The sequence below is a fragment of the Lissotriton vulgaris genome, chromosome 5, assembly GCF_964263255.1.
Source record: "Lissotriton vulgaris chromosome 5, aLisVul1.2, whole genome shotgun sequence".
In the NCBI taxonomy this organism is placed as follows: domain Eukaryota; kingdom Metazoa; phylum Chordata; class Amphibia; order Caudata; family Salamandridae; genus Lissotriton; species Lissotriton vulgaris.
In genome coordinates this window covers 1,013,620,935-1,013,765,113 of record NC_141693.1, presented here as the reverse complement: position 1 = coordinate 1,013,765,113, position 144,179 = coordinate 1,013,620,935, and the positions used below count along the sequence as shown (strand labels likewise).

Genomic DNA, 144,179 nt, shown 5'->3' with positions numbered 1-144,179 from the left:
TGACTTTAAAACACCGGACGCTGGTTGTGCTCAGAGCCAGGCTTACCTTTGAAGAAGTTCCATGCTGGAACGAAACATGTCGGGATTATGCCACAAGCCGCTGTTTTTTCACCATTAAAGGAGCAGAAACAAAGTTTTCAGGTGTGAGCACTGGTTTTTTTTCCCTCGGGGATTTAAACATCGTTGGAATATATATATATATATATATATGAACCACGTGACTCCTCTGGATCTCTCGGTGTTTCCAGCGCCTGCTTAGCACACCAGCAAACAGAAGGGAGACAGACAACGAAACTTCAGCATATCGATTTTATTTTCGGTACACAGAAAGCAGCTACGCGTTTCTGGCAAGGTATGCCCTTGTTCACGCTGCAACATGTACTTAAGACTTAATGCTTTTTAAATGCAATTTTAGAAAGTGAACACCCCTTCACAGTGACGTAGTGAGTCATGTGACTTAATAAACAGTGAAAACATACTGCCACAGTTTATGTATATGCATCTCATCGTAGCTGACAAACAAGATTAATAACTGGATAAATCCCAGATGTAAAAATGTACATTTGTAGCGGTAAATATATTAGTCCAACCCACATCATATAGTATTGGGATATAAAAATACCTTATTTCCTGTATAAATACTAACAAACTAATATGGCTAGGAAACTCTCACATCAACAATGTACAAAAAAAATTGTCTGGTTGCATAAACAAGACAGTTGATAAAGTGCTAAGTGAAGGTTGAGATAAAGTGCAAAAGTTATAGAAAGTGCGAGGGAGAGAGAGCTGTACGAGATTATGTACAATACCATTCATTAAGTAAAGGAAGAAAATTATCAAGACACATATCAGTTTCACAGATCCCTGGGTACAACTAATTACCACAAAATTCTATGTGCATGATTCGTCACTTAATAATAATAAATAGTATAAATAGTTAAAACTTTATGAAATCCAATAAATACACCTAGATTTGTGATAAACTATTGATGATATATATACACAAGAATAAATAGCATATATATATACACCTATAATGACAAATGCAAAACCCAAAAAATATGGCAATTTCATGTCCATACTCATGATATTCTTCATCTTATCAAAGTAGAAAACAATATAGAAAAATATAAAAATGCATATGGATATAAACATATAAAAATATATAAATATGAAATATCTATATACATGTATATACAAAAAGGAAGAGTTTCATCAAGTTATGTACAGTAAGCAGCAAGGAATGTTAACAGACCCGACCTCAACCTCGAAATAGGGAACCTAACTAAGAGGGAGGGAAAAATAATTGATACGGATCTAGGGAAATGTTAAGGCAATATGGACGGAAGAACAATACATTACATCACAAAAAGTGATGCATCTCATCAATATTGTTCAACCCATTCGGCCAACGTGTGTCAAGCTCTAGTATCATCCTTGTTTCCAGCTGTCTTAAAAGTGACTCCCTGTCACCTCCTCTTTTGAGGGGTGGTATGGCATATATATATATATATATATATATATATATATATATATATATATATATATATATATATATATATATATATATATATATATATATATATATATATATATATATATTCTCCATGACTGGTTCCTTTTGCCACTCCGACAGCGCTCGATACGGGTGCGGCGCCCTGCAGCTGAACCACGCTGCTGATATATTTTCCACAGCTCCCTCACAGGAAACAAATGGGTCGCACTCCACGGGTTCTCTTTTGCAGTTTTTTTTATTTTTCAGTTACATTCCACAGGCAGATGTTCACGATCTACGCGTTTCGGTATTACAAATACCTTGCTCACGATATATATATATATATATATATTACCTACTGGCGGTTGCCAGTAGGTATATATAGTTAGGATTTTTTTGAATAAGGATTTCTGAAAATTCTATGTTGAATAACTTTGGCGTTGATGGACGGAATTGGCTGAAATTTTCAGGAAAATGGCACATTTTGTTTCTGAGCGTCCCCTTAAAATTCAGGGGGGTTTCGTCAAGTGGGGGCCGAGAAAAACGGGGGGTCCCAAAACATGTTTTTAACATTGAGTTTTCCATAGGGCGGTTGGACTCACTTTTAGCTCGAACGGCTGAATGGATTTCCACAAAACTTGGCAAAATTGTAGGGACTGGTAGCCCGATGTGCCTTTGCTATGTCTCAAGATATATGCTCCAATGGTTTTTACGAAAATTAACTTTGAAAAATATATATTGGGCTACATTGGGCTATATATAGGTTAGAGCACAAATGTAGCCCAATGTAGCCCAAAGATGGCCACCAGAGACAAAAAAAATCAAATGTAGCCCAAATATCAGCCAGATGTAGCCCAACTATAGCCCAGTGACAGAATGTCCCAGAGTGTTCTAAAGAACAACTAGAGCGCTAACAGTCTTACTTATGACAAAAGTATGGCACACCTGAAGTCATCTTGATTGGAATAAAGTGTTAACACTTAAAACATTTATTTTGCAAAGGAACAAAATGAGGGGGTTCATTTTGCCATAGAAATTATGATTAGTGCTGAAGTAAGAAAAATGAGGGCACATTTTGAGTGACTTCTCAAATCCTCTTATATTTCATTAAAAAAATTCGGATATGCAGTCTCCCAAGATGGCCACCAGAGACAAAAGAGCCCAAATGTAGCCCAAATATCATCCAGATGTAGCCCAACTACAGCCCAAATATCAGCCAGATGTAGCCCAACTATAGCCCAATGACAGAATGTCCCAGAGTGTTCTAAAGAACAACTAGAATGCTAACAGTCTTACTTATGACAAAAGTATGGCACACCTGAAGTCATCTTGATTGGAATAAAGTGGTAACACTTAATACATTTAATTTGAAAAGGAACAAAATGAGGGGTTTCATTTTGCCATAGAAATGTTATATATTACCTACTGGCGGTCGCCAGTAGGTATATATAGTTAGGATTTTTTTGAATAGGGATTTCTGAAAATTCTATGTTGAATAACTTTGGCGTTGATGGACGGAATTGGCTGACATTTTCAGGAAAAAGGCACATTTTGTTTCTGAGCGTCCCCTGAAAGTGTGGGGGGGGGTTTCGTCAAGTTGGGGCTGAGAAAAACGGGGGGTCCCAAAACGTGTTTTTAACATTGAGTTTTCAATAGGGCGGTTGGACTCACTTTTAGCTCGAACGGCTGAATGGATTTCCACAAAACTTGGCAAAATTGTAGGGACTGGTAGCCCGATGTGCCTTTGCTATGTCTAAAGATATATGCTCCAGTGGTTTTTACGAACATTAACTTTGAAAAATATATATTGGGCTACATTGGGCTATATATATGTTAGAGCCCAAATGTAGCCCAATGTAGCCCAATGTAGCCCAAAGATGGCCACCAGAGACAAAAAAAAACAAATGTAGCCCAAATATCAGCCAGATGTAGCCCAACTATAGCCCAGTGACAGAATGTCCCAGAGTGTTCTAAAGAACAACTAGAGCGCTAACAGTCTTACTTATGACAAAAGTATGGCACACCTGAAGTCATCTTGATTGGAATAAAGTGTTAACACTTAAAACATTTAATTTGCAAAGGAACAAAATGAGGGGGTTCATTTTGCCATAGAAATTATGATTAGTGCTGAAGAAAGAAAAATTAGGGCACATTTTGAGTGACTTCTCAAATCCTCTTATATTTCATTAAAAAAATTCTGATATGCAGTCTCCCAAGATGGCCACCAGAGACAAAAGAGCCCAAATGTAGCCCAAATATCAGCCAGATGTAGCCCAACTATAGCCCAAATATCAGCCAGATGTAGCCCAACTATAGCCCAATGACAGAATGTCCCAGAGTGTTCTAAAGAACAACTAGAACGCTAACAGTCTTACTTATGACAAAAGTATGGCACACCTGAAGTCATCTTGATTGGAATGAAGTGGTAACATTTAATACATTTCATTTGAAAAGGAACAAAATGAGAAGTTTCATTTTGCCATAGAAATGTTATATATTACCTACTGGCGGTCGCCAGTAGGTATATATAGTTAGGATTTTTTTGAATAGGGATTTCTGAAAATTCTATGTTGAATAACTTTGGCGTTGATGGACGGAATTGGCTGACATTTTCAGGAAAATGGCACATTTTCTTTCTGAGCGTCCCCTAAAAGTTTGGGGGGGTTTCGTCAAGGGGGGCCGAGAAAAACGGGGGGTCCCAAAACGTGTTTTTAACATTGAGTTTTCCATAGGGTGGTTGGACTCACTTGTAGCTCGAACAGCAGAATGGATTTCCACAAAACTTGGCAAAATTGTAGGGACTGGTAGCCCGATGTGCCTTTGCTATGTCTCAAGATATATGCTCCAGTGGTTTTTACGAAAATTAACTTTGAAAAATATACATTGGGCTACATTGGGCTATATATATGTTAGAGCACAAATGTAGCCCAATGTAGCCCAAAGATGGCCACCAGAGACAAAAAAAATCAAATGTAGCCCAAATATCAGCCAGATGTAGCCCAACTATAGCCCAGTGACAGAATGTCCCAGAGTGTTCTAAAGAACAACTAGAGCGCTAACAGTCTTACTTATGACAATAGTATGGCACACCTGAAGTCATCTTGATTGGAATAAAGTGTTAACACTTAAAACATTTATTTTGCAAAGGAACAAAATGAGGGGGTTCATTTTGCCATAGAAATTATGATTAGTGCTGAAGTAAGAAAAATGAGGGCACATTTTGAGTGACTTCTCAAATCCTCTTATATTTCATTAAAAAAATTCGGATATGCAGTCTCCCAAGATGGCCACCAGAGACAAAAGAGCCCAAATGTAGCCCAAATATCATCCAGATGTAGCCCAACTACAGCCCAAATATCAGCCAGATGTAGCCCAACTATAGCCCAATGACAGAATGTCCCAGAGTGTTCTAAAGAACAACTAGAATGCTAACAGTCTTACTTATGACAAAAGTATGGCACACCTGAAGTCATCTTGATTGGAATAAAGTGGTAACACTTAATACATTTAATTTGAAAAGGAACAAAATGAGGGGTTTCATTTTGCCATAGAAATGTTATATATTACCTACTGGCGGTCGCCAGTAGGTATATATAGTTAGGATTTTTTTGAATAGGGATTTCTGAAAATTCTATGTTGAATAACTTTGGCGTTGATGGACGGAATTGGCTGACATTTTCAGGAAAAAGGCACATTTTGTTTCTGAGCGTCCCCTGAAAGTGTGGGGGGGGTTTCGTCAAGTTGGGGCTGAGAAAAACGGGGGGTCCCAAAACGTGTTTTTAACATTGAGTTTTCAATAGGGCGGTTGGACTCACTTTTAGCTCGAACGGCTGAATGGATTTCCACAAAACTTGGCAAAATTGTAGGGACTGGTAGCCCGATGTGCCTTTGCTATGTCTAAAGATATATGCTCCAGTGGTTTTTACGAACATTAACTTTGAAAAATATATATTGGGCTACATTGGGCTATATATATGTTAGAGCCCAAATGTAGCCCAATGTAGCCCAATGTAGCCCAAAGATGGCCACCAGAGACAAAAAAAAACAAATGTAGCCCAAATATCAGCCAGATGTAGCCCAACTATAGCCCAGTGACAGAATGTCCCAGAGTGTTCTAAAGAACAACTAGAGCGCTAACAGTCTTACTTATGACAAAAGTATGGCACACCTGAAGTCATCTTGATTGGAATAAAGTGTTAACACTTAAAACATTTAATTTGCAAAGGAACAAAATGAGGGGGTTCATTTTGCCATAGAAATTATGATTAGTGCTGAAGAAAGAAAAATTAGGGCACATTTTGAGTGACTTCTCAAATCCTCTTATATTTCATTAAAAAAATTCTGATATGCAGTCTCCCAAGATGGCCACCAGAGACAAAAGAGCCCAAATGTAGCCCAAATATCAGCCAGATGTAGCCCAACTATAGCCCAAATATCAGCCAGATGTAGCCCAACTATAGCCCAATGACAGAATGTCCCAGAGTGTTCTAAAGAACAACTAGAACGCTAACAGTCTTACTTATGACAAAAGTATGGCACACCTGAAGTCATCTTGATTGGAATGAAGTGGTAACATTTAATACATTTCATTTGAAAAGGAACAAAATGAGAAGTTTCATTTTGCCATAGAAATGTTATATATTACCTACTGGCGGTCGCCAGTAGGTATATATAGTTAGGATTTTTTTGAATAGGGATTTCTGAAAATTCTATGTTGAATAACTTTGGCGTTGATGGACGGAATTGGCTGACATTTTCAGGAAAATGGCACATTTTCTTTCTGAGCGTCCCCTAAAAGTTTGGGGGGGTTTCGTCAAGGGGGGGCCGAGAAAAACGGGGGGTCCCAAAACGTGTTTTTAACATTGAGTTTTCCATAGGGTGGTTGGACTCACTTTTAGCTCGAACGGCAGAATGGATTTCCACAAAACTTGGCAAAATTGTAGGGACTGGTAGCCCGATGTGCCTTTGCTATGTCTCAAGATATATGCTCCAGTGGTTTTTACGAAAATTAACTTTGAAAAATATATATTGGGCTACATTGGGCTATATATATGTTAGAGCCCAAATGTAGCCCAATGTAGCCCAAAGATGGCCACCAGAGACAAAAAAAATCAAATGTAGCCCAAATATCAGCCAGATGTAGCCCAACTATAGCCCAGTGACAGAATGTCCCAGAGTGTTCTAAAGAACAACTAGAGCGCTAACAGTCTTACTTATGACAATAGTATGGCACACCTGAAGTCATCTTGATTGGAATAAAGTGTTAACACTTAAAACATTTAATTTGCAAAGGAACAAAATGAGGGGGTTCATTTTGCCATAGAAATTATGATTAGTGCTGAAGAAAGAAAAATTAGGGCACATTTTGAGTGACTTCTCAAATCCTCTTATATTTCATTAAAAAAATTCTGATATGCAGTCTCCCAAGGTTGCCACCAGAGAAAAAAGAGCCCAAATGTAGCCCAAATATCAGCCAGATGTAGCCCAACTATAGCCCAGTTACAGAATGTCCCAGAGTGTTCTAAAGAACAACTAGAACGCTAACAGTCTTACTTATGACAAAAGTATGGCACACCTGAAGCCATCTTGATTGGAATAAAGTGTTAACACTTAAAACATTTAATTTGCAAAGGAACAAAATGAGGGGGTTTATTTTGCCATAGAAATTATGATTAGTGCTGAAGAAAGAAAAATGAGGGCACATTTTGAGTGACTTCTCAAATCCTCTTATATTTCATTAAAACAATTCTGATGTGCAGTCTCCCAAGATGGCCACCGGAGACAAAAGAGCCCAAATGTAGCCCAAATATCAGCCAGATGTAGCCCAACTATAGCCCAATAACAGAATGTCCCAGAGTGTTCTAAAGAACAACTAGAACGCTAACAGTCTTACTTATGACAAAAGTTTGGCACACCTGAAGTCATCTTGTTTGGAATAAAGTGGTAACACTTAATACATTTAATTTGAAAAGGAACAAAATGAGGGGTTTCATTTTGCCATAGAAATGTTATATATATATATATATATATATATATATATATATATATATATATATATATATATATATATATATATATATATATATTCAATGAAAAAACCATTGGTTATAGAACATATATAGTTAGGAATTTGCATTTACAAAACCTTATTTTACTCGCATAAAACCATTGAAATTCCATATATAGTTAGATGCGCTAACTGTATATCGCGCACCCGCAATCCACTGCTGATGATGTCACATATTACATCATTCATGACATGGTCAGTGACATCACTGATGACATCACTGATGACATCTCAAATGACATCACTGATGACATCACTGATGACAACACCCAGTGACTGTATGTTTCTGTAAAGTTAAAATATGTCTCACATATTGAAGAATGAGTGGATGTATAAATGTCTGGATGAAGGATTTAGTAGGTGCATGACTGATTGTATGAGGGAGTGATTAAATGTGTCTCACTGAGTGCATGGGTTAGTGATTAAACTGTATTAATTTGTGCATCATTATATCTGTTGTTCTGTAAACTGCTGCATGTGTTGATCAGTAGCTATATGAGTAACTATATGGGTTATTGATTGGTTGCCCGAGTATTTGTATGGGAGACTGAGTATGTGTGTGAGTGGCTGGGAGGTGTGTGACTCTGTGCATAGATGTGTGAACAGCTGATTCACTAGATGTATGGGTTCAAAACTGCATGTGGAAACAACTGTATGGGTGGTTGACTGTGTGTATGAGTGTATTGGTGAATGAATGGATATCTCAGTGCTACATGTCAAAGTAAGTACATATGTAAAAGACAGTACATGTGAGAGTTGACATATATAAATAACTGTGCATAAGAGCCAGTGAATGTGTGAGTGGCTGTATGGATCATTGTGAACTTGTATCAGGGATTGTATAAGAGAGAAAATATGTGTTAGTATATATTTGAATAAGTAAAGTTTGTATAACTGTATAGTTCAGGAAATGGAGGTGTGATTGATTGTTTGCATGACTGACTAGTTGTGTGAGTAACTCCATGGATGAGTGACATTCTGTGAGTGTCTGTTTACACTGATTGTATCTAAGGTTATATTAGAGTCTGAAGAGGTTCATTGTATTATCACATGAATGATATCATGAGTGATGTCACCAGTGATGTCACCAGTGATGTCATTTGAGATGTCATCAGTGATGTCATTTGATATGTTTACAGAACAACAGATATAATGATGCACAAATTAATACAGTTTAATCACTAACCCATGCACTCAGTGAGACACATTTAATCACTCCCTCATACAATCAGTCATGCACCTACTAAATCCTTCATCCAGACATTTATACATCCACTCATTCTTCAATATGTGAGACATATTTTAACTTTACAGAAACATACAGTCACTGGATGTTGTCATCAGTGATGTCATCAGTGATGTCATGTGAGATGTCATCAGTGATGTCATCAGTGATGTCACTGACCATGTCATGAATGATGTAATATGTGACATCATCAGCAGTGGATTGCGGGTGCGCGATATATAGTTAGCGCATCTAACTATATATGGAATTTCAATGGTTTTATGCGAGTAAAATAAGGTTTTGTAAATGCAAATTCCTAACTATATATGTTCTATAACCAATGGTTTTTTCATTGAATTTTCAAGGTTTTGTAAATGCAAATTCCTAACTATATATGGACTATAACCTATGGTTTTTTCTGTGAATTTCAATGGTTTTTTAATAGCAAATATCAAAAGCTGTCAAATGTGAAGTACGTGATAGGTAAAAACGTTTTCGTGTTTATGCACGCTGATGTGCTTTGAACGCTGCCCCCCCCTCCCCTCTTTTCTCTTAGTAGTACTCTCTCTTTGCAGATAGTGAACGGTAGTTAACGCAGACCTTTACCCCCGTTGTAATCCGTCGTACCTGCTGGTCTCTCCATTTGATTGATTGTTATCCAAGCATTTACTGTTTTAAAATTGGTTCTCTTTGGATCATTCTCTATTTACAAACAAGCACATAGTCGCAATACTCTGTTTAGTCTTTGCAGATAGTGAAAAATCGTGTAAAAAAATAAAAGTAATCGAGCAAAATCAGTAGACCACTAATTCGATCTCTTTTTGACCTCGATAAAATACAAACATTAGGAACAACCCTTCATGAGAAATACGAAAATAGTGAAATGAACTGAGCTCCACACCATGAGGGCTGCAAGACAGCTCGACTCCGCCACCCACCCCGCCCAAAATAACGACAAACCCTATGCAAATATTATAAATATAGACAACACACCAGCAAAGAAACAGGGTAAAACATTTTATTAAATAACTATTTACATAACTATTTTATACTTTTTATTGCCCGATCCGGCTAGCTCAATCGATCGAGCATGAAACTCATGCACTGATAGCAAGCGTTGAGAGTTTGTAGAACGATGGCTTCAGATTTTCCACATACGGTGTAGTGGCGCGAACTGGGAGGGGGCGTTTGGATCCTGCCCCTTCCCCAAATAAGATTTTCATACGTGAATGTTCGTTCATGCTTTTTGTCCCTGAGTTGCTTCGATGTCACTGCCTTACACAAATGGCATAAGTTCTGGATGTTGGGTGCCATACTTCAGAGTTCTAAGCAGCGCTTGTAACACTGTTTAAACCTTATTTGCACCTGCTGCAGCTTCACTATTCAAAGTAAGTAGGGTCCGTTTGTGGACCTGACTGCATTGGAAAACAATGTGATACGGTGCCTCCCTAAACCGCTTGACGGAGGCCCCCGAGGGGCGGTGAGATGGCGCGGACTGAGAGGGGGCGCTTGGCTCCTGCCCCCTCCCCAAGTCGTGTTGCCCTGATGTGGCCTGAGATCGCCCCCGACATAGGCGGCCGGCTCCCGGGGTCCGGCGGAATTTTTTCCCTTTTGATGACTCTTCCATTCTGGACCTTGTCCCACAATCCATTTGACCTGAAGACACGCTGTAGTGGGGCGCCCCTTTACAGTTTTAGTTGCCATTCCGCCCGCTTTTGGTACTCTGTGCCTCTTCCACCATTCAGCTGTTTACCGCCCGCTCTTGCGACTACAGCGTCTCGCTCACCATGTAGTTGAGTTGCTCCCGCTCTTAAGATTTAACCGAACTTTTTGGACTGCTGAAAGCGGTTGTATTCCGACCGCTGGTTGGTGGAGACATTTTGACTATATTCTGGACCTGCGTTGTCGCGTAATGCGTCATATGACGCGCCGCGTTAGCGCACCCGGAAGTGCTCCGGTGCGCAAGGCGCAGCTTCCCGGAAACGATCCAGAGCGCGCCGCGCAGCGCGTAACGTAAGCATAACAGGTCATGTGACTTGTTAATAAAACTTTTCATTGGTTCATTTTACTTTTGTTTTCCTAATGATGTAAGACTAGGTCATGTGACCTAAAAATAACACTTTTCATTGGATTAAAACATTTTTTTTCCCAAACGATGAAAGCCCCACCTTGTTTCTGGATGTTTCAGACTGAAGCTGGCGTCACCATGAGAGCACCACCATCTCATAGCTCCGTCGTGGCCATTCTGCAAGCAATCATGGCAGCCGCTCCCCACCGGAAGCCTGCAGGAGTCAAGGGCCCCCAAGACTTTTGTACAATCTTCAAGGCTGAGGGGACGCTTTCGAGAATGGAACCCAAGCCCTGGCAGACAAGCGTCCGAGTTCCAAGGTGTCCCAGGGCCATTTTACTGGATCAGGCCCAAATCCGAAGAGCCGGCCGCCATTTTAAGAGTCCTGTGGCAGCCGCCTATCGCTGCACCGCAAGAGTGGGAGCAACTCAACTACATGGTGAGCGAGACGCTGTAGCCGTAAGAGCGGGCGGTAAACAGCTGAATGGCGGAAAAGGCACAGTGTAGCAAAAGCGGGCGGAATGGCGACTGAAACGATAAGGGGCGCCCCACTACAGCAGACGAGCCTCCGCCATGTGCTTCAAAACTGCATACGTATCTCGTGATATCAAGGTTGGGCAACCAGTACACAACAAGCAGTTACGAGTCCCATTTACACCGGCGCCATTTTGGGCGCGGCCGGGCAGGTCCAGGATTTAGTCAAACATAACAAATGAGGCTGACGTCTCTGAAGCAGTTGACTAACAGCAGGACATAGCAAATAAACATGAAGTCTCTAAAGCTGTTAACTCACTGCAAGACAAAACAAGTGAACCTGAAACCTCTGGAATAATTGTCGCTCAAAAGAACAACACACAAAACTCTGTAGAGCCTGAAGAAAGAAAAACAGAAGGGCACTGTAGTTTCAGACACACTTAACACTAATGACTTAACAAAGATATCGTCTGTCTATGAAGCAGTTATCATGTTCACAGAATTGACAAAGAAGTGTGCAGACACCAATGCTATTAAGAAACACAAGGAAATCCCTAACGCATTTGTCAGTCATTGGTTAAGCAGCTAGGACCTGTTCACTCTTGACACCCCAGGTGCTGTGTATGTTGCACTATAGTGCTGCATCGGGAATACGGACAACCCTATTGATGTTGATTTTTCATTATTGATTATTGTAAAGAAATGGCGACTCCCCCCTTTAGCAGATTAGCTAAATGTTTGCGTAATTTAGGCATAAAAGTTATATTATTGTTGTTGTTGTTGTTATCGTTATAGTTCTGGTTAATTTCAAAAAATGTTTAAATATATTTACAGTTTTTGTTGCGTTCGTTATATTTAAAAGTTAATAAAGTTTTATAATCCAACTTTCGTGGAGTGCTATATTTTTTTTAAAAATCGGGTGAATGGGGCCTTGAATCGGGTTATTGTCATGTGTGGGCTTTGCAAGTGTACTGCTACAGGATCGGACATTTCAAACTCAAATGCACGTTCTTTTTCTTACCTTTCCGAAGCATGGAGCGCAATAGCAGGCAGAGAAAGGGTGATGCACATGTTGAACACTGCCTGGCCTGGCAAGTTGCTGGCAGTGCCCCCCCGCCCGCTCCTGAAAGAGGGCACACACACACCGCCGCCCCGAGTACTTCACAAATCTTTAAAAGACCATGCGCTTGTTCATGAGGCTTAAATGGTTTATCACCCCTTCTAGAACCCCTGCATCGACCCTCTGACGTTTCTTGGAAGAATTAGCACGTAACACAATACCAAACCCTGTCAGCTGAAACCCCCGAGGAATCGTGGGGCATATTATCAAGGGGGTTTATTTCCGCTTTTTTGGCTTTAAAAGCCAAAAAAAAGGAGATAAAATTATCTCCCTATTACCAAGCTGTCGCTAACACCAGTTAGTGACAGCTAAAAGGAGATAGCGACCATCTTGGGCCCCGCTTTGCATGTCAGTGATATTTATCACTAATGACATGCAAAGTGGGCGTGCCAAGATGTTAGCGACTGGAAACAGTCCCTAACCATCGCTATCTCCTATTACCAACTTTTGGAGATATTCGCGCTAAGCGCGAATATCTCCAAAAGCTAACACCTGCCCTGAGCAGTTTTTAGCCATGTTATCCAATGGAAGGTGGATAACATGGCTAAGAGCATTTGCTGGATAATGCATGAATATCGCTGACTTTTCAGCGATTTTCATGCATTGCGGCCGTTTTTTATCGCATTTGCGATAAACCTTGCTAATAGCAAGGTTTATCTGCGATAAAATTCGCCGATATGCGGCGATACTTTTTGTCTCTAAACAAGTTAGAGACAAAAATTATCGCTAGTTGTTGGTAATATGCCCCCGGGTTTTTCCTTGCAGGAATCGGGAGGCGGAAGACTAGCACTGAAATCAGTAGTCTCACGCCTGAATCGGGAGGGTTGGCATGTCTGGATTCTCTACAGCTGGGGCCATAAACTACATCCGCAGGGCTAGGTGATAGCCTGGGTCCGGCCTGGACAATCGGACACAGAGGAAGAGGAGTGTCAGAGGGTGCGGTAGTGAATAGGGTGAAAGGGAGGTGTCGGGCGGGCACAGGGTGTGATTCTCAGGGAAGAGCAGCGCAGATGGGGGGAAGTATATGGCCCATGCATGAGAGAGAGAGCGGGGGTGACCAGTGCGTGGGGGAGATGCTTGCGAGGGTGGGGAGCCGTGCTGAGAATCGACGGCGTGCAGAGAGTGGGTCTGGTCAAGGCATCTAAAATGGCTGCCGTGCACGACAAAATTGTGGCATTGGACAAAAAGGCAAGATGGCGCAGACAATGTTTATCAATAAGGATTCATTTATAACAAAATATTTACTCGCAGTGACAAAATGGTGGTCAACACTTCCTGATTTCCATCGAATCGAACGTTAACAGACGTCACACAGCAAAAAAAAAAAAAAAGCTCATGCACAGCCGCTGGAAGACATGTATCAACATATTCAGAAAACATAAGGGGTCAGGATACGTCTCCCGCACCCCCTTATACCTAGTAATTTAATTAAAACGAAACACAAAATGGCGAATTCCCGTTTCGCTACCAGTTTGCGGCCCAGTTCGCGGCTCGGGAAGCGCTTCTACCGTGAAAAATATATTTTTTTTTATTTTCCCCACGAGACCCTTTAATAACCCCAACATCATTCCTAGGGGGTCAAGAGAGGTATACCTTGCCCCCTTTCATTAAATTCCCCCTTCGTTTTTCACCTCTTCTTCTCTCTCGATCCTACCGAGAGATAAGATGGCGGCCGCTCCGGACTGTTTAGAATGTTGACAGACACCGGAGGGCCAATCAGCTTCGCATCGCAAAGTTCCGATACGCGAAAAGTTCGCTAACCGGATCCCTGCCCGGAGCGCTGTTACAGATATATATCTTGATTTAAACGTTAATTTCTCAAAATCCACTGAAGCACATATATTGAGACCTAGCAAAGGCACATCGGGCTAACAGTCCCTACAATTTTGCCAAGTTTCGTGGAAATCCATTCAGCCGTTCGAGCTAAAAGTGAGGCCAACCGCCCTATGGAAATTAACATGGGAAAAACGCGTTTTGGGACCCCCCTTTTTTCTCGGCCCCCCCTTGACAAAACCCCCCCAAATTTTCAAGGGCTGCTCAGAAACAAAATGTGCCATTTTCCTGAAAATTTCAGCCGATTCTGTCCACAAACGCCAAAGTTATTAGACATAGAATTTTCAAAAGTTCCATAGAGAATTAATCTTAACTATATATACCTACTGGCGATAGCCAGTAGGTAATATAATATATATATATGTATATATATATATATATATATATATATATATATATATATATATATATATATATACATATATATATATTATATTACCTACTGGCGGTCGCCAGTAGGTATATATAGTTAGGATTTTTTTGAATAGGGATTTCTGAAAATTCTATGTTGAATAACTTTGGCGTTGATGGACGGAATTGGCTGAAAATTTCAGGAAAATGGCACATTTTGTTTTTGAGCGTCCCCTGAAAGTTTGGGGGGGTTTGTCAAGCGGGGGCCGAGAAAAAAGGGGGGTCCCAAAACGTGTTTTTGACATTGAGTTTTCCATAGGGCGGTTGGACTCACTTTTAGCTCGAACGGCTGAATGGATTTCCACAAAACTTGGCAAAATTGTAGGGACTGGTAGCCCGATGTGCCTTTGCTATGTCTCAAGATATATGCTCCAGTGGTTTTTACGAAAATTATCTTTGAAAAATATATATTGGGCTACATTGGGCTATATATATGTTAGAGCCCAAATGTAGCCCAATGTAGCCCAAAGATGGCCACCAGAGACAAAAAAAACAAATGTAGCCCAAATATCAGCCAGATGTAGCCCAACTATAGCCCAGTGACAGAATGTCCCAGAGTGTTCTAAAGAACAACTAGAGCGCTAACAGTCTTACTTATGACAAAAGTATGGCACACCTGAAGTCATCTTGATTGGAATAAAGTGTTAACACTTAAAACATTTAATTTGCAAAGGAACAAAATGAGGGGGTTCATTTTGCCATAGAAATTATGATTAGTGCTGAAGAAATTAAAATGAGGGCACATTTTGAGTGACTTCTCAAATCCTCTTATATTTCATTAAAAAAATTCTGATATGCAGTCTCCCAAGATGGCCACCAGAGACAAAAGAGCCCAAATGTAGCCCAAATATCAGCCAGATGTAGCCCAACTATAGCCCAAATATCAGCCAGATGTAGCCCAACTATAGCCCCATGACAGAATGTCCCAGAGTGTTCTAAAGAACAACTAGAACGCTAACATTCTTACTTATGACAAAAGTATGGCACACCTGAAGTCATCTTGATTGGAATAAAGTGGTAACACTTAATACATTTAATTTGAAAAGGAACAAAATGAGGGGTTTCATTTTGCCATAGAAATGTTATATATTACCTACTGGCGGTCGCCAGTAGGTATATATAGTAAGGATTTTTTTGAATAGGGATTTCTTAAAATTCTATGTTGAATAACTTTGGCGTTGATGGACGGAATTGGCTGACATTTTCAGGAAAATGGCACATTTTGTTTCTGAGCGTTCCCTGAAAGATTGGGGGGGTTTCGTCAAGCGGGGGCCGAGAAAAAAGGGGGGTCCCAAAACTTGTTTTTAACATTGAGTTTTCCATCGGGCGGTTGGACTCACTTTTAGCTCGAACGGCTGAATGGATTTCCACGAAACTTGGCAAAATTGTAGGGACTGGTAGCCCGATGTGCCTTTGCTATGTCTCAAGATATATGCTCCAGTGGTTTTTACGAAAATTAACTTTGAAAAATATATAATAGGCTACATTGGGCTATATATATGTTAGAGCCCAAATGTAGCCCAATGTAGCCCAATGTAGGCCAAAGATGGCCACCACAGACAAAAAAAACCAAATGTAGCCCAAATATCAGCCAGATGTAGCCCAACTATAGCCCAGTGACAGAATGTCCCAGAGTGTTCTAAAGAACAACTAGAGCGCTAACAGTCTTTCTTATGACAAAAGTATGGCACACCTGGAGTCATCTTGATTGGAATAAAGTGTTAACACTTAAAACATTTAATTTGCAAAGGAACAAAATGAGGGGGTTCATTTTGCCATAGAAATTATGATTAGTGCTGAAGAAAGAAAAATTAGGGCACATTTTGAGTGACTTCTCAAATCCTCTTATATTTCATTAAAAAAATTCTGATATGCAGTCTCCCTAGATGGCCACCAGAGAAAAAAGAGCCTAAATGTAGCCCAAATATCAGCCAGATGTAGCCCAACTATAGCCCAATGACAGAATGTCCCAGAGTGTTCTAAAGAACAACTAGAACGCCAACAGTCTTACTTATGACAAAAGTATGGCACACCTGAAGTCATCTTGATTGGAATAAAGTGGTAACACTTAATACATTTAATTTGAAAAGGAACAAAATGAGGGGTTTCATTTTGCCATAGAAATGTTATATATATATATATATTCACTTAAAAAAACCATAGGTTTCACAGCAGTTATAGTTAGGAATTAGCATTTAAAAAACCAGTTATAGTTACCTGGAAATTTTACTGACATAAAACCATTGAAATTCCCACATTATAGTTAGTTGGACTCACTATAACTTGCGCGTGTAATGCACTGCTGATGACATCACATATTACATCACTCATGACATGATGATTATGCATTTCTGTAAAAGTTTGATGACGTCACTTCGGCGCGCAACGTAAGTGCCCTCGGAAGCGCCTACGTTCACCCCGCGTAAACGCACCCAGAAGCGCCTACGTTCGCGCCACGTTTGCGCCCCGGTAGCGCCTACGATCGCGCCGCGTAAACGCACCCGGAAGCGCTCCGGAGCGCGCAGCGTAAACGCGTCGGGTCATGTGACCCTAAAATAACACTTTTCATTGGTTGCTAACAGTTTTTTTTACAAAGAATGAAATCCCCACCCATTTCCTTCACTTCTTCTTTATTTTTTGTGACTGAAAGACCTGTTTTTTGCTCCTGGATCTTTCTTGATTTACCATGGCTTCCAGAGAATCCAGCAGTGAGGATGAACCTGATTTCATCAATGAAGAGCCTCCTACCCCAAAGGTGAAGGAACATTTTATTTGGAAATGTTATAAGATTCCAGCTGACCAGAAGAAGGTGAATGCTCCAAAAGTGGAGTGCAGGATCTGCAAACAGGTCCTGTCACGGGGTGACCCCCCAAAAAAATACTCATTTGGGAACTTCACGATGATCCGGCATGTGGAGAGGAGGCACCCCCAGAATTATGCCCGGGACAGTGTCAGGGCTCTGGCACAAGAGGTTCCCAGTGATGGGGCCTCTACATCCACCGGAGGAGCAACTTCTTCTGGGAGGGGGCAATCGCAGGAGCAGGTGCCAAACATTCAACCTGCATTTAACCATGGTGTCCTCAGATGCAGATACGGCAATCAACTCCTCACCTATGGGGAGCAAAGTGTCCAGCTCATGGTTCGAGCATTGGAGAACCATCGCTGCCCTTCCCACCCCTAATTTTTTTTGTTTTATTTTGCTCCTGTTGAGCAGTTTCCATTCCCTGTTTTTGTTCCTGTTTTGAAAAAAGAAGAAAACCAAAAGTTCTTTTCAGAACTACCTCCAATTCTCATCAAAGAGCTATATTCTTAAAAAAATGAAGAGTAAGTGAAATAGAGTGCATTGATAATTGAAAGGAGAATGAGTAAGAAAGAACAGAAAGGTATGAGAGGAAAAAAGAAATGAAGTAGGAGGACTGAAAGAAGGTGAGTGTTAGAAAAGAAAGTTATGAGAAGAAGAGTGAATATGGGGAATGTTGATATTCAAAGAAAATGTTGAAAAGGAACAGGGGTGTGGAAGGGTAAGAAAAGATGCATTGCTGGAGTTGAAGGTAGAAGGCCTCATTTATGAAGCCATGAGTCACTTTAACGCCACCAAAGCATCACTTTTTGTGACACAACATTCCAATAGAAAATGCACCTTATTTATTCATATTTACAAAGTGGCGTTTCTTGGTAAACACATCACTTTGTAAACCCCTGTGCCACATTATTCCTACGTCAGGTGTAATGTATGCAAAAGGGACGTATTGACGCAAGAAAGGGTCATAGAGGTGACACAGTGAATAAACTGGAGGCCTCATTTCTGAAAAGTGACGCATCACTACGTGAAAACAGCGATGCGTCACTTTTCTGGGCGCACTCCTTATGACATTCCAGATATGTCATATTTAATTTATGACTAATCAATTCGCAAGGAGTTACAGATATGTCAGTATTTCTGACGTATCTGTAAACACAAAAGTAACGCATTGCTGGAGTGCGTCCCAAAAGTGACGCAACTCCAGTAATGCGTCCTTTCACATGGAAAAAGCACCATGTGAAAGGTCTTGCGTCAGTCTTACACCTGCTGTGAAGCAGGCGCAAGATTTTGACGCAACAGCATCCTAAAAGTGACGCAGTGAAATCTCATAGATTTCACTGCGTCGCTATTACAAAGCTTTTTGCGGGGGAACACCCCCTCTGCATACATTATACCTGACGCAGATATAATGTGGCGCAGGATTTTAAAAAGTGACCCATCTACCTAGATGCGTCACTTTTTAAATATAGCGCAACGAGGCGCATTGTTTTACACCGCTGGTGCGATGCGTCACTTTTCTGTGCGCACTCCTTATGACATTCCAGATATGTCATATTTCATGTATGAGGAATCATGTCGCAAGGAGTTACAGATATGTCAGTATTTCTGACGTATCTGTAAACAAAAAAGTAACGCATTGCTGGAGTGCGTCACAAAAGTGACGCAACTCCAGTAATGTGTCCTTTCACATGAAAAAAGCACCATGTGAAAGGTCTTGCGTCAGTCTTACACCTGCTGTGAAGCAGGTGCAAGATTTTGACGCAACAGCATCCTAAAAGTGACGCAGTGAAATCTCATAGATTTCACTGCGTCGCTATTATAAAGCTTTTTGCGGGGGAACACCCCCTCTGCATACATTATACCTGACGCAGATATAATGTGGCGCAGGATTTTAAAAAGTGACCCATCTACCTAGATGCGTCACTTTTTAAATATAGCGCAACGAGGCGCATTTTTTTACACCGCTGGTGCGATGCGTCACTTTTCTGTGCGCACTTCCTACGACATTCCAGATGTGTCATATTTAATGTATGAGGAATCATGTCGCAACGAGTTACAGATACGTCAGTATTTCTGACGTATCTGTAAACACAAAAGTGACGCATTGCTGGAGTGCGTCACAAAAGTGACGCAACTCCAGTAATGCGTCCTTTCACATGGGGAAAGCACCATGTGAAAGGTCTTGCGCAGTCGTACACCTGCTGTGAGGCAGGCGCAAAATTTTGACACAACAGCATCCTAAAAGTGACGCAGTGAAATCTCATAGATTTCACTGTGTCCCCATTACGAAGCTTTTTGCGGGGGAACGCCCCCTCTGCATACATTATACCTGACGCAGATATAGGGGTCGATTAGGATCGCGGACGGACTTGAGTCCGTCCGCGACCCCAGAGTATGAGGGAACGTCCGCATGGGCTGCGGCGTTCCCTCATGTGCGATTAGGATGTGACCGCCACCCTGGCGGTCACATCCTGGATATTTAACATTGCGGCGGGTGCTGCTTCAAGCAGCACCCGCCGCAATGTTAAAAGTGCATGTGTAACATTTACATGCACAAAGCGGCAGGCACCGCGCGGTGCCTGCCGCATTGTGCATGTAAATGCTGGGGGGTACCATAGGTACCCCCCATGTGCACCCCCCACCCACCAACACCCTGGGGGCCCGCAACGGGCCCCCAAAATCAAAAGTACACATGCTTTTCCACGGCGGAAAAACCGCCGCGGAAAAGCATGTTTTCAAATGCTTCCTAATTTGGCCGGCGGTGTCTGATAGACACTGCCAGCCAAATGAGAGCTTTTCCGCCGCGGTTGTAATCCGACCGCGGCGGAAAAGCAGCGGACAGAAACCAAGACCCACCAGCCATCGTAATGTGGCGGTGGGTCTTTGGTGAGCCCGCAATGGATTTTCCGCCTCCTCCGGGCCGGAGGTGGCTTCCGCCGGCCCAGAGGAGGCGGAAAATCCTCCATCCTAATCGGCCCCATTATGTGGCGCAGGGTTTTAAAAAGTGACCTATCTACCTAGATGCGTCACTTTTTAAATATAGCACAACAAGGCGCATTTTTTTACACCGCTGGTGCGATGGTGCTTTCCCCTTGTGAAAGGACGCATTACTGGAGTTGCGTCACTTTTGTGACGCACTCCAGCAATGCGTCACTTTTATGTTTACTTTTATGTCAGAAATACTGACGTATCTGTAACTCCTTGCGACATGATTCGTCATACATTAAATATGTCACATCTGGAATGTCGTAAGGAGTGCGCACAGAAAAGTGACGCATCGCACCAGCGGTGTGAAAAAATGCACCTCGTTGCGCTATTTTTAAAAAGTGACGCATCTAGGTACATGGGTCACTTTTTAAAACTCTGCGCCACATTATATCTGCGTCAGGTATAATGTATGCAGAGGGGGCATTCCCCCGCAAAAAGCTTGGTAATAACGACGTACTGAAATCTATGAGATTTCACTGCGTCACTTTTAGGATGCTGTTGCGTCAAAATCTTGCCCCTGCCTCGCGTCACTTTTATGTTTACAGATATGGCAGAAATACTGACGTATCTGTAACTCCTTGCAACATGATTCGTCATACATTAAATATGACACATCTGGAATGTCATAAGGAGTGCGCACAGAAAAGTGACGCATCGCACCAGCAGTGTAAAAAAATGCGCCTCGTTGCGCTATATTTAAAAAGTGACGCATCTAGATAGATGCGTCACTTTTTAAATATAGCGTAACAAGGTGCATTTTTTTACACCGCTGGTGCGTCACAAAAAGTGACGCACAGGCGGCGTAAAACTGGCAGCGCAAGGCCTTCATAAATATGGTCCTGGATTTTCCCCGTGCTTCGCTCCCCGGTGCGCTTCCCGGAGCGCGTACCGGGCGCTTCCCCCGCGCAAATCGAAAAAAATATATATATTTTAATGCCCCGCAGGACCCTATTTTAGCCCCCACATCAAACCTAGGGGGTCAGAGGGGGTCTACTCTGCCCCCTTATGGTCATTTGCCCCCTTTTTTTTCAAACCCCTTGTGTCTCGATTTTACCGAAACACAAGATGGCGGCCGCTCCAGACTGTTTAGAATGTTTACAGACACCCAAGATCCAATCAGCTTTCTGCGCGCAAGTCGCGTGTCGCGCCTGGAGCGCTCTCCGGTGCGCGCACCGGAGAGCGCCTAATAGATATATATATTTTTTTGCACCTAAATTACTCAAAATCCACTGGAGCACATATCTTGAGACATAGCAAAGGCACATCGGGCTACCAGTCCCTACAATTTTGCCAAGTTTGGTGTAAATCCATTCAGCCGTTCGAGCTAAAAGTGAAATCGACCGCCCTATGGAAATTAACATGGGGAAAACGCGTTTTGGGATCCCGCTTTTATCTCGACCCCCACTTGACGAATCCCCCCCAAACTTGCAGGGAAGGACCGGGGCGCCGCAAGGCCATTTTGAGGAGATTTTGAGGCAGATTCGTCAACCGAAGCCAAAGTTATTCCAAATAGAATTTTGAGAATTAACATTGAAAAAATTCCTAACTATAACTACCTACTGGCGACCGCCAGTAGGTAATATATATATATATATATATATATATATATATATATATATATATATATATATATATATATAATTACCTACTGGCGGTCGCCAGTAGGTATATATAGTTAGGATTTTTTTGAATAGGGATTTCTGAAAATTCTATGTTGAATAACTTTGGCGTTGATGGACGGAATTGGCTGACATTTTCAGGAAAATGGCAGATTTTGTTTATGAGTGTCCCCTGAAAGTTTGGGAGGGGTTTCGTCAAGCTGGGGCCGAGAAAAAAGGGGGGTCCCAAAATGTGTTTTTAACATTGAGTTTTCCATAGGGCGGTTGGACTCACTTTTAGCTTGAATGGCTGAATGGATTTCCACAAAACTTGGCAAAATTGTAGGGAGTGGTAGCCCGATGCGCCTTTGCTATGTCTCAAGATATATGCTCCAGTGGTTTTTACGAAAATTAACTTTGAAAAATATATATTGGGCTACATTGGGCTATATATATGTTAGAGCCCAAATGTAGCCCAATGTAGCCCAATGTAGCCCAAAGATGGCCACCAGAGACAAAAAAAACGAATGTAGCCCAAATATCAGCCAGATGTAGCCCAACTATAGCCCAGTGACAGAATGTCCCAGAGTGTTCTAAAGAACAACTAGAGCGCTAACAGTCTTACTTATGACAAAAGTATGGCACACCTGAAGTCATCTTGATTGGAATAAAGTGTTAACACTTAAAACATTTAATTTGCAAAGGAACAAAATGAGGGGGTTCATTTTGCCATAGAAATTATGATTAGTGCTGAAGAAAGAAAAATTAGGGCACATTTTGAGTGACTTCTCAAATCCTCTTATATTTCATTAAAAAAACTTCTGATATGCAGTCTCCCAAGATGGCCACCGGAGACAAAAGATCCCAAATGTAGCCCAAATATCAGCCAGATGTAGCCCAACTATAGCCCAGTGACAGAATGTCCTAGAGTGTTCTAAAGAACAACTAGAACGCTAACAGTCTTACTTATGACAAAAGTATGGCACACCTGAAGTCATCTTGATTGGAATAAAGTGGTAACACTTAATACATTTAATTTGAAAAGGAACAAAATGAGGGGTTTCATTTTGCCATAGAAATGTTAAATATATATATATATATTACCTACTGGCGGTCGCCAGTAGGTATATATAGTTAGGATTTTTTTGAATATGGATTTCTGAAAATTCTATGTTGAATAACTTTGGCGTTGATGGATGGAATTGGCTGAAATTTTCAGGAAAATGGCACCGTTTGTTTCTGAGCGTCCCCTGAGAGTTTGGAGGGGTTCGTCATGCGGGGGCCGAGAAAAAAGGGGGGTCCCAAAATGTGTTTTTAACATTGAGTTTTTCATAGGGCGGTTGGACTCACTTTTAGCTCGAACGGCTGAATGGATTTCCACAAAATTTGGCAAAATTGTAGGGACTGGTAGCCCGATGTGCCTTTGCCATGTCTCAAGATATGTGCTCCAGTGGTTTTTACGAAAATTAACTTTGAAAAATATATATTGGGCTACATTGGGCTATATATATGTTAGAGCCCAAATGTAGCCCAATGTAGCCCAAAGATGGCCACCAGAGACAAAAAAAACAAATGTAGCCCAAATATCAGCCAGATGTAGCTCAACTATAGCCCAATGACAGATTGTCCCAGAGTGTTCTAAAGAACAACTAGAACGCTAACAGTCTTACTTATGACAAAAGTATGGCACACCAGAAGTCATCTTGATTGGAATAAAGTGTAACACTTAATACATTTAATTTGAAAAGGAACGAAGTGAGGGGTTTCATTTTGCCATAAAAATGTTATATATATATATATATATATATATATATATATATATATATATATATATATATGTATATATATATATATATATATATATATATATATATATATATATATATATATATATATATATATATATATATATATATTTCACACGGCCTGGGTCCTGGCCGAGAGGAAAACGCACCCCCAGCAAAGTGCGCCGGCTCTGCCCACACACAGGACCATTTTGAATAAACGGTGCAAGCCTAAGCGGGGCAGCGGCAGCCACCAGGGACCAGACCTTGGAATGGGCCCCATGTAAACTCTAAAATAGTTCACAAAGGGACACAGGAATCACCGTATTTTTTGAACTACCAGCCAGCAAACGCACTACAAAGACCGGCATGCTCCTCAGGCAAGTATAAATCAAGCACCCACCTGAGGGTAATTATTGCAAGCACTAAGAAGAGCATGCGTGCGTTTTCAAAGGCGAATGACTGTGAGAAAACCCTCCCTCCCTCCTCCCTCCGAAGAAGGCCGATGTAGGCTGAAATGCATTAGGAACAGGAAAACGGAGTGTTTTAATTGGTGAAATAAAAGGATGTTTCCCTTCCTGCAGTGTGTGCGCCTCGACTCCTTTCTGCAAGGAAAGACTTTGAATAATTTCACACGGCCTGGGTCCTGGCCGAGAGGAAAACGCACCCCCAGCAAAGTGCGCCGGCTCTGCCCACACACAGGACCATTTTGAATAAACGGTGCAAGCCTAAGCGGGGCAGCGGCAGCCACCAGGGACCAGACCTTGGAATAGGCCCCATGTAAACTCTAAAATAGTTCACAAAGGGACACAGGAATCACCGTATTTTTTGAACTACCAGCCAGCAAACGCACTACAAAGACCGGCATGCTCCTCAGGCAAGTATAAATCAAGCACCCACCTGAGGGTAATTATTGCAAGCACTAAGAAGAGCATGCGTGCGTTTTCAAAGGCGAATGACTGTGAGAAAACCCTCCCTCCCTCCTCCCTCCGAAGAAGGCCGATGTAGGCTGAAATGCATTAGGAACAGGAAAACGGAGTGTTTTAATTGGTGAAATAAAAGGATGTTTCCCTTCCTGCAGTGTGTGCGCCTCGACTCCTTTCTGCAAGGAAAGCCTTTGAATAATTTCACACGGCCTGGGTCCTGGCTGAGAGGAAAACGCACCCCCAGCAAAGTGCGCCGGCTCTGCCCACACACAGGACCATTTTGAATAAACGGTGCAAGCCTAAGCGGGGCAGCGGCAGCCACCAGGGACCAGACCTTGGAATGGGCCCCATGTAAACTCTAAAATAGTTCACAAAGGGACACAGGAATCACCGTACTTTTTGAACTACCAGCCAGCAAACGCACTACAAAGACCGGCATGCTCCTCAGGCAAGTATAAATCAAGCACCCACCTGAGGGTAATTATTGCAAGCACTAAGAAGAGCATGCGTGCGTTTTCAAAGGCGAATGACTGTGAGAAAACCCTCCCTCCCTCCTCCCTCCGAAGAAGGCCGATGTAGGCTGAAATGCATTAGGAACAGGAAAACGGAGTGTTTTAATTGGTGAAATAAAAGGATGTTTCCCTTCCTGCAGTGTGTGCGCCTCGACTCCTTTCTGCAAGGAAAGACTTTGAATAATTTCACACGGCCTGGGTCCTGGCCGAGAGGAAAACGCACCCCCAGCAAAGTGCGCCGGCTCTGCCCACACACAGGACCATTTTGAATAAACGGTGCAAGCCTAAGCGGGGCAGCGGCAGCCACCAGGGACCAGACCTTGGAATAGGCCCCATGTAAACTCTAAAATAGTTCACAAAGGGACACAGGAATCACCGTATTTTTTGAACTACCAGCCAGCAAACGCACTACAAAGACCGGCATGCTCCTCAGGCAAGTATAAATCAAGCACCCACCTGAGGGTAATTATTGCAAGCACTAAGAAGAGCATGCGTGCGTTTTCAAAGGCGAATGACTGTGAGAAAACCCTCCCTCCCTCCTCCCTCCGAAGAAGGCCGATGTAGGCTGAAATGCATTAGGAACAGGAAAACGGAGTGTTTTAATTGGTGAAATAAAAGGATGTTTCCCTTCCTGCAGTGTGTGCGCCTCGACTCCTTTCTACAAGGAAAGACTTTGAATAATTTCACACGGCCTGGGTCCTGGCCGAGAGGAAAACGCACCCCCAGCAAAGTGCGCCGGCTCTGCCCACACACACAGGACCATTTTGAATAAACGGTGCAAGCCTAAGCGGGGCAGCGGCAGCCACCAGGGACCAGACCTTGGAATGGGCCCCATGTAAACTCTAAAATAGTTCACAAAGGGACACAGGAATCACCGTATTTTTTGAACTACCAGCCAGCAAACGCACTACAAAGACCGGCATGCTCCTCAGGCAAGTATAAATCAAGCACCCACCTGAGGGCAATCATTGCAAGCACTAAGAAGAGCATGCGTGCGTTTTCAAAGGTGAATGACTGTGAGAAAACCCTCCCTCCCTCCTCCCTCCGAAGAAGGCCGATGTAGGCTGAAATGCATTAGGAACAGGAAAACGGAGTGTTTTAATTGGTGAAATAAAAGGATGTTTCCCTTCCTGCAGTGTGTGCGCCTCGACTCCTTTCTGCAAGGAAAGCCTTTGAATAATTTCACACGACCTGGGTCCTGGCCGAGAGGAAAACGCACCCCCAGCAAAGTGCGCCGGCTCTGCCCACACACAGGACCATTTTGAATAAACGGTGCAAGCCTAAGCGGGGCAGCGGCAGCCACCAGGGACCAGACCTTGGAATGGGCCCCATGTAAACTCTAAAATAGTTCACAAAGGGACACAGGAATCACCGTATTTTTTGAACTACCAGCCAGCAAACGCACTACAAAGACCGGCATGCTCCTCAGGCAAGTATAAATCAAGCACCCACCTGAGGGTAATTATTGCAAGCACTAAGAAGAGCATGCGTGCGTTTTCAAAGGCGAATGACTGTGAGAAAACCCTCCCTCCCTCCTCCCTCCGAAGAAGGCCGATGTAGGCTGAAATGCATTAGGAACAGGAAAACGGAGTGTTTTAATTGGTGAAATAAAAGGATGTTTCCCTTCCTGCAGTGTGTGCGCCTCGACTCCTTTCTGCAAGGAAAGACTTTGAATAATTTCACACGGCCTGGGTCCTGGCCGAGAGGAAAACGCACCCCCAGCAAAGTGCGCCGGCTCTGCCCACACACAGGACCATTTTGAATAAACGGTGCAAGCCTAAGCGGGGCAGCGGCAGCCACCAGGGACCAGACCTTGGAATGGGCCCCATGTAAACTCTAAAATAGTTCACAAAGGGACACAGGAATCACCGTATTTTTTGAACTACCAGCCAGCAAACGCACTACAAAGACCGGCATGCTCCTCAGGCAAGTATAAATCAAGCACCCACCTGAGGGCAATCATTGCAAGCACTAAGAAGAGCATGCGTGCGTTTTCAAAGGCGAATGACTGTGAGAAAACCCTCCCTCCCTCCTCCCTCCGAAGAAGGCCGATGTAGGCTGAAATGCATTAGGAACAGGAAAACGGAGTGTTTTAATTGGTGAAATAAAAGGATGTTTCCCTTCCTGCAGTGTGTGCGCCTCGACTCCTTTCTGCAAGGAAAGCCTTTGAATAATTTCACACGGCCTGGGTCCTGGCCGAGAGGAAAACGCACCCCCAGCAAAGTGCGCCGGCTCTGCCCACACACAGGACCATTTTGAATAAACGGTGCAAGCCTAAGCGGGGCAGCGGCAGCCACCAGGGACCAGACCTTGGAATGGGCCCCATGTAAACTCTAAAATAGTTCACAAAGGGACACAGGAATCACCGTATTTTTTGAACTACCAGCCAGCAAACGCACTACAAAGACCGGCATGCTCCTCAGGCAAGTATAAATCAAGCACCCACCTGAGGGTAATTATTGCAAGCACTAAGAAGAGCATGCGTGCGTTTTCAAAGGCGAATGACTGTGAGAAAACCCTCCCTCCCTCCTCCCTCCGAAGAAGGCCGATGTAGGCTGAAATGCATTAGGAACAGGAAAACGGAGTGTTTTAATTGGTGAAATAAAAGGATGTTTCCCTTCCTGCAGTGTGTGCGCCTCGACTCCTTTCTGCAAGGAAAGACTTTGAATAATATATATATATATATATATATATATATATATATATATATATATATATATATATATATATATATATATATAAATATATATATATATAACCTACTAGCGGTCACCAGTAGGTATATATAGTTAGGATTTTTTTGAATAGGGATTTCTGAAAATTCTATGTTGAATAACTTTTGGGTTGATGGACGGAATTGGCTGAAATTTTCAGGAAATTGGCACAGTTTGTTTTTGAGTGTCCCCTGGAAGTTTGGGGGGGTTTCGTCAAGCGGGGGCCGAGAAAAAAGGGGGGGTCCCAAAACGTGTTGAATGGATTTCTATGAAACTTGGCAAAATTGTAGAGATTGTTTGCCCGATGTGCCTTTGCTAGGTCTCAAGATATGTGCTCCAGTGGATTTTGAGAAACTAACGTTCAAAAAAATATATATATCTGTGACAGCGTCCCGGTTAGCGCCCCGGTTCGCGTACCAGACGCGTAATGGAACTTCGCGAGGAGAAGCGGATTGGCTCTCCGGTGACTGTCAACATTCTAAACAGTCCGGAGCGGCCGCCATCTTGTCTCTCGGTAGGATCGAGAGACAAGAGGTGGAAATAAACGAAGGGGGAAGTGAATGAAAGGGGGCAAGGTAGACCCCTCCTGACCCCCTAGGATTGATGTGGGGGCTATTAAAGGGCCCCGCGGGGCAAAAAAATAAAATCTTTTTTTTTCTTGATTTTTCGCGGTGGAAGCGCTACCCGGTACGCGAACCGGGTAGCTCACCGGTAGCGTAACAGGAGTCCGCCATCTTGTGTTTCGGACGAATTTAGTCACAAGATGGAGGATAAACAATGTTGGGAATGTGTATAAGGGGGCACGGGAGACATATCCTGACCCCCTAGGTTTTCTGAGGGTGGCTGAGGAGGCCCATATATGTAAAAAAACGCACCGGGTAGCGTTACGGAAAGCGTAACAAGGGGAAAACCAAGGGAAATAGTAAAATAATATTTTAGAGTGCTTTGAGGTAGGGTAGCTCTGAATAGAGCTGTTGTGTTGTGTGGGTGATGTAAGTACCAACATGTAGGTACCAATGAAGAGTCTAAAATTCAATGTACACCGTCTCCTCTGTTGATATTTTGTATGTTCTAATATGGGTTATTTAAATGTAAATGTGTGGAAAAGCACTTCATGCTTTAAAGCAGTTGTATTTTTGAACTGATTGTTCTTTCCTCTTAGTCCTCCTCTTTGGGTTTTTTTCCCCACACTCTTCTTCAGCATGATAGTTGATAAATTCGTTCCCTCAAAAAATTTATATACATAAAAAAATTATATTAAATACATATAAAATATATTTTTCCTTTAAAAGAAGAAATCATTTTACAGCTTTTGATATTTGCTATTAAAAAACCATTGAAATTCACTGAAAAAACCATAGGTTATAGACCATATATAGTTAGGAATTAGCATTTACAAAACCTTGAAAATTCACTGAAAAAAACCATAGGTTATAGACCATATATAGTTAGGAATTAGCATTTACAAAACCTTATTTTACTCACACGAAACCATTGAAATTCGCATATATAGTTAGTTGCACTAACTATATCGCGCACCCGCAATCCACTGCTGATCATGTCACATATTACATCATTCATGACATGGTCAGTGACATCACTGATGACATCACTGATGACATCTCACATGACATCACTGATGACATCACTGATGACAACATCCAGTGACTGTATGTTTCTGTAAAGTTAAAATATGTCTTACATATTGAAGAATGAGTGGATGTATAAGTGTCTGGATGAAGGATTTAGTAGGTGCATGACTGACTGTATGAGTGAGTGATTAAATGTGTCTCACTGAGTGCATGGGTTAGTGACTAAACTGTCTTAATTTGTGCATCAGTATGTCTGTTGTTCTGTAAACTGCTGCATGTGTTGATCAGTAGCTATATGAGTAACTATATGGGTTATTGATTGGTTGCCCAAGTATTTGTATGGGAGACTGAGTGTGTGTGGGAGCTGGGAGGTGTATGACTCTGTGCATAGATGTGTGAGCAGTTGATTCACTAGATGTATGGGTTCAAAAGTGCATGTGGAAACAGCCGTATGGGCGGTTGACTGTGTGCATGAGTGTATTGGCGAGTGAATGGATATCTCAGTGCTACATGTCAAAGTAAGTACATATGTAAAACACAGTACATGTGAGAGTTGACATATATAAATAAATGTGCATAAGAGCCAGTGAATGTGTGAGTGGCTGCATGGATCATTGTGAACTTGTATCAGGGATTGTATAAGAGAGTAAATATGTGTTAGTATATGTTTGAATAAGTAAGGTGTGTATAACTGTATAGTTGAGGAAATGGAGGTGTGATTGATTCTTTGCATGACTGACTAGGTGTGTGAGTAACTCCATGGATGAGTGACAGTCTGTGAGTGTCTGTTTACACTGAGTGTATCTAAGGTTACATTAGAGTCTGAAGAGGTTCATCGTATTATCATATGAATGATGTCATCAGTGATGTGATCAGTAATGTCAAATGAGATGTCATCAGTGATGTCATCAGTGATGTCATTTGAGATGTCATCAGTGATGTCATCAGTGATGTCATCAGTGATGTCATCAGTGATGCCATTTGAGATGTCATCAGTAATGTCATCAGTGATATCATTTGAGATGTCATCAGTGATGTCATCAGTGATGTCATTTGAGATGTCATCAGTGATGTCATCAGTGATGTCACTGACCATGTCATGAATGATGTAATATGTGACATGATCAGGAGTGGATTGCGGGTGCGCGATATATAGTTAGTGCAACTAACTATATATGCGAATTTCAATGGTTTTGTGTGAGTAAAATAAGGTTTTGTAAATGCTAATTCCTAACTATATATGGTCTATAACCTATGGTTTTTTCAGTGAATATATATATATATATATATCAAACAAAGAAGGGCTCCTGCCGAGATACTGGGATCCAGTGAGGGGTGGCGTACACTCCGGCGGAGCGTGCCGGTAATCGTATGTCAAAATCCTTTTACAAAACTCATTCGTACGCTCTCAGGAAAGTGAGTCCAATACCACGAATGCTGGAACACAGGTTTATTCCACACAATGCGTTTCACCTTGCGGCTTGTTCACGTGTAGAAATTACAAAGACCAAACCACAGTGATAAAGTTACTAGTGAACATAGAAGAAGGACCAACGGACCAAAGAGTCAAAATAAACGGTGGCCTTCTTAAGTTAGTCAAAAAATCCTGAGAACAAACAGAAATTGTTTCAAGTTTTACATGATCAGAATATTATAGCCTTGATTAAATACACAAATATCACATAATGTCAATGGCAAGTGCCCATATCTAGTGAAAATGGTAACCATGTACAGTTTAGCAATATACATCTCTCTAACGAAAGATGGTAGTCTCTATCTTCAATGCAGTGACTCTCATCAAAGGTCTACTTATGCTGGCAAGTGCCCAATCACAAAGACGATGTCTCAAAAAAGAGGATTATTGGTAGCCCAATCTGGAATGTTCACAAATAGTACAAAAGTGAATAACATACGTGGTCTCAACTAAGGAGTGCAAAGGTTAGGTGCGCCCGTGAAAGTGAATGTTCGTGAGAGGGCCCCTTCCTTTCCTCCTATAAAGAGAAGAAGAAAAGATAAAGTGAGAAAAAAGAAATAACAAGAAATTTCTAATCTGCTATTGTTACAAGTAGTCAATTTACAAAATCACTCAATGCATACAAAACACAGTAAGACATTAAGAAAACCCAAATTCAAATAACAGTATTACACAGAACCTCAAGTAAGTATAATCATTCCTTCAGGTGTACTGCCAATTCGTCATCCATGATGAGGCCACCCGGGGTCTTACTCTGAAAATCAATTATGTACCGTGATTCTTTCTTTCTAAGAGCCAAAATTCTATCACCCCCTCTCGGTTTCATGGGAACATGTTCCAAAATCATGTAGCTGCATTCTGAGATGTTAGAAAAATGTTGCTGTTCAAAGTGTCTAGCCACTGGGTATTTAGGATCGTGATTAGTTATGGCTCGTAGATGTTCCAGGACACGTTTCTTGGCAGCACAGGGAGTGCTGCCAATGTACCACAACCCACATGTACACAAAAGCGCAGTGTTTGTGGTCTGTACCTACGTCGAGGAGTCGGTACCTATGCCGAGGAGTAGGAGTTGGAACGGATATATATATATATATATATATATATATATATATATATATATATATATATATATATATATATATATATATATATATATATCCACACAAACCACCCCTCCAGCAGCAGGAAAGGGGAAGAGGCCACTCAGAGGAACTTTGGGAGCCGTTTATTCAAGACAGCAAGGCAAGATGCATTTCGGTGTCATAGCCTTCCTCAGTTGGCCCAAAGTCACATGGTCATTCTTCCATAGTGGCTCAGATAAAACTTCAACTCCCAGAAGCCACCGCTCCTGGTAAGTATTGCTAGGAGTAGGAACACAATATTCACGGTAAAGGCGCAGTGATGAAATTGAGTTTTCACAGTGTCAAATGAAGTCCAACAAACTCCCTCGGGTCCCCTGTACGTTCCAGCCCCTATTGTACAGTGCAGCCGGGTCTTGAGACGATAATGCAGTGATTTTGGCTCCTCGTGCAGTCACGAGCTGTACCTAGCAGTAGTCCCACTCTGACCTTGCACTTGAGGCGGGCAGAAGTTGTTCCGATACCTCGGAGAAAAGGAAAACAAGCTTCGACAGCTAGTGCCAGCATCACTCCTGCCGCTTTGTGGAACGGGGCATCCTGCACACCTCTGGCTAGTGCGCAAATTATATCCACACGAAACACATATATATATATATTACCTACTGGCGGTCGCCAGTAGGTAGTTATAATTAGGACCTAGCTACCATAGGAAATCTGCAACATTCTATTAGGAATAACTTTGGCGCCTGTTGAGGAATGAATGTGAAATTTTCCAAAATTTAGGCCAGCTCCGCTCCGCTCCTTCCCGGGAAGTTTCGGTGGGATTCGTCATGTGGGGGCCGAGAAAAAGGGGGGTCCCAAAACGTGTTTTCCCCATGTTACTTTCCATAGGACGTTTAGGCACGGCTACAGCCCGAACCGCTGAACGGAATTACAGCAAACTTGGTAAAATTGTAGAGACTGGTACGCAGAAGTGCCTTTTCTATACTTGGTGAAAATTGCTCCAGTGGTTTTTATGAAAAGTAAATTCAAAAACACATATATATCTATATACGCGCTTCGAGCTCTTACCGGTACGCGTACCGGGGAGCGCACCACGGAAGTTCGCGAGCGGAAGGCTGTTTGGCTCTCGGTGTCTGTCAACATTCCAAACAGTCCGGAAAATCCGCCATCTTGTGTCTCGGTAGAATCAAGACACAAGAGGTGAAAAAAAAAGTGGGGAATGATTAAAAGGGGGCAGGGTAGACACCCCCTGACCCCCTAGGTTTTCTGAGGGAGGCCTAGAAGGACCACGAAGGACAAAAAAACTTTTTTTTTTTTCACGGAGTGCGCTCCGGGTGCGCGTACAGGTACACGTACCACGGGGAAAACAGAGAAGAAAATGTAATTTAAATAATGAATTTAGAGTGTTTAGAGGTAGGGTAGCTCTGAAAAGAGCTGTTGTGTTATCTGGGTGAATTAAGTACCTACAAGTAGTATTTTCTAATAAATAAACATTTTTAACAATTTTTAACTATTTTACTAAATATAAATTTATTGTTCTGAATTGTTGTAGTTTGAAAGAACATCTAACATTAATTCGTCAGATATTTCGTCATTGGTAGTCTCCAAAGAAGAATCCTGGAACTCAATGAACTCCAAATATTCAATCAATTCTGAATTCAAAGATTCATCGTAAAAATCCCCCATGCCATCTCCTTCTTCAATAAGGTCTTCATTATGTGTATTCACATCAACTGGATCATTCAAATTGTCTATAATAGTCGCTGAAATTTTAAAAACAATGTCAACTGACTCCTCATTAAGTTCCATCATTTCTGTTAGAGTAGTATAAAAAGAGAGAGAGAGAAAGACAGTGAGAGTAAGAAATTTTTATATTAAAAAATATTATTCTTATTAACTTAACATGTAAAACATAGTACCCCTTACAAATTAACAGCTAACCTTTTAGAATGCTGTTGAAAATTCTCACACCAGAAACTGAAAACCAAAAACCCCTCACAAATCTACCTCAGACACTGCAATCACAAAATGGCCGTCATTCCCTCTCATTCTTCACACTTATACCTGTCCCTAACCAATCAAATTTCTTCACACACAAATACTAAACCTAACTAACATTTTAATTGGTTATACAGATCAACACTTTCAAACTCACATAATCTTCAACCTACCCAAAAGGGGCAGGGTAGAGACCCCCTGGCCCCCTAGGTATTCTTAGGGGGGGCCTAGCAGGACCCTGAAGGGCAAAAACACTATTTTTATTATTATTTTTTTTTAATTTCGCGGAGTAAGCTCAGGGTGCGCTTACACGGCGTTTACAGGTACACGGGGGAAAACAGTGCAAAAAATTAGAGTAAAAAAATAATTTAGAGTGCTTAGAGGTAGGGTAGCTCTGAAAAGAGCTGTTGTGTTATGTGGGTGATTTAAGTACCTACAAGTAGGTACCGATGCAGAGTCTAAAATTCAAGAGGAAGATTCTGTTCCCCTCATCTGTAAAATGTACACCATCTCTCCTATAGATGCCTTGCATGTTGTAAGTTATTGTGGTATATGGAACCCATACCGTAGTCTCTCAGGAAAGCAGAAACAGATGTATTCACATGTTTCCTTGCTTTCTCAATCTGTGGACAAAATTGGTTGGACCAGTTCCAATTTTGCCTTTGGTATATATTAGAATATACCAAGGCAGTTTTTGGAAAAAGTGACATCAATTGGCCAAAGGTGTCCTTTAAAAACATTTCCAGACCTACCCCAGTCAAAGTGCCCAGGTCATTGCCACCACAGTGCACAATTAAGAGGTCAGGGTGTGGTAGATGCATAAAGGATTTTACCAATGGTATGAATTGGTGACATCTCAAACCTCTCTGGCCAATCCACATAATTATCATATTTGGTAAATCAAGGTTGTGAATACCTCTGTTTGCTGCATATCTTTCACTCCAGTGAACAAAGCTATGACCCACAATCCAGACTTTAGACATCTTGAAGTTAGATTTGGTTGTATTCAGATGAGTTGTGGAAATGAAATGGCAGTTTGAAAGTAGGAGTTATAAAAAAAGTGGTTGAGATTTAGTGCACTTGAAAAAGCAGAAATGATTGGTGGTTTCTTAAAATTCTCCACTGAAAATTAGGGTTCATGCTTTTGTTTTTTGAAAGAAGTAATTCTAATGTTTGAGAAAAAGTCATTGAAAGAAACATTGGTACTGGTACTGGCACTAGCAATAGTAACTTTATAGATACTACTATTACCTTAACCGCTTCTCCCTCTCCCAACTTACTTACTGTCTCTCCTAATACACAATCTGATACAATTGATAAACCTTCAATGTCATTCTGTGGGTCCGGTGAAAATATAGTAGGGGTAGTTAAAGATACTCTACCCCAGAATGGTTTGACTGGGAGTTCCTCTTTTACGATGAACGTGATGGGAGAAATACCTCTAAGAGATCATATTTTAACTCACGGCCAAGTGAACGTTGACCCCCAGCCATTGATTGACAGTAATATACCGGACAGAGGGGAACAGACAACTCAAGGTTCATCCCTTCCCGAAAAAGAAGGGAATGTATTTTACTCCTTTTCCGACGAAGCAGGAGTAGAGGCAGAGACTGAGGAAGATGAATCAGATCCTGATAACTCTAGCATTGAGTGTGATGAGATTGATATGGAATATGATGAAAATGGCGAGTCCCTTCTGTTTACAACCTCACCAGAAGAAAGTATAGAGGAAGACGGACAATCAAATACAATTAAATCCAAACCTAAACCTGTATCCAGGGCTAAGCAAAGAGGCCCTTATAGCATGGCTCCACCTAGTCAAGACACATTCCCCTCTACTGTAGTAGAAGCAATTTTACAGGCCATCGCAGCCCATAGAGAACAGACAGAGGCGGACAGCAAACGATCAAGGCTAGCTCTATCCAAGATACAAGGGGTGGTAAAAAATTTGACTAAAACCTGTAAATCAATTGTTGAAATGGTTACTGAAATGGAGGCAAGAGTGATGACCACTGAAAACGAGACTCAAGCTAATGAAAAAAAGATCAAACTTCAGGAAGCTGAATTGATGGATATGAAATGTAAATTGGAGGATTTTGAAAATAGACAGCGTCGAAACAATCTACGCCTATTGGGAATACCGGAAAAAATCGAGGGAGAGAATGTACGGGCATTTGTGATCAAACTGTTCAAGGATTCTATGCCAGATTGAAAAAATTGGGACTGGGAACTTGAGATCCAGCGAGCCCACAGGATGCCATTCAACCCTCCAGCTAAACCTGGCCCTTATCCTCGGGCCATTCTTGTCTACTTTGGAAACTTCTTATTGAGACAGTCAGTGGCCGAAAAGGCTAGACCTGATCATAAAATCACATGTAATGAGGTTTCTTTTTTTACCAGGCCTGATTTTTGCTATGCTACAGTGGAGAGGCAGTGGCGGCTAAGGTCTTTAATTAAACCCTTTCAAGAGAAAGGAGCCCAGGCGTATTTAAACAATCCTGCAAAGCTAAAGGTTGTATGGGCAGGGCAGGCAACATTTTTTACCTCTGAAATTAAAGCAAAGGCTTACCTTGAGGAGATTAACAAATAGTGGCCTATTATGCTGTATAGTGATATGGAACTCAGAGCTTTTTGTGTAACTGATATCATTGATTGATTATTAGTACCTGACAATGCTTGATACTTATGTTTTCTCTGTTCTATTTTCTTTTCTCCTATTAAGTAAGCATCCTTTAGTGTATATTGTGTAACTCTCTGCGTCTTGTACTTTAAACCTACAATATATTGTTTAATGGACACGGTAGCTCAGGTGCTACACTGCTAGCATCACTAGGACTCTGGTAGAGTCTGATTGCCCACTAATGGTGGGGGGGGGGTCCCTAGAGGGGGAGGGACCTGTAGGGGTGGGGACCTGTAGGGGTGGGGGGGAAAAAAAACAAAAAGAAAAAAAACTTGATCCAAAAGGTAGCATTTTTTGTGTAAAGTCTAAATACTGTAAGAATAAAGGAAGTAGATGTATGATGAAGAAGTTGAAGATCACTGACAAGTATAACAAGAGAATCAGAGAGTTTCTTATCTATGTTGACACATTAGCTAATGGCTAGACTTAAAATTCAAACATGGAATATTGGGGGTTTATTAAATAGGGAAAAACAACGCCGCTTGTGCGAATTATTTAAACTTGATCCAGTAGACATTTTATGTCTACAAGAGACACATATACCATGGACAAAAAGGTCACAACTGAGGATTAGAGGATATAACCTGATAGCCGTTTCTACCCAAACATCAAGTATAAGAGAGGTAGCAATACTCACAAAAACTTATCTTGGCCAACCTATACGCGTTGCTTCGGATCCACATGGCAGGTGGGCAATAGCGAAACTAGCAAATGGTTTGATTATCTCCACAATTTATGGCTCTAATCAGGATGATCCTACCATATTTTCACTACTGGAAGTTGAGCTTGCAACTTGGCAAGGTTCGCTAGTAATTTGTGGGGACCTTAATATTTCTCTAAAAACACATTTATTTAATGGTCAAAATAATTATAATCTGCAGAATTATGTAGGACGTAAACCTAAAGTATATAAGGCTATCAGGAGATTAACAAACAGTCATGGACTAGTGGATACATGGGGTGTAAAAAATCAACGAGATTCAGGTTGTACATACTTCTCCCATCCACACCAAAAGCATGTCCGGATAGATTATTTTTTTTTTAACAAAGGATTTAGTGGCTAATGCAGTAATAACTAAATATCCCAAGATTATATCGGATCATAATCCCCTGGTTCTTACAATAATAGTTGGCGAAAGAAAACAACATAGACAATGGTCATTCGATCGAAAATTACTGGTTGATAATGAATATATTAGTTACATTAAGAAATGGACGGAGGAATATTTTGATATCAATCGCTTTAGTGCCCCCAGAAACATTGTATGGGACTCTTATAAATCAGCTCTTAGGGGTGAGACTATTAGCTATCAAGCTAGAGTAAGAGAGCTAAATAAGAACGAGTTTAATACTAGGGTATTAGCCTTGGCTAAGGCAGAGGAGGCACATACCACAGCTATTTCTCAGGGGATAGATGCTACCCAGTTAATGTACTTAGTTACTCTATTAAGAAATGAGCTAAACAACAACCTTACCCAAAAAGCAGCTCAAACGTATACTGCTCATAGAAGAGATACTTATGAGAATGGAGAAAAAGTGGGGAGACAGTTGGCGTTATACACCCGACAAAGGAATGTTTCTAATCAGATAAAGTCAATAATTGTGAATGGTAAGTCGCATATGCAACCAGATGAGATCATTGCTTTATTCCATCAGTATTATCAAAATCTCTATACGGAGGACTCTACCCCCCCAGCAAGTACAGAATATGAGTTTTTGAATAACTTTATTAATAATACCGAAGGCCTAAAAAAATGAGATGATATTACACGTCAGGATCTGGAAGGTGAAATCACTTTAGATGAAGTTTTATTATCTCTAACCGCACTTGCTTCAGGTAAAGCAGCAGGCCCTGACAAATTACCTATAGATTTATATAAAATTCTAAGCTTTCAATTGGGTCCAATATTGCATGATCTTTTCTTAGGTATCCAATGGAACGGGATAACTCCGGATTCCTGGAATAATACTAATAAAATTGTCTTTCCAAAAAAAGGAAAATCACCTGAACAGTTAACATCATATCGACCCATATCGTTAATCAATGCGGACTCCAAACTGTATGCCAAGGTGTTAGCCATGAGACTCAGCAGGGTTATTGAGCAAATCGTCTCCCTGTGGCAACATGGCTTTGTACCTGGTAAAGGAACAACAGATCATACTTCTAGGGCAATAGCCTTGTTCGATGCCATGACTGTCACGGGGGGTCGAATGTCAATGATACTATTAGATGCTGAAAAGGCGTTTGATCGCGTCTCGTGGAAATTCCTGTGGGCAACTATGAAGCTTAATAATTTCGGCCCTAAATTTATCAAAGCGATACGATCAATCTACCTATCTCCTAGAGCTAAAATACAATTGATGGGCTCTGAATCTGACAATATTAATATAACCAGAGGCACGAGGCAAGGTTGTCCGTGTTCCCCCCTATTATTTGCTGTATATATTAACCCCTTGATTTTGAAAATTATTGAGATCCCCTCTATCACTCCAATTGTTCTTGGCCCGTTTTCCACTAAGGTACTAGCATATGCTGATGATGTCGCGGTTGTAACATCAAACCCGGTTGAAGCTATGGGGGAAATTGAAGCCATAACCACAGAATTTGGCATCTATTCTGGATATTCCTTGAACAAAACAAAGACAATTGTATTATGTACGGACAACATTGACTATAATGATCAAAGAAAAGCAGCAAGTGCTACATACTTAGAAATTGTTATTACTCCCGTTATTAAATCTGTAATTAACTACAATTATAACCCTTTAATTCAAAGTATAAAAAAAGATTTGGATAGAGTAAATGGACTTCATCTGACCATTATAGGACGAGCTAATTTTCTTAAAATGAATATACTTCCTAAATGCCTCTACCTGTTTAGAGCAATTCCATTGGCTATTGACCCTAAGTTCCTGAAAACTCTTGAATCCCTTATGATTAAGTTTATCTGGCAACATGGCAAAATTCGAACGTCTTATAAATGAATGTCTCTCTCTAGTGAAAGAGGTGGGATGGCAATACCCAATATTAGTATGTATCACTGGGCTGCACGTCTTAAACAAATAACTCCACTGATTAGCTATAATTTACAAGCAACACCCCTTGATAATAATAATATTCCACCCTCAATTTATGAGTTATTATTAGGAAATGTGGCCAATGGATTGCTTTTACAACAGAAGGAGGCACGAGACTACTCACATGGTCGGAAATATGAAATTATAAACGGAGCATTTAAGGTTTGGGTCAAAGTTGCTAAACATTTGCATATTAGTAATGTGAATAGGTATACCTCCTTATGGCATATGAAAGCGTTTATACCATTTTCGAACGATACCATAGCAAGAAAATGGCAGAGACTTGGAATCCTGCGTGTTAAAGATTTTTTGATACATGGCTTAGAGACCACATTTTCAGATGTAAAGGATAAATATCATCTTTCCAATGGGGACTACATTAAATATGTTCAATTATATACAAACCTTAAGGCAAAAAGATCTACCCTTGGGCTAGGAAAAATAGATTTGTTGGAGGTCATTAATAGGTCTAACACACGAATTGGGGTTATATATAATCTTCTTCTTGTAAACTTGCAAGATGATATGGAAAAGATTGAATCTAACTGGGCTATCAAATTTAGCAATCCGAATGTTGACATCTATAAGAGTCTTGAGCTGAGCCAACGACTGTTCAGGGCCAGTAACCTTAAAGCTCAAACATATAAAACTATTTTTGACCTCTACTATACACCCGCTAAACTATATTCCTGGGGTAAAAGAGAGAATGATTTTTGTCCAAGATGCTCACAAGGACCAGCTAATTTAATACATATGCTAAGCAGCTGCCACAAGCTTAGTCAAATTAAACAAATGATGGCTAAATATTGGGAGGTGCTGTTTGGCCATAATCTTCCAGAGACAGACTCATTGTTTATTTTAGGATATGATTCTTCAATCGCCCTATCAAAAAGTGAGCAAAATCTATTATTTATAGGCACTGCGGTGCTTAGAATTATTTTGTCGGCTCGATGGAAAGAAGCTGAACCACCAAGCTTTCAGATGTGGCTAGCTCGCTTTTTAGCTGTTTTCAGTTTCGAAAGAGCCATATATTCAACAAGAGGAATTAAATGGAAAAAGCTGGGCGAATCAATCTGGTCTCCAGTCCTGAGGTGGAAATCAGGATTAAACCCACCTATTTAGACTTCTTCAGAAGGGGTGGAAGATAGTAAATAGCTTAATTATGTATTAAATCTTGTCTTATTGCTTTTTCTTCCTTCTTATTGAATGGGAAAATTCTTGAATATGTAAAATTCTTTTGATCATGAGTATGATGTCTTAAGATTTTGATTTTAACTCGTATTTCATTTAACATGTTTTTTTTATTTTTTATTTTCTTTTTGTTGTTCCTATGATCCGTTTGTAATACTATTTTGCTATTTACCTGTTTGGATTGAGTTCAATAAAAAAGAAAGAAACATTGCACTTGATTAGCTAGTATATTGAGAGTTCAAACATCCTTGCTGAGTTCATTTTCAGCATAGTATGATGAACTTTTCACCTGTGTGCTGAGTTAGGTGGGAGTTACCATGGTAACAGGCTGAATGAGCACTGGGGGATGGGGGAATATTATGTGAGTTTGAAAGTGATGAAATGTAGAACCAATTAAAATGTTAGTTTGGTTTTGAAATAGTGTGGGAAGAATTTTAATTGGTTAAGTCCAGGGATATGTGTGAAGAATTACAGGGAATCAGGGCCATTTGTGGTTGCAGTGTCTGAGGTGCATTTCAGAGATTCTGCTTAAGAAAATCTGGTGCGTGTGACTGACACTGTTTTAAATCTTCAAAATCATTTTTAAAGGTGAGTAATGATTCATTTAATATAGATAGAGTGCTGTATGCACTATGGGGAAGATTAAGAAGCATATTAGGTTTTTTATTCTTGCATTGTGTGTCATATTTTTTGTAATGCTGGTAAAATATTTAATGGTGCATATTGGAAATGTATTTTGGAAATTGGTATTCTTAGTCCCCAAATAGGCTCTAAGCTGTGCAATAAAGATCCAGGGTGTGCTGTTGAAATGAAAAGGGAATGTTATGTTTTGCTTGTATATATATTCACTGAAAAAAACATAGGTTTAACACTCGTTATAGTTAGGAATTAGTATTTAAGAAACCTTTGAAATTCACTGAATAAACCATAGGTTTCACACCAGTTATAGTTAGCTGAACATTTTACTCATACAAAACCATTGAAATTCCCATGTTATAGTTAGTTGGACTCACTATCACTCGCGCGCCCGTAATCCACTGCTGATGATGTCACATATTACATCATTCATGACATGGTCAGTGACATCACTGATGACATCACTGATGACATCTCAAATGACATCACTGATGACATCACTGATGACATATCAAATGTCATCACTGATGACATCATCCAGTGTCCGTGTGTTTCTGTAAAGTTTAAATATGTTTTACATATTGAAGAATGAGTGGATGTATAAGTGTCTGGATGAAGGATTTAGTACGTGCGTGACTGACTGTATGAGTGAGTGATTAAATGTGTCTTACTGAATGCATGGGTTAGTGACTAAACTGTCTGAATGTGTGCATCTTTAAGTCTGTTGTTGTGTAAGCTGTTGCATGTGTTGATCAGTAGCTATATGAGTGGCTATATGGGTGATTGATTTGGTTGCCCAAGTATTTGTATGTGTGTGTGGGTGGCTGGGAGGTGTGTGACTATGTGCATAGATGTGTGAGCAGATGATTCGCTTGGTGTATGGGTTCAAGAGTGCATGTGGAAACAGCTGTATGGGCGGTTGACTGTGTGCATGGGTGTGTTGGTGAGTGAATGGATATCTCAGTGCTACATGTTCAAGTAAGTACATTTGTAAAACACAGTGCATGTGTGAGTTGGCATATATAAATGACTATACATGAGAGCCAGTGATTGTGCAAGTGGCTGTATGGATCAATGTGTACTTGTATCAGTGATTGTAAAAGAGAGTAAGTATGTGTTAGTATATGTTTGAATAAGTAAGGTTTTGTGTGTATAACTATATAGATGAGGAAATGGGAGTGTGATTGATTGCATATGATAGTGTTGTATTGATGAGTGACTGTATGTATTTAACACTGAATGTATCAACGATTAGATTAGAGTGTGAGGAGGTGCATTGTATTATCACATGAATGATGTCATCAGTGTTGTGATCAGTGCTGTCAGTTGATGATGTCATCAGTGATGTCATCAGTGATGTCATTTGAGATGTCATCAGTGATTTCATCCGTGATGTCACTGACCATGTCATGAATGATGTAATATGTGACATCATCAGCAGTGGATTGCGGGCGCGCAAGTTATAGTGAGTCCAACTAACTATAACGTGGCAATATCAATGGTTTTGTATGAGTAAAATGTTCAGCTAACTATAACTGGTGTGAAACCTGGTGTGAAACCTATGGTTTTTTCAGTGAATATATATATAGATAGATATATAGATGTATATATACATCTATATATGTATATGTATCTAGTAACTATTAAAGAGTTGCATCTGCACCACATGGCGGAATGACAAGGATGGCACACAAGGCAGTCACAACCAAAATTGCTGCACTGGATTGCGTGAGAGGGAGAGAGCGTGAAATCACAATTTTTACTAAGATATTACACTGTCCTGATTTCCCCCTGGAATGGGCACACAGTCAGATTGCATAGCGCCACACACACACCTTTGCATCATAGTGAAAAGCTGTCTGTGTCATGTCTAGCATAGGTTCTGTACTGGAAGGGTAACCTTCAATTACAAAATACTATGCCTAGACAAACTTTAAAACTGTTCCCACTTTGGTCATGTGCTGTACAGTGCAGGACACATGCAAAGTTGAAAAATGTTGAGAAATAAATGCATTTCTCCAAGTCAATGTCAATGTCAAAAAGGTATTATGTTTTGGTGAAATAACCTGTCTACTATTTTTAGCAAACAGGGCCATGCGTCAAAACCAATGAGTGGTTGCATGGGAACACTCATGCACCACCAATGGAACCCTCTCCTCCCCTAATGCTAAGTATTGCAAAGCAGTGTAAAGTTCTGCTTTGCTTTATTTTTATGCATCTTTCCAGTATAAAACAAATGGAAAGTGAATTCCAAATAAACATTTTGTACTGGTTTACACCACTTTCTTGACGGCAACCAGGAGCAAAATGTTGGTTAATCTGCAGCCACAAGTGATACATCTCGATTTGCAGAATCACAGTCTGCAAATTTTTATGACCACATACATGAATCACTAATGTAGAATATCTTCATGCTAAATAGATTTTCAGTTGCCATTTTTGTGTATCTCTGTGAAATTTGCATAATTTGCTTTTGTGTAATCAACTGAAATTCAGTAAGACTGCACAAAATTATGCAAAATGCAAAACCGGAATCTAGCACTATACTATTAGTGCAAAATGAATCCTTTTGACCACTGTAGCCGAGAGGGTGCATTTCACGCTAAACAATGCAAAAAACACAAGTGCCATGAACAGCAGGCATGAACAGGTTGCTCATTTTGTTCTGCAGTGAAACAATCACAAGAGGGCTGTGGACAACCACAACCTAAACGGAGCACTGCGTTATAGACGACCCTGGTCGTCTCAATACATTACTCATAAATCATCACCATTGACTCTTTTGCTCAAAGGCATTCCAATGTAATCAAACCTTTGTGTATGCTATGCCATCACCGGCAAGTATCTGTCATTAATGCATTATTACAAACAAAAGTCATTATATGTCACATTGAAGTTCATCATGGAGTTCTTTACAAATCATAAAAATGACCAAAATCAATCATTTGCAAAATACCCAGCAAATTGCCAAAATTTAAGCAAGAAAGTCCCAATGCATTTCGGGTTCTAACACCGAACCCTTCATCAGGGGATACATATCAAACGTTCGTAGAAAACAGGAGGTATCCAAGTGTCCTGGCCACAGGAATCTACAACACAATAAATATTGTTTTGATACAAGATACTGCATTTCCTCATATCGCAGTGAAGGTGTTACATAATTATATTTAGAATTTGCACTCTAAGAGACCTTAACAACATATAAAAGAACATGAGAGTAACAGAAAGAAGCCAGAAAACCAAAGATGTGCTGATATCATACTAATGTGTTTAAAGTGCATGCCTCTGTCTACCAAATTTAAGTGAAAGGTGATCATAGCCTCATGTGTTGATCAAAAAATGCCCCTATTCGGCCATGTGAAATGCTAGATCACTAGCGGTGAAAATCTTACCGGTCAGTATGTAAGGATCCTAGTATTGCGGTATGGTGTATAAAAAGTTGTTCCCCAAGGTGCACAGTCTGCAAATTTTTAGGACCACATACATGAATCACTAATGTAGAATATCTTCATGCTAAATAGATTTTCAGTTGCCATTTTTGTGTATCTCTGTGAAATTTGCATGATTTGCTTTTGTGTAATCAACTGAAATTCAGTAAGACTGCACAACATTATGCAAAATGCAAAACCGGAATCTAGCACTATACTATAGTGGAAAATGAATCATTGTGACCACTGTATCCGAGAGGGTGCATTTCACGCTAAACAATGCAAAAAACACAAGTGCCATGAACAACAGGCATGAACAGGTTGTTCATGTTGTTCTGAAGTGAAAAGCAGTTTGGCCACATAACTTAGCTTTGTAATTTCTGGAATTTTGCACAATAAGCATAACACAACATTTACAAGTTTACGCTAGCGTAACAGGAAATTCTCTTGGGCCTGTTTGTGACATGAAAATATCTGTTATATGGGAGTCCCAAGACAGTATAGTGAACAAACACATACTTGTAGGCATAATCAAACATTAGTAGTGCATTTTTTAGCACATCTAAAATTTCATCTACGTCATGTAGGCAGATGTGATGTTGTAAGTTAAGCAGCATGTGTGAAAGCCAAAGTTTCTCCACTCATGCTTGTTAGTTTTAAATTCAAACGTGCTGTCTCACAAGCCTATTGGTAGGTGTGCAGACCACTAACTACAGGCGCGGCTGTACAGGTGAGACGGCGGGGGAAGTTGACAGGCGAGCGCAAGATAAGTGGTTTTATTAATCTTTTTCTTCGACTTTCCCTATCCTTTCGTCTTTCGACTTCCCCCTGCCCTGCCCACCCCACCACTGTTACCTGTGCCGGCCGCTCCTGCTTGAACTACTTATCAAGTAACAATTAATTGACTTGTCTTTCACATGGAAGGGGTTTTAACTTCCTGCGCCTGGAAGGATCTTTGGTATCTTCCACAATATAATTGAGATACTTCATTATAGGTGCTAAATTATTGTGCATGGGAAGAGAAGAGGACACAAGAATACAAGAAATAAAAAAGAGAAAAATAGTTAGTGTTAGATCTGGGGGTTTCCAGTTGGCAGAGGTAAGTACCAATGACTAAATAGGGACCCTTGCTTCCAGTCAGGGTAGAGGGGTTACACTCTTTAGATAACCCCTGTTCACCCCCTTGATAGCTTGGCACGAGCATGCAGGCTTATCAAAGGCAATGTGTAAAGTATTTGTACCAACACTCTCCGTAACACAGTGAAAACACCACAAATGGACTCCACACCAGTTTAGAAAAATAAAAGTATTTAATCTAAACTAAACAAGACCAAAACGACAAAAATCCAACATAGACAGTTCAAGAATATTATTTTAAAAGAGTTCTAAGGTTTGCGTTAAAATAATCCACAGTTGCGTCACATTTGGCCCAAAGTTCCTGTATATGTGAGAAAAGTTCCAAGTGGAAGCTGCAGCGTTGAAAACCAAGTGATGGGAGGCGATGCGACAGCCCCGCTGGACGCAGCGAGCGTGTTGCGATGAATCCGGTCTGTATGGGGAGAGATGCGATACCTTGTATGGATTCCGGTGCGCAGGTTCGATAGGAAGCGTTTCGCACAGGCAAGATGCGCCGATCTTCGGGACGGCGACGATCTCAGATGCGGCGGCAATGCGATGCTTGGCGCACGTCGATCTTCTCCTCTCACGGCCCCTCGATGCGATGGCTCTGGGACGATGTCTGCAGCGATGTGATGCAGTCCGCAAGCAAGCGGTGTGGCGATTTCACCCAGCGACGACAGCCGCCGCGAAAATCTCGTTCCTCGTGGCGGCGGGAATTTCCTCGCACTGTCGGGGATGCGCTCCTCAAGGGAGCGGTGCATGAAAATTGCAGATTGTCTTTGTTTCTCCTCGTCCAGCTTCCCAAACAACAGGCCACAACTTCCAGAGACCCCTCAGTCGGATTCAGCACTCTAGGAAGGCAGAACTCTCTCAGTAGAGTTCAGGGAGAAGCTGGGGGTGAAGTCCTTTTGTTTCTGGGACTTCTTAATAGGAGGCCAGCTCTCTTCAGGCCCTTGGAGATCTCTTCAAGCAAGGGACTAAGCACCAACAAAGTCCTTCCCCTCTCCTTGGCAGCAAAGCAACTGCAGGTCTGCCCACAAACACACAGCAGGACAGTCCTTCCTCTTCAGCCTTCCAGCTTTCTCCTTGGCAGAGGTTCCTTCTGGATTCCAGGATGATCTAATTTTCTGTAGTCTGGGTAGCCCTTTTTATACCAGTCTTTCCTTTGTTCTCTAGAGGCAGAGAGGCCTTGACTTGGTCAGAACCAGTTCAGGTTAGTTCCTGAGCATTTTGTTTTTCTGTCTTCTCCTTTCTTTTCAGAGAGAGGGGCAGGGTCATCAGCTGCCCAGCAGGAAGTGGATTTAGCATTGTGGAAGGCAGGCACAGCCCTATTCAGGCCCAGGTGCTATCCCCTCCTACCACTCAAGATGCAGATGCTGTCATTCAGCCTAGGGCTGACTCATCCAACCTCCTGGGGGCTCCCCAGCCTCTGTCAGTCACAAACCAGACAGTCAATTCACAAACAAGCAAAGGCACACAGAAAGGTCAGACAAAAGAACAGCTACTTTCTAAAAGTGCTGTTCTCAAACACAGGATTTAAAAAACATCTTTCCTAAAAGATGTGTTATTAAATTCAGAGTTCAGGGATACCAGACTTTAATTTTCTATTTTGCTCCTATGGGAAGATATGCAGGTAAAACTTATACACATCATTCTCCATTATAGCCTATGGGCAAGAAAGCCCTCTCTATAGTGAAAAACGAAAATGGCTGTAATTCACTACCAGAGCATGTCACACAAACTAGTACACGCTCAACCTTTCAAATACACTGCATCCTGCCCAGGGGGGTACATTGGGCCTTCCATAGGGGTGAACAATGTGCATAGAAAGGACAGGGTTAGGCCTGGTCAGTGTGGGCACTGGCCAGGTCAGCATGGCAGTTAGCAACTGCACACAGGCACTGCGGTGGCAGGCCTGAGACACCATTTTAGGGCTTCTCTTGTGGGTGGCACAATCAGTGCTGCAGGCCCACTAGTAGCATTTGAATCACCAGCCCTGGCACACTTAGTGCACTTTACTAGGGACTTCCTGGTAACACAAATATGGCAATCATGGATAACTAATCACAATAACAATTTATACAGAGAGCATATGCATTTTAGCACTGATCAGCAGTGGTAAAGTGCCCAGAGTCCTATTGTCAACAACCACAGGTCAGGAAAAATAAAGGAGGAAGTAGCAAAAAGTTTGGGTATAACTCTGCAAAAAGAGCCATTTCCAACAGTTAGGCAAAAAGAAGAGGAAATGTGAGGAAAAGAGACTTTTTTACTGTCTATGTCTATGTCTATTTTTTTTTCCTTATCATGTCCACTTGCCCCAGGCAACAGCAGCTTTTTAAGGCTTCTTCAAGCCCATTATATTTCATGAAAGGTGCTCATTTACATTTTCTTTTAAAGATAGTCTCCTTATATGGACATAACTGTCATGTTCCACTGTTTATGAAGTGTAACAGAATTGAAATTACACATACAAATACACAGGTAACAAGAACATGTCACACATGAGAACACTGACAATATGGCAGGTATGAGCATACTTTTTAAAATCATGCTTAAATGCTATTTTATTTTTTGCTAAATAAAACTTCAAATGGAATACCTAAAGCAGCATAAAATGTAAAATATTAGAAAACACAGAATGAAACTGGAAGGTAGCTCAGATCAGCTGCACATTCTAATCAATATAAGGAGGTGAAAAGGAGTCTCTTTAGGTGTTGTCTGGAGGAAAGAAGTTCTCAACAGAGAAGGATAGATGTATTTCATTAAAATCCATGTGACAGTAGAAATGACACCACCCAATCTTTAAACTCTGAAACTCTCACAGAGTGGACTCCTTGTTCTATCTATAACCACTCAAGAGCTTCTTATTTTCAGCGTAAGCAGAAGTGAATGGATACAAATTGGGAAGTAAAAAAGGTGAGGAAATCTATTGTAGACACCCTGTTCACTTGTGGTTCCGGCCTCTGTCTTCATGAATCATCAGACAAGCAAGAGTAAGTGCAGAGCCAGAGGTAACAGATGATCCATAGGGAGACGCCATGAAAGAGGAGAAACATACATCCAAATCATAGAAACGTAAGAGAATGACTAGGTAGCAGGTTCAGCAGAGTATGATCTCTGACACCTGGGTGAATATAGGGACTGGAAGAGTTTGGACAGATACCTTGAACACAATCCCTCTGCAATTAAAAAAACTTTTGAAATGGATCCTCTGTTTGATAGGTAGTCAATGTAGTGAACTAGGAGATGAGTTGTCTGACCTCTGGATTTTAGACCACAAATGATCACATCTGCTTCATGGTGAACGCTTTGCAGTGTTTGGGAAAAAACGCCCACTTATATGGGCCTTTGACTCAGCTTGAACCTGTGTTGCTGGAAATCACTGGTTCCTCTTGCCTGTGTCTTGGCCCTGGTGGTCTGTATATGCCAGTGCAAGCACTGCTCTGGTTGAAGGAGGTTAATGGAGAAAATACATCTTTGCTCCCCTGTTTTTTGCAAATACATCCTATAGGTAAGGTAGAAAATGAAGTGCAGTAGATGCATAGTATAGATCTTATACAGCAGCTCAAGTGAGCCTTGAAGGTTAGTATGTTATTCTGAAGTCTAGAGCCTGGCTTTGACTCTAAAAATAATTTTTCCAAACCATGGATACCCCCTAATATGACCAACAAGATTTAATCTCACGAGATCGTGGCAGATCAGAATATGAAAAAACACCTACAACAATGTCGGCTGCCCATCCCACTGAGGGCCCCTTAGCCTGAATCATCCATGACTGTCTGTGGGGCCCACACACTATGAAGATCAAATGACTGGTGAAGATGGGTGGACATGCTCTGGGTTTCAAACTGAGAAGGAAATAGCAGCAAAATCTTAAAGCTTCCCTGGGACCTTTGTAGTTCCACGCGTGAGGAAATGGCATACCAAACTATTAAAAAAGCGAATCCAGCTTGAATGTCCACTGTCCACGCTGAACAAATAAATTAACTGATCAAAAAGGCAAACTAAAATGATAAGAATATTACTTCAAATAATAATTTATAAATGAAAAAAAACTTTACAACTTTATATATAAATCAGATTAGTTTCCTATAATACAAAATAAGCTATAAGCATCCTGTACACAAATTAAAACCCTGGGGTTTTTAGCCAACAAGCAGAGCACACTTATCTGAAAATGTGGTAGCAATGACAGAGAGGTTCACAGAATGCTGGGGTTTCTGCACTTCTTTTCAACTTAGTTTTGACGTTCCTTTTTTAGGTCTCGCCTAAGCAGCGCATGCTCGGTCTTGTTGGAACATTCACTCTCCAGTAAGTGGGGTTTCATTCCGTCCCTGGCTGTCAATTTGTTCAATTGTGTGTCATTCCTAAATGCTTCCTTTTCTATGGCTTATTGTCCTTATCTGTCCCACCTTCTTGTGTCTTGCTCCTCCCCTGGGTTATCGGCCTATTACCGGAATCCTTTCTCTAAAGGCTTTTTCCATTTGGGTTTGCACACTCTTTTTTAAAATTTGCAGCTAGCATGTTTTTTTATTCTGAATAATCCTACCCAGTTTTCTTTCAGCTTTGCATCATGAAGCAGAGCTTAGAATTTTTTAATACAAATTATTATGTCTTTAAGGGAACTCCGTTAGTTACAACTCATTAGTGCAGCATTTTTGGGATCTTTTCAAGGGACTATACCGCGGTTTGTCTTTCTGAGTTTTATCTTTCAGCATTGAATCAGCAAACAGAGCTTTCACCTTCTTTTATAATAATGATGATTATTAAAAAGGGACTCCATTCTATACATTGGCGGTCGTGTTTTATCAGGAAACAGATTGTTTACTTTTAATGAATATTCTAATATACACATTTCACTATTGTCCTATTTTTTATTATTTATTACTGCAGATTTTTATTAAAGGGATTTTCGCTATTTATAACTTACTATTGCTGCATTGTTGCTAATGTTTTTAAGGGAATCAGCAAAGGGGGCAACTTTAACTTTCCGTTTGCAGTTTAAACTGCGAACCGTCTATTCCTCGCCATGGACTCGTCTGTCGGGGTTTCTTAAAGTGGAAGGGTACCATGTTTAGCTTAGGAGCAACTTTGCTCTCCCGGCAACACGCCACACACCCTTAAAACATCCCTCACTTCAACAAGTTTAACACATATTACGCACACACCCTTATTACCAATACATACCAAACCCAGATATTTACTGCAATCAGCACACACACCACTCATCAGATGCCCTCTGGATTGTTAAAGGTTAGCTCCTCAAACACACCACATCCATTCCTAAACTTGAATATGGAGGAAATGTTGCACTTTCCTCGACAACACGCCATTGCATGCTTTTATCCAGCATTCGACAAAAAAACACCTGTGTCCACAACAGCTGGCTGGCTCCGACATACACAAACACCACTTGAACATCATTTACATATGAATGCTTGCTATTTATACACATGTGGCTGCCTTTTGATGCAGGGCGTTAATGCACCTCCAATAGTAGGCACTGGAGCAGGCACACAGCAGAGAGCAACTCTGACAGGCGCCTTGCCAACATGCCTCCCAGACAGATTCCCTCTGCGCCCTCTGAATTTCCAAGGTAGGTAACTTTTGATAACTTAGTTAATGTGGCTATTTCTTTCCTTAGCCATTATCTGACCCAGGGTGGTGTGGAGTGCAAAAAACGATGGATTTAGGCCCGGATCCTTGTACTGGGGTGAATGTAAGACATTGATCTACATTCTGTCCATCAAATTGTTTTTTGTAAATTTCTTTCCTTACAGCACCAATCACAGACCTGCTATGGACTTCTTAGTTGCTACACAGAGACGAACAAGATGCTCACAGGTTAACACAGGCAGAAATGTGAGAACACATTACTTACTGCGGTAAAACAAGAACTTCTAGTCCCGATTCTCACGGTTCAAACTAAGGGGTATATTATCAAGGGGGTTTATCTCCGCTTTTTTGGCTTTAAAAGCCAAGAAAGCAGAGATAAAGTTATCTCCCTATTACCTAGCTGTCGCTAACACCAGTTAGCGCCAGCTAGTAGGAGATAGCGACCATCTTGGGCCCCGCTTTGCATGTCAGTGATATTTATCACTAATGACATGCAAAGTGGGCGTGCCAAGATGTTAGCGACTAGAAACAGTCGCTAACATCGCTATCTCCTATTACCAGCTAAGCGCGAATATCTCCAAAAGCTAACACCTGCCCCTGAGCAGTTATTAGCCATGTTGTCCAATGGTAGGTGGATAACATGGCTAAGAGCATTTGCTCGGTAATGCATGAATATCGCTGACTTTTCAGCGATATTCATGCATTTCGGCCGATTTTAATTGCTTAGGAGATAAACCTTGATAATAGCAAGGTTCCTAAGCGATAAAAATCGCCGCAGCTGAGCGATAAAAATATCCCTGTTAAACATAGCGATAATTATCGCTAGTTGTTGGTAATATGCCCCTAAATTCTATTGAGGCGCCCACCAGCTATGCAGCGTGGCAAACATTCTCAAAGGACGTTTCAAATCGCTAAACGTAGACGTGTGCATAATATAGCATGGATGCAATAATAAAAGTAGCGCACAACACAAATGGAAGTGTCATTTAATAATAGGAGGTATTATTGCCTATGCTCACTTTATCTACAATTGAAGAATACAATTCTCAGTCCACCTTTAAGCCTGCAGCCACCACCCAGACCTGCTGTAGGAGCTACGTCTTCGGGAATACTTTCTGTCAGAGACTATTGCTGACTGTTCAACACTGGCGTTCTAGCAAGCTATTCCAGTAAAAGGCGCTATATACAGCCGTCCCCTTCAGTGGCGCTTCACACAGGAAGCAGCTGTTCCTGTGAACTATCCCTTTGTACCATGTTATACAGGGCTGCCATTGTGAAGGGCACATTGCAGAGGCCTTCGGGGTCTATCCTCAGTCGTCCTCTTAAATGATCCTTTCTTGCGCTTTCCCCGTATTTATTTTTGGTGGGGTGGATGGGACCTCAATGGGCGTATTAGTGTCGGAGAGACATGTGAGTATATTTGCAATAACAACTGAGGGCAATGCTAACAAACACAGATGAGATGGGAAACGCAGTCTCATAAAGACTTGCAGCGAAGTGGGAAAAGAAACAGTCTAAGATGGTCGGGATATTTGGAAGCTTTGAAGTTCCTCACGGAAGGCGCAAGCATGATGTGCGAAGGAAGGTCGCTCAAGCATCTCTGCCAATAGACAGAGGAGGCCTGCAAGTGCGATCTATCGTAGAGTTGTCTGCATGGTCTGGGGCTAGCCTTATGATTGACACCACATGAGTATGCAAGTACCAGACGCTGCGCAGCTTTAACCATGCTCAATCTTTAATATGTCGGTAGAAAAGAGGAGCCTCACTGGAGGTATTCTTAAGACGTGAGAACGGAGGACAGCTGTTTTCTGTGCTTGCAGCTAAACGACCAATTTATTTATTTATTGTTTATATAGGACCAACTTCACAAAACCAGGTTTCAAAATGCTTTTTCTAAGAAGTGTGTGAAAAGAGCAGGGGTCTGTTCTGTTATTCCCATGCCCTTTGGCACTCATTTACTGCTCATGCCTGCATCACTTCTCTTGCAAGGCTGATCCCTGCATTCCCCATCCTCTGTGAACAAAGGGGGCTCTGAAGATTCCGTTTAGGGTTTTGAAGTGTACAAGAAAAAGTGGCGCCTATGCTGGTAGCGGTTAGTCTAGGTAAAAGCGACAAGATAAGAAGGGTGCAACAAGGTCAGAGGAGACCCAAAAACCTCTGTATAGGTTGGCAAGGGCCCAGCCAATTGAATAAAACACAAATCTTGTCCACACGTTTATAATGGGTTAGTCAGGCAGGTTTTTTTCATGTATTTGAAAACTATCAAGCGTAAGTTGTAGTAATGAGACAAGGTAGACACATGTAGAAATGTTCTTTTTTCGATTTATTAGAACCCTCCTGTTCTGAAGGGATGACTTTAAAACAAAACAACTTAACCAGCCGACGACACGTGTTTCGTCAAGCGAGCCGATAGCTCGTTGACTCTTCAGGGCTGGAGGAAAAACAAATGATACAGTACAGTATAGAATAGAAAACATGAGATGCTAGCACACTTGGAAGTGACAAGCACAGAAAAACACCTCACGTGCGTGTAAACCCCTATATAAAAGTGAAAAGGTACATAGTAATTGTGACAACACACAGTTCATAGAAAAAGCCCTAGTGTGACTCAGTTGTGAGAAATTGCATGACAAAAAACGCTGTGGCTGTTGCACAAGAAACAGAGGAATGTCCAATTCAAAACCTGTAAAGAAAAAAGGGAAAAATTGCAAAAGCACAGAGGAATAAGTGCCGTGACGCGTGGGTGGGTCGACATCAAAATATATAAACATCGGGCGACAGTAATCGGTATTAGTAGCAAACAGATCATGAAATACTCCTTTCTTCCTTTCTTCTTGGATTGTCTTATACAAAACGGTGGCATGCGAATAAATATTAACTAAGCAGTTCCGTTCTATGCCGATTGATTAATGCCAATGGAAACGATAAGAAAGAAACAAAATTGAAAGGACATCCTTAGCCCGTGATGCTCTTAAATTAGTGCACAAGTCCTACTTCTTGGAACCAGAATTATTGCGTGCGAATAAATATCAGCTACGTGGTCCCGTTATTGGTCAATCAATTGTTGCCCATGAAGGCGTGATTTAGCGAACAAAGGAAACAGTTAAAATCGACTTCATTAGTCCGTGGTGTTAAGAATTTAATCCACAAATCAAAAAACGGCCTATTCTGTGCCGATTGGAACTTCAAGTTAATTACATCCAGAAACCGACAGAAAACATTCATGAGCACTAGGATCTTACCACATTCTTTGGTGGAAAGCACATGTTATTCAGCAAGAATACCATGTCATTAAGAAAAATTAAAATGAAAAACTATCGTGTTGTCTGGAAGGCCAAAATCCAGCGTGCATCCAGTAACGGTAAAGTAAACTAATAAAAAGGCGAGAACAAGCCCAACAATCTTGCATCTGGTCGTTGTTCGAGAATGCCTCGAGATGGCATACAAAGTAAAGTATAAATTAGAAGAAAACAGTATTTCGGACAGATTTCAAGAAGAGTGAAATAACGCCGCGCATAGTAAATCCTAGTTAAAATACCTGTCAGCAGTGTTAGCGTGACGGGTTCTGTGGGGAGGATGAGAAGGACGGTATTAAAGAAAATAAAATAAACGCAGTCTGAACAAGAGATTGGCAACAGGGGGCTCTAATGTTACTCCCATGCCCACATTCCTGAACACTCTCCTTTCATGGCCCCTCCAGCAAGCAGCCTTTTGCCCTTGAGGCAAGCATCCCTTTATGAGTGTGATTGCCTTTCACAACCCCCTTTACCAGTGCACAGGCCAGGTAACCACCTGGAATTTGATGTCAGTCTATTAAATAAATATTATTTATATTCTGTGGATGCATTCCAAGCCCCTAGTTGTAAAAGGAAGTGAATCAAGAATAATACTTGCCACATACGTAAAGCAGGCTGCCTGGCTCTTCAATAGTCTTCGCAGTAAATGGGCCCTCAATAATGTGAATTGCCCGAAATTCTTATATGTTCTATTATATTCTATTGCAATTGCATTTATATGGCGCTTACTACTCCTGATGAGGCGTTGGAGTTGCTTTTTTGGCGAGAAGCATGCTACTCCGGACCCATAAAGGATTAGTGGTGAATTAGTATAGTGAAATATGAAATTAATTTTGAGCGGTGGATATGTTAGTCAGTTATTTGGATTGAGAGTGACACCGACACTTAAATGGATGTGTTCCTAAAAAGCAGAGCACGAATTAATGAAAGCACTCATCAAAAACGCATTCAGATCACTAGCAAGTCACGTCTCTTCCAACTTCTCTGAAAGTACTGTCATTTGTACTCAAGGCCTCCCTGGTTGACATAGGTACTATTGCAAATTATTTCCCAAATATGCTTTTATTCTTAATGAGCGACTTAAAATGACATTTATTAATGTACTGCTTTTTACAAACACATTCATTTTGTTTGTTTGCGCAGACACAATATTATTGTATGCAAGCACATCTTCACATTTAGAATTAACGTGAATACAACAGCATTGAGCAGATTAGTTTGAAACAAAAATGTTTCCCATTTGAGCAGAGCTTGGAGATTCTAAAGTAGAAAACATACATTAAAGTGTCGGCCAGTGGAGGACTGAATAGACGATGTGTAACATTTTAGCTATATATTGATTTGATACAATAAAATCCGTACTGATCTGCTAAAAAAAAATCTATCGCTGCTTGTCAGTTGTAACAAGTGAGCACAGTTTTTTAATCAGCAAAAATGTCAGTCCTGCTCATTGCCAAGCTGTACTGGCATTCCCAAGAGGAACTGCCAAAGCATTATCTTTCTCAAGCTGTCAACTGTTTTGCTGTTTCAAAGTTTTTGACAGTTTATGTTGAAAAGTTACCCATAGTTTTGATTTTCAGATATGTGAGAATTCACGTTATTGGAAATGATAATTCATTTTGTTTTTGGGAAATACAAAGGTGTATGTAACTCATTTGAAAGTTGGTGCCTTAGTATCATTGTGGTCCCATATCGTTTTCACTTCTCATGTGTTGTGCTGTGTGTTCATGTACATTAAGACTCTAGTGGTCCTCTGCAGACTCTTTGCAAGTATTACATTATCTAATGGGAGTGGCTTGGTGTGGCTAATAAAGTTTGTGACACAGTGCGTTCAGTTAACGGTTGCATGATGAAGAATAAAGACCTACAAACCAGAGCTCTGTGTGTAGTGTGGTCTGTTACATGCTCTCGGTTTGGGGAGGATGCTACAACTGGTGACGAGATAGGGGCTACAAACCCCCCCAACAATACAAGACTGCTTTCCCTGAGAGTTTGCTGTGGTCCAGTAATCTGCTTGTGTGTGTCACATGCACCTCAGGAAACGGTCTACAGTTGGCATATGTGGAGTCAAAGGTCAACTCCAGCTTTTGAAAAGCCCTAGAAGAAGGTGAAGGTCCGACAGAGGAGCACGGTCAGTGAGCCTGCCCGTAAAAGAGAATCTACTTGTAAGGCCAAAAGATGAGGCACTGCGCCACAGCATAACACAGAGGCAGATCGATACAAAGCTGACACGCTAAAGACAGTAACAACCAGGTACGATGAAGCGCTAAAGGCAGCAGCAGCCAGGTATAATGCAAAAAGTCAAGAGCTGTGAAGAACTCATGCAAGAAGCAAAATCATTACTCACCTTGAAGAAGGAAGATGGTGCCCACCCAGCTCGGGCACGACGACCTGAGCAAGAATGAGCAGGCTTATGCTTGCAGAGGTACCACCAGAATGAGTGAAGCTAAATATCAAATACTGCCTGAACAGCACACACTCTTGACGTCAGAAGGAAGCCGCACAAAATATGATGCCACTGTGTTCCCGAATTCCCTACATTTAGGGTCCCCATGCTATGTAAAGAAAAGGCTACAAACCATTCAAAATGCCATTTCCCACTCAAAATCCCAAGGCACCTGTCCACAAGGAGGGCCTTGGTGGGCCTTCTTTGGTTACCCAGAGAGCAATGAGTCCAATTTAAATATCCGAGCATTACCTACAGAGCCTTTTACAGGAAGGGGCCTCAAATCCTTCATGCCCTTGTCGGTCCATATAACCCTGACAGATCTCTTAGGTGCGCAATATCCTCTCTTAAAACAACACGCAGAATTCGTAGATCACTAATGTGCAGTCTCTCCTTTAAACAGCTGGCACCCAGAATCTGGAACTCCCAACCCCGCAAACTGCATCTTTTGTATTATGAACTTGTTTTCAGAAAAGCTTTTAAGACACTGCTATTTTCTAATATTCCCTCCTCGCTCCCAGCTGGGCTTACCTCTTGACCTGCTGTTATAAATCAGTGTTGGAAAGCCTTCAAGTAGCCATGCACTATACAAATCAACTAAATTAGATTAGAAATGAAACCACCCCATCCATTCGATACCGTCAAAAAGCAGAATATTGTCACCCAATGGACTGCTCGGATCGAAACATTCAATGACCTTATAGATGCTATGGAAGAAGCAGATTGTTAGAAATGAGGGTCTCTTGTTGGAAGAGGTATGCACCTTTGTCCAAGTATGTATCCTTGCTTCTAGTCAGGGTAAGGGAGTTACACACTTTAGATAACCCCTGGTCACCCCCTTGGTAGCTTTGCACAAACAGACACACATCCTAAAGGCGATGTGCAAAGTATTTGTACCCGAACACACAGTAACATAGTGAAAACCCAAGAAATCGACAGCACACTGGTTTTATAAAATAAAGTATATTTATCTAAACCAAACAAGATCAAAATGACAAAAATTCAAAATACATGCATCCAAATATGACTTTTAGGACAGTGTTATCAAAAATAGCACTTGTAGAGAATGATGGCTCCAACTGGGACTATTACAACATCGTGAGAGACATAAATCCAAAGTAATGAGCTAACTGCGATGTGTGCGGTGTAGGGCATGGAGCCACACGGACCCCAAACAGCAATGCATTGGAAATAAAGTCTATGGACAATGCACAGCATTGTGGAGGTGAGGCGTCAGTGTCAAGGCAAAGCCAGTTCTCTGGTTGCCATGGGGGAGGTGAGGTGTCGAGTCTGTGAGAAGCAGAGGCCTCGAACCCAGGACAGAGGAAATTTGTTGCGCTGGTGGTGAGGCGTTGGTTCCAATGAGGGGATGCAGACGTGGAAAGTTTGTGGAGGCACTCTCGTCGGTTATAACGAGATGCAGGCACTGACGGTGATGACGTTGGTGCAAGTGCTGACATCAGGTTGGCTGATAACTGCAGGCTTCAGCAGGAGTCAAAGGGCGTTGGAGCTGCTGGGCAGGCGAGGCGGTGTGTTGTGACCTTCACAAGCGGTGCCCCCAGCCTTTTTACAGGTCATGGTATCACTGGCAGTGTCGCTGACTGCATCAGAGTTATTTATTTTGCTCTGCAACACCTACTGTCAAGACTGGAGTTTCTGACCCCCAGTTTAGTCCTCAATTTCTCTCTGCTTTGGCTCAGAGGATGCAAGGCCATTGCGTAGGTTTAAAAGGACACTGTTTCCATCGATTTTCAGCATTGTTAAGGAGGAATTCCAAGATGGCCGCCATTCCTCCCATTTAAGTTGCAGGTCTAGTTGTTGCACTCGCACGACCCGCTTCAGCTGAGTTCGCTTTTCCAATCTCTTGGAACTGCGCCCTTCAACTGAAGACTGGACTGAAGGAGTCGCTTCTCTTCGGAGTTCCCGTTCAAATAATTGCTGTGCATTCCTGTGCAAGCAATTCTGGTTCCGTGAGTAATTCAGAGAACGCTATTTTCGTGGGCCTTTCCGCGGCTGCGGTAAGTGTCAAATATTGCCTGAGTTTTGAGAAGAAGTTTTGTTGCACATTTTGCAGAAGGAAGAAGTTGAGTAGTTTTGTCTTCCTGCAAGAGAATAGAGAAGAGAAGCTTGTTACAGTTATTTAAAACATAGGAAGAGACTAAAGACAATTTGTTAATTGGAAATACGATATGAAGATAATATCGAATATTGGGTTACAAAGAATGTAAATAGTAAGAAGACATAACTTATTAAAAGAGCAGAAGAAGAAAAGAAATATTGGTCACTACATGTATGTGTAATTATATATATATATATATATATAAGGATGCTTACCAACTTAGTAAAGAATCCAACATTGAAGTACATGAATTTCCATTGTTGCCTGAAGAAATAAAGAAAGCAAGTTAAAACATTTAAAAGGGTGTTCACAGGTAATTCAGATTCTTAGATTAAGACGAGACTAATTTAGCACATTGATTTGAGCATTAATAACAGCAATATTTGTATTTAATAGAGCATGCATCCTTGAAGAGGCAAGATAACCTCAAATACATCAAAATAGAGAGAACAGCTAGCCACACTGCAAGGAGAGGTACTATAGTGGTTTACTAAGCGTGATATAAAGAATAAAAGATTACAGTAAGGAGAAAGTGTTTAGTGCCTTCTTATTTACAGGAAGAAAGTCAGAAAAGGACACCAGAAGACACGAGAAGCAAAGTCCGGAGCAGTAAAGAAAAGAAGTGGTGTGTTTCTCTTTTTACTCCCAATCCCCTTTCCCCCCTCTTGGATGCTGAAGTCCTTGTGACATTGGTAATCGAGTTCGGGGTTAGAGGAATAAGCATCTGTTCCAGCGGAAAGAAGATTCTGGATTACAGGTACTTGACACCTACCACACAATTCTCATGGCCTAGGAACTGGAATTGGCACCATTGGGAATGCAAGAGTCCACAAAGGAGTCCAGGTACTGGTCCGTGGGTTGCAAGTGAAGTATTTGTGGCCCTGAGACTTCAGAACAGGAGGCCAGCAGTCCAAACCATTAATGCCCTCTCTGGCCCAGCTTCACTAGGAGAGGTGGAGACAGCATTATGCAGAGGAGAAACTGACTATTCAGGTGCTAGGACAAACTCCTCCCACTATTCTAAATGCAGACCAGGCCTATTCAGCTCAACTGTGAGTCACCAAGGAAAGGCAAGCCATACCTCAATCTCCCTTGTGGCAGTATACAGTGATTGCACATCTGCAGCTCTTGTCACTCCAAAACCAGACAGTCAATACACAAACAGGAGAGACACACAGAATGGTTAAATAAGAAAATGCTTCCTTTCTAAAAGTGGCATTTTCAAACAGACAATTTAAAAACCACCCGCTACAAAGTTTTGTTATTAAATTCTGATGTCAGAGAGACTAAAGTGGAGAAGTGTGGCTCAGTGGTTAGAGGCGGCAGACCCGGAGGCTGAGAGCGGCCGTGGACCAGGGTTCGATTCCCGACGCGGCAGGGTCTCGGGCTCAAAAATTCCACGGACTCGTTGATTCTCGCGCCGGTGCCTACTCAACTCACGGAGTCACACTCTGCGACTCTGGGCAATAGCTTGCTTAATCTCCACTACGGCCCCTCGCAGCGGGATGCCTGGCTTTCACCTTGTGGATACCCTGCCGGGGGTATCTCACAGGGGAATACCAGGACTGGTTCCCTAAGCAAGCGCCCTGAGACCTTCGGGTGATTTGTGCGCTATATAAGTCAAATTACATTACATTACATTTTTTTTTTACTCTCTATCATCTCCCAATGGAAAGTTATACTTGTAAGATGGTACAAAGTAACTCCCAAGTTAGCCTATGGGACAGATAGCCTTTCAATAATGAAAAACGAAATTGACAGTATTTCACTATCAGCACATGTAAAACACACTGATACATGTCCTACAATTTACATACACTTCACCCTGGCAATGGAGGTAACGTAGGCCTACCTGAGGGGTGCCCTACATGTAAGAAAAGGGACGGTTAGGGTCACGCATGTTGGTGCACTTGCCAGGTCAACATGGCAGTTTAAGACTGCATGGGCAGACACTGCAGTGGCAGGTCCGAGATACTTTTATAGTTCTATTCATTGTGGGTGGCACAATCAGTGCTACAAACCCACTAGAACAATCAAATCTACCAGTCACTCGTGCCACTCATGGTGATTGAAAAGAAGCATTTGATTTACAGGCGCAGCACACACAGTGCACTGTTCTAGGGACTTACCAGTAAATCAAATATGCCAATCATGGGTAACCTATCAAACTAACAATTTACAGTGAGCACTTGCACTTTGACACTGATCAGCAGCGGCAAAGTACCAAAAGCATCTAAGTCAGCAAAAACGAATCCAGCGTACCATCAAAAATACAGAAGGTAGAGGCAAAAAGTCAGGGGAAACCACACCAAGAATGCCAAGTCTAACACAGATGACAAAAAGATAATCAAATACTTAAAGAACCTTGCAGGTGATGGTGTGAAGGAGATGATAAGATATCACAAGCTGGTCAAATATCATACTGTCAAATCAAGAAGACATTGAAGGCCACGTTCAATCCAAAACTGAATCTCGACTATGATAGGCACACTTTCAACCAAGCAATACAGCAACCTGGTGAGACAATGGATGAGTTTGTTGAGAGACTTGATACGCTTATAAAGCACTACTGGTTCAACATGGCAACATCAACTAAGGCAAGTGGAAATGAAACAAAATCGATTGTTATCAACGTCATCTTCCAAAGGTTCTTTGACGTCATCAATGAGGAAAATGGATGCGCGGTGGTGATATGAGTCAGTGAGTCACATGTAGGATTGGTCGCTTACAAGAAAAGGCACAAGTCTGAAAAGAATAATCACAGGAAGCAACAATTTTACTTTGGACATTGTCCTAAAATCATGCTCAAGGTGGATGGGTGTCCTACAACTTTCATTATAGACTGTGGTGCGTTGATAAACATCATGAACTGTCTCCCATAATGTGACTCACACAATCAAGAACCAAGTTATATACATGGGCTGCTTCTATAGTATCTATACCCTTGAGGAGTAAAGGATCCTTTGTGATGATCATGCGGCACAAGAAAACAACAGTGCTAGTGCTAATATGTACTCCCAAGTACTTTGTCTAGCGCATGCTTATAAAATTTTGCCACAGCTACTAGCATGGGACTGATTTCTATTAACTACAACTTGAATGCCTATTCTGAAATAGTGAATCACTTCCCGACATTGTTTAAGTGACTTGGGAATCTTAAGACAATGAAGGTACAGCTTCACATTAATTAAGATATTCTTCTTGTTGAACAGTGACACCGTCAAATTGCTTTTAACTTACAGGTAGCTTTTAAAGAAGAACTAGAAACACTGTTAAAGCATGACATCGTCGAGCGATCTACTGGTTCAACACCTTGTTGTGGTGCCAAAAAAGGACAGTGTAAGTTCAGTACCCATTTGTGTAGATATATGACAAGCCAACAAAGAAATCAAAAGAGAAAGACTTCCATGTCCACACACTGCGGACATGACAACATAGCTAAATGATGCCAAAGTCTTTTCCTGCTTTGATCTGAACAAGGGCTGCCGGCAACTTTAACTGGAAGAAAACTGCAGGTACATTACTACTTTTTCAACACATCTTGGTTGGTTCAGATATAAATGACTCCACTTAATTGTGTGTCGTCAGCTGCAGAAATCGTTCAAGATGTCATTCATTGAGTAATTCAGCCTGTCACACATGCTTTTAACTACATTGATGATATAATGGTTTTTAGGGCTACATGAAAGAAACAAGACAACAAACTCACACAAATATGTAGTCTGCTTGGTGATGCAGGTCTCACACTAAATGCTGAGAAGTGTGAGTTCCACAAAAGTACACTTAATTTCTATGTTTTCTCTGAAAAGGGGATGAACTCTAACCCCAAAAGGTACACGCATTGTCATCTGCTTGCCCTCCAGAAGATGTGGCCATGCTGTGATCCTTACTAGGTATTGCCAGCTACTGCTCAAGGTATATTTGTGACTTTGGCTCTGTGAGCGCCCCTCTAAGAGAACTAATAAAGCGAGATGCTCTGTTTGAATGGTTATATGAATGTGACAGAAGTTCGAGAAAATAAAGCACGCAATTGAAAATGCAACTGAAATGGCTCACCTTTATCCACAATTGCACTCAGAAATTGTGGTGGATGCAAGCCTGGGGGCGTTGGGAGCGCTCTATGCCCAACATAATTGACAACCTGATGCTCAGAGACACATTGAGCCTATGCTAGCCGGAGACTATCTCAGACTGAACATGCTTATTCTCAAGCTGAGAAAGAAAGCTTGGTTGTAGTACGGGTGTCTGAACACTTCCATGTGTTTCTGTACAGAAAGCATTTAGCTGTTCTTACAGATCATCAAGCATTGCTCACTATTTTTGGAAATCTGAAAGCCAAGATGCCCTTTGCATGAAGAGGTCGGGGTTGTGTCTACAGGAGTATGATTACACTATTAGGCACAAACCTGGAAAATATCAAAACACCGCAGACTACTTTTCACGGGTGCTGCTACAGCGTTCTACCACAATGTCCAGAGCGGCTGAGGCTTACATCAATTTCACATTAAAGTCAAGTCTGTTGAACGGATTCTGCCAGATACTATTATGGACAAAAACGTGCTTAAGCTCAGGGAAATAATTACAACACTATCATGGAAGAAGCATACTCGACCTCTTACGGATGATGTTGAGTACCAGAAGTTCAAAAATGTTCACAAAGAACTTTCTGTTACACATGATGGTGTCATATTAAAGGGGGCCAGCATAGTTATCCCTGAAAGTCTGAGACAGCAAGGTATTGAACTAGCACATGAAGGGAACCATGGTATTGCTGCAACTAAACGAGCCCTCAAGGATCAAGTGTGGTTCCCGCAGCTTGACAAATGAGTTCAAAGGGAGCTTAAAGCTTGTCATCTCGGCAACTGCTTGTCTCCAGCACCCATTGAACATGTCTGATCTACCTAAGTGAACTTGATAGATGATTTCTGTTAATGTCCCTCTACTTCTCAACAATGGACACCATCTCTTGGTAGTTGTCAATGAGTATTCACGTTTTCATCTGGTGGAAGATTTATCATCAACCATACATGGCCAAGTCATCAAAAGGCTGGAAGACATTTTCACAACATGGGGTGTTCCCTCCATTTCCAAATTTGACAACGGTCCATCCTTCAATTGCAGAGAGTTCAAAGACTTTCTTAAATGTTTGAACTTCAAACATCAGAAAAGTACACTTTTTCTGGCTACAGGCAAATGATGTTGTGGAAGATTTATCAGTACTTTGAAAAGGGTGGTTCAATGTGCTGCTCTGGAGGGCCTCAACCTCAAATCTGTTCTACACCCAGCCCTTCCAGCTTACCATTCCACTTCTCATTCCACGACTGGAGAAAGTTCTGCCACCTTGCTGTTTGGGAGAGCTTTTGGAATGAAAATGCCTCAATGGTCATTCAATAGACCCTGATGAGATTTGTGCCACTGACACCTCTTGGGAATGCAAAATGAAAGCCCATGCCGATAAGCACCTGTGAGATTTTGGCCTGGTATATGCTGTTCACTGATTAAAGTGATTAAACAACAGGGGGTGGTGATGGACAGAGTTTCTGAATTAAGCAGAATACTCTCACCCAGTCAAGAGATCAGGGCTTAATCCAACACCGTTTTTTAGCTCACTGCACCATCCCAGCTACAGAACCTGGCTATATGCAAATTAGTCTGTCCCTGGCCCAGTGCATCATGGGAACAGGGCAAACCAAACTACCAAGCCAATTCTTTCACTGGGAAGGAAACAAGCTACCGGGGACCGGTTTCTGGCATTTCAGCCGTCTTCGGCCCGGCTTGCTTGAATCCTGATGGTGCAATGAGCAAGGGACTCACGTCTGAGTATACCCTTCCACGCTTATGGTGGACAAAATAATTAAACAACAGGGGGTGGTGATGGACAGAGTTTCTGAATTAAGCAGAATACTCTCACCCAGTCAAGAGATCAGGGCTTAATCCAACACCGTTTTTTAGCTCACTGCACCATCCCAGCTACAGAACCTGGCTATATGCAAATTAGTCTGTCCCTGGCCCAGTGCATCATGGGAACAGGGCAAACCAAACTACCAAGCCAATTCTTTCACTGGGAAGGAAACAAGCTACCGGGGACCGGTTTCTGGCATTTCAGCCGTCTTCGGCCCGGCTTGCTTGAATCCTGATGGTGCAATGAGCAAGGGACTCACGTCTGAGTATGCCCTTCCACGCTTATGGTGGACAAAATAATTAAACAACAGGGGGTGGTGATGGACAGAGTTTCTGAATTAAGCAGAATACTCTCACCCAGTCAAGAGATCAGGGCTTAATCCAACACCGTTTTTTAGCTCACTGCACCATCCCAGCTACAGAACCTGGCTATATGCAAATTAGTCTGTCCCTGGCCCAGTGCATCATGGGAACAGGGCAAACCAAACAACCAAGCCAATTCTTTCACTGGGAAGGAAACAAGCTACCGGGGACCGGTTTCTGGCATTTCAGCCGTCTTCGGCCCGGCTTGCTTGAATCCTGATGGTGCAATGAGCAAGGGACTCACGACTGAGTATACCCTTCCACGCTTATGGTGGACAAAATAATTAAACAACAGGGGGTGGTGATGGACAGAGTTTCTGAATTAAGCAGAATACTCTCACCCAGTCAAGAGATCAGGGCTTAATCCAACACCGTTTTTTAGCTCACTGCACCATCCCAGCTACAGAACCTGGCTATATGCAAATTAGCCTGTCCCTGGCCCAGTGCATCATGGGAACAGGGCAAACCAAACTACCATGCCAATTCTTTCACTGGGAAGGAAACAAGCTACCGGGGACCGGTTTCTGGCATTTCAGCCGTCTTTGGCCCGGCTTGCTTGAATCCTGATGGTGCAATGAGCAAGGGACTCACGTCTGAGTATACCCTTCCACGCTTATGGTGGACAAAATAATTAAACAACAGGGGGTGGTGATGGACAGAGTTTCTGAATTAAGCAGAATACTCTCACCCAGTCAAGAGATCAGGGCTTAATCCAACACCGTTTTTTAGCTCACTGCACCATCCCAGCTACAGAACCTGGCTATATGCAAATTAGTCTGTCCCTGGCCCAGTGCATCATGGGAACAGGGCAAACCAAACTACCAAGCCAATTCTTTCACTGGGAAGGAAACAAGCTACCGGGGACCGGTTTCTGGCATTTCAGCCGTCTTCGGCCCGGCTTGCTTGAATCCTGATGGTGCAATGAGCAAGGGACTCACGTCTGAGTATACCCTTCCACGCTTATGGTGGACAAAATAATTAAACAACAGGGGGTGGTGATGGACAGAGTTTCTGAATTAAGCAGAATACTCTCACCCAGTCAAGAGATCAGGGCTTAATCCAACACCGTTTTTTAGCTCACTGCACCATCCCAGCTACAGAACCTGGCTATATGCAAATTAGTCTGTCCCTGGCCCAGTGCATCATGGGAACAGGGCAAACCAAACTACCAAGCCAATTCTTTCACTGGGAAGGAAACAAGCTACCGGGGACCGGTTTCTGGCATTTCAGCCGTCTTTGGCCCGGCTTGCTTGAATCCTGATGGTGCAATGAGCAAGGGACTCACGTCTGAGTATACCCTTCCACGCTTATGGTGGACAAAATAATTAAACAACAGGGGGTGGTGATGGACAGAGTTTCTGAATTAAGCAGAATACTCTCACCCAGTCAAGAGATCAGGGCTTAATCCAACACCGTTTTTTAGCTCACTGCACCATCCCAGCTACAGAACCTGGCTATATGCAAATTAGTCTGTCCCTGGCCCAGTGCATCATGGGAACAGGGCAAACCAAACTACCAAGCCAATTCTTTCACTGGGAAGGAAACAAGCTACCGGGGACCGGTTTCTGGCATTTCAGCCGTCTTCGGCCCGGCTTGCTTGAATCCTGATGGTGCAATGAGCAAGGGACTCACGTCTGAGTATACCCTTCCACGCTTATGGTGGACAAAATAATTAAACAACAGGGGGTGGTGATGGACAGAGTTTCTGAATTAAGCAGAATACTCTCACCCAGTCAAGAGATCAGGGCTTAATCCAACACCGTTTTTTAGCTCACTGCACCATCCCAGCTACAGAACCTGGCTATATGCAAATTAGTCTGTCCCTGGCCCAGTGCATCATGGGAACAGGGCAAACCAAACTACCAAGCCAATTCTTTCACTGGGAAGGAAACAAGCTACCGGGGACCGGTTTCTGGCATTTCAGCCGTCTTCGGCCCGGCTTGCTTGAATCCTGATGGTGCAATGAGCAAGGGACTCACGTCTGAGTATACCCTTCCACGCTTATGGTGGACAAAATAATTAAACAACAGGGGGTGGTGATGGACAGAGTTTCTGAATTAAGCAGAATACTCTCACCCAGTCAAGAGATCAGGGCTTAATCCAACACCGTTTTTTAGCTCACTGCACCATCCCAGCTACAGAACCTGGCTATATGCAAATTAGTCTGTCCCTGGCCCAGTGCATCATGGGAACAGGGCAAACCAAACTACCAAGCCAATTCTTTCACTGGGAAGGAAACAAGCTACCGGGGACCGGTTTCTGGCATTTCAGCCGTCTTCGGCCCGGCTTGCTTGAATCCTGATGGTGCAATGAGCAAGGGACTCATGTCTGAGTATACCCTTCCACGCTTATGGTGGACAAAATAATTAAACAACAGGGGGTGGTGATGGACAGAGTTTCTGAATTAAGCAGAATACTCTCACCCAGTCAAGAGATCAGGGCTTAATCCAACACCGTTTTTTAGCTCACTGCACCATCCCAGCTACAGAACCTGGCTATATGCAAATTAGTCTGTCCCTGGCCCAGTGCATCATGGGAACAGGGCAAACCAAACTACCAAGCCAATTCTTTCACTGGGAAGGAAACAAGCTACCGGGGACCGGTTTCTGGCATTTCAGCCGTCTTTGGCCCGGCTTGCTTGAATCCTGATGGTGCAATGAGCAAGGGGCTCACGTCTGAGTATACCCTTCCACGCTTATGGTGGACAAAATAATTAAACAACAGGGGGTGGTGATGGACAGAGTTTCTGAATTAAGCAGAATACTCTCACCCAGTCAAGAGATCAGGGCTTAATCCAACACCGTTTTTTAGCTCACTGCACCATCCCAGCTACAGAACCTGGCTATATGCAAATTAGTCTGTCCCTGGCCCAGTGCATCATGGGAACAGGGCAAACCAAACTACCAAGCCAATTCTTTCACTGGGAAGGAAACAAGCTACCGGGGACCGGTTTCTGGCATTTCAGCCGTCTTCGGCCCGGCTTGCTTGAATCCTGATGGTGCAATGAGCAAGGGACTCACGTCTGAGTATACCCTTCCACGCTTATGGTGGACAAAATAATTAAACAACAGGGGGTGGTGATGGACAGAGTTTCTGAATTAAGCAGAATACTCTCACCCAGTCAAGAGATCAGGGCTTAATCCAACACCGTTTTTTAGCTCACTGCACCATCCCAGCTACAGAACCTGGCTATATGCAAATTAGTCTGTCCCTGGCCCAGTGCATCATGGGAACAGGGCAAACCAAACTACCAAGCCAATTCTTTCACTGGGAAGGAAACAAGCTACCGGGGACCGGTTTCTGGCATTTCAGCCGTCTTCGGCCCGGCTTGCTTGAATCCTGATGGTGCAATGAGCAAGGGACTCACGTCTGAGTATACCCTTCCACGCTTATGGTGGACAAAATAATTAAACAACAGGGGGTGGTGATGGACAGAGTTTCTGAATTAAGCAGAATACTCTCACCCAGTCAAGAGATCAGGGCTTAATCCAACACCGTTTTTTAGCTCACTGCACCATCCCAGCTACAGAACCTGGCTATATGCAAATTAGTCTGTCCCTGGCCCAGTGCATCATGGGAACAGGGCAAACCAAACTACCAAGCCAATTCTTTCACTGGGAAGGAAACAAGCTACCGGGGACCGGTTTCTGGCATTTCAGCCGTCTTCGGCCCGGCTTGCTTGAATCCTGATGGTGCAATGAGCAAGGGACTCACGTCTGAGTATACCCTTCCACGCTTATGGTGGACAAAATAATTAAACAACAGGGGGTGGTGATGGACAGAGTTTCTGAATTAAGCAGAATACTCTCACCCAGTCAAGAGATCAGGGCTTAATCCAACACCGTTTTTTAGCTCACTGCACCATCCCAGCTACAGAACCTGGCTATATGCAAATTAGTCTGTCCCTGGCCCAGTGCATCATGGGAACAGGGCAAACCAAACTACCAAGCCAATTCTTTCACTGGGAAGGAAACAAGCTACCGGGGACCGGTTTCTGGCATTTCAGCCGTCTTCGGCCCGGCTTGCTTGAATCCTGATGGTGCAATGAGCAAGGGACTCATGTCTGAGTATACCCTTCCACGCTTATGGTGGACAAAATAATTAAACAACAGGGGGTGGTGATGGACAGAGTTTCTGAATTAAGCAGAATACTCTCACCCAGTCAAGAGATCAGGGCTTAATCCAACACCGTTTTTTAGCTCACTGCACCATCCCAGCTACAGAACCTGGCTATATGCAAATTAGTCTGTCCCTGGCCCAGTGCATCATGGGAACAGGGCAAACCAAACTACCAAGCCAATTCTTTCACTGGGAAGGAAACAAGCTACCGGGGACCGGTTTCTGGCATTTCAGCCGTCTTCGGCCCGGCTTGCTTGAATCCTGATGGTGCAATGAGCAAGGGACTCACGTCTGAGTATACCCTTCCACGCTTATGGTGGACAAAATAATTAAACAACAGGGGGTGGTGATGGACAGAGTTTCTGAATTAAGCAGAATACTCTCACCCAGTCAAGAGATCAGGGCTTAATCCAACACCGTTTTTTAGCTCACTGCACCATCCCAGCTACAGAACCTGGCTATATGCAAATTAGTCTGTCCCTGGCCCAGTGCATCATGGGAACAGGGCAAACCAAACTACCAAGCCAATTCTTTCACTGGGAAGGAAACAAGCTACCGGGGACCGGTTTCTGGCATTTCAGCCGTCTTCGGCCCGGCTTGCTTGAATCCTGATGGTGCAATGAGCAAGGGACTCACGTCTGAGTATACCCTTCCACGCTTATGGTGGACAAAATAATTAAACAACAGGGGGTGGTGATGGACAGAGTTTCTGAATTAAGCAGAATACTCTCACCCAGTCAAGAGATCAGGGCTTAATCCAACACCGTTTTTTAGCTCACTGCACCATCCCAGCTACAGAACCTGGCTATATGCAAATTAGTCTGTCCCTGGCCCAGTGCATCATGGGAACAGGGCAAACCAAACTACCAAGCCAATTCTTTCACTGGGAAGGAAACAAGCTACCGGGGACCGGTTTCTGGCATTTCAGCCGTCTTCGGCCCGGCTTGCTTGAATCCTGATGGTGCAATGAGCAAGGGACTCACGTCTGAGTATACCCTTCCACGCTTATGGTGGACAAAATAATTAAACAACAGGGGGTGGTGATGGACAGAGTTTCTGAATTAAGCAGAATACTCTCACCCAGTCAAGAGATCAGGGCTTAATCCAACACCGTTTTTTAGCTCACTGCACCATCCCAGCTACAGAACCTGGCTATATGCAAATTAGTCTGTCCCTGGCCCAGTGCATCATGGGAACAGGGCAAACCAAACTACCAAGCCAATTCTTTCACTGGGAAGGAAACAAGCTACCGGGGACCGGTTTCTGGCATTTCAGCCGTCTTCGGCCCGGCTTGCTTGAATCCTGATGGTGCAATGAGCAAGGGACTCACGTCTGAGTATACCCTTCCACGCTTATGGTGGACAAAATAATTAAACAACAGGGGGTGGTGATGGACAGAGTTTCTGAATTAAGCAGAATACTCTCACCCAGTCAAGAGATCAGGGCTTAATCCAACACCGTTTTTTAGCTCACTGCACCATCCCAGCTACAGAACCTGGCTATATGCAAATTAGTCTTTCCCTGGCCCAGTGCATCATGGGAACGCTGGGTATGCCCAGACGTGGGTCCCAGGCACTCCACACCACTTGGAGTCAAGCTAGCCGGGCTGATGAGAGGTGTTACCTCGAAACCGGTCCGGTCCTCGGATGCTTGATTCCGTTCTGGGAAGGACATGGCTTTTTGTAGTTCGGACTGGACTGTTCCCATGGGGCAACAGGGTCAGAGCTGATTTGCATATCGCCATTGTCTAACCCAGGGTGGTGTGGAGTGCAAAAAAACGATGGATTTGGGCCCAGATCTTTTGACTGGGGGAGTGTGTGACATTGATCCACATTCAGTCCATCACTTGTTGTTTTTGCAATTGCCGCCCTAAGTGCGCTGGGTATGCCCAGACGTGGGTCCCAGGCACTCCACACCACTTGGAGTCAAGCTAGCCGGGCTGATGAGAGGTGTTACCTCGAAACCGGTCCGGTCCTCGGATGCTTGATTCCGTTCTGGGAAGGACATGGCTTTTTGTAGTTCGGACTGGACTGTTCCCATGGGGCAACAGGGTCAGAGCTGATTTGCATATCGCCATTGTCTAACCCAGGGTGGTGTGGAGTGCAAAAAAACGATGGATTTGGGCCCAGATCTTTTGACTGGGGGAGTGTGTGACATTGATCCACATTCAGTCCATCACTTGTTGTTTTTGCAATTGCCGCCCTAAGTGCGCTGGGTATGCCCAGACGTGGGTCCCAGGCACTCCACACCACTTGGAGTCAAGCTAGCCGGGCTGATGAGAGGTGTTACCTCGAAACCGGTCCGGTCCTCGGATGCTTGATTCCGTTCTGGGAAGGACATGGCTTTTTGTAGTTCGGACTGGACTGTTCCCATGGGGCAACAGGGTCAGAGCTGATTTGCATATCGCCATTGTCTAACCCAGGGTGGTGTGGAGTGCAAAAAAACGATGGATTTGGGCCCAGATCTTTTGACTGGGGGAGTGTGTGACATTGATCCACATTCAGTCCATCACTTGTTGTTTTTGCCACTGATTAAAGTGGGCACCCTGCACCAGTCCAGACAACCCTTATGGTGATATAAGAGGTCTCAGACAACCTTATAAAGCTATCCATGTGGTAGGTATGGAGAGCAGCCTGCAGAATGCAATCTTATAGTATAGATTAAATGACAAGAGAACCACACAATAGTTTAAAAAATGTTTTATTATATAACACTATCTAGTATGTTACAGTATCTCCTACACGGAGATAGACTCAAAACACCTAATACTTAAGTAAAGAAACGACAGTAAATAGCACTAATACACAGTGGCCAAGGGGGCAAACCATATAATAAAAAAGTGGTATAAGAACCACGACTCGGGTCAGGATGATGTTGAGAGGACGTACAGTCACTGGCACCTCAAGGAACCACCCAAGGTGAGTAGATAGGGACCCCACGGAGGACAGGTGCAGTGTGGGAACACGACGCAGTGCTCCGTACAACTCTATGTGAAAGCCGCGGTTAGAGTTTTAGAGATTAAGGACCCTTCCCAGTGGAAGACAGAAGGTTGGAGAGCCACCCCACCCGTGGATACCGAAGTAGCCAAGTTACTTAACCCAGGTGAGCTGGGTGCATATGTGTGAAGTGGTGTTGGAAATCGCTGTCGACCCCAATGGGGGACTTCGAAGTGCTGGAAGGGAGAAAATGTCTGATGGAATCCAAACATGAATTCTACTTGCAGAGTACCTGAAAGCAGAGGGGACAGATTCTGGGTCACTTGGGGTTGACCAGGAGCTCGATAGACGAATGCCCACCGATGTCGGGTGCTTCACGATAGTTGATGGGGACCTTGACTCTACAGCTACTGGGACCAGACAATGTCGAGGACAACCAGGAGCCAGATACGAGCTGTCCCCTGAAGAATGTCAAGGACTGAGGGGTCAGTGTCCAAAGGGAACACAAACAACCCTTGGCAACAGCAACCCACGCAGAAGGTCAAGTAAGTGAACAGTTCGGACCAGTAAGGTCCAGGAACTCACTACACACAGGGGAGTCAGGGTAAGCCTGGAGCAAGCAGGCACAGGAGTTGCAAGAGGACCTCGAGCAGCTGCACAAAACAACAAGCCATGGAGCACTCGGTGCGAGGTGGATGAAGATCTTTGTGCAGAAACTTGCCAGAGGTTGAGGCTACTCGGACCCAATACACTTGTTAAGGAATTGCCAACATGCACATGCACTTGCATTCCCCACAAGGGATTCTGACCTCAAATTTGGTTAGAGGGCAGCTTTGGCCTCAAGGGATGTAGAACCCCACCTCTTGTATTGCTGAGCCGTTCGGAATCCGTAGGAGCTCAGGATCAACAGACCAGTCAGCAGTTAAGCAGCGCCTGCAAATGCAGGGGAGTGACTCCTTTACTCCAAGGGAGATTATCTTCAGTTGTCTTTGATACTCCACAGTTCCTGCACGGATTCTGTATGGTGCACAGGCACCAACAATGCAGCAGACTGAGCGGGAGATGGAGTCAGGACCAAACAAAGTCCAGCAAATTACAGAGTGCCCAGATGGCTGAAGTGCATTGGTTTCAGGTTAGAATCTTGTCCACTATGAATCTAAGGTCCTACAGCCAGGTAAGCCCTTAAGTACCCACAGGAAAGAGTTGGAAAGATTCAGGGGATCATTCCAGGGGAGGGTCTGGACAGGGGGGGAGGTTACTCCCATGTCCTTTGTCCAGTTTCGTGCCAGAGTGGGAGCCAACGGGTCCCAGTACTTGTTTGAACTGGTCTATGCACAGGGACACCAAATGTGCCCCTCATGCAGACTTTCAGTCTCTGGCAAGTGCACCCACCCATCCCTAATACAATAAATCTTGTCTGGGAGGTGGTCACACCTCCCTGTGACAGGATGCTTATTGTTCTCCCTTACCCTATTTGAGCTTGGCTCAGCAGCAAGAGGGCAGAAATGTGTCTCTGGTCGGCAGTAACCATTTTGTGCTTTCCAGAACTAGAAGGCTGGTACCGGGAACACCAGGAGCCCCACGAAGCCCACTTCTAAGGGGTGAAATCCTACCTCCCACACCAGTTACCGGTGTGGGGATATGATTCCAACATGTTTGACACCAAACATGATAGGGTTTGTTTCAGCCGCTTTAGGGTTGGTCATCACACGGTCCCCTCTACATGTTGCAAATGTAAATGTAAATGTCCAATATTTGTAAAGCGCGAACAATTACCCGAAGGAGTCAAGGTGCTTGGGGGCCGTCGGGAAGATTAAGCAAGCTATTGCCCAGAGTCACATGGTGCTGGGCAGACCCCTGCCGCCGGAGCCGGGGATCAAACCGTGATCCCCAGTGTCCATCGTCAGTCACCCTGGCCGCTGCACCACACCTCTTCCACAAGGCTTCCTCTTCCTGTTGTATAAGGCTGCTTCACTGACAACCTGAAGGAATGGACTCCGTAGATTGCAGAGTTGTCCTGCTCATTCAGTGGTACCCTCTCACTTAGAATCAAGCACCTGGCCTTCAGGATTGTAAAGGCCTGCTATAGGGGTGACTTATAGGTTTTAAGTGCAGTGACTCTTCGATATAGTAAACCTGTATCTTAAGTAAATGGTGCATGTACCAACTTACACAGGCTGCAATGGTAGGCCTGTAGTTCCATTTTTCATGGCCTTTCTTGAGCGGCAAAATACATGCTTCAGCCCATGGGAGACCTCTGGGGTACCTGTGCCCTGGGTACATGTGTACCATATACTAGGGACTCATAAGGGTATCCCAGTATCCAATCTGGAGTGTACCTAAGTACATAACATAACAGTTTAGGGAGACAGCAGATAGACTGGGGTCCTGATTAGCAGGATCCCAGTCAGACTAGTCTGAAACAGTATTACATTTAGCAAAATGTGGGGGGAACCATAAGAAGCAGATCCTTCTTTATACACCATACCCCTACCGCCAAACATGAGGAGATGAGACTAACCTTGCCCAGTTGAGTCTTCATTTTCTAAGTGGAAATATCTGGAAAGTCCATCTTCATTGGTATGGTTACTCCCAGGTCTATGTTCCACTATATAGTCCATCCCCTGTAGGGAAATGGACCACCTCAAAAGTTTGGGGTTTTTACCCTTCATCTGTTTTAGCCATAAGAGGGGCTTGTGGTCTGTCTGAACAATGAAGTTAGTGCCAAACAAGTATGGGCTCTACTTCTTCTGGGCCCAGACCACAGCAAAGGCTTCCCTCTCTATAGATGACCATTGTTTCTCTCTGGGGGTCAACCTTCTGCTAATAAAAGCTACTGGTTGATCCTGACCCTCTGCATTTAGTTGTGACAACACAACCCCTACCCCCAACTCAGATGCATCTGTTTGGACAATAAATTGCTTGGAGTAGTCAGAACTCTGCAGAATGGGATCCGTGCATGTTGCCTGCATGAGATCATCAAATGCCTTCTAACAGCTAACTGTCCACTGAACTTTCTTGGGCATTTTCTTAGATGTGAGAAAATTCAAGGGAGTTACTACAGAGCCATATCCTTTTACAAATCTCCTGTAGTACCCAGTCAGGCCCAAGAAAGCTCTGACCTGAGCCTGGGTAGTTGAAGCAACCCAGTCCATTATGGTCTGGATTTTGCTCTGTAATGGTTGAACCAAGCCTCCAACTACAAGGAGGGCCCAGGTACACAACCTTGCTTTGCCATATCTGGCACTTATTAGCCTTGTTAGTGAGGCCTGCTATCTACAGAGCCTCCAAAACATTCTTCAGGTGTACCAGGTGATCCTCCTAGGTGGAGCTAAAGACAACTATATCATCAAGATAGGCTGCACTATAGGTCTCCAAACATGTGAGAACTTTGTTCACCAGCCCCTGGAATGTGGCAGATGGATTCTTCAAACCAAAGGGCATCACAGTAAACTGGTAATGCCCACTAGGGGTTGAGAATGCTGTTTGGATTTGGCATCCTCAGATATTCTTATTTGCCAATAGCCAGCAGTTAGGTTGTCAAATGTGTTCAGAAACATGTCTGAGGCCAAAATATCAATAAGCTCATATACCCTAGGAATTGGGTGAGCATCAGGGCTAGTGACTGCATTGAGTCCCATGTAATCCACTCAAAACCTCATCTCTCTCTTACTACCCTGGGTGTGTCATTTAAGTACTAGGGCCACAGGGGTAGCCCAAGGGCTATCATAAGGCACAATAACTCCAAATTCTAGTATCTTTTGGATCTCTGTCCTGATGAAATTTCTTACATGGTCAGGCTGTCTGTAGATGTTGCTCTTGGCAGGTAGACTCTCACCTGTGTCTACTTTATGGGTGCACCAGGTGGTCCAAAGAGATCAAATGTATTGTATTGTATTGATTGAGGACCTTCCTACAACCAATCTGCTATTGATCAGCGAGGCTGTCTGCCAAGACTACACCATCAACTGACCCATCATCAGGGTTCTGTGAGAGGAGATCAGGGAGTGGTTCACTCTTTTTCACCTGTCCCCCATCAGTTGCCATGAGCAAGTCCATGTCAGCCCTGTACATAAAAGGTTTGAGCCTGTTCACATGGATCACTCTATGGGGGCTCCTAGGAGTGCTTAGGTCCACCAGGTAGGTGACCACACCTTTCTGCTCAATTATAGTATGGGGTCCACTCTACTTGTATTGGAGAGCTGCGGGGCGACAGGCTCCAGCACCCACACCTTCTGCCCTGGCTGGTAAACAGTCAGAATAGCCTACTGGTCATGCCAAGCTTTTTGCAATTCTTGACCTGCCTCAAGGTTTTTACTGGCCTTCTTCATGCACTCAGTCATACTGGAGCAGAGACCAAGTACATAGTCCACAATGTCTTGTTGGGGAGGTTTGAGAGGTAACTCCCATCCCTCCTTCACCAAACACAAGGGACCCCTACCTGGATGCCTAAACAGAAGTTCACAAGGGCTGCAGTCAAATCCCTTCTGTGGGACCTCTCTGTAGGCAAAGAGAAGGCAGGGCAAAAGAGCATCCCATTTTTGCCTACGCTTTTCTGGGTGACCCATGATCATGCCCTTGAGGGTTTTGTTTAACCTTTCAACTAACACATTGCATTGTGGGTGATAGGGTGTGGTGAACTTGTAGTTCACTCCACACTCCTTCCACATTGCAGTTTTATAACTTGACATGAAGTTTGCATCTCTGGGGAGAAGACACAGCCTTACCCCTCCTGTTCGTTCCCTTGGAAGGCCACTGGTCCATTGTTCCCGGATCCAGTGCCTGTTCGGTGGTTGACAGTTTGGCTTGTGACCTAGTCACAGTGAACACATCTGCATAGGTACCCAACATTGGTGCATGAGTCCTAAGTTCCACTTAAGCACAAGCTGAAGTTTCCAAATAATTGCCCAACACACACTCTTATGGTAGGTCTGAAGTTACTACAGCCTTTTTAGGGCCAGTTACCCCTCCTCAGCTGAAATTAGCAACTGCCAAGGAATGGTCAGTCCTGACATTGTTTGCATTGGTCACTTGGTACATTTATCCAAGTATGATTTTGTCAGGGGGCCACAAGATCTTCTGTCATCATAGTGACACTTGCCCCTGTGTCCTGGTATGCCATGGCCTCCTTACCATTTATCAAAGACTGCTGTCTGTATTTGCCCAGAGTACTGAGACTTACAATTAAGGCCGATAATAATACTTTATTTGATTTAAAACAAATCATAAAAGGGTGGACTTACCACCATGCAAGAGATATTTACATCATAAAAACAACACAAAATAAACTTTGAGTCGAGTTAAAAATTAATAACATGCTGTGCAAAAGTGGCGGAAAAAAAAAGATCTAAGAAGAGAAGAAAAAGTATAAAAGAATAATGGTTAATCAAACAAGAGGCTCGTTATTATTAACTTGTGCTGTGTAAAAACAACCATTGGAAAGAAGGGAGGAAGAGTCTGTGGTCTGCCAAAGCCTGACCTATTGTCCAGGAACCTCTTTGGATGGTGCTCTTTTTTCCAGCTCTATGGAGGCAAGGTTCAAAAATTTTATGGTTTTGCATGATAGTTCAATCCAAGACCCGCTTAGGCATCTTATCACCGCCGCCCTGCAAGTTCTCACCTGGGCTTCTCTTAAGGGAGATCGAAGGAGCGTTTTTCTTAGATTTTGGAGTGCCGGGCATATACATATGAGGTGCAGTAAAGACTCTGCACCGTTGCCGCATAGGCGGCAATCGGGAGTTGCCCACTGCCGTAGCCATTTGGGAGTGAGGTCTTTGGACGAGAAGCAGCCCAACCTTAGAAGGCTTAGTTTCCTTTTATAGTGGTCCCTGAAGCATTCTTTCAAATAATCCTGTGGTTTTAGGTGGGTATATGACGGCAAGACGATCCAGGCATGGCTTTTGTCAGCCACTGCTGCTTTGTCCATGAATAGTGATGATTGTTTGACTGCTTTCTTGGTTAGCAGTTTGAAGGCAGAATATGTCATGGGCAGACGCCAAGATTCATCTAGTTTTAATGCCTCCAGCGCTTTCCTCAAGATCTTGTATATTGAGTCTGGCTGCCCAGCCTGTTTTTCGACTTCTCACCAGCAAAGGTGGGCCAGGGATTCCTCTTCTGCCTCCCTCATGCGCCAATAATATTTGACGAGTGCTCCTTGTCTTGCTGGGAGCTGGTTAGTGAGACCGTACTCCAAACGGATTTGGGCTTGCGAAATGCGTCTCGGAATTGAGAAAAGAGCCTAGATTGAGCCTCATTGAGACGTTATTTATATGTGTATATATTTGTTCGTGCTGTTTATTTAACAGAGGGGTAGATGTAGTGTCCTGCCTGTGTTTATTGTGCATGAATTCTCTAGTGGTCCTCGGCAGACTCCTTACAAGTATTAATTAATCAGCTGGGAGTGGTTAATAAAGTTTGTGATGCAGTGAATTCATTTATTGGTTGTGTACTGAAGAATAAAGATGTGCAAACCAGAACTTTGTGTGTGGCATGAGCTGTTACATGCACACTAGCTGAAGAGGATACTACATTATGAACAATGCATTACTCTGATATAAGACAGTGAATCTTGATAGTAAATTGCAGTCTAAGTATTGACTCATTCATGACTTGTGACTCTTAAACTTGTACGAATATTAAGCGTCTGGTCTGTTGTCAAGGGTTATAATGTTGATAAAGGCCATACCCAAGTTATAGGCGGCTAGACCTGGGAAACATCCTTTACATTGCGGCGATTACATTGCGATGCATTTAGAACGCTGCCATTACAACGCAAGCGTTACATCGACTTGCGCTGGAGGGCGCTATAACCTAAGGAATAGTAAGATGTACTATCCCAACACCTTCTCTACTGTATGTAGACTGGTGTTGGAATAGTAAATCTTACTACTCCTAAGTCCAGCGCCCTCCAGCGCAAGTCGTTGTAACAACTTACGTTGTAAAAACTGCAATGTTACATAATGCAATCATTTTGACATTGTGACATCACATATTCGCTAGGCGTATAACAAGGGAAACAGCCTTTGACAACATTTATAGCCCAAAGCAGCAGGGACTGAATGTTATAAATTAAAAACGTAAAATCAGAAAGACAAACATTGAAATGTTGGAGCCGATGCTCTGCCCCCACCTTTGTAGGCCTTGAGCCAGTTCATTGTCCTCATTGCAGCACTCAACATTCCAGATCACTAATAAGAGAAACTTAATTTGCACAGACACCAAGCTATACATTGAGAGGCACAGCCTAAAGGATTGTCATGCCTGGTCACTGAACCTCGGAAATCTTCAGGTCTGATCTAATTTTGTGAGATGTTAGCCTGGCATATGATGTCCACTAGTTCTAGTGGGCACCTTGCACCAGTCTAATCGACCCTTATTGATGGTGGTTGTGAAGTCAACCTTCTAGAAAGCTATCCTAGTGGTTGCATGGACCAGCAGTCATCAGGCTAAGACTTCAGTGAGCGCATTAAGCCAGTTGTTTTACCAATTATAATACCTTAAGTACTAAATGAAAGGACACCACACAAGGTGTATATCAAATATATATATGTATTTATTCTAAACACAACCCCTCTGCACTCTTTATGAGGTCAGAGGTAAAAGTACAATACAAGTTACTTCATTAGCATACGATAAGTTTTGCCCCCTAGGGGCCTCACAAACCATATACTAAAATAGTTAAATTTTATAAATTAGAAAGCAGGCCTGGGGCCTGTGGAATTGCTGTGGCTACTCTAAACAACCAAAGGTTAGCAAGTAGCAGGCCCACTGGAGACGCATGCAGTGTCTAAACACAGCTGCTGGTTACCATTGACTTTCTATGGGAAAGGAACAAGTTACAAATTTACAATTTAAGGGTACTACCTGATGGACTACGATGGAACCCTTTTAGACTTGGACACTAGGAGGGCCAATACTCTTAAGACTACCAGAGTACTCGTGTTACCTCACCCATGGAAGCCGGGTGCATAGATGTCTTTTGATGTTCGGTTTCGTCGTCGATTTAGATAGAGAGCTGCATTGAAGTGCTGCAGGCGACCAGAGGAAAAGTGTCCAGGTTAATCCAAGGGTGAATCAAAGATCTGAAGAACCTGAAAGCAGAAAGGACAGAGTCTGAGTCACTTGCCAGTGACCAGGATAGCGATGGAAAGCTGCCAGACAATGTTGGGTGATTTCAGGTGAAAAGGTGAAGCTTGTCTCTTCAGCCACGAGGTCCAGGAGGTGTTGACAACAACCAGAAGCTGGATTCGAGCTGTCCCATAAAGGATCTAGTTGACTGCGGTATCAGTATCCGGGTTTGACCCAACAAGCCTTGGCAAATGCAATCCATGCAGAATGTCAAGATTGACTTTGTTGCAGATCAGCAAGGTTTGGAGTGCTTCTCCTTTGTAGAAAAGCTGGAGCAAACCAGGAGCAACCAGGAAAGCAAGTTTGATTCAAAATGAGTCTTCCAGGGGCTCACTAGCCAATGGAATAGGAACCGAGAAGACGCATCAAGCTGAAATGCAAAAGCAGGGCCCACAGGACACTTGTGGAGTGGGGGCCTCTGAGCTTGGGTGCAAATGGTGTTCGGGTCTGGGGCTTCAAGCACCCTAATGCACGACTTCAAGTTACCTCGTGAAGTGAGTGCAGCTTGCAAAATGCAGGATGTTCAGGAGTTCCGGTCCCACGTCTCTTGTGTCCGCCACGAGCCTCAGCTTTGCTGTGAGCGAAGATCAGGGTCAGAGATGTCTGGAAGTTTATGGTCTGTGTCGCAGATTCTTTGGGATCCAGCGGGAGCCTCAAAAATGCAGACTGGCAAAGTTGCTGTTGGTGCCTGTTTGAACAGGGTGGTCACTGCTTGACCACAAGGGAAATGTCTTCCATGTTCCAATCGAAATGGAATGTCGAAGGTCCAGGATATATGTTTCAGTTTTTCGTCAAGGGTAATCTAAAGTCCTAGGGACTGGGTTCCTACACTTATACTAAGTTTAGGGGCTGGACTACCTTTAAGGTCCCTCCTATGGGTGGACCTGGGAAGGGGGTGGTTACACCCCTTTCACTTTGTCCAGTTTTGCGCCAAAGCTGGGGCAAAGTGCCCCAGCAACCGGTTTGAAAAGGGAAATGCATGGAGCACCTAGTGTGCCCCAGGCAGTGTCTGGAAAGCATTCACTGAATGCAGCCCTCCCTGCCCCAATACACAAAAAGCCTGTCTGGGGAGGTGCCAGCACCTACTTGGACAGGAAACCTATCGTCCAGGCCTCCCCTGCCAGAGTTTCGTCCAGCAGCAGGAGGGCAGACTTGTGTCTGTGGCAGCAGAATCCATTTTGTGATGCTGAGGCTCTGTTTAACTGTAACCAGGTTACCAGTAACTACATGTCTTCTCCCTGTAGAAGGGTGGAATGCTACCCCCGCCACCAGAACTGGTGGGGGGGTAGTATTCCAAAGTGTTTGACACCTTACACGACATGTTTCGATAAAGCCAAACAAAGTTAGCATTAACCACGAGGATTATAATGCACTTAAGAGTTTATGGTATGGCTATATCATAGAACAGCTATAAGGAGATGGTTCCGAAAGCTGCAGAGGGGCTCAGCTCATGCTAGGGCACCCTCTTACCAAGCACTCTACCTCCAAGATTGTCGAGGTCTGCCTTAGGAGTGGCTTATAGGCGTATATGTGTCTATATAGGTATATAGATATAGGTATACTATATCTAAGTAAGGGGTGATTACACCACCTTACCCAGGCTGTGTGAACAGACCTGTGGTGTCAGTTTGGAAGGCAAACCAGGGTTGGCACAATACATGCTGCAGGCCCTGGTAGGTCTAGGGTGCACCTATGCCCTGGGTACCTAGGGTACACTATACAGGGGCTCACAAGGGTGACCCAGTAACCAATCTGGTATGTACCTAAAGTACATGGTATCAATTTAGAGAGAGAAGAGCTAGGCTAGGGGGCCTGATTAATAGTGCCATAGCCAGACTAAAGTCGAAAAACCAGAGAATCACAGCAAAAAGTGGGGGTAACCATAGGAAGTAGACCCTACTCTCCTACAGTTTGGAAAACTAAATTTTACTTAAAAATGATTTAAACACTTTGAATCAATCCAAAAAGAATCTTTCTGCTGAGTAAGTGTTGATATAATTAATTATACATATCAAATCGTTTTAATTTTGTTTTACTAATCCCTATATTTACACCCCGAGAGCAATCTAATCCAGGATGCACACCATGTAATATAAATTCCAAATATTAGTCCAATACTAAGTATAGCAAAAGAAAGAGGCTTGATTGTAAAACTTCTACACAAATCTCAACAACTGTGCTAGGTCCAATTATATTAAATGAGCACATCACCTTATAGCCTCTCATACCGAACACAAAGTACCATAATGATAATTCTACGGCAGGAGCAGAGGCGAGGATTAAGCTATCTAAAAAATAGAGTTATTAATGTTTTGTTGAACCCCAATAGCCTCTTGTGCATGCTAATTTGCCAACCGTGTTCACACAGAATTGCTTTATGCCCGTTTTGTTTATATTGTATACTATATTTGAATATGTGATTTTCAGGCCTTTCATTCGCAATGCGGTCCTCCAGCAGCCAGAGGACGCCTAATTGGCGGTGACTGGATGAAAAGCGCACTCCGCATTCCACGCATTAAACAAGGAGTCAGAGCTGCGCGCCGCAATGCTGGAGCCTTGCCATCTGGAGTGAGATGCCCTGCTCAGGGTCCTTACTGCTGGTTAGGCGAAGAATTCCTTACGCCCTGTCAAGGGTCTGTAGTGTGGACAGCACATGTGTGCCTGACGCTCCCCTAGGAGGGAGTCTGTATTTGTGTAGCAGGCCTCTGACCTGTTGGGACCCCCCTCCCAAAGTACCCCAATCTCTGTGTGCACCAGGGTTGTGTTGTCCTCAGGCTTTTGCCCAGTAAAGGTGAAGTTTGCTCCACACTAAAGTCAAGGCTGACACGAAGCCACCAGTAACTGACACAATTTCAGTGTCCATTTCCCCCAACACATTGTAGTTCACCCTCAGTGAAGGGCCTGCCCTATGCATAACATTGGGAGGGCTAGTGGGGTTTTCACCCAGGTATGGAGTCCTTCAATTACACCCAGGGGGAGGAGGATGCTCTGGGAGGGCTCCCTTAGGACGATGATTTCTATGATTCAGTAGTGGCATCGATCTATAGGGCAGTCTCGGACGCCATGGCACCATTGGAGGAGCGCCTCTCCTGCCAAATAGCGCTGGCCTGGGAAAAGATGACAGGGGTTGCTTCAGGCCCTGCAGCACCCCTGCTGTCCACTGAAACCCCCAGGCCCCGTATTTGAACCTGCTGCCATTAGCGAAGCATCTCCCCGAGGTGGGAGTAGATCTCAAAGCATTTGCCAGATTTCAGCAGCAATTCCTAGCCAGTAATTCCCCCCTGCCCCTCTGCCATCTTGGGACCCCGCTGGACTGTTTTCAAACACCCTGGCCCCAGAGTCCCCACCCGCTCCGGCTGACGAAGGCCCTTGGGACATGAATGATGATGTAGGCCCCTCTAGGCCCTGACCCCACTCTTTTAAGCACCTGGCTAACCTCCCCCCACCACTGACAGCCAAGGGCTCTACTGCAATATGTTTGACCAGGATAAGATCCTTCAATAGAGGTCTTTGAAAATGGGCTCCGTCGGAGAAGGTCACACAGTACGTGGCGGGCTGCATTCGGAAACCCTTGGAGAATAACTCACAGAACTGCCTAAGGGTCAAGTGTCCCTGCCCCTCCCTGGAGGGCAGAGCGGCACTGACACCCGACATAGACCCCTGGGTGGCCACCTTCTTACATAAATTCATTATGGACCCTAAGAAAGGGACAGACAGGTCCTGACGGGCTAGCCAGGACAAGCTTCTGGATTCCCTGGACCCATTAATGAAAATACTGGGCATGTCAGAGGAGGCCAAGACATTGGGCTTCCTGATTTCCCTTGATACCCTCTCTGCTTGGGCACAGCATGCTATTGTCTTCTTGGGGAACGCAAACTGTGTGTTATCTAACGAGAGACAATGCTCCTTTCTAATTATAGTGAACCCCAAACTCAGGGACTTTGCTGACTCGGAGACGGGTCCCATTGCACAAGGGGGCCTTTGGCAAACCCTTTATCAAGGAGTTGGGGAGGTTCATTAATACTCTCACCTCCCTGGAGAAGGCACAGTCCTCCATTAAACAGGTCTTCAACTCCTGGGTTTTCCGTGGGGCGGACTGACCCAATAACCAATATAACCCCAGAGGGCAAGGCTCCCACCAATGCCAGTAGCAAGATCAAGCCATAGTCGCTACTTTTTACCCCACCAGAGGGCGACGAGGCAGAGCAGTCATTGGCACAGGTGCCTCCAGCAATGCCAGTCAGTGTTTTCCCTTCTTCCTTCGTAAAAGTAGGGGGCCGGCAGGAAAAAAATTTCTGGGCCTGGACTTCCATAATGGGAGACGCATGGGTACTACAGACAATACAAGGGTTTCTGATAGAGTTTCATGGGACTCCCACACAAGCTGAATTCCCGTGACCCATCAACGTTTCAGCGGCAGAGTTGGCTCTAGTGGACGAGGAGGTAAAGTCTGTCCTGACCAAAGGCACTGTCTCTCTAACTATGCACCCCAGAGGGTTTATCAGCAATCTCTTCCAGGTAGGTGTGGCGTATGGAGGCCAGTGCCAGGTCATCAACCTACGTGAATTCAACGAGAGGCTAGTCTACCGCCACTCCAATATGGAGGGGATAGACATACTGCGGGATATCTTCAAACCACGGGACTGGATAATGTGTCATGACCTCAAGGACGCCTACCTCTTGATTCCAATCTTGCCCCACCGGAGGTTTCAACATTTTTTCCGGTGGGGCAAGACTTACAAGTTCGCCACTGTGAGAAGTTGGCCTGATATAAGATGTCTCCAATTCTGGGGGCACCTCGTATCAGTCCAAACAATCCCTTATGGTGATGGTTGTAAGTCAACCTTATAGACAAGCTATCCTAAGGGTAGCATGGACTAAGCAGCCTTAAAGGCTTAACTCAAGAGGTCGTGTTAAGCGAGCTGTTTTACCAATCACAATCCTGTAATATCAAATGAAAGAACACCACACAAGTTATATATTATAAAAATATATGCATTTATTACTAGAATAATCCTCTGTACTCTTTATGAGTGCAGAGGCACAAGCGTTTAAACAAAAGCAAGGTTAAACATATAAAAGTTGCACAATTATGGATGAGGCCCAGGGGCCACGCAAACCATATATTGGTATAAGAGATACCAATCAAACAGTGGTTAGGCCTAGGGCCTAGGGAATAGCTGGGAGCAGTCGGGACTAGCAATGCTGAAGTCGGGAAAAGCACGCGAGATTCGGGTGCAGCGCTTAAAGCACACACATGCACCAATGCAAAGTCAATGGTGCGTAAAAGTTATGAAGGTACTGTTAAAGGAGACTTCCGCTTAACCTAGAAGGACGAAACTTTAGACACATACACTAGAGGTGTGTACCAGTGTAGGAACACCGGCGCTGCTGAGTTACCTCACTCACAGGAAGCGGGTGCACAGGTGCGAAGTAGTGTCGTGTTTCGTCACGCAGGTTGATGGTGCTTGGAGCTGAAGATGCTGCAGGCGTCGAGAAGAGAAGTGGCCGGTGCGATCCAAGGGTAGATCGAAGATAACGATGATCAGAAAGTAGATGGGACAGGGTCTGGGTCACTCAGAAATGACCAGGGTGGAACCAGGAAGGAACCAGGCAATGTCAGGCGCTTTCAGGTCGCTGTTGTGAAGCTTCTCTCCGCTGCCACGTGGACTCTAGGGCACCGAGGGAGGATGTCCAGGAGTGGATCACGAGCTGTCCCACGCAGGCTCTCGCTGGCGGCGGTGTCGGCTTCCGGATTGGAGCAAACAACCCTTGCCAAGCGCAACCCACGCAGGATTCGAAGATGGCTTACCACTCAAACCAGGAGGTTCAGAGTGGGTACTCCTTTTCTGGGGAGCGAGTGCAAGTCTAGAGCAACCAGACTCACAAGTCAGTTTTCAAAGTTTGTCGGCACAGGGGCCACAAGCCAACGGGCAAGTGACCGGGCCAACGCGTTGAGCCAAAAGATGCAGAAGGGCTCCACGCAGCACTCGGTGAGTGTAGAGGGGTGAGCTTCGGTGCAAGAGAGGCTCAGGGCTGGGGCTTCTCAAACCTCAATGCACAGCTTCGAGGGGGCCTCGGATGCTGCATGGTCAGCGCCTCGTGGTCTTTCCAAGATGGCGGGCCCAACGCTTCAGATCGCCTCCACAGGTCTCAACTCTGCAGGGACTGTGGATCGGGCTGTTAGAAGGCAGGCACGCTGGGTCTTGTTGAACTCTGTAGCTCGAGTTCCGGCGGGAACTGCAACAAAGCAACGTCAAGGTGCTGGATGGTGCCTGATGCACAGGGTGGTCACTCCCTGACCACAAGGGAGATTCTTCAGTCTTCTACGTCGAGTAGGATGTCGAAGGGTCCAGAGTTTTGTTTCATAAGTTTCAGTCAGGATAATCTGAGTGCGTTGGCACTGCTCCCATTCTTATACCAAACTAGGGGGCTGGATTACCTGCTAGGTCCCTCCTATGGGTGGCAACCAGGAAAGGGGTGGTTACACACCTTTCCCTTTGTCCAGGGTCGCGCTGGGACTGGGGCTGTTGTGCCCCAGAACCGGTTTGACCGGATTCTGCAAGGGGAAGCCTTGTGCGCCCCAGGCACTGTCTGATTTCATTCAGCCCTCCCTGCCCCAATACACTATCTCCTGTCTGGGGTGGTGTAGCACCTCCCCGCGACAGAAAACCCTTTGTCAAGGCCTCCACTGCCAAGTTTCGGTCAGCAGCAGGAGGTCACACTTGTGTCGGTGGCAGCAGCATCCATTTTGTGATGCTGAGGCTCTGGTTAGGATTAACCGCGTTTCAGTAAAGTAACATGTCTTCTCCCTCTAGAAGGGTGGAATGCTATCCCCATCAACAGGACTGTCGAGGGGATAGTATTCCAAATTGTATGACACCTTACATGACATGTTTTGATAAAGCCAAACCAAAGTTAGCACATAACCGCGATGGATTATAATGCATTTAAGAGTATATGGTATGGCATTATCCCGGAACAGCTTAGGGAGTTGTTCCCAACAGCTGCAGACAGGCTCAGCTCATGCTGGAGCACCATCTCACGTTAAACCACGCACTCTGCCTTCAGGATTGATAAGGCCTGCCATAGGAGTGACTTATAGGTTTATATGTGTCCAGATATAGGTTTAGATATAGGTATACTATATCTAAGCAAGAGGTGATTACACCAACTTGCCCCAGCTGAGTGATCAGCCAGTTGTGTCAATTTAAGAACCAGCCAGGGGTGGCAAAAGCTATGCGGCAGCCCCTGGTAGGCCTTGGATGCACCTGGTGCACTGTATAGGGGCTGACAAGGTGTCCAGTACCAATTTGGTTATGTACCTATAGTACATGTCTGTGAATTTAGAGAGAGAACAGCAGGCTGTGGGTCTGATTAGCAGGCCCACAGCCATATTAAGTCGAAAACCAGTGAAGCAAAAAGCAAAAATTGGGGTGACCATAGGATAGCAGACCCTACTCTCCTACACAACCCCCCCCCCCCCCCCCAAACGCAGGGACATTAAACTTAACCTTGACCAGATAAGTCTTCATGTTCTAAGTGGAAGTACCTGGAGAGACCATCTGCATTACCATGGTCAGCCCCTGGGCGGTACTCCACTGTAAAGTCCATCCCCTGTAGGGAAATGGACCACCTGAGTAGTTTGGGGTTTTCACCATTCATCTGATTTAGCCACAAGAGGGGCTTATGGTCTGTCTGAATTAGGAAGTGAGTTCCAAACAAGTATGGCCTCAACTTATTCAGGGCCCAAACCACAGCAAAGGCCTCCATCTCAATAGCTGACCAACGTTTCTCCCTGGGGGTCAGCCTTCTGCTAATAAAAGCAATGGGCTGGTCTTGACCATCTACATTAAGTTGTGAAACCACAGCTCCCACCCCCAACTCAGAAGCGTCTGTTTGAACAATTAACTGTTTGGAGTAGTCAGGACTCTTCAGGATAGGTGCAGAGCACATGGCCTTCTTCAGGTCATCAAATGCCTTTTGACAGCTAACTGTCCACTGAACCTTTTTGGGCATCTTCTTGGATGTCAAACATTTAATGGTGTCACAATGGACCCATAGTTCTTTACAAACTTCCTGTAATACCCAGTCAGGCCAAGAAGGCTCTGACTTGTGTCTGGGTAGTTGGAGGAGCCCAGTCCATTATGGTCTGGATCTTACTCTCCAGTGGTTGAACCTGACCCCCACCTACTAGGTGGCCCAGGTACACAACCTTGCTCTGCCCTGTCTGGCACTTGGTAGCCTTGATAGTCAGGCCTGCCTTTTGCAGGGCTTACAGAACCTTCTTCAGGTGGATCAGGTGACCCTCCCAGGTGGAGCTAAAGACAGCAATATCATCTAGATATGCTGCGCAAAAGTCATCCAACCCAGCAAGGACTTGATTCACCAACCTTTGGAAGGTGGCAGGTGCAATCTTCAAACCAAAGGGCATTACCACAAACTGATAATGTCCACTAGGGGTAGAGAATGCTGTTTTGGCTTTAGACTCTTCAGCTAACCTGATCTGCCAATAGCCAGCTGTCAAATCAAATGTGCTCAGAAATTTGGCAGAAGCCAATTTATCAATGAGCTCATCTGCCCTTGGAATGGGATGAGCATCTGTCCTAGTGACAGCATTGAGAACTCTGTAGTCCACACAAAACCTCATTTCTCTCTTTCCATTTTTGGTATGGGGTTTTGGCACAAGGACTACTGGGCTGGCCCATGGGCTCTCTTATGGCTCAATCACTCCAAGTTCAAGCATCTTTTGCACCTCAGCCTTTATACAATCCCTGACGTGGTCAGGTTGCCTGTAGATTTTATTCTTCACAGGCAGACTGTCACCAGTGTCCACCTCATGGGTGCACCAGTTAGTTTGACTGGGTGTGAGAGAAAACATATGTCTATTGGCCTGCAACACCTGTCTTCAGTCCATCTGTTGCTGGTCAGTGAGGATGCCTGCCAAGGCTACTCCATCAACTGAACCATCTTCAGGGTTCTGGGACAACAAGTCTGGGAGAGGGTCACTCTCTTCCTCCTGTTCCCCATCTGTGGCCATGAGCAGGCTCATGTCCTCCCTGTCAACAAATGCTTTCAATCTGTTAACATGGAGCACCCTGTGGGGGCTCCTAGGGGTTCCAAGGTCAACCAAATAGGTGACCTCTCCCTTCTTTTCAATGATGGTGTGGGGTCCAGACCATTTGTCCTAGAGAGCTGCTGGGGCCACTGGCTCCAACACCCACACCTTCTGCCCTGGCTGGAACTCAACCAGAACAGCCTTTTGGTCATGCCAAGCTTTCTTTAATTCTAGACTGGCCTCCAGGTTTTTGGATGCTCTTTCCATGTACTTAGCCATCCTGGAGCGGAGACCAAGTACATAGTCCACAACATCTAGCTTAGGCTTTTTGAGAGGCAACTCCCATCCTTCCTTCACTAGACACAATGGACCCCTCACAGGGTGGCCAAACATAAGTTCAAAAGGGCTGCAGCCAACCCCCTTCTGTGGGACATCTCTGTAAGCAAAGAGCAAGCAGGGTAAAAGGTTGTCCCATTGTCGCCTAAGCTTCTCAGGTAACCCTTTTATCATTCCCTTTAGGGTCTTGTTGAACCTTTCAACAAGCCCATTGCACTGATGATAGGGTGTGGTAAACTTATAGTTTACTCCACACTCTTTCCACATTGCTTTCAAGTATCCAGACATGAAGTTGGTACCTCTGTCTGAAAGAACCTCCTTTGGAAAGCCCACTCTTGAGAAAACTGCAAGAAGGGCCCTTGCCACAACAGGAGCTGTTGTGGTCCTCAGGGGAATTGCCTCTGGGTACCTGGTGGCATGAGCCACTACCACCAGTATAAATCTGTGCCCAGATGCTGTTTGAGGATCCATGGGACCCACAATATTTATTCCAACTCTTTCAAAGGGTACCCCCACCACAGGTAGTGGTATCAGGGGGGGCCTTTGTTGTGCCACCTGACTTACCACTGGCTTGGCAAGTGACACAGGAGCGACAAAACTCCTTGACATTTTCTGACATATGAGGCCAGTGAAAGTGAGGGACAAGCCTGTCCCAAGTCTTGTTCTGGCCTAAGTGTCCTGCAAGGGGAATATCATGGGCCAAGGTAAGAAGGAAGCCCCTAAATTGCAAAGGTATGACCAACCTCCTGGTGGCACCAGGCTTGGGGTCTCTAGCCTCTGAATAAAGGAGCCCATCATCCCAATACACTCTATGGGTACCTTGAGCATTCCCAGCAGCCTCAGCAGCAGCTTGCTGTCGGATGGGTTCAAGGGAAGGGCAATCTAATTGGGCCTGCCCCAGGTGTACCCTCGAGGGTCCCCCTGTCCCCAGAAACTCAACCTGATCAGGTTCAAGTTCTTCAGAGACAGTCTCCTCTTGGATCTCAGAATCAGTCTCCTGTGAGAGCTGATCCTCAAACTGGGGCAAGTGGGAAGGCACAGCCTTAACCCTCTTGCTCCTTCTCTTGGATTGTGGTTGGTCTATAGTTTCAAGATCCACCACAGGTTCAGGTAGGCACTTCTTTGCCTGAGTTCTGGTTACAGCAAGGACATGTGCTGATATCCCTAGCATTTCTGCATGAGTCCTGTACTCCACCTCTGACCAAACTGAGTCTCTAGATCATTGCCCAACAGACAGTCTACTGGCAGGTCTGCACTCACAACAACTTTCTTGAGGCCAGTTACCCCTCCCCAGAAGAAGTTAACAAAAGCCACACTATGTGTAGTAGTGGCATTGCTTGCATTGGTCACTAGGTAATTCTCACCTAGTACAATTTGTCCAGGGTCCACAAAGTTAGGTGTCACCATAGTGACACTGGCACATGTGTCTCTGTAGGCCTGAGCCAGTTTCTCATTAATTAAAGGCGTCTGTCTATACTTGCCCAAGTTTCTGGGACTCATAGTAGTGGGCATAGCCATGTCCACATCATAGAGCAGAACTGCCTGAGTGGGGATTCTGACTAGGCAAGACGCCATCTCAGTACCCAGGGTCAACCCTACTATACCCTTAGGTTGTGTACCACCACTGCTGACTGTACTAGGGGGTGCAGGTGCTTTAGGAGCTGCAGTAGTTGGAACTGGATTTTTCTTGGTGCATTCACTCCCCCAGTGGGAAGTGGACTTACAAGTATTACACCAAGGTTTCTTTGGGCCATCATTCTTCTTCTTCTTGTTACCATTTTGGGAACCACCCTCCTTATTAAGTTTCAAGTTTATTTTATTTTTTATTTGCTTTGGTACTCAACTGAGGACCACAAATATTTTAACATAAAATACAGGTTATTTCCGACAGTAAAAATTTCTTATGCTAATACAATGTTAAAAAAGATTTTAAAAATTTATAAAAATTATAACAAACAAATTCATTTGGCGGGAATTTACATAGAGTGATCAGTTCCTTTGCTGAGTTAATCCTACATTTAATGTATGTGGCTTGCAAATACCGCTTTCTTGCAGTTACCACCTTTGGATTTAAACAGGCAAACATTAGATGCTCGACATCTTGCTCTCCTCCATTACACAGATTACATTTAGAGTTTTCCTTTAAGTGCCATTTGGCTGTTATAGTTTTAACTGGTAAAATACTGAACCGGAACAGAACAATCGCTCTCCTGACAGAATGATTTAGGTTGAAAGCAATGTACTGTTGAGTTTTCTTGTATGTTATAGTTTCAGTAAAATTCTTATATGTAGATAGTTTAGAACAATGCAAAAGGTCTAGATCAAAACTCAGCCTTGAGGTGAAATGTTTCAAAAAGAGTTTAAGTTGGGATGGTGTCCAAGCTAGCAGCAAATCGATATTAATCTCCGCTAGCTTAAAGGCAACTGACATGTTTTTCTTAAAGACATGTTTAGATGAGTCACGATCAATTGTTTCTGTTTTGAGCAGAGATCGAAGAGTTCCTTCCTCAGCGTGCAGGAGATTATATGCCCACCTGATGACATTAGCAATTCCTCGAGAATAGGAGCTGGTTCATGAGAACTCGAGACGAAGAGCTTGTATTGGAACGGCCTGTGACACCTTCATTAGTCTCCGTAATATTTTTCCTTCTTTTAGGTCTAGGAAGTTCCACTGGTTTATGGGGATATATTCCAAGGCATATGATAGTACAGGCGGTATCTTAACACTATATACCTTGAGCAGAGAAGAGAAATGCCTGTGTCCTGACGCTGCGTAAAGTCTTGCGAGAGCTCCCGCGTGTACATCAGCTTTCTTGGTCAGGTTCACAGTATGTGGCCGATTTTGTAGAGACATGGTGAAGATCCTGCCTAGATAGGTGTATTCATTTACTTCTTCCACCTTGTCTTCCCCAAGGGTCCAGTTATATTTAGAACTCTTTTTCTTTCCTGAAAAAGAAACTATTTTTGTTTTGGTAATGTTAGGGATTAAGTAGTTTTCCTCCGTGTATTTGTTCAGTGCCTGGAGATTGTTTTGTAGTCCAAATGGTGTTAAATCTAATATGACGATATCGTCTGCGTATAACAGTGTATGTATGTTATGGGAGGCAACTTTTGGTGGAAAATTGCAAGCTTGCTGGAGACATTGAGGCATATCACTGAGATAGAGTGAAAAGAGTAGGGGAGCAAGGAGACATCCCTGTTTGAGGCCATTGGGGGTTGGGATAGGGCTGGTTAAGCCCTTTTCTCTCCCCATTTGTACCTGGCACCAGGTGTCTGTATGCAGTGATATTATTATTCGTAGTAACTGGTCAGGGATACCCATTTTACTAAGTTTTTCCCAGAGTATTCTCCTGTCCACCCTATCGAACGCAGTCGAAAAGTCGATGAAAGCTGCGTAAACAGCCTGAGATTTGATGGACACATATTTATCTATGATAGTTTGAAGGATGGCAATATTGTCCGTGACTGAATGCTTTGGTCTAAAGCCAGCTTGATATCGAGGGATCAATCCAGATGAAAAGGCCCAGTTTTTATGTTGATCCAGGACTTCTGCCGTGAAGATCTTTCCAGTGGCATCCAGCAAAGCGATTTGTCTGTAGTTACCGGGTTGCAGTCTTGATCCCTTTTTAGGTCTCGTAGCGATACAGCGCGTCAGCGCTGTACTCGCCGAGATCTTATGTCAGGGACCATGCTTCCCAGGAGACAGTGTCTGTCACGCGCTTTGCCTCTTCAAGGAGGCGATTTCCGTTGGCCACGCGCACAAGACCGCGCGCTTCAGCAGTGATTACACATTTGATACATTTCACTGTGTGCGTCCACAAGACCGGGCGCTTCAGCAGTCATTACAAATTTGATACATTTTACTGTGTGCGTCCACAAGACCGTGCGCTTCAGCAGTCATTACAGATTTGATACATTTTACGTCCTGGTGCATTTTCCAAAAGCTCGCAGTATTAGTAGTTTTAAGCAAAGTAATTTGCAATGCTTTTGTTGTCTATGGTGCCATAGTAGGCGTTTTCTGCAGAGTGATTTTTAGGAAGGCTTTTTTTGTAGTTGGCGCCGTGTTATATGTAAATGTAAATGTAAATGTAAATGTGGGATACTTGTATAGCGCACAGTTACTCTACCCGAGTGTCCCGGCGCTGTAGACCGCTGGGGAACCCGTCCTGGTTTTCCCTGTGAGATGGTCCCTTTTCTGGGTATCTCCAGGGTGAAACCAGGCATCCCTGGCGTCTGTGGGGGGCCGTTGTAGAGATGAGGCAAGCTAATGCCCAGAGTTGCCGAGTGTGCTCCCCGGTCGGAGTGGGCACCGATGCGAGAATTATCAGTCCGCTGATCCTGGTCCAAGACCCTGCCGCGTCGGGAATCGAACCCTGGTCCCGGGCCGTTCTCTGCACTCGGGTCTGCCGCCTCTAACCAGTGAGCCACACCTCCCTGTTAGAGGTTTGTAAAGCGTCAAATCGTGTTTTGCATGTTGTTGGCGCCATTATAACTTTTTGCATGTGCGTCCTGGTACATGATGTTTTTAATGCTACACGTTTGTTGTATTTCGTCGCAATTACTTGCCAACATTTGTTAAGCTTGCATTTTCATTATAGTGCGTGTTGTTGTGCTTTTTTTCCCCAAACAGTAACTATCGCAAAGTTTTCCCCAAACAGTAACTATCGCAAAATGGACACGATGTTATATGTTATTTTACCGAATGCTGACTTTATATAAGTAGTGAGGCGGACTTTGAATGGAGTGCGTGTCGTGCTTTTTTTCATCCAAACAGTAACTAGCGCAAAATGGGCACGATGTTTTGGTGTAAGCTTATGTGTTTTCGTTGTCTATGGCGCCATAGTAGGCGTTTTTTGCAGAGTGATTTTTAGAAAGGCTTTTATTGTAGTTGGCGCCGTGTTAGAGGTTTCCTGTAGAGTCATTTGCAAGTGTTGGACAACAAGCGTCTAATCGTGTTTTGCATGTTGTTGGCGCCATTAAAACTTTTTGCATGGGCAGTGATTTGCAAGTCTGGTTAAAACCAGCGTGAGGTTAAAATCGTATAGAGAAGTGCCATCTCTTCATAATTACTGTTAAAGTATGCACATCGTTTTCTTGAATGGAGTGCGTGTCGTGCTTTTTTTCATTCAAACAGTAACTAGCGCAAAATGGGCACGATGTTTTGCTGTAAGCCTATGTGTTTTCGTTGTCTATGGCGCCATAGTAGGCGTTTTTTGCAGAGTGATTTTTAGAAAGGCTTTTATTGTAGTTGGCGCCGTGTTAGAGGTTTCCCGTAGAGTCATACACTTTTGGGAAATATAATTAAAAGAGCACGCATAATGTACCACTGTAGTATGCTAAGTCTAACTTAATTTGCCATAAGGAAGTTGCTTTAAAAAGACATAGGCAACTTTATTTAATATGCTTATAAGAACGTGTTTTAACATGTGTTGTTACAGCATGTGTGTAAAAAACACTTATCAATTCTGAAGGGAGGGCATGGGTGTCGCATTAGAGGGAAAGCCACGATTTAATGCAGATTGGAGTTCTGCCTCTATATCTAACAGACTTTGGCTCATAGGAAGGCTGAAGACCAAAATTAAGACGTGGTAACTTTACAACAGAAGCTTCCATTTAATTTACGCGTGGCATTTATTTGTGATACACTTTTAGGAAATCGTGCTTTTTTTCATTCAAACAGTAACTAGCGCAAAATGGGCACGATGTTTTGCTGTAAGCCTATGTGTTTTCGTTGTCTATGGCGCCATAGTAGGCGTTTTTTGCAGAGTGATTTTTAGAAAGGCTTTTATTGTAGTTGGCGCCGTGTTAGAGGTTTCCCGTAGAGTCATACACTTTTGGGAAATATAATTAAAAGAGCACGCATAATGTACCACTGTAGTATGCTAAGTCTAACTTAATTTGCCATAAGTAAGTTGCTTTAAAAAGACATAGGCAACTTTATTTAATATGCTTATAAGAACGTGTTCTAACATGTGTTGTTACAGCATGTGTGTAAAAAACACTTATCAATTCTGAAGGGAGGGCATGGGTGTCGCATTAGAGGGAAAGCCACGATTTAATGCAGATTGGAGTTCTGCCTCTATATCTAACAGACTTTGGCTAATAGGAAGGCTGAAGACCAAAATTAAGACGTGGTAACTTTACAACAGAAGCTTCCATTTAATTTACGCGTGGCATTTATTTGTGATACACTTTTAGGAAATATAATTAAAAGAGCACGCAAAACATAGCACTGTAGCATGCCAATTAGCTAGGAGTCAGTAACATTAAAAATACATAGGCAACTTTATTTAATATGCTTAGAACACGTTGCTGTAACATGTGTTGTTACAGCATGATTTTAAAAAGCTACACAATCCAGATGTAGTTCACTTAAAAGTTCCTATTCTTAGCGGCTGGCCTGCTGGGATTTCTCTGTTGTTGTTACTTTACAGCCAAGGTTGTAAATAGAGGAGACTACCCGGTGTGACATGCTAATTTGTTTTTCTGTTTGTTGTGCAGGGGTGGTGTTACATGTTACAATGGTACTTAAAAAGACGCTTTACAGGCGCCATGTCTGCTTTCTGTTTTGGAATTGTCACACGTTGTCTTTTTCGGCTTTCGTATTACAAAAAGCATTGCTTTCTGTAATAATGCGAACTATGTAGCTACTCTATATTTCTCATTAAATTTCTCCTGCACAGTTTAAAATTATTTCGGCAAATTACATTTTGTGGGTATGCTTGCAGCTTTGTTGCTCCACATTATCCCCAAACATCAGGAACTTTGCAATAAATACCAGGGTTGCTTTTTTGTCTAAAATGTAAAGCTAACTATGTTTTCTGCCCTGTTTAAAAATGCGTTTTGCACCTGGGCTTTCTTATTCTCTTACTAGTCCTAGGATTGCTGTCTCTAAGCAATGCATTGCCATATTTATCTTAACTACACACAGATTTCAATGCTTTTGAGTCTGATTTGCCACCAACTTCTTAATATTGCATTTTGCGCTTTACATTCACACTGAAACTATTGCTGCTTCACACCATCTCCAAAGCTGAGGGAGCCATTATTAAGCTCCAAACATTGTGATATTACTCTGTGCTACTACTTTGCAGTACCACTCTGCATTCTGCATTACCCCGATGCACTGTACAATACTACTCTGCACTACAACGCTTCACTATTACTTGCCTACTAGTGTGCACTAACAGTCTGCACTACCAGTCTGCGCTACCAGTCTGCGACTAGTCTGCAGTACCAGTCTGCACTACTAGCCTGCGCTACTAGTCTGCGCTACCAGTGCTTATAACAACGTGTTCTAACATGTGTTGTTAAAGCATGTGTGTAAAAAAACAGTTATCAATTCCAAAGGGAGGGCATGGGTGTTGCATGAGAAGGGAAGCCATAATTCAATGCAGATTGCAGTCTGTACTACCACTATGCGCTCTGCAGAACCACTAAGAACTACCACTCTGTGCAATGCACTACCACTATACACTAATTCTCTGCACTATCACTCTGCAATATCAATCTACACTTGCTGATATTTATTAAACTTAGTGTGTTTTTGATTACTGCTAAGTTTATATAAACAGTGAGGTGGACTTTGAATGGAGTGCATGTCGTGCTTTATTTTTTTACAAAGCAGTAACTAGCGCAAAATGGGCACGATTAGTGCAAAATAAGCACGATGTTTTGGAGTAAGCCTATGTGTTTAACAGTGCTTTGCTTAGTATTCACACAGGATTAGGAGTTACCAGCAGAGTAATTTGCAATGCTTTCGTTGTCTATGGCGCCATAGTAGGCGTTTCCTGCACAGTGATTTTTTTAAAGGCTTTATATTGTAGTTGGCGCCGTTTTAGAGGTTTCCCGTAGAGTCATTTGCAAATCTTGTACAACAAGCGTCTAATCGTGCTTTGCATGTTGTTGGCGCCATTATAACTGTTTGCATGCACATTGATTTGCAAGTCTGGTTAAAACCAGCGTTGGGTTAAAATTGTATACAGAAGTGCTATCCTTTCATAATTAATGTTAAAGTATGCACATTGTTTTCTTTGTTTCACGGCAATTGTTCAGCTATCAATTCGAGAGGGAGGGCATGGGTGTCACATGAGAGAGAAAGCCAAGACTCGATGCAGCTGGTGTTCGGCCTGTATATCTAACAGACTTTGGCTCATAGGAAGACCGAGGTACAAAATTAAGACGTAGGGGCTTTTGAATGGAAGCTTTTATTTAATGTAAGCGTGGCATTCATTCGTGATATACTTTTGGGAAATATAATTAAAATAGCACGCATAATGTGCTACTGTAGTATGCTAAGTCTAACTTAATTTGCCATAAGTTACTGCCTTTAAAAAGACAGAGGCAACTTTATTTAATATGCTTATAAGAACGTGTTCTAACATGTGTTATGCGGCGTGCTTTACAACAGAAGCTTCCATTTAATTTAAGCATGCCATTTATTTGTGGTACACTTTTGGGAAATATAATTAAAAGAGCATGCAAAACGTAGCACTGTAGCATGCTAATTACCCAGAAGTCAGTAGCATTAAAAGTACATAAGCAACTTTATTTAATATGCTTAGAACACGTTGCTGTAACATGTGTTCTTACAGCATGAATTTAAAAAAACAGCAACACAATCCAGATGTAGTTCAGTTAAAAGTTCCTATTCTCAGAGGCTGGCCTGGTGGGATTTCTCTGTTGATGTTACTTTACAACCAAAGTTGTAAATAGAGGGGAGTACCAAGTGTGACATGCTAATTCGTTTTTCCTGTTTGTTGTGCAAGGGTGGTGTTACATGTCACAACGATACTTAAAAAGACGCTTTCCAGGCGCCATGTCTGCTTTCTGTTTTGGGAGTGTCACACGTTGCTTTTTTCGGCTTTCGTATTACAAAAAGCATTGTTTTATTTAATAATACAAAGTATGTAGCTACTCTATATTTATCATTAAACTTCTCCTACACAGTTCAAAATTATTTCGGTAAATTACATTTCGTGGGTATGCTTGCAGCTTTGTTGCTCCACATTATACCCAAAGATCAGGTAGTTTGCATTAAACATTAGGGTTGGCTTTTGTCTGAAATGTACACCTGCAAGAACTTAGAGGATGTGCTGTAGCTGTCAGCAAGCTGAGATGTTGTCAAACAAATGTTTACTTTTACTATCTGTAACAACGCCGTTTATCATACTTTAAATAAGATCACGCATAGCAAATGCCCAGAATCATTGTTACTACATTTAGCATTGATAACACCAGTTCTTAATTACCTGTTGTTGCGTGACTGCTCTCCTTACACATCATATATTTCCTTTTTGCATTGCTCTATAACTTAACTATGTTTTTTGCCCTGTTTAAAAATGCATTTTGCACCTAAGCCTTCTTATTCTCCTACTAGGCCTAGGATTGCTGTCTCTAAACAATGCATTGCTATACTCTTCTTAACTACACACAAATCTCTATGCTTTTGAGTCTGAGTTGCTATCAACTCCTTAAACTTGCATTTTCCAGTTTACATTCACACTGAAACTATTGCTGCTTCACACCATCTCCAAAGAAGAGGGAGTTTTTATGAAGCTCCAAACATTGTGATATTACTCTGTGTTACCACTTTGCAATACCACTTCGATTTTGCATTACCCCTATGCACTGTGCAATACTACTCTGCACTACAACACTGCGCTACCAGTCTGCGCCACCACTCTGCGCCACCACTCTGCGCCGCCACTCTGCGCCGCCACTCTGCGCCGCCACTCTGCGCCGCCACTCTGCGCTGCCACTCTGCGCCACCACTCTGCGCCGCCACTCTGCGCCACCACTCTGCACCGCCACTCTGCGCTGCCACTCTGCGCTGCCACTCTGCGCCACCACTCTGCGCCACCACTCTGCGCCACCACTCTGCGCCACCACTCTGCGCCACCACTCTGCGCCACCACTCTGTGCCAGCACTCTGTGCCACCACTCTGCGCCACCACTCTGCGCCGCCACTCTGCGCCGCCACTCTGCGCCGCCACTCTGCGCCACCACTCTGCGCCACCACTCTGCGCAGCCACTCTGCGCCGCCACCCTGCAGCGCCACTCTGCGCCACCACTCTGCGCCACCACTCTGCGCCACCACTCTGCGCCACCACTCTGCGCCACCACTCTGCGCCACCACTCTGCGCCACCACTCTGCGTCACCATTCTGCGCCGCCACTCTGTGCCGCCACTCTGTGCCGCCACTCTGTGTCGCCACTCTGTGCCACCACTCTGCGCCACCACTCTGCGGTGCCACTCTGCGCCACCACTCTGCGCCACCACTCTGTGCTACCACTCTGCGCTAGCACTCTGCGCCACCACTCTGCCCCACCATTCTGCGCCGCCATTCTGCGCTGCCACTCTGCGCCGCCACTCTGCGCCACCACTCTGTGCCGCCACTCTCCGCCGCCACTCTGCGCCGCTACTCTGCGTTACCACTCTGCGCCACCACTCTGCGCCACCACTCTGCGCCACTACTCTGCGCCACCACTCTGTGCCACCATTCTGCGCCACCATTCTGCGCCACCACTCTGCACTACCATTCTGCTACTACTCTGCACTACCACTCTGCTCTAATATTATTCATTACAACTCTACTCTCTGCATATTACTATGCACTCTGTATTATTACTCTCCAATATGCACTACTAATCTTCAATCTGCACTACACATCTGCATTATGCACTATTATTGCAGTATTAATCTACATTACCACTTGCTCTCTCAATCTCCACTCTGCATTAATACTTGCATTCTTTGTTATTACTCTGCTTTACCACTGTCCACACCACCCAGCAAGACCATAACACGGTAACATAATTAAAAAATACTATGATATTATTTAGAGATATAACTACATTACTCAGACACATTATCATATATGAATAATACTGCCACATCATTTATAAGCATTCCCACATTATTTCGATACATTCCATATCACTCAAAATTAGCACCTCATTAATCAAAGATAAAACAACATCATACTCAAAAAGCATTACATTATTTAAGAACTCAAATACATTACGAACAAATCACATTAGTTATAAACACGATCGCATCACTGAGGAATACAAACACATCCGAAAAATGACTCAACATTACTTATATTATGAGCACATTACTCAGAGACAACAGTACATTTGTCAGAAATACTTAAATATCAATGTGACTAACTAGATTTAAAGAAATGTGAACACGTGCAGACTTTTCATAAATAAGCAGCTATTTAACTGCACATATTTACTAACTAGATTTAAAGAAATGTGAACACGTGCAGACTTTTCATAAATAAGCAGCTATTTAACTGCACATATTTAATGCGAATACGCCTATTAATATACGATGTATTTACATGTTATATTTTCTTGCTGTGCTATTTTGAAAAAGGTTAACATATTTATTAATATACTAATAACGAATAAGTGCATATAATATTATGCTTTGGGTAAAACAGAAACTAACTTAGATTTCCTAAAATGTAGTCCGATTTGAAGAAACGAAACTGCAACAACTTTAACGTTCGCCTTTGCCCTTTTCGTTTCCATTGACATTTAGCAGCCAGCCTTTTTCGCACTTACCCATTTTCTCACTAACCCTATGCATTTTTTTCTAAACAACCCTTTGTATTTTATTGCCCTTGGAGACTCTTATCAGATAAGAAGATCCTACTTAAACTGAAACCCAAAAGAGTTGGTACAGACATTGGTACTTGGCGTCAGCAAACTTCTCTTGGATTGCGCTCTGTGATTATTCCTAAACTTCGACTACGCATTTACAAACATTTGGAATTATTTCCAAATTGCTATTGCAAAAGGTAAGCTTCTTTTTGACTTATTAAACGACTTTTTCGTAAAAATAGCCTTAAATTATAACTATACAGAATTTAGCAATAGCGTACAGATTAGATCATTACATTGGGTTACTTAAAGAAAAAAAAGCATCTTTAAATTAATATACTTAATAATTACTATGACTGTCCGACTTTAGAATGTTATTTAAAGCTTATAACTTATTATATGTACGTGCATATAATTATTTGCAACATTTTCCTTACAGCAAAATTACTTGGAGTACTTGGCTAAGGCGTTTACGACTACAGGAAATAAAATCGTAATTTGGAACAAACGCAAGAAATTTGGACACCATAAAACGTGAGTGGTTACGCAGTTTAAAATTATTCTTTACTTTTGAAGGTAAATTCATGCTATTAAAAAATTATATATAGTAGCAAGAATTATCTTTGACAAGGTTAGCCAAGGTAGTATATAACCAGTATGTAATTATATATTTCCGCAAGCAAAATAGCAAAATGGAACTGCGCAACTTAGTATATTCCTTGCAATTCGCCTCGGCAATATTTACATCGGTACAATTTGGAATTAGCACAACATAGGATCGTTATTAATGTTCGCAAACGCATTCCCAAAAATAAATACGATGCTTAACATAGCAGTACCTGTTCGACAATTATTAACAAATACAAATGCGATTGAAAATACTCATAGAAGTAGGTGTTCGACAGTTATCTCGAAATACAAATGCAATTGAAAATACTTTTACAAAGTAAAAATCGCCACACAGCCAATATTTGAACAAGCTTCGCTATATATTTACAGTGATATCAATGATTGTTTGTACGTAATTTTATAAATTAGATATTTTGCAAGGCAGCGACGGCTCGTGGAGGGAGTTACGGTAGGGCAGGAGAGTAGGGAGGGAGAGGGGCAGGGCGAAGGTTGCTAAAAAACGGCATATGGATAATTGCAGGTAAGTAAACAATTTAATTAATAAAACAAATTTTGTACCTCGCACTGCATTGTATTTTGCGATGCAAGGCGCAATACGAAATTCGTTTTATTAATTAAATTGTTTACTTACCTGCAATTATCCATATGCCAGTTCCTAGCAACGTCCGCCCTGCCCTTCCCCCTCCCCACCCTCTTGCCCCGCCGTAACTCCCTCCACGATCCGTCGCTGTTGCAAGCATACATAAAGTAGCAATGGGTAAAAAATGCATCAAGTATATATAAATAAACATACCAATATAATCACAAGCATTGTTATTTAGAAAACATTTCTTCACGCGTTCGTGTAAAAGTCACTTTTTGAAATGTAAAATACGCTTTAACGACATAGCAAAGTTTTACAGCACGCTTCGATATTCTAAACTAGCAATGCTTAAAAAATAAATCTTAATGCTTTTATACATGTAACTATTTTGCTAAGCATCGCGATTTTATATTTGAAACGCACGATAATGTGCATACAAGTCAGTTTATGGTATGCAATTTACAAGCATTGCATCGTTCTAAACTTTTACAGCACGCTTCGATGTTCTACACAATTTACGTAATACCACTTTAAAACTGTATTTCGCATACTGCTAAAATTTATTTTTAAGTATTTACTCCAATAATTATCGAAGAAGCATTTTTATGACAGTAAGAAAGCAGTAAGTTACACATGCGTCTAAATATGCGCGAGAAACATTACATTCGAACAACGCTTACATACTAATATTTAATGTACAGTTACTTCATGCATCCATTTAAATACCGACAAATATCAAAAAAGTTATTACTTACTATTAATACTCGCATTACGAACAGTTGAAATCTTCGACAAAGTCCTGAAATCGCAGTAAAGACTTAGCGTACTGTACGTCAATCCGCACGTTGCATTACGTGATACAAAACGGCAATAGTGATTGGCTACTAAAAAGACGTCACTTCAAAAAATGCGACGCTTTTAGATACGTAACGCCACGCAGCGATAGAAATCACCATTGTCAAAGTAATATTACGTGTTTATACATGCGTATATGTTTTTTAACAAAATACCTTAAAAATAAAAGATTCACGTGGCATTTTTAAATGCGACGCTTTTAGATACGTAACGCCACGCAGCGATAGAAATCACCATTGTCAAAGTAATATTACGTGTTTATACCTTAAAAATAAAAGATTCACGTGGCATTTATTTAACGGAACATCCTACACAAAACATATTCATTATTGGCATTTGAACAACACTTACATACTATTATTTACTGTACAGTTATTTCATGCATCCATTTAAATACCTTCGTAAATGCAAAGATATATTACTTACTATTAATAGTCAAATCACGAACAGTTAAAATCTTTAACAAAGACCGTAAATATTAGTAAAGAATTAGCCTACTGTACGTCGATCCGCACGTTGCAAATGCATCGACATACATAATTTACTAAAAAACGTCAATATTGCATTTATATAAAACAAGTAACATATACTGTTTGCAAATATCGTTACCATACAGCACAAAGAAGTTAGCAATATTATGATACGTTAGCAATCAGAAAAGAGCACAAATACATTACCAAGAGCAAAATACACGTACAAATAAATACCCAATTACAGCATACTAACATTTTTTAGCACGCATTCTTTTTAAACTTAATTAACATATGCGATGCTTACAACATGTTATATGCGTGTACTCCTACGTATTGGAGAAAACCAAATAATAATTATAATCAACATTAAAAATTACATTAACGTACAAGTATAAAATAGTTATCTAATGCATGCATTTTAAACAGTAATTACATAAATATATATTACTTACGATTAAGAAAAACATCGGGAACAGCCAACTCCTTCACACGCCGCGAAACTCGTATTAAAGAGTTTGCGTACCTTACGTCAATTACCACGTTGTATCACGTGATGCAATTCGACAGATGTGATTGGCTACTGATCGCGGTAGTAAAATACAAGCAAGATAGCACATAAAGCGCCGCGCAACCACACAAAAGAAAATCTTAATAACATTTATGTTACGATACACATAAAATATAAGTATGACATATACAAAATATAAAGAGAATTTCTGCATGTTAGATGGAGGCCTGCTGAAAGCAATGTGTTTGATGAATGGTAAATGGTGGTTTTTCATTGAATTTAGGACACATAGTCGCTATGTGGTTATTTGATGAAAACGATAAGGTTTCTTGAAAATAGTCTGATGGTCTACTGTAGCAGCCAGGCTCTATGGGAAGCGTTCTACTGTTCTATTAGAGAATATCTGTACTTGTAGTGTACTGTCTATTGAGTTTGAACTTATGAGTTGATTTTAAAGGCTAAGGATGAGAATAAGGGAGAGATCAGAGAGGTGACAGAGGGAGAGGGAGGTCAACATCTAAAATCTTTGAAAATATAACAAAATGGAGAAAACTGGGATATAGCAATATGTTCATTCATTTGTTTTTTGAACTTCAATGAAGGCTCCACATGCCTCGCATTGCATGGGAATCACTAAATAAAATATCACAAGTACATCCTCGTGTGTTAGAGGTGCGAGATTCAGGGCTCAATGTCTTTACCTAATAGCGCAATCAACATGTGGAATATAGTTTTGTGTTGGTTATCAAACAGTTTGCAACAGCTAATGTTGGCAAGAAAAGACATTATACATACTATGCACATAGCTAAACACATTAACATTGCGGTCAGTATATATAAAAATGTTATACACAGAATTTGAAGGAGAGTTTTTAAGTTTTCTTTTAAATGAAAATGCCACGGATGGGTACGGACTACGGAGTTGGAGAAAGAGAATTTCTGCATGTTAGATGGAGGCCTGCTGAAAGCAATGTGTTTGATGGATGGTAAATGGTGGTTTTTGATTGAAATTGAGGTCACATAGTCGCTATGTGGTTATTTGATGAAAACAGTAAAGTTTCTTGAAAATAATCTGATGGTCTGCTGTAGCAGCCAGGCTCTATAGGAAGCGTTCTACTGTTCTGTTAGAGAATATCTATGCCTGTAGTGCACTGTCTATTGAGTTTGTACACATGAGTTGATTTTAAAGGCTAAGGATGAGAATGGAGGAGAGATCAGGAGGTGACAGAGGGAGAAGGAGGTCAACATCTGGGAATCTTTAAAAATATAACAAAGTGGAGGAAACTGGAAAATAGCAATATGTTCATTCAATTGTTTTTTGAACTTCAATGAAGGCTCCACATGCCTCACGTTGCATGGGAATGACTAAATAAAATACCACAAATACATCCCTGTGTGTTAGAATGTGCGAGATTCAGGGCTCAATGTCATTACCAAATAGCGCAATCAACATGTGGCATATAGTTTTGTGTTGCTTATGAAACAGTTTGGTAAATAAAAAACCTGTGCCATATTCTGGTTATTCATGAATCTATTATTTGAAGTGCTTGCATTCTATTTTTCGTATACTTTTAGACATCAAGTCATTGTAATAGATGGGTAGTGGTGGTGTTTTGATAGGCCTACTTCAAAAAGTAATGTTCCATTTTTTACAAACATGCTCTTTTTATGCATTTCAATTTATGTTGCCTTTCCACTTGTAAATACTTTAGATCATTTGTCCTATTAGAGAAACCAAGAGTTTGAATTTGATATGCAGTTTAATAGGAGACACAAGGGAGTTGATAGGTCGTAGCATTGAGCACTCGCCTAGCAATACCAGGAAATTTCTATGTACATAGCACACCAGGGAGCCTACCAGTCTAAACACTCAGAAAAACACAGTTGCACTATTGTTGCACATAATAATCAGGAATTACTTTTTAAATATATATATCTGAAGCTCCACTCTGAAGCTCCACTCTGCACTCTGAAGCTACACTCTACACTCTAAAGCTCCACTCTGCATTCTGAAGCTCCACTCTGAAGCTCCACTCTGAAGCTCCAGTCTGACTCTGCACTCTGAAGCTCCACTATGAAGCTGCACTCTAAAGCTCCACTCTGAATCTGCACTCTAAAGCTCCACTCTGAATCTGCACTCTGAAGCTCCACTCTGAATATGCACTCTAAAGCTCCACTCTGAATCTGCACTCTGAAGCTCCACTCTGCACTCTGAAGCTCCACTCTGAAGCTTCACTCTGAAGCTCCACTCTGAAGCTCCACTCTGAATATGCACTCTAAAGCTCCACTCTTAATGTTCACTCTAAAGCTCCACTCTGAAGCTCCACTCTGAAGCTCCACTCTGAAGCTCCACTCTGAAGCTCCACTCTGAAGCTTTACTCTGAAACTCCACTCTGAATCTGCACTCTGAAGCTCCACTCTGAATCTGCACTCTGAAGCTCCACTCTGAATCTGCATTCTAAAGCTCCACTCTAAATATGCATTCTAAAGCTTTACTCTGAATCTCCATTCTGAATCTGCACTCTGAAGCTCCACTCTGAATCTGCACTCTGAAGCTCCACTCTGAAGCTCCACTCTGAAGCTCCACTCTGAAGCTGCACTCTGAAGCTCCACTCTGAAGCTTCACTCTGCACTCTGAAGCTCCACTCTGCACTCCGAAGCTTCACTCTGAAGCTCCACTCTGAATCTGCACTCTGAAGCTCCACTCTGAATATGCACTCTAAAGCTCCACTCTGAATCTGCACTCTGAAGCTCCACTCTGCACTCTGAAGCTCCACTCTGAGGCTTCACTCTGAAGCTCCACTCTGAAGCTCCACTCTGAAGCTTTACTCTGAAGCTCCACTCTGAATCTGCACTATGAAGCTCCACTCTGAATCTGCACTCTGAAGCTCCACTCTGAATCTGCATTCTAAAGCTCCACTCTAAATATGCATTCTAAAGCTTTACTCTGAATCTCCATTCTGAATCTGCACTCTGAAGCTCCACTCTGAATCTGCACTCTGAAGCTCCACTCTGAAGCTCCACTCTGAAGCTCCACTCTGAAGCTGCACTCTGAAGCTCCACTCTGAAGCTTCACTCTGCACTCTGAAGCTCCACTCTGCACTCTGAAGCTCCACTCTGAAGCTTCACTCTGAAGCTCCACTCTGACGCTCCACTCTGAAGCTCCACTCTGAAGCTCCACTCTGAAGCTCCACTCTGAAGCTGCACTCTAAAGCTCCACTCTGAATATGCACTCTAAAGCTCCACTCTGAATGTTCACTCTGAAGCTTTACTCTGAAGCTCCACTCTGAAGCTCCACTCTGAAGCTCCACTCTGAATATGCACTCTAAAGCTCCACTCTGAATCTCCACTCTGAATCTGCACTCTAAAGCTCCACTCTGAATATGCACTCTAAAGCTCCACTCTGAAGCTTCACTCTGAAGCTCCACTCTGAAGCTCCACTATGAAGCTCCACTCTGAAGCTTTACTCTGAAGCTCCACTCTGAATCTGCACTCTGAAGCTCCACTCTGAATCTGCACTCTGAAGCTCCACTCTGAATATGCACTCTAAAGCTCCACTCTAAATATGCACTCTAAAGCTCCACTCTGAATGTTCACTCTGAAGCTCCACTCTGAAGCTCCACTCTGAAGCTCCACTATGAAGCTCCACTCTGAAGCTTTACTCTGAAGCTCCACTCTGAATCTGCACTCTGAAGCTCCACTCTGAATCTGCACTCTAAAGCTCCACTCTGAATATGCACTCTAAAGCTCCACTCTGAAGCTTTACTCTGAAGCTCCACTCTGAATCTGCACTCTAAAGCTCCACTCTGAATATGCACTCTAAAGCTCCACTCTGAAGCTTTACTCTGAAGCTCCACTCTGAAGCTCCACTCTGAAGCTCCACTCTGCACTCTGAAGCTCCACTCTGAAGCTCCACTCTGAATGTGCACTCTAAAGCTCCACTCTGAATATGCAATCTAAAGCTCCACTCTAAACCTCCACTCTGAAGCTTTACTCTGAAGCTCCACTCTGAAGCTCCACTCTGAAGCTCCACTCTGAATATGCACTCTAAAGCTCCACTCTGAATATGCACTCTAAAGCTCCACTCTGAATCTCTACTCTGAATCTGTACTCTAAAACTCCACTCTGAATATGCACTCTAAAGCTCCACTCTGAATCTTCACTCTGACGCTCCACTCTGAAGCTCCACTCTGAAGCTCCACTCTGAAGCTTCACTCTGAAGCTCCACTCTGAAGCTCCACTCTGAAACTCCACTCTGCACTCTGAAGCTCCACTCTGAATCTCCACTCTGAATCTGCACTCTAAAGCTCCACTCTGAATATGCACTCTGAAGCTCCACTCTGAATCTGCACTCTAAAGCTCCACTCTGAATATGCACTCTAAAGCTCCACTCTGAATCTCTACTTTGAATCTGTACTCTAAAACTCCACTCTGAATATGCACTCTAAAGCTCCACTCTGAATCTTCACTCTGACGCTCCACTCTGAAGCTCCACTCTGAAGCTCCACTCTGAAGCTGCACTCTGAAGCTCCACTCTGAATATGCACTCTAAAGCTCCACTCTGAATCTGCACTCTGAAGCTCCACTCTGCACTCTGAAGCTCCACTCTGAGGCTTCACTCTGAAGCTCCACTCTGAAGCTCCACTCTGAAGCTTTACTCTGAAGCTCCACTCTGAATCTGCACTCTGAAGCTCCACTCTGAATCTGCACTCTGAAGCTCCACTCTGAATCTGCATTCTAAAGCTCCACTCTAAATATGCATTCTAAAGCTTTACTCTGAATCTCCATTCTGAAGCTCCACTCTGAAGCTCCACTCTGAATCTGCACTCTGAAGCTCCACTCTGAATCTGCACTCTAAAGCTCCACTCTGAATATGCACTCTAAAGCTCCACTCTGAAGCTTTACTCTGAAGCTCCACTCTGAATCTGCACTCTAAAGCTCCACTCTGAATTTGCACTCTAAAGCTCCACTCTGAAGCTTTACTCTGAAGCTCCACTCTGAAGCTCCACTCTGAAGCTCCACTCTACACTCTGAAGCTCCACTCTGAAGCTCCACTCTGAATGTGCACTCTAAATCTCCACTCTGAATATGCAATCTAAAGCTCCACTCTAAACCTCCACTCTGAAGCTTTACTCTGAAGCTCCACTCTGAAGCTCCACTCTGAAGCTCCACTCTGAATATGCACTCTAAAGCTCCACTCTGAATCTCCACTCTGAATCTGCACTCTAAAGCTCCACTCTGAATGTTCACTCTGAAGCTCCACTCTGAAGCTCCACTCTGAAGCTCCACTCTGAAGCTCCACTCTGAAGCTCCACTCTGAAGCTTTACTCTGAAGCTCCACTCTGAATCTGCACTCTGAAGCTCCACTCTGAATCTGCACTCTAAAGCTCCACTCTGAATATGCACTCTAAAGCTCCACTCTGAATCTCTACTCTGAATCTGTACTCTAAAACTCCACTCTGAATATGCACTCTAAAGATCCACTCTGAATCTTCACTCTGACGCTCCACTCTGAAGCTCCACTCTGAAGCTCCACTCTGAAGCTCCACTCTGAAGCTTCACTCTGAAGCTCCACTCTGAAGCTCCACTCTGAAACTCCACTCTGCACTCTGAAGCTCCACTCTGCACTCTGAAGCTCCACTCTGAATCTCCACTCTGAATCTGCACTCTAAAGCTCCACTCTGAATATGCACTCTGAAGCTCCACTCTGAATCTGCACTCTAAAGCTCCACTCTGAATATGCACTCTAAAGCTCCACTCTGAATCTCTACTTTGAATCTGTACTCTAAAACTCCACTCTGAATATGCACTCTAAAGCTCCACTCTGAATCTTCACTCTGACGCTCCACTCTGAAGCTCCACTCTGAAGCTCCACTCTGAAGCTCCACTCTGCACTCTGAAGCTCCACTCTGAAGCTCCACTCTGAATGTGCACTCTAAAGCTCCACTCTAAATATGCAATCTAAAGCTCCACTCTGAACCTCCACTCTGAAGCTTTACTCAGAAGCTCCACTCTGAAGCTCCACTCTGAATATACACTCTGAAGCTCCACTCTGAATCTCCACTCTGAATCTGCACTCTAAAGCTCCACTCTGAATGTTCACTCTGAAGCTCCACTCTGAAGCTCCACTCTGAAGCTCCACTCTGAAGCTCCACTCTGAAGCTCCACTCTGAATCTGCACTCTGAAGCTCCACTCTGAATCTGCACTCTAAAGCTCCACTCTGAATATGCACTCTAAAGCTCCACTCTGAATCTCTACTCTGAATCTGTACTCTAAAACTCCACTCTGAATATGCACTCTAAAGCTCCACTCTGAATCTTCACTCTGACGCTCCACTCTGAAGCTCCACTCTGAAGCTCCACTCTGAAGCTTCACTCTGAAGCTCCACTCTGAAGCTCCACTCTGAAACCGCACTCTGCACTCTGAAGCTCCACTCTGAATCTCCACTCTGAATCTGCACTCTAAAGCTCCACTCTGAATATGCACTCTGAAGCTCCACTCTGAATCTGCACTCTAAAGCTCCACTCTGAATATGCACTCTAAAGCTCCACTCTGAATCTTCACTCTGACGCTCCACTCTGAAGCTCCACTCTGAAGCTCCACTCTGAAGCTCCACTCTGAAGCTGCACTCTGAAGCTCCACTCTGAAGCTTCACTCTGCACTCTGAAGCTCCACTCTGCACTCTGAAGCTTCACTCTGAAGCTCCACTCTGAATCTGCACTCTGAAGCTCCACTCTGAATATGCACTCTAAAGCTCCACTCTGAATCTGCACTCTGAAGCTCCACTCTGCACTCTGAAGCTCCACTCTGAGGCTTCACTCTGAAGCTCCACTCTGAAGCTCCACTCTGAAGCTTTACTCTGAAGCTCCACTCTGAATCTGCACTCTGAAGCTCCACTCTGAATCTGCACTCTGAAACTCCACTCTGAATCTGCATTCTAAAGCTCCACTCTAAATATGCATTCTAAAGCTTTACTCTGAATCTCCATTCTGAAGCTCCACTCTGAAGCTCCACTCTGAAGCTCCACTATGAAGCTCCACTCTGAAGCTTTACTCTGAAGCTCCACTCTGAATCTGCACTCTGAAGCTCCACTCTGAATCTGCACTCTAAAGCTCCACTCTGAATATGCACTCTAAAGCTCCACTCTGAAGCTTTACTCTGAAGCTCCACTCTGAATCTGCACTCTAAAGCTCCACTCTGAATATGCACTCTAAAGCTCCACTCTGAAGCTTTACTCTGAAGCTCCACTCTGAAGCTCCACTCTGAAGCTCCACTCTGCACTCTGAAGCTCCACTCTGAAGCTCCACTCTGAATCTCCACTCTGAATCTGCACTCTAAAGCTCCACTCTGAATATGCACTCTGAAGCTCCACTCTGAATCTGCACTCTAAAGCTCCACTCTGAATATGCACTCTAAAGCTCCACTCTGAATCTCTACTTTGAATCTGTACTCTAAAACTCCACTCTGAATATGCACTCTAAAGCTCCACTCTGAATCTTCACTCTGACGCTCCACTCTGAAGCTCCACTCTGAAGCTCCACTCTGAAGCTTCACTCTGAAGCTCCACTCTGAAGCTCCACTCTGAAGCTCCACTCTGCACTCTGAAGCTCCACTCTGAAGCTCCACTCTGAATGTGCACTCTAAAGCTCCACTCTGAATATGCAATCTAAAGCTCCACTCTGAACCTCCACTCTGAAGCTTTACTCTGAAGCTCCACTCTGAAGCTCCACTCTGAAGCTCCACTCTGAATATACACTCTGAAGCTCCACTCTGAATCTCCACTCTGAATCTGTACTCTAAAACTCCACTCTGAATATGCACTCTAAAGCTCCACTCTGAATCTTCACTCTGACGCTCCACTCTGAAGCTCCACTCTGAAGCTCCACTCTGAAGCTTCACTCTGAAGCTCCACTCTGAAGCTCCACTCTGAAACTCCACTCTGCACTCTGAAGCTCCACTCTGAATCTCCACTCTGAATCTGCACTCTAAAGCTCCACTCTGAATATGCACTCTGAAGCTCCACTCTGAATCTGCACTCTAAAGCTCCACTCTGAAGCTTCACTCTGAAGCTCCACTCTGAAGCTCCACTATGAAGCTCCACTCTGAAGCTCCACTCTGAATATGCACTCTAAAGCTCCACTCTGAATCTCCACTCTGAATCTGCACTCTAAAGCTCCACTCTGAATATGCACTCTAAAGCTCCACTCTGAAGCTTCACTCTGAAGCTCCACTCTGAAGCTCCACTATGAAGCTCCACTCTGAAGCTTTACTCTGAAGCTCCACTCTGAATCTGCACTCTGAAGCTCCACTCTGAATCTGCACTCTGAAGCTCCACTCTGAATATGCACTCTAAAGCTCCACTCTAAATATGCACTCTAAAGCTCCACTCTGAATGTTCACTCTGAAGCTCCACTCTGAAGCTCCACTCTGAAGCTCCACTATGAAGCTCCACTCTGAAGCTTTACTCTGAAGCTCCACTCTGAATCTGCACTCTGAAGCTCCACTCTGAATCTGCACTCTAAAGCTCCACTCTGAATATGCACTCTAAAGCTCCACTCTGAAGCTTTACTCTGAAGCTCCACTCTGAATCTGCACTCTAAAGCTCCACTCTGAATATGCACTCTAAAGCTCCACTCTGAAGCTTTACTCTGAAGCTCCACTCTGAAGCTCCACTCTGAAGCTCCACTCTGCACTCTGAAGCTCCACTCTGACGCTCCACTCTGAATGTGCACTCTAAAGCTCCACTCTGAATATGCAATCTAAAGCTCCACTCTAAACCTCCACTCTGAAGCTTTACTCTGAAGCTCCACTCTGAAGCTCCACTCTGAAGCTCCACTCTGAATATGCACTCTAAAGCTCCACTCTGAATATGCACTCTAAAGCTCCACTCTGAATCTCTACTCTGAATCTGTACTCTAAAACTCCACTCTGAATATGCACTCTAAAGCTCCACTCTGAATCTTCACTCTGACGCTCCACTCTGAAGCTCCACTCTGAAGCTCCACTCTGAAGCTTCACTCTGAAGCTCCACTCTGAAGCTCCACTCTGAAACTCCACTCTGCACTCTGAAGCTCCACTCTGAATCTCCACTCTGAATCTGCACTCTAAAGCTCCACTCTGAATATGCACTCTGAAGCTCCACTCTGAATCTGCACTCTAAAGCTCCACTCTGAATATGCACTCTAAAGCTCCACTCTGAATCTCTACTTTGAATCTGTACTCTAAAACTCCACTCTGAATATGCACTCTAAAGCTCCACTCTGAATCTTCACTCTGACGCTCCACTCTGAAGCTCCACTCTGAAGCTCCACTCTGAAGCTCCACTCTGAAGCTGCACTCTGAAGCTCCACTCTGAATATGCACTCTAAAGCTCCACTCTGAATCTGCACTCTGAAGCTCCACTCTGCACTCTGAAGCTCCACTCTGAGGCTTCACTCTGAAGCTCCACTCTGAAGCTCCACTCTGAAGCTTTACTCTGAAGCTCCACTCTGAATCTGCACTCTGAAGCTCCACTCTGAATCTGCACTCTGAAGCTCCACTCTGAATCTGCATTCTAAAGCTCCACTCTAAATATGCATTCTAAAGCTTTACTCTGAATCTCCATTCTGAAGCTCCACTCTGAAGCTCCACTCTGAAGCTCCACTATGAAGCTCCACTCTGAAGCTTTACTCTGAAGCTCCACTCTGAATCTGCACTCTGAAGCTCCACTCTGAATCTGCACTCTAAAGCTCCACTCTGAATATGCACTCTAAAGCTCCACTCTGAAGCTTTACTCTGAAGCTCCACTCTGAATCTGCACTCTAAAGCTCCACTCTGAATATGCACTCTAAAGCTCCACTCTGAAGCTTTACTCTGAAGCTCCACTCTGAAGCTCCACTCTGAAGCTCCACTCTACACTCTGAAGCTCCACTCTGAAGCTCCACTCTGAATGTGCACTCTAAAGCTCCACTCTGAATATGCAATCTAAAGCTCCACTCTAAACCTCCACTCTGAAGCTTTACTCTGAAGCTCCACTCTGAAGCTCCACTCTGAAGCTCCACTCTGAATATGCACTCTAAAGCTCCACTCTGAATCTCCACTCTGAATCTGCACTCTAAAGCTCCACTCTGAATGTTCACTCTGAAGCTCCACTCTGAAGCTCCACTCTGAAGCTCCACTCTGAAGCTCCACTCTGAAGCTTTACTCTGAAGCTCCACTCTGAATCTGCACTCTGAAGCTCCACTCTGAATCTGCACTTTAAAGCTCCACTCTGAATATGCACTCTAAAGCTCCACTCTGAATCTCTACTCTGAATCTGTACTCTAAAACTCCACTCTGAATATGCACTCTAAAGATCCACTCTGAATCTTCACTCTGACGCTCCACTCTGAAGCTCCACTCTGAAGCTCCACTCTGAAGCTCCACTCTGAAGCTTCACTCTGAAGCTCCACTCTGAAGCTCCACTCTGAAACTCCACTCTGCACTCTGAAGCTCCACTCTGAATCTCCACTCTGAATCTGCACTCTAAAGCTCCACTCTGAATATGCACTCTGAAGCTCCACTCTGAATCTGCACTCTAAAGCTCCACTCTGAATATGCACTCTAAAGCTCCACTCTGAATCTCTACTTTGAATCTGTACTCTAAAACTCCACTCTGAATATGCACTCTAAAGCTCCACTCTGAATCTTCACTCTGACGCTCCACTCTGAAGCTCCACTCTGAAGCTCCACTCTGCACTCTGAAGCTCCACTCTGAAGCTCCACTCTGAATGTGCACTCTAAAGCTCCACTCTAAATATGCAATCTAAAGCTCCACTCTGAACCTCCACTCTGAAGCTTTACTCAGAAGCTCCACTCTGAAGCTCCACTCTGAATATACACTCTGAAGCTCCACTCTGAATCTCCACTCTGAATCTGCACTCTAAAGCTCCACTCTGAATGTTCACTCTGAAGCTCCACTCTGAAGCTCCACTCTGAAGCTCCACTCTGAAGCTCCACTCTGAAGCTCCACTCTGAATCTGCACTCTGAAGCTCCACTCTGAATCTGCACTCTAAAGCTCCACTCTGAATATGCACTCTAAAGCTCCACTCTGAATCTCTACTCTGAATCTGTACTCTAAAACTCCACTCTGAATATGCACTCTAAAGCTCCACTCTGAATCTTCACTCTGACGCTCCACTCTGAAGCTCCACTCTGAAGCTCCACTCTGAAGCTTCACTCTGAAGCTCCACTCTGAAGCTCCACTCTGAAACCGCACTCTGCACTCTGAAGCTCCACTCTGAATCTCCACTCTGAATCTGCACTCTAAAGCTCCACTCTGAATATGCACTCTGAAGCTCCACTCTGAATCTGCACTCTAAAGCTCCACTCTGAATATGCACTCTAAAGCTCCACTCTGAATCTTCACTCTGACGCTCCACTCTGAAGCTCCACTCTGAAGCTCCACTCTGAAGCTCCACTCTGAAGCTGCACTCTGAAGCTCCACTCTGAAGCTTCACTCTGCACTCTGAAGCTCCACTCTGCACTCTGAAGCTTCACTCTGAAGCTCCACTCTGAATCTGCACTCTGAAGCTCCACTCTGAATATGCACTCTAAAGCTCCACTCTGAATCTGCACTCTGAAGCTCCACTCTGCACTCTGAAGCTCCACTCTGAGGCTTCACTCTGAAGCTCCACTCTGAAGCTCCACTCTGAAGCTTTACTCTGAAGCTCCACTCTGAATCTGCACTCTGAAGCTCCACTCTGAATCTGCACTCTGAAACTCCACTCTGAATCTGCATTCTAAAGCTCCACTCTAAATATGCATTCTAAAGCTTTACTCTGAATCTCCATTCTGAAGCTCCACTCTGAAGCTCCACTCTGAAGCTCCACTATGAAGCTCCACTCTGAAGCTTTACTCTGAAGCTCCACTCTGAATCTGCACTCTGAAGCTCCACTCTGAATCTGCACTCTAAAGCTCCACTCTGAATATGCACTCTAAAGCTCCACTCTGAAGCTTTACTCTGAAGCTCCACTCTGAATCTGCACTCTAAAGCTCCACTCTGAATATGCACTCTAAAGCTCCACTCTGAAGCTTTACTCTGAAGCTCCACTCTGAAGCTCCACTCTGAAGCTCCACTCTGCACTCTGAAGCTCCACTCTGAAGCTCCACTCTGAATCTCCACTCTGAATCTGCACTCTAAAGCTCCACTCTGAATATGCACTCTGAAGCTCCACTCTGAATCTGCACTCTAAAGCTCCACTCTGAATATGCACTCTAAAGCTCCACTCTGAATCTCTACTTTGAATCTGTACTCTAAAACTCCACTCTGAATATGCACTCTAAAGCTCCACTCTGAATCTTCACTCTGACGCTCCACTCTGAAGCTCCACTCTGAAGCTCCACTCTGAAGCTTCACTCTGAAGCTCCACTCTGAAGCTCCACTCTGAAGCTCCACTCTGCACTCTGAAGCTCCACTCTGAAGCTCCACTCTGAATGTGCACTCTAAAGCTCCACTCTGAATATGCAATCTAAAGCTCCACTCTGAACCTCCACTCTGAAGCTTTACTCTGAAGCTCCACTCTGAAGCTCCACTCTGAAGCTCCACTCTGAATATACACTCTGAAGCTCCACTCTGAATCTCCACTCTGAATCTGTACTCTAAAACTCCACTCTGAATATGCACTCTAAAGCTCCACTCTGAATCTTCACTCTGACGCTCCACTCTGAAGCTCCACTCTGAAGCTCCACTCTGAAGCTTCACTCTGAAGCTCCACTCTGAAGCTCCACTCTGAAACTCCACTCTGCACTCTGAAGCTCCACTCTGAATCTCCACTCTGAATCTGCACTCTAAAGCTCCACTCTGAATATGCACTCTGAAGCTCCACTCTGAATCTGCACTCTAAAGCTCCACTCTGAATATGCACTCTAAAGCTCCACTCTGAATCTCTACTTTGAATCTGTACTCTAAAACTCCACTCTGAATATGCACTCTAAAGCTCCACTCTGAATCTTCACTCTGACGCTCCACTCTGAAGCTCCACTCTGAAGCTCCACTCTGAAGCTTCACTCTGAAGCTCCACTCTGAAGCTCCACTCTGAAGCTCCACTCTGCACTCTGAAGCTCCACTCTGAAGCTCCACTCTGAATGTGCACTCTAAAGCTCCACTCTGAATATGCAATCTAAAGCTCCACTCTGAACCTCCACTCTGAAGCTTTACTCTGAAGCTCCACTCTGAAGCTCCACTCTGAAGCTCCACTCTGAATATACACTCTGAAGCTCCACTCTGAATCTCCACTCTGAATCTGCACTCTAAAGCTCCACTCTGAATGTTCACTCTGAAGCTCCACTCTGAAGCTCCACTCTGAAGCTCCACTCTGAAGCTCCACTCTGAAGCTCCACTCTGAAGCTTTACTCTGAAGCTCCACTCTGAATCTGCACTCTGAAGCTCCACTCTGAATCTGCACTCTAAAGCTCCACTCTGAATATGCACTCTAAAGCTCCACTCTGAATCTCTACTCTGAATCTGTACTCTAAAACTCCACTCGGAATATGCACTCTAAAGCTCCACTCTGAATCTTCACTCTGACGCTCCACTCTAAAGCTCCACTCTGAAGCTCCACTCTGAAGCTTCACTCTAAAGCTCCACTCTGAAGCTCCACTCTGAAGCTCCACTCTGAAGCTCCACTCTCCAATCTGAAGCTCCACTCTGAAGCTCCACTCTGAAGCTCCACTCTGAAGCTCCACTCTGAAGCTCCACTCTGAAGCTTCACTCTGAAGCTCCACTCTGAAGCTCCACTCTGAAGCTTCATTTTGAAGCTCCACTTAGAAGCACCACTCTGAAGCTCTACTTCGACTCTGCACTCTAAAGCTCCACTCTGAAGCAGTGGGTGCTTAGAGATGCAAAAAAAAGTATTTCACAGTGCAGAGTAACAGTCCTAAAATTCTAGCTGAACATAACAATCTGCAGTTTCACACGTTACATTTGTGTTAGCTGCATTACGTCATAATTTATTGTCAAAGGCAAAATTCTGATTTAAATGGTGTATTCTGCAAACCGGACACCATTGTCTCCACTGCCCAGTGATGTGATCAAATGCTTTCAGATGTTAAATATACAGAAAGTTAAGCACTCCATTGATAGGATTCTCGTAGAATGGCCTGTCATTAATTTGGCCTCCAGGTTTGGAAGCATTCTTGAACTGCAGCAGGTATTAATGAGTTAGAGGGCAGAAGGGGTCAAGAGGAGGAGGAAAGACGCAGAAGACAGCCAGAGCAGGAAGGCAGGTGCTGGCAATGCCAGACCAGAATCAGGGGCAGTACCAACGTCGGGTGACGTCGGCAAAAGCCAAATAATCTCAGGAACGCCCCCATGTCTGGTCTGGCATTGCCAAACAAGCCCCTCGTCCAATGGCTAAGCTCCATTTATGGAGCCAGCCAATGAATGCCAAGGGCCAACCCAAACACACACACAATACTCATTAGGTTTTTGCCTGCGCAAAAAAAATGCACAGAGCGCATCTTTTTAGCGAGGCAAAACCTAAAAAATAATATTATTATATTACCCTTGTAAAAATAATGTAGCTAATAGTCTATAAATGGCATTATCTGTATAGTAATTAAAATATTATTATAATACTAATTTTACCATTTGCTTACTTCTGCAGAATATTACCAAAGCAGCATATTACCAAAAAAGAAAACAACAAAGGTAAGACATTTATTTAAATAATATATATTTCTATGTTAACTAACAATACCCATCATAGCTACAATTAACATTGTTAGATAAACAAAAGCTTAATTAAAACATATCACACAAATCCAATTCTTATATCTAACAACATAAGTATTACTAATAAATTATAACACCAAATATTATATAAAGGATTAAAACATGCACAAAATAATACAAGCGGATTACCATCAAGGACATGACAAATTCTCAGTTATATCAAAAGGTAAACAATGTTTACCAAATAGTACATTTGCTATTATTCATAACTTTGAAAAACCAGCACAAATATGGAACAAAGAAGATTTGCATTACATTATGGATCTAGGTGATGCTTTATATAAAGATATGCACATTTTTAATAAACAAGATCTTATGCATCCTGATGATTTACCTAAATATATTACACATACAAACAACATATATTCTATCAAAACATGTCAACCATACTACGGAAATATATTACAACAATTTGATACATTATACCCAGACATACAAACAGCATTAACAATATCATTAATAAATTCAGGAGTATTACTCTGCATGGATATATACGTTATATCTATTATAAAAAGTGAAGATCATTATTATATCTTTGATTCACATAGTAGAGGCAGCAATGGAATGCCACATCCACATGGAACAAGTATACTTTTGCAAAAAAATAATTTACCTGATGTAATGAACTACATTTACAATTTAGCTCACCAAATTAAAAAAAATAATGAAGATAATGTACCATTCAAATTAACTGGATTAAAAATACGAAGCATAAACAAAAAATCATTAAAAAAGGCAGAACAAAATTACCTTAAAAAAGCACCATGTACAGAATCACAATACTTTATGCATACTACAAATAAAACTAAACTATTCCACGCTAGTGCAAGTACATCTTACCAAGAATCTGTATCTACAAAGTTGCTTACAAGAAATATACTAACAGTAACAAAAGAACTTACATCAACTACAGAAAAAACAATTACAGATATTAGCAACAACCAGTCTTCATCTAACAAGAGACAACGACCAAATACTGAAACTTCCAAAAATATTAAGAAAAATAAAAAAAGAAAAACCGCACACAATAGTATACACGATAATGCTAATCCACCAACACCTCATAATACTAAAGACATCAAGAAAACAGCTATAGAACAACACTTAAATATACAAGCAAAAAATACAAGCACTGTAAAAAACCCAATAATAAAACAAAGTACAACACACACAAAAGGAAACACACAAACAAAATGCATAGATCACAATACATACACAAACACAACAAACAAACAAATATGTAACTCAGTCAAAGCCAGTATATTAACAACTTCAGCAATAACTCAAGAATTACAAGTCCCTATTATTATACAAGAATTACAAAACTTTGAGGCAAAAGAAAATATTACATCTAAAGCAATCACATGTAATATTAACTTTAAAATACAGTCAGATGAAATGAATAATGATGAAAACAAAATTAACACAGAACATAACATCTACATTGCAAATAGTATATTTGCAATCATATATAACTGCACCCACAATGCATCTAAGTGGACTGAACAAGACCTTAATAATATAATGCAATTAAGTTACAACTTACAAACAGAAATAGAAATATTTTATGGCAAAAAGAAAATAGAAATAGCAGACATACCTAAATACATAGATCACAATAATATAATATCTGCAATAACATTTTATAAAGATTGCTATTATAACATATCAGTGCAAAATACTTTACAAAAAGAAACTGCACTAGTATTAAATGATATGTTGACAACATATAATGCTATATTATTATTGATAAATAACAAAATATTTACAATAGGCAAAACAAGTAAATCTTTCTTTATATATAATTGCAATACAACAGATCTAATAGAACATATATATATAAAATTAACAAGTACAGCCATAAGAATAGAAACAGCAAATAAACTAATAGAATATCTATTATATCTTATTATTACTGAACTGTGTACTAAAAATACTGATATTATAATACAATTAGTGCCAATTAATATACATACAATCCAAAAAAATTCTTTAAAAAAGACAATTCAAAGAAAGAAACGTAAAACGACGGCAAATACACCTAAACATATGATTGTACATACTGCAAAAGCATCCCACATTACAAATAAAACTATTATATCTTCACCAACAAAAACAAACAGTGATAATGCTGCCAAAAATAATCAAAGCAATAATAATGAACAAACAACAAAAGTATCGTTACTACCACAAACTACTACCGCAAACTTACATACTGACTCTTTAACACAAGAATACATCACTATACATGAACACACACCAACAAATAATACACAACATAATGCTATTATAGAAAACATCACATTACAATCAAATATCATTGCCAAATTTCACCAAGAAATACAATCAGGGCCAGAATATATTTGCACTATTTGTAATCAAATGTGGCATAAAGAAACAGTAAGACCAACACATATCATTAAAAACCACAAAACATTTATACAATGTGATATAAGTTCACAAAAAACTGACCATATATGTAACACATGCTACAAATATATTAGTCGAAAGAAAATACCTCCAAGTTCAGTATTTAATGGAATGAAATTTCCCGATATACCACCTGAACTATACCTACATAACTTAGAAGAAAGATTAGTTTCACCAAGAATACCTTTTCTACAAATAAGAACATTGCCGCGTGGTTTTCAAAAGTCGTTATCAGGTGCTGTTGTTAATGTACCAGCTGATGTAATGACTACTCTTACAATATTACCTAGACAAACACATGATAACATGACAATACCCATTAAATTAAAACGAAAATTAAGTTATAAATCATACACACATTTAGAAAATGTCAGACCTAACATTGTAAAAAAAGCAGCCATTTATCTAGCAAGAAATAGTGCATTATTTAAAGAATATGGAATAACAATAAACAAAGATTGGGAATATACACCAGAAATAACAAATGACAACATACACACTTCAGAAACAGATAATACATCAAGCAGTTCAGATAACATACCAGCAGGTAACTTAGATACTATGTTAAATAATGAAACAATAACAACAGATAGCATTAATATTTTAAGTTTAGCACCTGCTGAACATAACATACCAAGAGGTTTATATGAAGATAAAGATTCAGAATACTTAGCATTCCCAACAATATTTGCCGGACAACGTAGACCAGCAAATGAAGATAGACATGTACCAGTACATTACAGTACAATTTGTAAATCTGAACTTAGAAGTTGTGACAAAAGAGTAGCTCAATCAGTAACAAATATGTTTTTTAAACTTAAAAAATTGCAAATTAAACAAATACAAGACAAAATTTTCATATCACTTAGAAAGCATTTTAACAATGGGCAAGTTATAACAGTAAAACACATAAAAGAAAATTTAGAAGGAATACTACAATATAATGAAGGGTACAAAATTTTAAAGACAATACGCAGTTCACCTCCATATTGGGAGAATTGTAAAAAAGAAATATTTGCAATGCTAAGACAATTAGGAGTACCAACTTTTTTCCTAACATTGTCAGCGGCAGAAACAAAATGGTTTCATCTAATTAACATATTATTACGAATAAATGGTAACAAAGAATGCACTCCTGAAGAATTTGCTGATATGTCTTGGGAAAGCAAATGTACACTAATACAACAAAATCCAATTATATGTGCTCGCCATTTCGACTACCAAGTACGAAAATTATTCAATAGCATATTATTACATAATAGTAATCCTATTGGTAAAATAGTAGATTATTTTTACAGAGTAGAATTTCAACAACGTGGGTCACCACATATACATGCATTACTTTGGATACATAATGCACCTAGATATAATGAAGCTAACAATGATGAAGTAACACAATTTATTGATCAACATATAACATGTGAGAAAACTGAAAACTCAAATATACAACATTTAATACCCTTGCAAAAACATGGACATACTAAAAACTGTCGCATAAAACATCAAAAAACATGTAAATACCAATATCCAAGATACCCTATGCGACATACTACTATATTAGAACCATTGCAATTAGAAACAACAAATGATCTCATAAAAGAACACATACAATTAATCCATACAACAATGCATACACAAGAATTTGCCACTTATACATTTGATGATTTTTTGCAACACATGAAATTAACTGAAGAACAATATATAACATGCATACAATATCGACTACAAAAAACAACTATAGCTCTAAAAAGAACTCCAGCAGAGTGTTATATAAATAACTACAACAACATAATATTACAGGCATGGCAAGCTAACATAGATATACAATACGTTTTAGATGCATATGCATGTGCTGTATATATTGTTTCTTATATAAGTAAATCTCAAAGAGGGTTAAGTAAAATCATTGCACAAGCTACAAAAGAAGTACAACACAATCCAAATATTAAAGAACAATTAAAACACATAGGAAATAAATTCTTAAATTGTACTGAAATTAGTGCACAAGAGGCAGCTTATCTAATACTACAAATACCATTACGAAAAGCTTCCCGATCATTTGTATTTATAAATACAAATAGACCAGATAAACGCACATATTTAATGAAAGACATAAATACAATAAATTCACTACCAGACACATCAACTGATATACAATTTGACAATATACTTGTAAAATACAGCACACGTCCATTAACATTGGAAAAAATTACACTAGCTGACTACGCATCTAATTACAATACAAAAAAACAAACTGCAAAAAAAAAAAGGTTACAAACACACATGATAACTTACTTTTAGAACTCAACTTTTATAGCTCGGATGATGAAGAAATAGAAATTAATAACATAGTTAATAAACAAAGCAATACTACATTCACTGAACGCACAAAACAAAAAATTATACGATACTGCAGATTCAGCAAATTAAATGATCCTGAAAATTATTATAGAGAGTTATTATTGCTATTTTATCCCTGGCGAATAGAGAATAATATAATTGGTACAAAAGATACATACTATGAAAGATATCTAGAATTACAAACAATTATTGATGCAAACCATTATATATATAATAAACAACATCAAATACTTTGCAAAAGTAATATATCAACAGAAAATGATGCAATCCTTACACCACCATTATCCCCAGTGATAGATATACAAGATGATTTACGTAATGACAATGCCCTATATGATCAAGAATTACAGTACGACATATCTTTGGATTTAGGAATTAGAAGTACTACAGAAGAAGAAGCCTTAATAAATAATATGTTACCAGAAGACAAATACAATGACCTAATGCTAAATTTAACATTAGAACAAATAAACTTCATTTATCACCATCTAAATGCAATTAAAACACAAAAACTACCTTTTTATACATTTTGTACTGGGGGTGCAGGAGTAGGAAAAAGCTTCCTGATAACAGCACTACATCAAACATTATTACGCTACTACAATACTAAAGCCGGAGAAAATCCAGAAAATGTTCATATATTACTAACAGCACCAACAGGTAAAGCAGCACATAATATACAAGGACAAACACTCCACAGTACTTTCAAAATACCAGTATCACAAACATTAACATATAAACAACTAACTCATGAAAACAGAAGCATACTTCAAAGTAAGCTTATGCATTTAAAAGTACTAATAATAGATGAAATATCAATGGTAGGTGCAAATATGTTTAATTTCATACACAATAGACTGCAAGAAATAAAAGCTTCTAACCAACCGTTTGGAGGAATATCAATATTAGCAATTGGATATTTCTATCAATTAAAGCCTGTATTTGATACATACATATTTGACAATTCAAAACATTTGTATGGGCCATTAAGCACTAACTTGTGGAGAACACATTTTCAATTATATGAGCTTACAAAAATAATGAGACAACTAAATGACATGCCATTTGCAGAAATGCTCAACAGATTAAGAGTAGGGAAACACACAAAAAATGATATCACAAAGATCAAATCACGAGAAATAGAACCTCCACAAAGTATTAAAAAATGTATACCATATATTATGGGTACTAACAAAGAAGTGAATGAAATAAATAACACAGTATTATTACAACATATGCAATATCATGCAGTTTATACCACATTAGCAATAGACACAGTTGCTTCAGACGTAAGTCAAGAAGTTAAAGACAAAATATTAAAGCAATTACCAACAGACTCTACAAAAACAATGGGATTAGCAAGCACACTACATATTGCAATTAAACTTCGATATGATTTAACTGCAAATCTTGCAGTCAATGATGGATTAACAAATGGAGCAACAGGAACCATAGAATATGTTGATTGTACAAATAACATACCTATTATAGTATGGATACATTTTGATAAAAAAAATATTGGTAAAAGTACAAGACAACAAAATAAACATTTATACCATGCTAATATATCACATGAGTGGACACCAATATTGCCTATATCAAGAAACTTTCAATACACTAAAAAATGTTTAACTATAATACGTAAGCAATTTCCATTACGGCAATCATCAGCAAGGACAATTCATAGAACACAAGGTGAGACAATTGAACCACTTTATATACACTTTAATAATACAAAAACACATCACCTACACTATGTAGCTATTAGTAGAGCTAAATCATTACAAAATATTTATATAAAAAACTTTGATGAAACAAAAATTGCAATACACCCAAAGGTCCATGAAGAAATGTTCCGATTAAAAACATATATGCCACTACAAATATCCATAACTCAAATATCACACTTTAAAAACAGCATTACTGTCATTGTACAAAATATACGCTCACTACAAAAAAAAATTAAATACATATTAGCTGACAGTAACATATTAAATGCTGATATTTTATGTTTCACAGAAATAAATACAACACATAAAGCAAGTACAGATGCATTTATACTTCCAAATTACAATATGCTAATATTTGATAAATACCATGACAAACAAACAAATCATGGGATTATAGTATATTATAAAACAAACCACAATATACAACCAATATTTACAACAGAAAAACAAATTGACATTTTGCAATTTACAAAACAAATACAAAACAATGACTACCTATTTGTAATAATCTACAAGCCACCAAAGGTAAGCATTCAAATACTATTACAAATACTAACAACAATTTAAAAAAATTATCCAAATCATAAATATGTTATAATGGGTGATTTCAATGTTGATTTACAAAAACCAACACACAGTACAAATGTATTATTAGATTACATGTTAACAAACTTTAACTGTGTTCAAAAAATAAACACACTTACAACAGATTACAATTCTATATTAGATCATATATTTACAAATGCAAACATACAACATTATGGAACTTTAGAGTCATATTACAGTGATCATAAACCAATTTGGACAGCTATTTAATTTATATGCATTAAAGACAATTATAATGTGACAATTTTACAATTATGGTACCATATTAAATAGTTGCATTTTTTTTACAGATGATTTCCATTCAAGATTTAAAGGACAACAAACCAGACGAAAGTAAGCCATACCAAAAGGCAATTCGTGTCAATATAATTCACTGTACTGGAAAAACATACTATCGCAATGCAAAGCAAGAAAATAAAGTAATGTATCATATGGCATTAGCAGATCAAACATCATCTTTAAAAGCTACTTGCTATAATGAAGATTATTATGCACAGACAAAAGAAGGATATGGCATGCTAATTCGGAATTACCTTTTGAAAAATGACACTCTAATTATCACAAAACAAAGTAAGATTTCAAGAATGCCACCAATTGAGATACCTGCAGAAATAATTCAAGAAGCAATTAATATTTTGCAACCACCAGCTCCACCAGTGTCTCCAATAAAGACAGTGAGAGAAGTGAGTGTAAAAACACTCCTAAGCGTCTCCGGAACGATAATTGAGGTGAGCTATTTTTTTATGCTTATCATTTATACTACTGCATTTTTTGACGTACCAAATAAGGTACACTTTTAAAAAGTTAAAACTTGCATGTTACTAAATGTATCTATCATCAAATAAAAATATGTATTACAGTACTAAAATGTTTTGAAACATGCAAATCCAATAATTGCCTAGAAAAACTATCAACATATGTTGTTCCTTATAATTAATATCTGTGTTACTATGTAAAATTATTTACATTGATATTGCTACTCTCCAAAAACAAATTACAGGTAAGTAATCTACAACTTATAAAAATACACAAACTACACAAAATATGCAAATACTTAGAAATTGCATTTACTAAGGGTACTAAGGAAATAAATAATGCAACCATTGTGCATTAAAACTATCATACAACTAATGTATGCACCATTAAATAACAGGTAAGTAAGCTGAATACTATACTACACTTATTGCCAAGTATTTGCATTACGTAAACATAAATGCAGATACAATATAATACTATGCATACTATATATATCACAACAAAAGTGTGCACCATTTAATAACAGGTAAGTAATATAAATTATACTACACTATTTACTAAACTATGAGACCAATGACAATGAAGAGCAAACTTAATATACCCAATCACCCTATCATTAAACAATACCCCCCACCATAAAACAGGTGTCTCAACATATATGAAGTTGTACCTATAACAGTAGCTACTTCCTGTACTATTAGCATTGTGGCATGCAGTAAAATCTGCATACCAACCACAATGCTAATAATGCTATTAATGCATTAACATATGGAAACCAGAACACACAACACAAATTACCACTTTTACCAAGCCTACAACAAACTCATTTCCCACCTAAATCTCACAAATTTATAATATAACTGATATAGACTGTAAGCAGCAATATTACAAGGTAAGTAAACTAATAATTGAATTATTAGCATATCCTTTTCATAGCTATAGCATTCTATAACAGCAAATTGCACATACGAAATGCAATAACTAAAGATTGTAAGTTAATACAACTCTTGTAACAAAAGAAAGTAACACAATAACAAAAAAAAAACAATTATTACCAACAAATAAATATGTGAAAAATAGTTGTTTTGTTTGCAAAGACTGTCATGTCAACACTAATCATATTTCAAATTGAACAAAAGCCAGCACAATCCGTGTTACTAAGTAAAAAATATATAATGAACATATACTATTTTACAGGAAGAACAAACAAAAAATATATTCGTTGGAGGCCAAGAAACACAATTGAAAAGTATCACTGTCAAAGATACTACGGACTCTGTGAAAATTACTCTATGGAGAGAGGCAGCTGACTTCCCAATAGTAATTGGACAATATGTACATTTATCGCACGTAACGGTGCATGAATTTAACAAAGAAAAGATTTTGAACACAACCCGCCATACAAAAATACAGGTAAGTAAAATTTTACATTGCAATTAATAGTTAGTTAATATGAGTAAATGAATAAATACTAAAACAGTATCTTTGCAGGTAATAAAACCACCCGAAGAAAACCTTAATGTAACTATTTATGGATTAGACAAACTACATCAGGAAACAAGCATGGTAACAGTACAAGTAAATGGAACAGAAGATTTCCAATCCATGGAAATTAACAATACTACTTTAATGGACTTTTTGCATATAAGCTATGATGTAGACAACTTAGCAGACACATTAATGAAATATCTACCATTATATGTAAAGATAACATTTTGCAATGGATCTATCACAAACATCATTGAGAACATATAATGTCAGCAATTATACCATATTTAACAAATGTTGGATACTAAAAATACAATTGATGTTTACAGTGTTGCTTTGCACAAGTTTAAATGACACAACATATATATATATATTGTTTAAAGTGTTTGATACAAAACTAGATTACAAAATTACTTTTGAGTGCAAATAACCGTTTGAAATGCTTTTATAATATTTACTGTGTGGGAATTACTAAAAATGTTGTCTACTATAAATACAAATAATGTTTACAATGTTACTTTACACACGTTTTAATAAGACAATACATATATATATCGCTTAAGATGTGTTTCATACAAAACTAGATAACAAAATTACTTTAAATTGCTAATCACTTTTTGAAATGCTTTTATTAGAATTACTGTATGTGACTTACTATACAAATCTTAAGTTATTTTTGTATACACTATATAGTTATACATTTGCTTACATTTTCTAAGTGTAACATATGCAACTGTGAAGTTAAATAGTAAGTTTTAAAGAAATTGAGTGTTATTGATCGTTTACATGTTCTACATTTACAATTAATAAAAAAAGTAACAAAAATGTGAGTTCAAATCAAAAATGTGTCATTAAAAAACTAGTTTACCTTTGCATTCTGATGGTGCACCTTTTCTAATCCTGTCAAATTTGCAAATTTAATGCCACTATTACTTTTACTAACGCCTGTCATATCCATTGATTTACTAAAAGCTCTTACCTAATACCAGGACTGCAATAGAACATGCTGCCTTGGAGATATCCTAAATACTTTACCCCAAGTTCACTTCTCTACATAATGGTAATCAACTTGACTGCTAAATGAAACCAATGACTAACACCTACTACGGTAAGTTATACTATGTTATAAAGTTATGTGTCAAATCTGTAACTTGCTAAAAAATTAATTGTGCATTACTTATAATGCACCTACTGCCATCAAAATGCAACTACAATATACTTGCTGGGGGAGAGTGGTATACTCCCTGGAAAAATTCCCCCCACACTTTTTAATAACACAAACTTTAAGCAAGTTATCTATTCTTGCTAAAGTTATTTATTATGAAAGTGTATAGGACCTGCATCTTTACTACCAAGATAAACTTCCACCAGTATAAAGAAAATCATTAACAAAATGCTAAGTCTATTACTGCAGTACAACTTAATTTTAAACAATCTTGAATAGCACAAAACAAAGTTTTCCCCATAACAACTAGCTTACTTAACTATTTACTTAATACCATAAACATCATAGATGCTATTGAACATTCCTCCCAAATGCTATGCTGTCCATTGAAACTAAATCTAAATGCGCGTCCAGAGGTCATGCGCAGCACTAGAAAAGTAGTACTGCCATCAGCCAATGCACCAAGGCAGCACTTAAAGTGTTAACTATCCTCAGCATCCTAATGCACAGTATTTATAACATCATATTATTTCACCTTTACAAGTTATAACTAAGTATGTTTATAAAGGTATTATTTTAGTTGTATATTACTTGTTCATTACTAAACTATATCTATACTTTATCACCTAAAAATAAAAGTTAACATGTCACTATGTTAAGCGCTTAACTGATACTAGCTTGCCATTACCTGCTCTTTAACATAAGTCTAAGTCTGTCAACAATTTAATACAAGACTAAAATTGTAAACCTGCTACCTAAACAATATCTTGAATACTTTAAACAAAGATCTCTTCTTTGACTAATGTTACCCAACTTGAATGATACTAAAAGCAATAACTGACATCTGAGACCTCCTTCCACACTGCCTTTCTCTGCCTCCTGTCTCCTTGCCCAAACAAAACTTAACTTACATTTACTGTTAATGTGTAGACATAATATTTCTAAAATTGCATATAAAATGTATATAATATAGTTATATGCTACCTATATAATAGGTTTACAACTAAAAAACTACTACATATCTATATAGTATTGTACTATACTATAAATACCTGCTAGAGAACATTCAAAGTTTACAACTTAATCAAATTCAGTGTATTGAAGGTATTGTTTTACTTAATTATATGTGCTCCTCACTACAACCTTACTTCACTATATAAACTAAAATAAAAGTTACCATGTCACTTTGTGTTTACCTAGATAATTGATTTTAACATGTCATTGACTACTCTTGTACCTCATACTTGCTCTGTTCAATTTATTAACAGGACTGCAATTGTATACATGGGCATCACAAATATGCTTGATACCTTGAACAAAGTTCCCTCCTCAACATAATAGTAAGCAACTTAACTGCTACATTAAAGCAATAAGTCAAAGCTATTAAGGTAAGTTATACTTTATTATAGTTCATATATGAATACTATGAATTACTAAAAAGTAGTTATTATACAATTATTTCCATTTACATCCTGGCATACAAATGTAAGTACACCACTGCCTGGAGGAGAGTGGTATACTGCCTAGAAAATTTCCCCCCAGACTTTTTAATAACAGTAAACTTTGAGCAAGTTATCTCTTCTTGATTAAGTTATTGTTGTATAAAAATACCCTTCCTCACTGCCTTTCTCTGCCGCCTACCACCTTGCATCATACTAAAAACAATAACTAACACCTAGGACCTGCTTCCACACTACCTTTCTCAACCTACTGCCTCCTTACCCTAACAATACTTATCTCCCAATTACTATCTGTCTGTTAACATACTATTTCTGAAATATACATATACTGTATATAATTTGTTTATATGCTACCTCCATCGTACATTTACAACTATAATAGTACTACAAATATATCTACTTGTACTAACAAAATATAGTATCCAAAAACTATGCCAAGCAACAATACCAAAAACTCTAACTTAAATACTACGAGACCTATTGCATTGCAAATGCTTGTTATGTATAGGTATAATGATACTCCCCTTCCACGACTTCGGGATTACCCCAGTGCTAAGAATGTAGTTGAAGAGGGGGGAAAGCATCCTGCTCCACCCTTTAGGATCAATCTGGAGGACTTTGATTGGGATTTGATCTGGGCCAGTTGCTCCTGTTGATCTTGTCCTTCTTATGTGTATCTCAATAGAAAGGGGAGTGGATGTTCCAGTATTTAAGACTTCAGTTTCTGGATTAGTAGAGGACGTATAGGCCATTTCTGAATTATTGTTTAATTTGTATAGATTAGTGAGATAGGTTTTCCATTCGTTTGGGGGCACAGGAATACTTTGTAATGTTTTTTTCGTGCCCGTTTCTTTGGCGATTATGGTCCAGTAGGCACGTTGGTTGTTCTGTTTTGCTGCTATCTGCAGATCCACCCAATTTTGATCTTGGGTTATTCTCTTATGTTTTTCTTTTTCTCTCCTCCGTTGGTTCTTTAGTTTGTTAATTTCTGCTTGCCTAGATGGTGAAGCTTCTAAGAACTGTGCTCTTACCAGTTAATTTAGCAGCTTTGTTCCAGTATCTAATTTTGAATTTTTGTTTTCAGTCTTTGTAAATCTTGGTTGCGCCAACTTTTTCTGCAATTTTTGCGTTAGTTCTTTTATGATCAGTTCAAAATTCATTATTGGGTTTACAGAGTGTGTTGTTTGAAGAAGCTGGTTAGTGGCTATTGTATTAGTTATCTTATTAATTGCCGCTGAGTTCCAATAAATCCGCCTTTGGTTTTGATTTACCATAACTGTACTGTGCTTGTACATAATTTGAGTAGGTGAACATGGATGTATTTTCCACTCTGTAGATAACTGTAGGATAGCGTGATCGCTTCCATGAACAAAATGTATTTTTAGTTGAAGGGCGGATCCGAACAAGTCGAGACTGGATATCATATAGTCCAAAGGTGTGTTGCTGTTATTCCCCTGTCTCGTATTTGAAGCGGGAATGTCACCTTCCACATTCCCGTTTAATATTATTCCATTTAGCATTGGGAGCGATGCTAGTAGAATTTTTCCCCTTTGATCCGCCTTGTTCCCTTTGGGGAATAATGGTGTGGAAATTTCCAACGCCTCTTCTTTATACCCATTAGACCATTTTGATATTTCTTTGTTGGAAACTTTTGCATTTAGGTCCCCCATAATGAGGAACAGTGGATAATCATGCCTTTCGATTATCTGATCTATATCATCCAGGATCTCTGTCATCATTCCATCCAATTTTGCTCCAGGCGGGACATATACATTAAAGATTAGTACGTTATTTTGGGAGTCTGAGAGGTTTGTCCTGCACCTGACCTTAATACATTGGTAATTATAAGAATTCGTGGAGATTATTTCTTGGGCCCAGTCATGCTCTTCACTTAGTAAAATTGCAATCCCACCCTTCGCATGCCCCCGCTTGGCCCGCAGGGCAGGGATGTCATATATGAAGTATCCCTCCAGATTGAAATTTTGTGTACTCCAGGTTTCTTGTAGGGCCACGATAGCGGGAGAGTTTTTTACTATTTCTGCCATTTTTTCTTTAGTTTTTCCCGCTATATTCCAAGAAGATATTACTAAGCCTGTGCTAAACAGAAGTGCTAGTGTCCTTCGTTTGTTTGTTACTATTCAGGGTCTCAGAGATCCAGTCCCATGACTGGTCCCTCTGTGTTGTTTCCTTACTGCAAGTGCTTTTGCTCCAAATTTCCCTTTCGCCATTCTTTACTGAAACAAATAGATTTGCTGCTGATTGATCTAAGGGATAGGTTTTTTTATTTATGGTATGGTACGTTTTTTGAGAGGCTTCGAGCGAATACATCATATTGTAGACTTCATTTTTTAATACTGGAATCAAGTCATAGCCACATTTGTGGAGGGTCTCACTCTCCTTAAGGATAATTCCTGGTAAGGCTGGGGACCAGAATTCTACAATTGCAATTTTTGTTTTCGCTTTATCTGGAAACATTACTAGTTTGATCTCATTTTGCGCTAGAAATTTTAGCGACTGGATCTGTTGCAGTACGTTAATGATTCGGCCGCGATTGAGTGGAGCTTCATCAATAGGGAATAACTCTGTGATTTGTAAGTAGTTGGATCTTATCTTCTCTGCTTGGGGTTCTTTTCTCTGTAATTCTGGATGTCCTACGAGTGTTCCTCTTAAAGTTGCACTTTCCGAGTTGTTTATGAAATCTGTAGCCTTTGGAATTAATGTGGAGTATTGGTAAAGGTTTTTGCTGTTGGTTTTCACCTGTATCTTCTGGTGCTTCATACTCGGTGTTGGGGGCAGTGTTGGTCTTCCTTCATAATCTGGTGAATCGTTAAGTAAGGGAGTAGTATCTGAAATTTGATTTTTGTGGCCTTCTTCTTTTTAAATCTTCTTAGCGCCTTTCTCTTTTTTATCTTTCTTTGTCGTTGTTCCTTCTTTGTTTTTTCCAAGTCTTGTACATCTGCACTAGTTAACCCAGTGTTTGTTTCAGGATCAGATATTACAGAATTGGTCATATTTAATTTGGATTTGCTTTTTGTAAATATTGGGTAGTACGTCACAGATTGTTGATGTGGTTCTAAGTTAGTTTGCTCTTTAAAGAGTTTTCTGAGGGAATATACGGTGATGTCTCCCTGCTTTCCCACACTTTCGCCAGATGATTTCTTCTCTGTTTGTGTTGAAATTTCTTTTTTCGAGGGAGGCGGCATAGTGTCCTTTTTTATTTTTAAAGCATCACCAGTTATCTCATGGCATTTGCCACAGGTACCTGTTATTTTTGTTGTTTTTGGTGACCGAATTTGTTCTTTCTTCTTTTTTTCCTCAACCAGAAATTTTAGAATTCCAATTTGTACGTCGAGTGTTTGATCAGAATTTTCCAATATGTTACCTAAATGGTTGAGGACTGATTCCAGGATATTTTGTAAAACAAACATTGATTTAGAGACTGGAGTGTAATGATTAATCAGGCCGGTGGTTTTAAAGATAGAAAGATCTGGTGAATTTTCAAGATGGCCCTCTATTTCTATTGATTTTTGTGGAGTACTGATATGTATGTTGTCGGTACTCCTTTGATGTTTCATTTGAGATATTCCATCCTTGGTGCTGGTATCTGGGGAGATGATGTTGCAGTCGAAAGACTGTTGTATTTTGGAAAGATCCGGTGTTATTGATCCGGTTGCCATTAAATCTGAGGTTAAGTCCACTTGTTCCATAAAGGTATTTTTTTCCCCTGCTTCTGGGATTATTTGGGTGCCGTTTCCAACCTCCGTGACACCTACTGTTTCCGAGTTTGTCTGTTCTTTTACTATATGATCCAGGTCATCTGGGTTTGTTTTTGCGAAATACTTTCTGATTCCAGGGGTTGCTATTGTCTTTCCATTTCTTACTGCCTTATTGGTGCTCTTCCTGATTGCGTCGTCCGTTCCCATTCTTTTCATGAAGATGGTTCTGCTTCTGAGCTTCTTGTAAGCCATTGCACAGTATTAAGTCAGTAGTAGGTGATGCGTTGTTGTCCAGAGGTCCGGGCAGGGTGGTAACTATATATATATATATATATATGTTTTCCCCTTCTATTCCCTGCTTTTTGACCCACAATAGAATTGCCTGCTTCCAATAAGCACAGTCGGGTAGATAGACTTCGGGGGCCAATGCCCGGCGCGCCGCTCATGCAACGCCAGCACCAGCGCCCAGATCCAATTCCCCAAGTTCGTTTCTATAGGATTCTGCAGTTTTTAGGGGCCTGCTCTGGATTCCTCGCCACTACCGCTTAAAGCAAGGGGACTGACTTAAAGGAATGCTTTGCGTCTTGTAACTCCTGGCTGTGTCGGTGTGAAGACCTGAGCTCCGTACTGGCTTCTGCCTGTGGGGACGTGAGGACCCCGACTCTCAGCAGTCCCCGCACTGTGATCGCCACCAGTCTCAGTGTAAACGGCCGCCAACTTAGCAGTAGTAGTAGGTAAATATAGGATGCGAAGTATGAATTTGAAATGAGTGGTGAGTTTTATCCGCGTTCCCCTTCAGTCGAGAGAGGGTGGGGTTCGCTGCCGGGGGGGGGGGGGGGGGGTTGTTGCTTCTGGTGAGTTATTCCTATGTATAAAGAGTGGCCAGGCGAAGAGGTAATACAACAGGCTGGCTCACCTTAGTTCCCTTGCTGTGCTCGACTGGAGCATCCCACTCGATACAATGACACCGCAGCTCTTGCCTCCTTGCCCAAGACAATACTGTAGTGCTGGTCTAATCAATGTGGTCCTTCATATTGCAGGCTCCAAATACCGTAACACCAGGGCACAACACGTAACACCAGGGCACCCTGCTCGCACACCTCCTATGTCTGGACCGGAGGATGGAAGCGGCGTCACCGGGGCTGGGTGCGGACTTCCGCACATACCGGCGGCGGTGCTGTCTGATTTTCCTGCTGTTTCCAGCGATGTGTCCAGGCAGCTGCTGGCCAATCTGAAATCTGGCTCGCCACTCGACCCCTGTCCCGCCAAATTTTTGGCTGGGATGGCGGAGGTGGTGAACCTGCTGGTTAATCCCATCCTCAACGCCTCTTTGAGGGAGGGGAGGGTCCCTAGCTCTTGGAAAAGAGCGATGGTGATCCCCCTCCTAAAGAAACCGGGTCTTGACGCCGAGGCTCTGGCCAATTATAGGCCAATTTCACTTCTTCCGGCCCTCACGAAGATCACGGAAAAACACGTCCACGGTGTCCTGTCGCGCTTTTTGGAAGCTAACAATCTGCTCCACCCATCCCAATCCGGTTTCCGTCCTAACTTTAGTACGGAAACGGCATTGTTAGAGGTCACTGAGATCATCAGGGAGACTCTGGATGTCGGCGGGAGGGCCATGCTGGTCATGTTAGATCTATCGGCGGCCTTCGACACCGTCCCCCATAAGGCGCTCTTAGCGAGGCTTTATGACATCGGCCTTAGGGGGACGGCGCTCAGGTGGTTTACATCCTTCCTTGAAGGCCGCCGCCAGACGGTCTGGGTTTCCCAGAGCTCTGCCGAGATGCCGCCATTGGGAGTTGGGGTTCCACAGAGTTCTGTGTTGAGCCCCACGTTATTTAACATCTTTATGTCCCCTTTGGCGGCCTTGGTGGAAGCATATGGGGCCCAGATCGTCTCCTACGCCGACGACACGCAACTCCTCTTCACTTGCGGGAAAGACCAGGAGTTCGATGGAGGAACAATTCGGGACTGTCTTACATTGGTCTTTGACTGGTTCCAACGGAACAGTCTAAGGGCCAATTCTAGCAAGTCCGAGGTTCTGTTTTTTGGTTGCGTTGTCGATCCGGAGTGGCAGCATTGGTGGCCGTCCGACATGAGCCCTCCTGCACAGTCTTCGTTGGTGGCTAAAAATCTGGGTGTCAAGCTGGACAACCAGCTGTCGCTGTGAACACATATTCTGGGTCTGGCGGGCACCTGTTATGGAATTTTGAAAATGCTCCGTAAATTCCTGCCCCTGCTGTCTGAGGAGCACAGGCGTATTACTGTGCAGGCTCTCGTCGGCTCTAGTCTAGACTATGCTAATGCCCTCTTCCTTGGCCTCCCTGATTACCTAGTTCAGTGCCTACAGGTGGTACAGAACTCTGCCGCCCGGGCTATCTTTGGCTTGCGTAGACGAGCCCGAGCTTCCGGGCTGCTACAGGCATCACACTGGCTGCCTATCCGGAAGCGGATCCAGTTTAAGTCCCTGACTCTGATGCATAAAGCCCTGTTTGGATCAGGGGCCGGATACCTGCGGCGGAGACTGGCCTTCTATCGACCAGTCCGCTCCTTGCGCTCGGAATCCCTTTACAAAGCGGTGGTCCCTCGGGTGAGGAAGGCCCGTATGGGAGGACGCTCTTTCAGCTGCAAAGCTCCACAGCTGTGGAACTCGCTTCCTCTTTCGCTGCGCAGCACTGCCAATTTGTTCCAGTTCAGGAAAAGCCTGAAGACTTGGCTTTTTAATCTTTAGGCTGTTCTTATTGTTTCAGTTTCAGTTCTTTTTCTTTTTCTTGTTTTTCTACTGTGTTGTGTTATTTTTATTCTGAGCTGCAGGTGGAAAGCGCCGGGACACTCTTTTTGAGTAGCCGTGCGCTATACAAGAGCGCTATAACATAACATAACATAACATAACATGTCCGGTTGTAGAAAATCTGGGCGACGTAACCACTAACCCACTGACCCAGACAGGACCCAGGATCCGCAGTCACAGCCCCAACAGCCACTGCAACCCCCACAGCCTCCACTCCAGTCCCATGCTTCTCTCCTTACTTGCTCCTTTCACTGTTCCTTTTTCCTCTGCTCCGGGGGGGGGGCACCAGAGGAACAGTGTTTCTCGGCCAGCTCACCGGCTCGTGGGCAGGGCAGGGAGCACCTGCGGGTTCTCCTACGGGCCCTCCTATGGCCCGTCTCAGTCTCTATCCTTTGCCCGCTTTACGCCCCCCTGCCGAGGGCTGCCGAAGATTACCGCTCCACTTCCGCCTCAGCTCTGCCGTAGCTCCGTGCTTCACTGCAGTGCAGGACAGGGCAGACCCGGACCAGCCGGACCCACCGGAGCACGAGCAAGGCACAGCACAGACGGACGGCGAGGGGGGCCAGGCGGTAGCAGCGGCTTGCTGGCTGCGGAACGGCCGCGGCGGTTGATGTAAAATTGAAGCTGGAGGCTGAAGGCAGGCTGAGAGCAGCCCAGCTCTGTCTCTGTAGCAGCAGCAGCCCTTACAGCAGACCACTCGAAACAGCGCTCTGGCGTTCTGGCGTCCCGAAGAACAGGTCGCTGCTGCACTCTAGTGGACACCCTCCTTATTAGAATTTTGTGGGCCTGAAGAAGACTTCTGGTCTTTTTCTTTATCTTTCTTATCCCCACCCTTCTGGTCTGTTTTCTTCTGGTCATCACCATGGTTCTGGGGTTCCTGCTTAATCCTTGTTCTGACCCATTTGTCCGCCTTCTTTCCCAATTCTTGGGGAGAGGTCAGATCAGAGTCAATAAGGTATTGATGCAACAGCTGGTTCTGACAGTTATTAAGGATCTGCTCTCTCATTATAAGATTGTACAATCCTGTATAGTCGGAGACTTTACTTCCCTGCAGCCAACCCTCCAGAACCTTAGTGGCACAATCAACAAAATCAGTCCAGTCCTGAGTCTGAGCTTTTTGGGTATCTCTGAACAACAACCTGTATTGCTCAGTGGTTAGGCCAACCCCTTCAATAAGAGCACTCTTCAGGACAGAGTCGTTTTTGGCATCCTCAGGTCTAACTTTGAGGAGCCTATCCCTCCCTTTCTCAGAAAAGGAGTACCTTAAAATTGCAGCCCACTGATCTTGAGGAACCTGCTGTACCATGCAGGCTCTCTCCAGAGCAGTCATCCATTTGTGGATGTCATCCCCTTCCTTGTAGGGGGGCACAATTTTTGTCAGGTTTCTATTATCATAGGACCTGTCTTTCTCTCTAGGAATTATGCTGCCACCAGTGGAATCTAATCCACTCAACTTTTGTTCTCTTGCTAAAGCAAGTTTAGCTTGAGCCAGGGCTACCTCTTTCCTCTCTATCTGGAGTTGGACAGCCCTCATTCTGGCCCTATGCTCTCTTCTCTGGGGGGAAGTCATTCCCCTTTGAGATTCCCTTGAGGCACTAGAAATATGAAAATCCCTTGAGGAGGATCTCAACCTTCTGTTACCTGAGGGAACTATGTTATAGGATTTGGGGAGGTGCTCGCCCTCTCCATTCCTATGTAGGTCCAAGTTAGTTTGGTTAAGCCTCCCCACTAGTACCTGGTTGGTCCTCTGATCTTTATCTGAATCCTCATTAGTATCTGATTCAGGATCCTCCTCTAACTCTGGGGTGTTCTCAATCTCACGGGGTTCACTCCATCTCCTGCATCTAAGGGAACTGCACTCGCCTTAGCTATGTCATCCTTCTCCAGGATGGCTATCAGGATGGGAATGGTAGGGTTGTGACCCTTTCTCAGTCCCCTTGAAGTGCACAAGACACTCAGGTCCTTATGGCTGAGGGTGTCATAGCTGGAAGGTGCCTTGGTAAGGTCAACCAACACAGGTGAAGAACCTGAAGTTCCCTCTGTGCCAGCCATGACTGCTAGTGAGGTGTAAGTCAAGTCAAGTCAGAGAATTTGTATAGCGCACTACATACCCAGAGGGTCTCAAGGCGCTTAGACAGGGGAGGAGGATTACTTGTCAAATATCCACGTTTTAAGTTGTTTTCTGAATGTTAGGTGGTTCTGGGTAAGGCGAAGGTAAGCGGGGAGTGAGTTCCATGTTTTAGCAGCCAGGTATGAGAAGGATCTGCCTCCCATGGTGGTCTTGTTGATGCGAGGTACAGTGGCGAGGGCTTGGTTGGAAGAACGTAGTTGGCGGGAGGGGGTGTAGAAGGACAGTCGTGAGTTGAGGCATTCTGGTCCGATGTCGTAGAGTGATTTGTGTGCGTGGGTTAGCAGTCGGAAAGTGATTCTCTTATTGACGGGTAGCCAGTGGAGGTCTTTAAGGTGACCAGAGATGTGTTCGTTGCGTGGGATGTCTAATATGATCCTGGCTGAGGCGTTTTGGATTCGTTGGAGTTTATTCTGGAGTTTAGCGGTAGTGCCTGCGTAGAGGGTGTTTCCGTAGTCCAGTCGGCTCGTGACCAGAGCATGGGTGACTGTTTTCCTTGTTTCGGTGGGGATCCAGCGAAATGTTTTTCTGAGCATGCGAAGAATGTTGAAGCAGGAAGAGGATACGGCGCTGACTTGTCTGTTCATTGAGAGTGAAGAATCCAGGATGACGCCTTGGTTCCGTGCGTGGTCTGTTGGGATGGGTGCTTTTCCAAGGGCTTCCGGCCACCAGGAGTCGTCCCATGCAGAGGGGGATGTCCCTAAGATGAGGACTTCTGTTTTGTCTGAGTTCAGTTTCAGACGGCTTTGTTTCATCCATTCGGCAACTTCTTTCATTCCTTCGTGTAGGTTAGTTTTGGCGGTGCTGGGGTCATTGGTGAGAGAAAGGATTAGTTGAGTGTCATCGGCGTAGGAGATGATGTTGAGGTTGTGTTGGCGGGCGATGGCCGCGAGGGGACTCATGTATACGTTGAAGAGGGTGGGGCTGAGTGAGGATCCTTGTGGTACTCCACAGATGACTTCAGTGGCCTCGGACTTGAATGGTGGGAGGCGGACTCTCTGGGTTCTTCCGGAGAGGAACGAGGTGATCCATTCAAGTGCTTTTCCTTGGATTCCGATGTTATTGAGGCGTTGTAAAAGGGTGCTGTGGCAGACTGTGTCGAATGCTGCAGAGAGGTCGAGGAGGATGAGGGCGACTGTGTCTCCATTGTCTAGTAGAGTTCGAATGTCGTCTGTTGCTGCGATGAGGGCGGTCTCAGTGCTGTGTTTTGCTCGGAAGCCAGATTGTGAGGAGTCTAGGGATTCGTTGGCTTCGAGGAAGGCGGCGAGTTGGTTGTTGACAGCTTTCTCGATGACTTTGGCTGGGAATGGAAGGAGCGAGATGGGACGGTAATTTTTGAGTTCGGTGGGGTCCGCTGTGGGTTTTTTCAGAAGGGCCGTGAGTTCAGCGTGTTTCCAGTCTTCCGGGAAGGTGGCGGAGTTGAGGGAGCAGTTGATGACGTCACGGAGGTGCGGTGCTATGACGGAGTCTGCTTTATTGAAGATGTGGTGAGGACATGGGTCTGTGGGGGATCCTGAGTGGATGGAGTTCATCAGGCGGATTGTGTCCTCAGTGGAGACTGGGTTCCAGATGTTAAGGGTGTTCACGGGGGGAGAATGTTCGGCAAATGGTCGGGTGGGTTGATCTCCGGGTTGGTTGTCGAAGCTGTTGTGGATGTCTGCAATCTTGTTGTGGAAGAATGAGGCTAGGGAGTCGCAGAGGGCTTGAGAGGGGGTGATGTCGTTGGAGTTGGCTGAGGGATTGGTAAATTCCTTGACGATGTTGAAAAGTTCCTTGCTGTTGTGGGCGTTGTTGTCAAGTCGCTCCTTGAATGCTGTTTTCTTGGCCTTTCGTATTAGTTGGTGGTGAGTGCGGGTGGCGTTTTTGAAGGCGTCCTTGGTGCTACTGGTTGGGTCTTTTTTCCAGGCCTTTTCAAGGGAGCGGCAGAGTTTCTTGGACTTCTTAAGATCATCGTTGAACCATGAGGCCTTTTTGCTGCCAGGTTTGCTTTGACGTTTTTTCAGTGGTGCTAAGGTGTCGGCGGTGTTGGATAACCATAGGGTGAGGTTGGCGGCGGCTTCGTTTGCGTTAGAAGAGTGGGCTGGGGTGTTTAGAAGGAGCGATGCGGAGATCTGGTCGATGGTGATTTTGTTCCAGTTTCTTTGCAGAGTTGGTTGGAGGTGGTTGATGGGTTTCGGCTTGTTGTAGGTGAAGTGGACGCAGCTGTGGTCAGTCCAGAGGAGACCCGTAGTGTGGCTGAAGGAGACATGATTGCTGGAGGTGAAGATGGGGTCGAGTGTGTGACCTGCGATGTGGGTGGGGGAAGTGACTAGTTGTTTAAGTCCGAGGTTGTCCAGCAGGGTGGTGGAGTTGCGGTCGTTGGTCTTTTCAAGGTGAAAGTTGAGGTCTCCCAGAAGGATGTAGTCTTTGGAGGGGAGCGCGTGTGGAGTGATGAAGTCCGTGATGTCTTCACTGAATTTTGCGCGGGGTCCTGGTGGTCTGTAGAGGAGGGTGCCTCTAAGAGTGGTCTTGGGGTCGATGTGGATCTGGAAGTGAAGGTGTTCGGAGTTGGCGAGGTTGGCGTCAGAGCTGGTTGAGATGCGGATGGATTTCTTATGGACGATAGCGATTCCTCCTCCTGTGTGGCTGGTACGGTCCTTGCGAATGATCTTATAGTCTTCAGGGATGGCAATGGTGATGTCTGGGGCGGAGGAAGCGTTCATCCAAGTTTCTGTTAGGAAGGCGACGTCTGGAGAGATGGTGTCTAGTAGATTCCATAGGTCGATGGCGTGCCTGTGGACCGACCGGGTGTTGAGCAGGATGCATTGTAGGTGGTTGGGGTCGGGAGTCAGAGGTGTGGGCGTAGCGGAGATGTTGTCGGTGCCGCTGAATTTGCAGGAGTAGCAGGAGAAAGGTCCATGGGTGTGTCCAGGAGCGGCTTGGACGCAGTTGGGGGCGCGTCCGGGGTTAAGGGCTAGGAGGGTGGCGGCATCGTAGGTAATGCGGGAGGGCTGGGCAGCGCGAGGGGCAGGGGGTCTGGCGCTGGGCGCGGTCCAGGCGCGGAGGGGCGTAGCCGGGCTTACCTTTGGCGCACCTTCGGCGTGTCCGTAGCGCGTGGACGCTGCGCGTGGGGGCATTTGGCCATAAATGGATGGTGGGGGGGCGGAGCGTGGGAGGGGCTGCTGGGAGGCGGTCTCGGGGAGGCGTGTCAGGGGAAAGGACAACACACAAGATGGTGGTGGAGCCAAAATACGAAACTGATCTAACTATCCCAGCAAGCACAGCCGGGTTAGCGCTAACACTATAATCAATCTGGGCTCACAGAGCGCTCACAATACTGCACCGTTACAACTCGCTGCAAGCTCAATGCTAACAAAATGCTCAGCGCGCAGTTCCTAGCGCTACAATACCACTCTCGAGATGATTAATGCCGAAGAGTCACGCTTCCAAATTAGTTTCAGCTGAGGGCTCTGGTCGCTGCAATTAGCTCGAGTCAGGGAGCGTGAGGGGGGAGCGGCCGTTCAGGACGAGG

General features: G+C 42.5%; 1 protein-coding gene across 1 annotated transcript; it reads left to right on the top strand.

Moving 5' to 3' along the window:
• The first annotated feature begins 64,318 nt into the window (after positions 1-64,318).
• On the top strand, positions 64,319-129,672 carry LOC147711911 (uncharacterized). Its single transcript, XM_086919562.1, has 6 exons — positions 64,319-64,508; positions 73,380-73,577; positions 119,907-119,950; positions 127,452-127,889; positions 129,115-129,330; positions 129,409-129,672. The coding sequence occupies exons 1-6, from the start codon at positions 64,319-64,321 to the stop codon at positions 129,670-129,672; spliced, it is 1,350 nt and encodes a 449-aa protein (XP_086775688.1).
• The last annotated feature ends 14,507 nt before the right edge of the window (positions 129,673-144,179 follow it).

Coding starts and splice junctions, on each gene's coding strand:
- LOC147711911 (XM_086919562.1), top strand. CDS start 64,319: ATGGACAAAAACGTGCTTAAGCTCAGGGAAATAATTACAACACTATCA. Junction 64,509..73,379: donor TGAAAGTCTGAGACAGCAAG/GTATTGAACTAG, acceptor TTCTACTTGCAG/AGTACCTGAAAGCAGAGGGG. Junction 119,951..127,451: donor CAAAAAAGAAAACAACAAAG/GTAAGACATTTA, acceptor TTTTTTTTACAG/ATGATTTCCATTCAAGATTT.